Source organism: Leptodactylus fuscus, chromosome 6, assembly GCF_031893055.1.
Source record: "Leptodactylus fuscus isolate aLepFus1 chromosome 6, aLepFus1.hap2, whole genome shotgun sequence".
NCBI lineage: Eukaryota > Metazoa > Chordata > Amphibia > Anura > Leptodactylidae > Leptodactylus > Leptodactylus fuscus.
Genome location: NC_134270.1, coordinates 46,222,600 through 46,345,228, shown reverse-complemented (window position 1 = coordinate 46,345,228; position 122,629 = coordinate 46,222,600). Strand labels below are relative to the sequence as shown.

At 41.2% G+C, this 122,629-nt stretch overlaps 2 protein-coding genes across 6 annotated transcripts; both read right to left on the bottom strand.

Annotated features, from left to right (window-relative positions):
- Positions 1-3,737: 3,737 nt before the first annotated feature.
- PRDM2 (PR/SET domain 2) lies at positions 3,738-91,486 on the bottom strand. Of its 4 annotated transcripts, none has more exons than XM_075279847.1 (9): positions 91,280-91,486; positions 74,067-74,143; positions 64,510-64,627; positions 59,061-59,164; positions 49,787-49,939; positions 36,542-36,671; positions 14,163-14,267; positions 8,196-12,378; positions 3,738-4,872 (listed from the first exon to the last, which is right to left on the bottom strand). In XM_075279847.1, the coding sequence occupies exons 2-8, from the start codon at positions 74,073-74,075 to the stop codon at positions 8,198-8,200; spliced, it is 4,800 nt and encodes a 1,599-aa protein (XP_075135948.1). In that variant the 5' UTR covers positions 74,076-74,143; positions 91,280-91,486; the 3' UTR covers positions 3,738-4,872; positions 8,196-8,197. The 4 variants fall into 4 exon arrangements, with proteins under 4 accessions (XP_075135948.1, XP_075135947.1, XP_075135950.1 ...); XM_075279846.1 differs by having other exon boundaries at positions 8,202-12,378; XM_075279849.1 differs by lacking the exons at positions 59,061-59,164; positions 64,510-64,627; positions 74,067-74,143; positions 91,280-91,486 and adding an exon at positions 54,307-54,392 and having other exon boundaries at positions 8,202-12,378.
- A 6,787-nt stretch (positions 91,487-98,273) lies between these two features.
- Positions 98,274-111,810, bottom strand: PDPN (podoplanin). 2 transcript variants are annotated; one of them, XM_075278503.1, is made up of 5 exons: positions 111,591-111,810; positions 103,613-103,692; positions 101,995-102,121; positions 101,724-101,832; positions 98,274-100,020 (listed from the first exon to the last, which is right to left on the bottom strand). In XM_075278503.1, exons 1-5 carry the CDS (start codon positions 111,655-111,657, stop codon positions 100,011-100,013), a joined length of 393 nt encoding a protein of 130 aa, XP_075134604.1. In that variant the 5' UTR covers positions 111,658-111,810; the 3' UTR covers positions 98,274-100,010. The 2 variants fall into 2 exon arrangements, with proteins under 2 accessions (XP_075134604.1, XP_075134605.1); XM_075278504.1 differs by having other exon boundaries at positions 98,274-100,017.
- Positions 111,811-122,629: the final 10,819 nt, after the last annotated feature.

Sequence of the window (122,629 nt, the reverse complement as noted above, 5' to 3'; positions counted from 1 at the left end):
CTGTGTGCAAAAAAACTGAGGATTCTGCAAAACTTACCACTTACCTCGTAAGAAAAGTCGTTAAGTACTTTTATCTTCTTCTGGCTGCTTGTGTGGTTACAGATGGAATATTATTCAAAGAAAACAAGCTACTTTCCTAGCTGTGCCCATAGTTGTTTTTTTTTCTTTGTGTCATGTATTTACAGTCCAGTGTTCCAAAATCTCCTATATTATGGTCACTTGGACTTTTCTCAGGTGTTTGTTTTCAATTGTATAGTTATTTCTGGAAAAATAGATTATAGGAAATGCATGGGGGAGGGGGCAGATTGCTGCTTAGCGTACACAAGCCCTGATAGAGAAATGCAAACTGTGTTTGATAGCAGCAGAAAAACTGATAGGACATCATATATGAAGCCTTTTACAGTCATGGAACATACTGCCCACAATGACCCTGCAAATATTTAAACTTTTTATTAAAATTTAGGTACGTGACTGAGCTGCTAAGAGTTGCCATACCAGACCCAGCCACTACAAAATATACTTACCGTATATACTCGTGTATAAGCCGAGTTTTTCAGCACAGTTTTTGTGCTGAAAAAGTGCTCCTCGGCTTATATTCGGGTCATTATGGTAATTTTCTGCTAGCAGGCCAGGATAGCAGACCCCGCCCCCCCCCCACCGCTCCATCACACGCCGGGTGACGTGGCCACGTAAACTCAGGCCCGCACCCGGCATGTCTGCTTCCTGCCCTGCTAGCAGAAGTACCGTAAGTACTTCTGCAGATTTTAATGTACAGCATCGCCGCGCTCCTGCTAGGAGCGTGGCGATGCTGTGGGCCCCGGCACCCGCCGCGGTGTCTGGATGCCAGGTCCGGATGCCGGGTATGTAAGTGTAATGGCGCCGCTCTGCAGAGCGGTCGCCATAGAAACCGGCACCTCCGCTGTAACGCTTACAACAGAGATGCTGAAGCTTATGCCTGCGATCTCTGATTGTAGGCATAAGCTATGGCATCTCTGCTGTAAGCGTTACAGCGGAGGTGCCCTCCGGAGATGTCCTCCCCCCCTCCGGAGATGTCCTCCCCCCTCCGGCCTGCCCCGTACCTTTAAAGTTGCAGGCCGGCTCCTGCGTGGCGATATCGCAGGAGCTGACCAGTTCCGATGACAGCCGGGAGCCTAATGAAGGCTCCCAGGCCTGTCATCACTATATTATTATTACGGCTGGTCTATGATCAGCCGTAATAGTAATGTAGAGAATCTCCCATAGACGGCAATACACTTGTATTGCTGTCTATGGGACTTGCAATCAAATGACTGCAGGTTCAAGTCCCCCAGGGGGGGGCTAAAAAAAAGTTTTAAAAAAATATAATAAAAAATAAAATAAATAAAAGTTCACAGCGGGTTCACACCAGCACCTGATCTCAGTTATGCAGGTTTCCGTTTTCTGTCAGCAGAAGACAGAAACCGACATTCAGTGTCTGTGGGTGAGCCGTCTTCTGCTGCCCATGGCGAAACCGTTTTGTTTTTTTGTTTTTTACTGGACACAAAGTCCTGCATGTCCCACTAAAAAAAAAACAAAAAAAACGGTTTCAATGCGGAGAGTAGAAGACGCTCACCGGCGGACACTTTTCAAACCCATGAATGTTTCTCGGGCAGGAAACAGAAACCTGCATAACTGAGATTGGGCACTGGTGTGAACCTGCCCTCAAAGTAGAAAATGACTGTGAAACACATACACATTAGGTATCCCTGTGTCTGACAGTGCCCGGTCTACTGAATATAGGGGATCTGCAGTGCTTCTATTCCGTCGGGAAGGGGTTAATAGGAGCACTGCAGATCCCCTATATTCAGCCAGGCTGAATTCCAAGTGGGGGTAAAAAACCCAGTCCTCAAGCTCAGGGAAGGGGCAGACAGACAACCAAAACACCCCCTCCCCTTTCCCAGCACTTACTGCACCCAAGAACTCGGCCATTTTAATTTTTGAAATTTTCCAGTAGCTGCTGCATTTCCCCCTAGGCTTATACTCGAGTCAATAAGTTTTCCCAGTTTTTTGTGGTAAAATTAGGGGGGGTCGGCTTATATTCGGGTCGGCTTATACTCGAGTATATACGGTAGTTGTGGGAAACAAGGAAGAGATCGCAGCACTCAGTTGGGTCAACCCTTCGACCTTCATGAGGGTTCCAGAAGTCAGACTCCTACCAATAATATCAAAGGGATTTTCTCATGAACATATTTAATTGTGGTAGACAAATAAAATATTTGCAAAATTTTTAGTTTATATTTGCTAAAGTTTTAAAAGATTTTCTCTAACCATCTTAGGCCTGATTCACATCTGCATCTGTTTGGGGAGTCATTCCGGATGGGGACCCCCCAGAACGGTATACCGAATGCATGGGCAAGCTGAGAGCTTAAGAAAGCGCACAGACCCCATAGACTATAAGGGGTTCAATGTACTTTCCGCGCGCTGCCCACATGGAACATAAAAAAAGTACTTCAGGATCTACTTTCATGATTGCATGATTCGTGCGGACAGTGCGTGGAAAGCACACAGACCCCATTATAGTCTATGGGGTCCGTGTGCTTTCACTGCTCACCGCTTGTCAATGCGTTCAGTATTGCGTTTGGGAGGTCCCCATGCGGACTCCCCGAATGCAGATGTGAACCAGGCCTTAGCGGTGACCGTCTGTTGTCTTTATAGGTTGCCCATGAAGGCAGAAACTTTCTATGGTCTTGGACTTCTCAGAAATCCAACCATGGTTTCCTTATTGCAGATACTACATTCCCTTATTGCAGCGACACTACATGTATAAGAAGATAACCAAGTCATAATAAGGAAATAATCATTGGGTTTGACAAGTGTCAGACCATAGAAAGTTCCTGCATTTATGGTCATATCCACTGGCAACCTAGCAAGACAAATGGCTGTTACCACTAAGGCTAGGTTCACATCTGAGCTTGGAAATCGGACGGAAACCCGGTAGACCCTATAATAGAATAGGGGGTTTGAGGGTTTCCACAAGTAACCACTTTTTAAGCAAATTGGGTTTCTGTTTTTCAGGTCCCCAAGGTTCTAACCAAGTATCATCTTTTTTCTAGAAATTTAAATATGATTATGTCCAAGGGAAAATCCCGTTAATGGCCTATTCCAAGAATGTCTAAGTTTTCAAGGACTTTACTATTAAAGTCATCAGCCCAAATTATCTTCAGAAATTTCTCACATCAATAAAATCCTGAAAAGTTAAGATTTCCAAACTTGGTTTAATAAAGGTTTTTTTTTTTTCGTTTTTTTTTTATTGATTACAAGTATATAAAAGGTATCACGATAGCCCCATCTATAAGGTTAAGTGCTTGAAACAGCATAAAAGTTTTTTAAACACATCTGACAATCACAGGATTTCATGCCAGAATAAAAATAGCATAAACCACATCTCATGTTGTGTATACCTCTAAGTAAAATATATTTGTCAATGTCGTAAGGTTCAAAAGCCGTGACAACCTAAACTGTTCTCAATTCAGCAAACAGTAATAATTTCAATAAAATATATTTAAAATCACTTATCAAAGTAAACAAAAAAATAATAATGGAGAAAACAGCAAACTTCAGTACATGAACAATTTTGTTTTTTCGGAAGATTCACATCCCAAAAATATAAGCAAAAAAAAAATAAATCACATAATACAACTGACATGTTCAAAACAATTTAAATAAATTTTAAATATTTTTATTTATTTATTTTTATTTTTTTTTGCTTTTTTTTATACTTAAACTTCCTACAAATGCTTTATACAATTTCTGAACTTAAAAGTTCCCCGTTAGAGAATTGTAACAAAAAACAAAAAAACAAAACTGGGAATGATAGTAAAAGCGATAAAGTGGCACAAATTTACCAAAAACAAGTGTTGAACTACAGTCTAGGAGGTAGATACTTTTTTAAAACTTATGATAAGAATGGTATATATAGAGATACTCGCCTGGCTGAATAAACTGAACGATTACTGCTCCGAATAGTAGTGATAAAAAACAAAAAACAAAATAAAAAAAAAAAAAAAAAAAGGGAAACGTTTCCTAACAGGCCAAAACAATGACTTTCAGCTATCCTACAGTACTAAGAAAACCGAGGTGTGCAATATATGTAATCTCTTACTTACAAGACCATACATATTTGTCAAAAGACCATTCAGATTTATAATAAAATGAAGCTCAGAATAGGGATTTTTTTTTTTTTTTTTTAAGTTACATACCTTTAGACTACAGCTGTGTGTGAATATAAAAATGTGAAATTGAAATTTGGTAAAAACAATGCGGTAGTAATGAAATATTATTTCCGGTGTCTATTGGCTAGTGCTGAGAATCTTAACGTTCCAAAATGTAATTTAATTCAGATTTTAGGTTTCAATTGCAGGATTTATAGAAAAAAAAATTAATCAGTTTGGTACTTTCCAAAGTACTTGTGTCAAATGCAGCAATATTTTCAAAACCCTGAATTGCCAACTTTTTGATTTTTTTTTATTTTTTTTTTACTTTTTTTTTTTTCTTATTTATTTATTTTTTTTAAATAAAGATTACAGGGAGAAAAGATAAAAGTCAACAGTTCCCTGTATAACATCTCCTTTGTTCCAAGAATAATCACACTGAACTTAGAAGGTAATGAGCAGCTCCTTGCTGAATGTACGGAGTCCTCTTGGAATGAACAGTATTTCAGCATGCCAGACAAACACAGAGGAAATGCAGGAGATCTCGGGGGTGACAAAGCTGCAGTAGGTTGGCTGTTTATCAATATGTAGTCTGCATTGCATTCTCTTGCTTTAGTTTTGTAGTGCTTATTTTATCTTGAGCATGCAACAGCTATTCCATGTATGATAATCATCGAAAAATGATGCGATTTAAACCAGACCCCTGGAAAATAAGCCAAAAAGTCATGTTATTTAAATGAATATCTCGTGGTCAAAATGAAATAGCAAATGTCCACTTAAAGGGATTCTATCATTAAAATCACATTTTTTCTCATTCACACATCAGAATAGCCTTAAGAAAGGCTATTCTTCTCCTAACTTTAGATGTCTTTTCTGCGCCGCCGTTTGGTAGAAATCTCAGTTTTCGTCTGTATGCAAATGAGCTCTCTTGCAGCACTGGGGGCGGTCCCCTGGCGCTAAAACAGCACTGGGGGCGTCCCCAATGCTGCGAGAGAATTCTCCAGTGACGCCTCTATCTTCTTCAGGAAAGCCTTCTCCCTGTGTCTTCTTCCATCCTGGGTTTCAATCTTCCAGGCCTCGGGCAGAGAAGACTGCACATGCCTACAGCCACAAGAAAAATGGCAGGCTTACACAGTAAGCTGTGTAAGCGGCCATTTTCTTGTGGCCTGTGGACATACGCAGTTGGCTCTGCCCGAAGCCCGATGGCAGAGCCGACTGCTCATGCGTAGAAGTTTGAACCCAGCTCCGGAAGAAGACTTGGAGAGAGGTCGTTCCTGAAGAAGATAGAGGTGTCGCTGGAGAATTCTCTTGCAGCACTGAGAACGCCCCCAATGCTGTTTGAGCGCTGGGGAAGGCCACAGTGCTGCGAGAGAACTCATTTGCATATAGATGAAAAACAGGATTTTTACCGAACGGTGGCACGGAGAAGACACCTAAAGGTAAGAAGAATAGCTTTTCTTAAGGCTATTCCTACGTGTGATCGAGAAAAAAAAATGTGATTTTAATGATAAAATCCCTTTAAAGCACACTATGCCAAAAAAGGATATTTTACTGAGTTACATTAACACAGGTCTACTGAAGACGAGGGGCAAATATTGTTGTGACTACTGGAAAAGCAGGGGAGATAATGTGACTATTTGGAATTTGAGTGCTGTTGTGACTACTTGGAATGTGAGTGCTGTTGTGACTGCTTTCAAAGTTGGGGAGTTGCTGTCTTGACTACTGGAAAAATGGAGGGAGGTAATGTGACTACTTCTAAAGGAGGAGGTGATGTTTTGACTACTGGAAAAATTGGGGAGGTACAGTTGTGCCTACTGGGAAAGTGGAAGGAGGTACTTTTACGACTACTTTGAAAGTGGGAGGAGGTTTAGTTTTGATTACAAGAAAAGGGGGGCAAGTACAATTGTGACTAGGGGATGTGCTATTTTGACTCCTAAAAAAAAAAATAGGGGATGGGGCAATATGCTGCTGTGACAGTGAAGGAAACTATAATGACCACTGTAAAGATGTAAACAAAAAGAGGGGAACACAGAGCGTGCTTATAGTGTAGATACGTTTCCAATGGATGTTGGACATAAAAATGTACAGAGAAATGGACCAGTTGGTCCCTCACCTTCAGGTTTGGTAAATGAGTCACAACACCAATGGAAGCATAGAAGTTGAGGTGGCTGCAGAATCCACAGACCGGTCGCGGAGGACCAGACGGTAATGGAAGGAAGGAGGTTAGAGATGGACATCTGCGCTCTCTGGTCCACAGATTGGAGTATCGACAAGGTGAATAAAATATATGACCTTTATTGGACAAAAACATACTTTACAACGCATTTCGAGCTCCACACGCTCTTCTTCAGATGCATAATTATTTGCCAGGTGAGGTCAGATGTGTCAGCAGTTACGTTTTTGTCCAATAAAGGTCAAATATATTATTCACCTTGTCGACACTCCAATCTGTGGACCAGAGAGCGCAGACATCCATCTCTAGCCGTTGGCCTCCTTCCTTACTGTAAAGATGTAAGAGGCCTACACGGACTACTGAGAAAGTGCAGGAAAGTAGTGATTACTGGGTAAATGGGAGTGTCGTACAATACCTCTGACTACCGGGAAAGTAAGTGGGGTGCCTGCTCTGGGGATATGGGGGCCTGCTGTGCTTGGGATGCAAAATTGGGAATGTAGAAAGAGGCTGACATGTATGATCAAGTTAACTAGGAAAGCAAGAAAACGTCGAACACCATTTTTACTATTAGACAGGTGGATAGGTGTGGATGGGCACTTATATAGCTAGTGGAAGCTCTACTGTAGCTACTGGGGGGCAGAATCTATAATATATACAAACATACAAGTTCTTGGTTTGTCTCTTGTCCTTTCCATCTCAGCACATAATTTACATATTTTTTTTTTTTTACATTTTGCACTAAAATAGCACTTAATATAAAAAAACAAAGCTATACCTAATAAATCCGGCATCTTTTATCATCTCTCTATAGGATTTCCGAATTTACCGGTAATTTTCTAAATTTAAAAATTACGGTTCTCTATACAAAAAGTTTTTCCACATTCTTTTTTTTTTTTTTTTTGAAGAACCTAAATAAGTATTTCACTTAATAAAAGACTGACAGACTCCTATTCTATTTATAGCTATACAATGTTAAAGGGCTGGAAATGCAGTGATGCATCATAGGGCAGATGCGCCATTTTGGATGCCATAATTGTTATTGATGTGATTACATATAATCCCTGTTACGTTGCAGTTGCCACGGGGCTTAAAGGCAACGGAATAAAATGCAGTATTTCACAGTCACTGAGTGGTGGATGGGACTAGCGAATCCCATTCCCACAATGCGGGAAAATACTGTTGCAGTTTTGGAAATCGCAGCATGTCAATTATACCTACAGAAACACTGAGTTTCCTTATGGGTATAATTGAAGCAAAAAGTCTACAGAGGAAACCTCTGTGGACTTTTTGTGTAAAACGTGGTGGGAAAAACCATGATGCATTGCTGTCGCAGTTTTTCCCGCAGGGCTTTTTTGCTGTGGGACACTAGATGGGGCTTTAGCCTTAGGAATCCTGACCAAAGAACTCTGTGTGAACTCAGCCTTAAGGTAAGTTCATATGGGGTTTTTTGGTCTGGAACCTGAAGCGGAGGCCGTCTCAGGTTCCGGACCAAAATACGGGTAGCTACGACTGCAGTCACGCACTCCGCTCCGGATTAGGCCCAAATGAATGGACCTAGTCAGGAGGAGGGAGTGTCTTCAGGCCGATGTCGCGAGGCGAATCCACCTGTAGAATGATCATCTCGCTTCTTTTTCATTTGTACCGGCTCCCGGAAAAAAGAACTGACCAGTTCCCATTGATTTCAATGGGAGCCGTCTTTTTGGTCAGGATTTTGAGACTGACACGGCCTTAAAATCCTGACCAAAAAACCCCATGTGAACATACCCTTACTAAAAGAATGGGTTGAGCTATTAAAAGAAAAGCAGTTTATAATTCTTAACAATTTGACAACAAAAGACCTCGAAAGCACTCACATTTACCTAGATTCTTGCCGTCCATCTTCCCTCTTGTCTGAGTAATCTGCAGAACTTCTAGTTCGGGGTCCACTAACCCTCTCTCTGGACTTCACAGTAAACTTGTCCTTTTTTTTCTTCTTTGCTAGATGCTTGTTTGGCAACTTGTTCTTTTGCATTCGCAAGTGGAGTTTTCTCTGTGTTTTCCCAAAAGCCTGGTGAAGGACTTGGAGTGTGGTTTTCTTAGATTTTTTCGCCTCGGGGACCATTTGGCCCTTGGGTAGTCTTACAGGGCTTGAGTTCCTTACGACAGGCATGGGCTGCTTTTTGGACTTGACTGGAGGAGTAGCTTTCACATTCTGCTTAGACTTGATGGGTGCTGCAGGTGGTGGGGCAAGGACAGGTGCCAAGCTCCTTGCTCTAGTTTTACCTAAATTTAACTCTGTGTTTTGCATTTGTATCTCGGCATCTGCTGTTCGCCGAATGACGCCAGACTTTTTTTTCTTGACAGACAATGGCTTCTTCAATGGTTTGGGGCTTGGTTTTTTGGTGGGTGGAGACGCTGGCTTTTTGGGACAACTAAAGGAAGCATGCTTGTTCAAGCTTTTAATATACGTAAACTCTCGATTACAATAGGGGCAAAAGTGAGGCGCCGAGTCCGTAGATCTTTGCCTTGCTTTTTTGTTCTTTTGTAAAATTGCCTTCTGAACTAGCTGGTTTTTCCTTTTTATTGCACTCAATTTAAGCTTGCCTGCAGACATTTTGCCAATTTCAATTGTAAAATTGAGTTTTTTAGGTTGACCCATTCGCCTAAATGAATTCTTCTCCGCAGCTTCCAAAACCACTACTCCTACCCCATTCTTAGGCTGCACAGTCTGTTTCAAGGGTATTGGATTTTTTTTCGGAGTGTATCTTTTTTTGTCACTGGCAGAAGCACACACTAATATATGCTTGTGTAATTCAGGCATATTATCAACACCCTTTCCACATTTAGTGCAACGTATAGCAGTAGTGAAGGTTTGAGGAATATTATGGGTGGTAAAATTTGTTGCAGTTGCCCCAAGGCCCATAGGATGCTTGTTGTGGTATTGGAAGGGTGGTGGCTTAAAGCTTGGGTAGTGCTGATTTAGACCCATACGGACATCCGGATCTTTAGATTTTTCTCCAGAAGCCATAATTTTAATCGTTGTATATAGTTCTTCAGAAGAATCATTTAAATCCGCCTCATCCTCTGGTGATGGAGTCATAGGGTCCTCATCCAATCTTTGATTTAGGATTAAACTTGCCTTATTTGGGTCTGTAAAGTTCTGAGGCCTAAGCGTCCCGCTTTCCAATTCCTTGTGACTGTACTCTTTATCTGAATGCAAGTCCTGCTGATGTTGTTGTAAGTTACAAAGAAAAGCAAACTCCTTTTTGCATACCGAGCATACAAAAATCTTCCCCACCCCATGAAGCATAGAACGATGTTCTGAAAGATGTGCTACATCCTTAAAAAGTTGCACGCAGAATTCACATTTGAAAGGCCATTCCTCGGCATGCACAACAAGATGCTTGGCAAGGTCTTTAATAGATATAAATGGAGAGTCACAAACATTGCATATGAAGGACTTACTAAAACTTTCACAAACAGAGTCATTTGGATTCATTTGCAAAGAGTCTTCATTTGGCATTTCATCATGCTTTTCTTGCTTAAATATAGGTGCAGAAGATTCCGAATTTAAAGATGGAGATAAAACTGAAGAGACTACGGACAAAGGTGGAGGAGAAGAACACAGTGAAGACGATGATGAGGAAGTGGTAGAAGATGATGACGATGAAGAGGAGAGGGTAGGTGGACCAGGGGAAGCGCACCCAGAAGGATCATCAGTAGTAAGAGAAGGAGATGGTGATGCGGTGCGGGAAAGAACTGGAAGTGGGGATTGTGTGCTGGCAGAAAGGGGTGAAGCACAGGATGGAGTGGGAGGTACACTGCATGAAGAATCTGGTAAGGAAGGAACATTCGTTGTAAGAATAGGTGGTGGCAATGTAGTGTCTGTTAAAAATGGAGGACATGGGGAAGGTGAAGGAGCTTCTGAAGGTGTTAGTACAGGTGGTGACTGGCATCCTGCTGTACATGTGCTCTCATCTAATGTAGAAACAGCTTCCATGGGAATAGGAACATCTTCACTTGAGCAAGCAAGTTCATCTTCAGGTGTGAGCTCGTCTGTTCTGCAGGGAAGAACAGGAGCATCTGCTTGAGAAACACTTTCCTCTGGAGCCTCTAATCCATCATACTCATTTAGCAGGACCTTTTTTAACATACACGTTGTGGGCTTCTTCTTCTTTGCCCCAATGTTATTCCCTTTAAATTCCTTTGATTCAGTGTCACTGAAGGGCTTCCTACTTACGCTAAGATCAAGTACCGACTCCCAAGGAACCTGAGATCGACTCTTGCTTTCGCTTTTCTGTTTCACGCCACTGGATAAGTCCAACGGTTGCTGGTTACAAGCGTTGCCAAAGGAAACATTTGAAGTCCAGTCTTTACTGACCTTTAGATCTTCACATGGGCTCAAGTTGTCTCTTTCTTCTCTACCAGATAAACTCCAGACAGGCGAACTACTTTGACTTTCCAACTTTGGTATTTTTGGGCCAAGTCCTTCATTCCATGTGGTTTTTGCTTCTTGCTTAACATATTCTTTAGGTGCTGGACTGAGTTGCGGAGAACTAGGAGGAGAGCTGGTACGCCTTTTAAATCTGTTTGGATTGGATGTTAAAGACGATACAGCCGGGCTTAACTTTGGGATTTCAGATAGTAATGATGGACTTATCTGAGACTTATTGCTTTCTTGCATCTGAAGTAGCTGCTTCAGTTTAGAAGATAAATAAACACTTTTCTCCTTTGGAAAGGACAAGTTATCACCGACAGAAACACTTAAAGGAATTGTTAGCGAGCAAGATGGTGTCACTGGCTCAAGCTCCACTTCGGTTTTAATTTTTGCTAGTAAAGGAGGGCTAATTGTTCGCCTCTTCTTGGGGTCCAAGATTCCACTGCCAGAAGAGTCACTGAGTGGATTTGGATTATCCGGAGCAACTTGGAGGGGCCTCACATTCTGAGAAACTTCAACTTTGATAGGCGTAAGCAAGCAGTTAATTCCTAGTACATCAGCAGTGCTGGTCTCCACTTCTATGACATCACATGTGCTCGTTGCGTTGCATGTTGGCAGTTTACCATCAATAAAGTAGGTTAGATTTTCTGATATATTGTTGGAAATATCCATAATATATACATCATCTGCTTCCCCGTCTTCCTCTATTTCTGTGTTTGCTACATAAATGTTCTCAACGGGTGACGACTGCTCGGGTTTTAGCTGAGGATCTTCGAGCAGGTGTCCTTTTCGTCTCACTCCTTTTGGTATAAGGTGACGCTCGTGAACTCTGCGCTGGTGCCTACGCATGTTTGTATGGGTTCCGAAGACTTTCTTACAGTACTTACAGGGGTGCAGTTCTCTGCTTGACTCCCCATTTTCTTCTGAAAGTACAGAATGTGAGGTTTCTCGATCAGAATCAGTCATTTTACTTTGTACTCGAGAACTGCTGTATTCATCAGTTGCTTTGAGAGAATCTATTATGTGTTTGTGGGCATGACCAAATTCACCAGAAGTGGACAACACTAATGATTTCCTTTTAGGGCCAGATTCATGACGTCTCTCGTGTCTTCTCCGGTTAATTTGTGTTCCGAAAGCTTTCCCACAGTATCGACACTTGAATGCATGATTCACTGTAGATACATGAATATGCATGTGTCGTTCTAGCCCTTGTTTTGTTGTGAATTTCCTCTCACAATGCTGGCATGGGAACATAAAAGCCTCTGGTAAATCCCCATTAACATCACTTTTAGGTTTAGCGGTTTTAATGGGTTTCTTTTTTGGAGACCCTTCAGGAGTCTCATCGGACGTACTCCTCAGGTCATCAAGCATCTCCACACTTTCTTCCTCCTGGTTTATAGACTCCCTCTCTGAACTTTCTTTCTGCAAGTCATCAATCGGATCCTGCTCGGTAATGACGTCCTCCACATTCTGGCTGTCTGTTAACTTAGGTAGTTCGGCGGTAGGGATGGAAATCCGATCTGGAAGGACATTGTGATTCACCATTTCCTGGATCACGGCTGTCTGCTCGAGAGACAATACAGGAGAGCCTAGTGGCTTTGCATCCTCTTCATTTGGAGCTGCAAAGAGAAGAGAGATTGTTTAAGTCATATTCTTCTATATACTATAGATAAAATATATTACTAATACATAAGAAATAGTACAAAAATAAGAAACACAATGTTCACTATATTAAGAACAACTCTAACCCTTTCATGCCTCAGCCAATTTTAGGAATTTTGAGTTTTTGAGATTCGCTCTCCCCATTCCAAGAGCCATCATTTTTTTCATTTTTCAGTTCACAGTCACATGATAACAATATATATTGACACCTGTAACATTTTTTATACTTATTTGTATGATGCTGGGTATAGCGACTTTTAATGTGGGACAAGATGGCGTTTTATTGATACCATGTGGGCAAGTTCTCGTGATCTATTTTTATTCCATTTTTTATAGGAGGAAAGTGTTGAAAAAACTGCCATTTGCTCATTTTGATTTTTTTTTCCCCCAGTTACGTCGTTCACCCTATGGGATAAATATTTTAAAATTTTAACAGTTTGGACATTTTTGAGCGCCGAAATCCCTAAAGTATTTATGTTTACTTTTGTTTAGTTATTTTTAGATGTGATCTAGGGAAAGGGGGGGGGGGTTTAGACCTTTTGTGTGTTTGTTTTCATACTTTTATTTTCACAACATCTTAGGGACCTTGAACCATACTATACACTGCAATATTAATATATTGCAATGTATAGGAACATCCGTTAACTTCTATGACATGCTGCCTACTGCAGCGTGTAATAGAACTGATTTAATGACAATAGGCTCCCGGCTGATATGGCAAGTGATTGCCACCCTCCGATGACTATCAGTCAAAGATGGTGGCGCTGATGGTTAACCAGGGCATATAAAGTGTTAAAATCCGCGACTGATCACAGCTGTTAGTGGAGAGTGCTGGCTGTGATATACAGCCGCCATCGTCGTGTATGGAAAGGGCTTAGGGACATACAGCATATAGAGACTCTTCCCCCAATATTCTGGCAGGATGAGCTGAGCAGATTAGTAAATAGGTTTGTGTAAAAGGTGTAACTTTTTGGTTGCCATCCCTGCTTTATCACTAATTGGGACCGCCCACTGGACTCCTAAGCATAGATTTTAATAAGCTGCAAGTTATGCTGATTCTACTTCCGAAAACTTACATATCAATCTGCTCTGCACCTTAAGCTCTATATTCGGCTGAATTATGAATACAGCCCTGGCTTATAATGCATAATGTATCTAACTTTAAAAACACATTTTAGTACCCTCTGTTTTAGAATATTATATAAAAAGTAAAAAGATGAAGAAAGGTAAAATTTACGCTAAAGGAGTTTTCTGGGATTTAAATAATGTGGACCTATTCTTGGGATAGAATACCAATGTCTGATCAGCAATGGTCCAACACCAGGGACCTCCACAGATCAGCTGACTGAAGAGACAGCATTCCAATGAGTGCTGCGTCTGTTTCACAAACCGTCAAGTTATGTTCATTCTTCTCGTGGCCAGTTTGCAACTACATCCCATTCAAGTGAATAAGGCCGAGTTGCAATGCCAAACATAACTGTATGGTGCAATATTTGGTGATCTGTGAAGAGAGATGTACTCGTTCAAATGCTGTAGTCTTCAGAAAGCTGACTGGTGGGGTGCCAGGCGTCAAACTCCCAGTTATCTCATATTGATGATCTATCTGAATACCCTATTGATTCTGTCCGGGTGTACCTACATTTTGGTGGTTGTTTTTGTACATCCAATGGAAGCTGACATAAAGCGCCTCAGAAACAACTAACTAAAAGAGGTAAAGCAATTGGTATTTAGTATGACTTACCGTCTGGTGAATCTTTCATAGTGGCAAAAGTTACGTCTGAGCCACTCTTCTTTTCTTGCTTGTTGAGGATTAGCTTCTTTTTAGCATGGAGTGATCTCCTCCTTCCTAAAACACAATAATAAAATACATGTAATATAAGTCATACCATCATATGTAAACTGAATAAAGGAATGGTCGAACAATGAGTAACATATGAAAAGGCAAAAAGTTTCAGAAACTTTGAAATTTGAAAAACATATGAATCAGTCAAACAGAATATAAAGCTTCCCATCCCCGCCACTAGAGGAGTATTTAAAGCAGAGCTGCTTTGGTTTACACCGTTTCTTTAAGGCCTGGTTCACATCTGCATTTGGTATTCTGTTCGGGGAGTCTGCATGGGGACCCCCTAATGGAATGCCGAACGCATTGAAAAGCGGTGAGCACTGAAAGCACACAGACCCCATAGACTATAATGGGGTCCGTGTATTTTCCGCACAAGTCATGTGGAGAGGACAGTAGTTCATGAAGTACTTTCCTCTCTGCATGACTCATGAGGGCAGCACACAGAAAACACATGGACCCCATTATAGTCTATGGGGTCCACGTGCTTTAATAAGCTCACTGCTTGTCAATGCGTTGGATATTCCATTTGGAGGTTCCCCATGCGGACTCCCTGAATGGAATACCGAATGCAGATGTGAACCAGGCCTGACTCTGATAGAGGTGAATGGGAGCTATGAGAACAGGAACCTGTTCTGGTGGCATTTCCACCACAAACTCCACCCTTTTTAATCTTTCTGTTGCAGCAAAGTGAAGTTATAAATGTCTGAACTCATAAAAAGTCTTATGTAAATTATCCGAAGTCGTCACTGGAAACGGGGAGCAACGTAAGGCTAGTTACACTATCCCCATACTAATCTCACCTCCTGGCCATGACTGACATCTCCCTCACAGTCCCTCCTGTCAACCATGTCTGCTCTCGCCCACTGTGACTACTTAGGATAACTTACATAGAACTTTTTATGCTTTCAGACATTTCTATCTTCACTTTTGCTGCAAAAGAAAGATCACAGAGGAGACCAGATGGTAAGGCAAGTACTTCTTTTTTCACATTACGCGGTCAGTTTGTGGTGGAAAAACAACCTGGCATTCCGAATTCACCGTTTCTATTGCTTTTAAATTTCAAAGTCCTTCCCCAGTAGGCCGGGCCAATATCAGGGCGAGCAATGAGGACAGACTTAATATAAGCTTAGCACCTGAACACTTGGTGATGAAAGATTAGAAGAATTTTATTAATAAGATTCAATCATAGAGAAGTGTGACACTTTTCAGGTCTAGGGGCTGTGGCGGTGTCAGGAGATCAGTTATGTGTTTGAAGTTTGTGCGTTCATCTTGCACTATACAGTGTACCTGGTGCCAAAATCTGTCACTGGATAAATGCCTGCGGTTTTGTCTTATCCTGTTTCAAGTGCCTAACTCTTACCCCTCAACTCATTTTGAGGACCATCAACGCCAACAACACGCTCATTATATGGTGTCCCAACAAGATGCCGGAACAATCACAGACACGGCGTGAGGAACAAGTTCAGAAGCAGGACAACTTAAGTGCTGCCGAAACGCCAGAGCAGGCAAACCATCGACGGCAGCAATTTGCTGAATTTAAGCAGACCATCGATGCCAACAACATGCAGACGAAGTCACGGGCAGAGGCTAGTCATGTATAAGACAGCCAAAATATAATACAGCCCCACAACAATCATGTATAACACAGCCACAATATAATACAGCCCCACAACAATCATGTATAACACAGCCACAATATAATATAGGCCCACAACAATCATGTATAACACGGACACAATATCACACAGCCCCACAATAATCATATACAAACACATCCATGATATCACACAACCCCACAACAATCATATACAAACAACCATGAAATCACAAAGCCCCATAACAATCATGTATAACACAACCACAAACACATTCACAGTATCAGATATACATGTTTGTTGCCAGGCTAACACAAACTATATATTGCCTCGTGTGTCATATTCCACCCACACACCATAGTCAATGATCGCATGATTATATGGATACACAGAAGTAATTACCTGCCTAATTGTGCAATTATTTTCCACCGCATGTAGACTGTGTGGGATATTTATCAAATGGTTTGCATTAAAGGGGCTCTATCAGCAAAATCATGCTGATAGAGCCCCACATATGCGGGAATAGCCTTTAAAAAGGCTATTCAGGCACCGTAAATGTTATATTAAACTATCCCCCAGTTTTTAAATAATACCCTAAAAAAGAATGTGATCTACTTACCGAACGTGCACGCTGGGTGCGCCGTCTTCTTCATCCACGCCTCTTCTTCCTCCGATGTCCTCTGGTCCCGTCTTCCTCCGGCGCTCACGAACGGACTTTAATAAAAAAAAAAAATGACCTGGGTGCATGCGCAGAAGCCGTAGTAGAAGCCGCGTGCTACTGCGCATGCGCCCAGGTCATTTTTTTTTTTTATCAATGTCCGTTCGCGAGCGCCGGAGGACGGAACCGGAGGACATCGGAGGAAGAAGAGGCATGGATGAAGATGAAGACACACCCTGAATGCCCGCCCAGTGTGCACGTTCGGTAAGTAGATCACATTCTTTTTTAGGGTATTATTTTAAAACGGGGGGGGTAGTTTAATATAACATTTACGGTGCCTGAATAGCCTTTTTAAAGGCTATTCACGCATATGTGGGGCTCTAGCAGCATGATTTTGCTGATAGAGCCCCTTTAAAAATAAAAAAAATTGCCCCTAATTTCATCCATAACAACCATTAGCCATATTCATCATCCTTTTACATCATGTTCTGAGAAATTTGCGGCAGTCTAGTATATAATTTCTTTTACAGCATGAGGGTGGTCTGCACGACACGGAGAACGTTAAATTTAACAACTGCGCTTAATACAAAAAAGGGACAAAAAATTCCACTCTGATTCTGCCGTAAACCTCTAAAGTCACACTCTATAATCATTGAACCTAAATAAAGAGTCACAATACCACAGGAGATGTGCCAAACAAATGATAAAAATAAGTATAAAATACACCTATGAGGATTTGATCAGCTCATTGCTTTAGAAGTACCCGGCAACTAGGAGTTTCGACCACCTGATTCACACCCTGTTCAATACTTTTTTTGGTATTTTTCTTCCAATTCATAGTTGCCTCTTCACGTCTAAAACGCAACAATCTTATACGTGGACTACCCCATGAATACTGTGTTATGGTAGTCTGAGACACTCCCCATGTTTTTGGTTTGTCCATCTAAGAGCAATGGTGAAAGTATCAGGCTAACAAAGAACATTGCATATAATGTGGTCCGAGAAGCCGATGGCGGTTTTATGGAAATAAAGAGAGGACTCAAAATCGGAGGAACCTCACAGTAACATTAATAAGGTGGACAGCGAGTATTTACTAAAACAGACATTAGGAGGGGTGAGCGGTTCTCTTCAAACTGCGCATTTACAACAAAAAATGAAAGCCCCGATTGTTGTTTAGATCTGGCGCACGACTTGGTTCCTTGTCAACTTTCCCATAAACCCTTCAAGTCATTTGAGTGTGTGATATTGAGACTGATGACTTTGAAAGGCTTCATTTAGACAGATATGTTCTTTACTTACAATACACGGAGATTGCAGAATTATGCAAACAGCCGCTCGTGACGCAGCAATGTATAGTTTTCTATAAAAAAAAAAAAAAAAAAAAGGAACGCGTCGAGCATTATATAGGTGTCTCGCTGCTTGACATTTAGACACAATTAACCTTGATTGCTCTCTTTGTGGCCCTACAGTACGTCTCGGGAAGCCGGCAATGACATTATCTAGCACCTGTGAAAAATTTATCTCCACATAAAGAACTTTCTAGAACACGGCTAATTATACAAGCTGCGCTCATTGCGCGCTATTTCAATACTATACATAGCTACAGGCAGGAACCAAACGCCACCTTGTGCTTAGCATAAAACTGCTTTCATATCTTTTAAATCTGGCACACTTACTGGATACTTAGGAGGGAGAGTCAATGTTACTAAGATGGAGAGACATGTTTTTCACCTGATCCAATGATTCACCCAAGAATACCGGCAAGCTTTGAGGTTTAAAACCTAAAATAGGGTCTGGATACTGATATAGGTAGAAGGCTAGACTACTGCTATACTCCATCCATGTAGAATAGCCCCCCTCTTGGGATACCTAAAGTGGGGCAGTTGGGACCACTACATAAATGAGATGTGGTTCACCCAGCAGTACCAGTCTGGGGATGGGCAGGATGTGCCACGCTTGGAGAAGCCACCACCATAATGTGGTATGAACCTGGAGACTTCTCTTGTGATGAGCATTACGCATAGAATCAGGTTTAGTTACACGGCCTAATATTTGATACGTTTTGCTGTCTACTGAGACAAGATTGCTGTGGCCAATTTTAAAGACAAATCCAATGTTTTGGAGTGAAAGTTCTTAGGTGCCAACCATCTAATCCGGAAAATGGCGATCCCGATCCAGTTTGCCCAAGTCGTCAAAATACTTACTGACAGAAAGGTCTGCAATGCATCATTCGCTTTTCTCAAGCATAGAAGAATTGTTAGACCATATTACAGTCCTATGAAAAAGTTTGGGCACCCCTATTAATCTTAATCATTTTTAGTTCTAAATATTTTGGTATTTGCAACAGCCATTTCAGTTTGATATATCTAATAACTGATGGACAAAGTAATATTTCAGGATTGAAATGAGGTTTATTGTACTAACAGAAAATGCGCAATATGCATTAAACCAAAATTTGACCGGTGCAAAAGTATGGGCACCTCAACAGAAAAGTGACATTAATATTTAGTACATCCTCCTTTTGCAAAGATAACAGCCTCTAGTCGATTCCTGTAGCTTTTAATCAGTTCCTGGATCCTGGATGAAGGTATTTTGGACCATTTCTTTCTACAAAACAATTCAAGTTCAGTTAAGTTTGATGGTCGCCGAACATGGACAGCCCGCTCTCAAATGATCTGAAAACAAAGATTGTTCAACATAGTTGTTCAGGGGAAGGATACAAAACGTTGTCTCAGAGATTTAACCTGTCAGTTTCCACTGTGAGGAACATAGTAAGGACATGGAAGAGCACAGGGACAGTTCTTGTTAAGCCCAGAAGTGGCAGGCCAAGAAAAATATCAGAAAGGCAGAGAAGAAGAATGGTAAGAACAGTCAAGGACAATCCACAGACCACCTCCAAAGAGCTGCAGCATCATCTTGCTGCAGATGGTGTCACTGTGCATCGGTCAACTATACAACGCACTTTGCACAAATAGAAGCTGTATGGGAGAGTGATGAGAAAGAAGTCGTTTCTGCACGTACGCCACAAATAGAGTTGCCTGAGGTATGAAAAAGCACATTTGGACAAGGCAGCTTCATTTTGGAAACAAAAATTGAGTTGTTTGGTTATAAAAAAGGCGTTATGCATGGCGTCCAAAAAGAAACAGCATTCCACGAAAAACACTTGCTACCCACTGTAAAATCTGGTGGAGGTTCCATCATGCATTGGGGCTGTGTGGCCAATGCCAGCATCGGGAATCTTGTTAAAGTTGAGGGTCGCATGGATTCCACTCAGTATCAGCAGATTCTTGAGAATAATGTTCAAGAATCAGTGACGAAGTTGAAGTTACGCCGGGGATGGATATTTCAGCAAGACAATGATCCACAACACCGCTCCAAATCCTCAGGCATTCATGCAGAGGAACAATTACAATGTTCTGGAATGGCCATCCCAGTCCCCAGACCTGAATATCATTGAACATCTGTGGGATGATTTGAAGCGGGCTGTCCATGCTCGGCGACCATCTAACTTAACTGAACTTGAACTGTTTGTCCAAAATACCTTTATCCAGGATCCAGGAACTGATTAAAAGCTACAGGAAGCGACTACAGGCTGTTATCTTTGCAAAAGGAGGATGTACTAAATATTAATGTCACTTTTCTGTTGAGGTGCCCATACTTTTGCACCGGTCAAATTTTGGTTTAATGCATATTGCGCATTTTCTGTTAGTACAATAAACCTCATTTCAATCCTGAAATATTACTGTGTCCATCAGTTATTAGATATATCAAACTGAAATGGCTGTTGCAAATACCAAAATATTTAGAACTAAAAATGATTAAGATTAATAGGGGTGCCCAAACTTTTTCATAGGACTGTATAATACCAGGATTCAAAGAAAGAGAAGGCCCAATGTCATTCATGCCCAATGAACTACTAGGAAAATGAGGAACCCTCACCAGTAACCCCATATCATGCGGGCTTGTGAGAGGGAAACTCTTAGTTTAGTGAATACGTTCCTGTTGAAAAATGGAAAGAGTGCTTCATAGGACAACCTAATAATACATAGTTTTAATGGGGGCAACACACAGTAAGGAACCCCCAGACAGCGGACCCGCAGGGGTAGCGAAAAGGGGCGAATGACTATAAAGAGTATTACAGCTAGTCAGGTCAGAGGGCAGTGGGTGGGGGTACGATGTTGTTTAGATAAACAAAGGTATAAAGTGGGTTAGGATCATAACTAAAGTGGGGTTTGAGAAGACAAGTTGTCCCGCCCATCCTCCCTTAATTTCAATGTCATGGCGGCGTAGATAGGAGAGGTCACTGGAGGCCTTATTGGAAGTTAAAGGGGTTGGCCATTTGCAAACCAATATTGAGAAACAAATGTTATTGTTTGTACAATAAAAAGATATACAATTTTCCAATATACTTTCTGTATCAGTTCCTCACAGTTTTCTAGATTTCGGATTGCTGTCATTCATTCTGTTACTTCTAGTGGATAAAATCACCATGGTCATGTGATGTACGGTCCATGGTCATGTGATGAGAACACAGGTGCACAGCTAATTACCAGGTAGATGTCTAATTACTGTGCTATGTCTATAACGAGCAGCACCTGTGTACTCATCACATGACCATGGACCGTAAATCACATGACCATGGTCAGACTTTTATCCACTAGAAGTAACAGAATGAATGACAGCAAGCCGAAATCTAGAAAACCGTGAGGAATTGATACAGAAAGTATATTGGAAAATTGTATATCTTTTTATTATACAAACAATGACATTTGTATCTCAATATTGTTCTGAAAGTGGACAACCCCTTTAAATCAGTAGTGGCGGTGGAGGACCGGGGAAGGGGGGGGGGCAGAGAGAGAGGGAGAAAGAGAGAGACTGGAAACTGGAAGCTTGTTGGTCACTGAGGCTGGGTGAAGATGACACTGGGCTCTTTCTCAGGGCAATATCCTATAAGGTCTTTCATGGTCTCCAGCCACTCACATTCTTTAACATTACCTGGAATCTGGAAACTAAAAGCTGAAAGTTATGTTAAGTGGATGGGCGGGTTTACACCTTAGTTCAGCCCTTTGTGTGTCATTTCCACTGTATGCAGGACTTTTTTCTTCCTTTACAAAAGTAGGCAAACATGACGGAAGAAAGCATCTCATGTTTATATTAATGTCAATGGGAACAGACACAGACAGAGGGGGCTCTGTCCATCTCCATTACTCTGCTACCAATAATGGACATTAATAATGGTAGTGAGAACATAGCCAGTCACGTTCCATTCACGCGCCATGTGGCCGCTAAGGTCAATGACTGGCTGAGTGGTTACATGAACAATGGATGTGCTTCTGAACTGGACCGTGGGCAGTACTGGAAGTGAGGTACCTTTAGGCTACGTTCACATGGTGTAAAATTAAGAGAAATTAGTCCTCATTTTCTGTTGCTGCAACGGCATTCTGTCGTGGCTTTCCTCTGCCGATTCGCCCCAGATGAATGGGTCTTATCGGCAAGGACTCCCAAGTCGCAGAATCTGCAGCGAATACGCGGAAAGATCGAGCAGGATCCGGGTTCTGCTCCATTGAAAACAATGGGAGGCAGATTCGATAATCTGCTACGGATTCAGGGGTGGAATCTGCTCACAAATCCATGGCAGATTCCTAGGTGTGAACCTATTCTTAGACAAGATTCTCCGTAGTCTTTTTTGCCATTGTGGTTTGTAGAAGACCATACACACCACGGCTATGTACCCAGAAGCTGCAATACCATAACCTGATCTATTTAAGTAGGTATTCACATATATGTATGTGCAATGAATGACCAGGGATAATGCTTCTAAAAAGAAAAAGAAAAAAAGAAAAACTCCCCACTTGTCATTTTTTGACAGAAAATCATTTTCATGCCATAAATAAGATATTCTGCCCAGCTTACTTCTGGGAGTTGAAAAATCAAATCTACTTGAGCATGAAAGCCGTGGAGTTCTTTTGATCCGGGCTAGATGAAACGCAAAATGTTCCGCCACCAGTGTCTGAATGGTTTGATGTGAAAATGAACGTATAAACCAGCATAATGTATCACTGGCCTGTACAGAGGCAGCCACTGAATATTCATCTTAGAGGCCTTTATTTATTTCGCCTGCTTTTTATAGCGCTAACCTATTCCACAGCGCTTTACAGATATTGGCATCACTAACTGTCCTAAGTAGGGCAAACCATCTAAGGGCTCATTCACACGGAGCAAGAGGGGGTGGATTTTGACGCTGAATCCACCTCAGAATCCGCCCCCTCACAATAGAGGTCTATGTAGACCGCTAGCTTCCTTTCTTCCATGAGCGGTATGTTCCCGCTCACGGAAAAAAGAAGCGAGCTGCCCTTTCTTTAGGCGGATTCCACAGCTGATACAGCCCCGATGTCCGCCTCGCGACAGAACCCTCCGGACTAGGCCCATTCATTTGGGCCTGTCGGAAGCCATGACAGTCGCGTTTTGGTCCTATTCTGACGCAGCTTCCCACGTCAAAATCAGGACCAAAATATGTGGTCACAACCCCTGTGTGAACTAACCCTTAGTCTTTGGAGTGTAGGAGGAAACCCACACAAACGCGGGGAGAACATACACAGTCTCAGCAGATGTTGTCCTTGGCCGAATTCAAAACCAAGACTCCAGATCTGCAAGGCAACCATGCTAACCACTGAGCCACCATACTGTGAAATCTATTTAGATTTAGAGGTTAGATAAGGACATCTCATGGAAACAGAGAGACAGCCAGTTGGATCCATTGTTAAATCTCAACAGGAGGGGTCACCCAGCTTTCTAGATTGAAGAATGGTGAATCTGACATGTTCCACAAAGAGTAGGAGACGTTATTGTAATACTAGGCAGATTTCCCATTCAGAAATATTGGGTGTGGTAATGGCAGCTGTATAGGATAAAAAGGGAATGTGTCATCAGAAAATGACCTATGTTTCAAACAAAGTTTTTTATATTTAAAATAAAAAATTCAGAAAATGTTTTTTGTTAATTTTTCATCTACATTAAAAAAAAAGTATTAAATTCAGCAATTTTAACTTTGGCCACAAATCCTAATAATAGGCTGACACTTTCCAATTCTTGGGGGGGGGGATTATTTTCCATATTTAGTCTTCATTTTAATCTATATTTTACATCACAGACAGGATTACAATAGAAGTTAACACATCTAGGGAACGAGTTATGATCATTGTTCACTAATCATGATCCTCCATAGGCCTCCATACACACACACACAAAACAGTAAGCCAGACCTGCCAACATTGGAAGATTTGGCCAGCTCTTCTCTTACAGTGCACGACGGTGACTGCTTGCATTGTGTGTATGGAGACGTAGGTTGTAACAGTCTCAGTCTAAGTCTCTTTATAGGTTGGCAGAGAATTTGACTTTCTTGCATATCTATTCTCCAAACGGGTATACCAAAGCTAAGCTACATTGTTTGCCACCCAACTTTTTCATCATAACTAGGATTTGTATTAACAAATTTTTTCCTCTACTTTCCGATAAGGAGAAATTTCTTTTAGTTAAACCAAATGTGTATATAAGATGTATGTGGAAGTCACTGAGCCAATAAGCAGGCTAACAAAATTAACATGACAAACTGAAGTCTGTATTGTTCTGCTCCCCAAGCGAGAATCTCAGAACAAAGCATTGCTCAGCCATGGAACAAGGCTCGGGGTAATAGCACGAGGAGCTGTGGAGAATGTGCATTGTTCTTACAGCATTGTCTTAGTATCCGCACCCTGATTGCTGCTATTTTATGTCTGCAGATAATGCATCACTTTAAGTAGATTAAAGAGAAGTAAACCAAGTCCTTGGACTGTATTCTGTAAATTCTTACAAATTCCTACTTTTTCAGTGCATTAAGAGGGTCATTATTCTGCTTTTCTGGACTCCTGAATGGCTGCACCGCCTACTTCTGCAGAGAAGGGACCTTGGAAGGGGTCCTTATAAAATCAAGAAGATTTGCCATTCAGGACCTAGGAAAGGTGGGTAACAAACATCGAGGAGCTAAATTGCAAGTGCATTCGGGACAGGTATCCAACTCCTCCAAGGCTGACTCTCCAAGATCTATACTACATTTACACTACTTCAGTTGTTTTTTTCCTGGCTTCAATACTAAGGCTGCCTCAGGTTCCGATCCAAAACACAGGGTAGCAGCGACTGAAAGCATCCAGCCGTGCACTCAGCTCTGGATTAGACCCAATGAATGGGCCTAGACCGGAGGAGGGAGTGTCTTCAGGCCGAATCTCAAGGCGACTCGGCCGGAAGAATGAGCATCTCGCTTCCGAAAAAAAGACCCGAGCAACTCCCATTGATTTCAGTGGGAGCCATCTTGTTGGTCAGGGTTTTGAGGCAGATACGGCTTCAAAACCCTGACCAAAAAACTCCGTGTGAACTTGCCCTAAGGGTCAAGTCTAGAATCTGCTGAACTATTTGTCCCATGTTCCGTACAAATGGGCGGGACATAAATACGCCGCCAAGTACAGTGTACTTAGTCTCAGAGCTTCTAAAGGATATATATAGCCAAGAACTGTCTGAACAGGATTTCTATCAGCTCAAAATAAGACTCAAAATCTTATAATTTGCAGGTACATTTTTGGAGAAAAAGCTCTTTTGTACAGTGTAAATAATCATCATGTCAGGAACATAGCCAGTCAGGGGCAGATATCCAAAAAATAGGTCTTGGAAAGAACTGCAAACTCAAACACCGTTTGCCGGAAGAACAAGATCAACCAGTGAATGCTTTACAGAAACGTCTTGAGGCATTGCTTCCTCATATTACACTACACAGCTGACAGCAAGAAGGAGTCTCCAATTGTAAGGCCTAAAAGAGCAGAAGACAGAGCTGACGTGACCTTAAAAGGAACGTGTCGCCAATGGTTTTAGTCATTCATTTATTAAAACCAGACAGCGAAATATATCACTTTTTTCCAATCTGTTTTTATTTACCGATTGTAGATTTTTGTATTATACTTTCTGTATACTATTATAGAGGCGGCCATCTTGCCTGAGTTTCTCCTTAACAGCACTTAGTGATACGCTTTACAGCACAGTCATGACTATAGACTGGAACCAACTCCATGAGATGTATGAGAGCGCATTCTCCACATGTTATCTTCAGGGACTGGATAAGCTATCATCTATTGTCAGGAGTGGATACAATGATGTGTCACTATAGGCCTTATCTGTAGGGGTGTTATCTTCTATTGTGATTCAATCTGTCTAGTTTGTTATGCAAATAAGGTGACCTCTGCAATAAAAAATCCTTATAGAATTGCCAAGTGGCAGTATATTATTAGGATCTACTACTTATATAGGACATTAAAAATAAATCATCATAAATTCTTAAAAATGTTCCACATAAGAAAATAAGCAATTCTGTCGGTCGAAGCAAAGGTAGAGAAAGCAGCAATGTTTTCTGCCCAATTCATTCACATAATAATAAGGTACAAGTTTTTTTTTTTTTCTTCATCTGGCCGCAGCAGCCATATGCTATCCATTATAATACTCTACACAGGTTACCTACAGACAGTGAAGTTAAGCCCCATAGTGGCCCCTGCACACAGTATTATTGCCCCATAGTGGCTCTTGCACACAGTATTATGTCCCACTGTGGACACCCATGTATAATTAGAATACTCTGGGTTCTTTTCAGAGTATAATAATCGAAGACCCAAGGGGGATACAACATAAAAAACACGGTCACTTACCTATCCACGGCTCCGCTGCAGTCCTCAGTGGAGTCAGCCATCTTCAATGATGTCCGGACGTCACATGACCCAGGGCGCAGGCCCTGGTCAGGTGACGTCACACAAGTAGGCCCGAAGCCTGTCTGGAGCATGGAAATATAAGTATCATATATACTCGAGTATAAGCCAACCCGAATATAAGCAGAGACCCCCAATTTTACCACAAAAAAAACTGGGAATACTTATTGACTCGGGGGGGGGGGGGGGGGAATGCAGCAGCTACTGGAAAATTTCAAAAATTAAAATGGCCGGAATTTTTGGGTGCAGTAGACGCTGGGAAAGGGGAGGGGGTGTTTTGGTTGTCTGCTTGCCCCTTCCCTGAGCTTGAGGACTGGGGTTTTTTCCCACTACTTGGAACTCAGCCTGGCTGAATACAGGGTGTCTGCAGTGCTCCTATTAACCCTTCCCGACGGATCGTTCGTGCGGGCAGTGCGCGGCAAGCCAACGGAAGCCATTATAGTTTATGGGGCCCGTATGCTTGAACTGCAAAGCGCTTGCAATTGCGCTTGTATTCAATCCAGGAGGGTCCTCATGCGGAGTCCTTACGGACGGAACACATTAGCATGTGTGAACCGGCCCTTACAGACCCGGCATAGAGACACCGGGCGGGTGCCGGGGCCACAGCATCGCCACGCTACTGCCAGGAGCATGGCGATGCTGTACATTTCAAACTGCAGAAGTACTTACGGTACTTCTGCTAGCACGCCAGGAAGCAGACACACACCGGGTGCGGGCCTGAGCTTACGTGGCCACGTCACCCAGTGTGTGATGGAGCAGTGGGAGGGGGGGGGGGGGTCTGCTTTCCTGTCCTGCTAGCAGAAAATTACTGTAATGACTCTAGTATAACCCGAGGAGCACTTTTTCAGCACAAAAACTGTGCTGAAAAGCTCGGCTTATACTCGAGTATATACAGTAACAGAGATGAGCAAGTATATTCGATCAAATACCTCCACTGCATAGTTCTTGGTGTAAAAAAGTGCCAGGGAAGGTGGGAGGGGCATCAAATTTTTACTGCCCCTCCCACCTTCTTTGGCGCTTTTTTACACCAAGAACTATGCGGCGGAGGTATTCGACTGAATATACTCACTGATCTCTAGTAAGTAACACTGTTTTATATGTTCCCTTACCTCTCCTGGGCCTCCGATCATTATAATCGAGTATAATAATAGTGTTTGTGGGGCCCGTGGTGTCACTTACCGATCCCGGCCCCTGCCATGATCGGTAAGTAAATAGAGCCCGTTACCATAACGGCCTATTAAGAAAAAAAGAAACACAGCGGTAGCGGCTGTCGCCGGGCCCCTAATGTCCGCAGCTACCACAGTTGTTACACCACTGCCTACAGATTACTGTTGACCTGATCCGCACGAGAATGAATATTGAGTCATGCTGAGAACCTTTAAGACATTTGTTAAGTGGGTTAGGATGGTATGGTACCAAAACTATGTTGATCATGTGGCCTCCAAAACTCCAAACCCCAGGTTAGGGGAAACAAAATGGAACAATATGTACACAGTATGCCCACACATACACCATTAGCTTACAGCAGCTGAATGGTGCCATTATTTCAGCATTGCATAGCAACTTGGCAGATGCACATCAACTATTCAAAGTCACTTTTTATAGGAAAACAACCCACACACATCACTGTGAACAGAAACACAATGTAATGAAGCAACTATTTTAAGTCAGCATGCAAAGCACTGAGACATAATTCTGCAATTCACATCATGGAATTCAGAAGACATGTCACGGGCTGAACAGAATTTAACCTCCATCTTCAACTTGTGAATTGACCCAGTTACTAAAAACAGCTCAAGATATACGCAGGACATCAAGTACGGTAAGAAAGGGGAAGAATGTGCAGAGAAGGGAAGGCCACTGGATCACATATGATGTCTTAGAGGTAACACAGACACACTTTCTTTCGCTTTCATGTCTTACTAGAAAAGAAAAATTAAGAAAATATTGAGACGTTGATGCCAGCTAAGACTCAAGCCTTAGGAAAAGTAAAATGATGGCTTTGGAGGTTTAAGGGATTGCTCAGTTATACTAAACCTATTTTAGAATAAAGGTATATTAGTACGTATATTGTGGAGTGTTGGGTATTGTGATGGTGCAAGACAAAATCAATGAGATATTTGCAAAGGAGAAGCCATGACCTCTTCTGTTTAACCTTGGTTTACATGACAGAACATTATCGGGGTATATGCTAGAATCATTGGACATCCATGTCCTCTTGGGCTTGCACAGTTCCAAGTTGTCTTGCAGCTAGACGTACTCTAAGGCCCAGTTCACATCTGCACTCAGGGTTTCCATTTAGGTAGTCTGTTAGGGGACTCCCCAAACGGAAACCTATACGCATAAAAAAGAGGTTACTTTAGGAAACCGGAAAACCCCATAGACTATAATGGGGTCCGTGCGGTTTCAGCACGAAAAATGAAGAGCGACCTAACAGGCGTATTCAAGTGGAGAGGATCTCATGTATAAGCTTCACAGGCCCTGTCTGGATAGGCTGCCTCTTCAATTATCATTTAATACATGGGCCAATGGAGGCAGGGGACTCTATGAAAGGGATACCAAGAAATAATTTACGAAAACGTTACGAAGTTTGTTAATAGCATGTAGACCTTTGGTACTATTTTTAAGGCAAAATTTTAAAAAAAAGTGAAACTCGAAAAAAGGAAGGAATCAAATATTCTAAGAATAGTCTCACTAAGATTCCCTCTGACGTCATCACAGCCATTTACACAACAGTGTTTACTAGCAGAATCTCAATCCAGTGGAGATATGTTGTAGTGTATATACCAAGAAGGACATTGGTTGAATGTACATGTATAAGCAGAAAAGAAGGAATGGACGGTAAACCTCCTCAAGTGTCATTCGCCAGACTATACGTGGAATGATCCAGAGGTTGGAAGTCTTACAAGAAAATTTCTGGGAAGTGATTAAGCAACACACTTTATAAATAGACACGTGATGAAAGACATTAGCCACGGACATTCTTCTAGAAATGGTTCAATTACAAGTAAAAAAAAATACTAACGGAACTAAGGAATTGTATCAACAATGTGAAATACAGTATGACTTGTCTCCAAATATCGCAACTATCCTGGTAGGAAACTATTGGGTCTGATAAATGGGAAAAATATTAATATGAGATATGTAATGATACTGGCAGCACATGTATACACTGAAGTTGTGAACTATTTCTGAGAATTACCCAATCAGAATCTGCACTGCCGGTTATGTTATATTTTTTGAGAGTGTATGAATCCAACCAAGGACCAACCAAGTTTGTATGTTCTCCACGTGGGTTTCCTCCGGGTACTCTGGTTTCCTCTCAACTTTCCAAAAACATACTGATAGGGAATGTAGATTGTGAGTCCTATGTGGGGCAGTGACTGACAATGTCAGTAAAGTGCTATGGAATATGTTGGCACAATACAAGAGACACAAATAATGCCACCAAATAGGTCCTTTATAGGCCTCAAGTCTGCACCATAAAGCATAATATAGTAAAAACACACGCTCACAAAGAAAATGTTGAAAAATCTCAGTCAATCGTACCAAAAACAACTCATTATTCAGTATTCCACAGCTAAGACAGACTACTAGCCATAAATGATCAAAAGAACAAAAAGAAAGCAGTCATTCTAATTCAGACGCATATAAGGTTATACAACTGATAAACTGGGACCGCTCCAGTCCACAGTCATAAGATGTTATTCAGAGCTTATGTATTAACAGAGAATTACATGATGAGATGAAACCCGGGCACCTAGTGTACCTTAGTAACTCACCAAGTGGCCGAAACTCTGGTTGGGTAGATGATCGAACGACTTCATGAAATTTTATCTGCATTCTTAGGACTTTTGGTAGATCCATGAGACACCAACTTCTACCCAAAAGGCAAGTCTTTGAGGAGAGTATACTTTAGAAATATGGTACATGGTATGAGAAGGCACACATGGTGGCGTGTTATATCAATAGCACATAAACTAGATACTTATGGGCCCATATTAACTAGCGTTCGTCTCTTCATTGTTCAGGTCCACAGACAGACCCGAAAGACAGAGAGCACGTTCGCTAAAAAATCTCATAGGCTATAACGGGCCCAGTGGGTGTCTTGTCGGGGTCCTCCGTGCAGGACTTTTCTCTCTGCCGATTTTAGATGAAGATGTGGACCTAGATTTACACCGTACCATAGATCTGTACAACATAGAACCCACTGAAATAGCCATATTACCATATTATCTTATACAATCATACACTTGCATGTATTAGGTTTAGCTGAATACAAAATGACCAGGCACTCACTCAGAAAAGCTGAATATATCATAGGTCCAAGGACAAAGAGGAATGCCAACACGTCAGAGTAGTGTAGCTTGTAACCCGAAGGAGACTGTGGCAAACACAGCGTAAGAGAACTCTCCTTCCCTTACCAGCTCTCACTTCCAGTAAGGAAAACGTATACAGTATGTATATGCTTTACAAGAAGTGAGCATTACTTATGCATACAAGACCTCACTCTACATAAACACCATGACCTACATACAGTGGATGTTGTGCATTACCAATTCCTTAGTCAGAAGCAAAACCAAGGGAGAGAGAAAACTGCTCGTGAGACAACTAGTCCTACAGCAAATGGTGAAAGACCTTAATCCTACTGTAAAATAAATCTCCGAAAATGTGAAGCTTATGTTTTCCACAATATGATTCAGGCCCAATTCGTCATAGTTAAGAATTTGTACAAATATCAGGCTGTAATTTTATTATGTAATTTTGCAGAACCCTAAGGCCGGGTTCACACGGGGGGGGGGGGGTTTTGGAACGGAATTTGACGCGGAGGCCGCCTCAGATTCCAGTTCAAAAAGGGCTAGCCACGACTGGATGCCGGCATTCTGCTCCGGATTAGGCCCAAATGATTGGGCTTAGTCGGGAGGGAGGTGTCGCGAGACGGACGTCTGCGGCTGAATGAGCTGCAGAATCCACCGCAGGACAGGGCATGTCGCTTCTTTTTTCCACGAGCGGGAACAAACCACCCGCGGAAAAAGGAAATGAATGGCTCCCATTGATTTTAATGGGAAGTGGTTTTTTGAGCCGGTTTCTAAAGCGTATTCTGTGTCAAAATTGGCCCAAAAAACCCCATGTGAATCCGGCCTAACTCACTGGAAGAAATTTTCAAGATCCACATCCATTGAAAACATTTTTGGAACCCTAAGGGCTAGTTCAACAGGGATAAGCGCTGCACATTTTGGTCCTGATTTTGACACGGGAAGCCGCGTCAGAATAGGACCAAAATGCGCCTGCCGCGACTGTTGTGGCTTCCGACAGACGCGACTTCCCACTCTGGAGTAGGTCCAAATGAATGGGCCCAGTACAGAGAGTGCTGCCGCAAGGCAGACGCTGCGGTTGAATCAGCCGTGGAATCCACCTGAAGAAACGGCAGCTCACTTCTTTTTTCCATGAGTGGGAACATACCTCTCAGAGAAAAAAGGAAGCTAGTGGACTACATAGACCTCTATTGTGAGGAGGCGGATTCTGACGTGGATTAAGCGCCAAAATCCTCCCCCTTTTGCCCCGTGTGAACGAGCCCTAACCCTATGATTTTTAAGGAGCAACCCAAAGTGAGTCATGTATCCTGATCTCCACAAGGAAATCTGATTTTAATGTTTCATCTAGTTGTAGATCAAAGATGTTGATTCTTGAACTTTAGCCTGGTCCAGTTGCCATAGCACAGACTTGGCGAAAAAAAAAAAAAAATTATAATCAATGTCGACTTCTGGTTAAAAAAAAAAGAAAAAAAAATGTGAATTTCACATTGAAATAACCACTAATCCACTAGAACATTATTTGTGACCCTAGGACATCAGAATAATTCTCAGGATCCTAACCCGCAGGAACAATTTTTTCAATAGCTTGTTCTCCTGTAGAGAAGCCAAGTGACAGCCGCTACTGGCAGCCATTACGAGGGCAATAAGGTACTGTAGGTCACTCAACTTTTCAATGATGATGAATGATTTATTAAAGTATAACCGCTATAACAGCTGTATTTTTGGTATCGCTCAGTGCAGAAAAGTGAATGGGATCATTCTGTGGTCTTGCCAATACTAAAGAAGAAATTTCGATCCAAGCCACAAAGTTGAACCAAACAAAAAAACGAAAATCACTCTCCATCAACGCAAAAGCAGAAAAGGGGAATTTCATAATGACTCATATCAGCTACAATTTTCGCTTATTGTTTTTTTCATGACCATTTAGGTGACAGAGCTGTACACTTCTGAATATTTAAGGTGTTTTCCAGGATGTTAAACTGCACTTTTGTGGCACGACTTTGGTCAGAATATACCTACAGTCACATAAGGTGTGTCCATAGAAAGTGATAAATGACGTGTGAGCGGATCCAATCTATGGTAAGAATACGGATTCCATGATCCAAATTCAACAAACCAAAATGGCGGGTACTGCATTGGGAACTTTGGTATACATACACACTCTTCTATGACTGCCGGGTACTCCTTTAATGTCCATTAAAGAAATTTTACTGGTATCCAACACAATGTTTCTGGAGACCAGAACACTTGGGGACGTTACAGGGGTTTTTCTTGTTACATATTAAAGATTTCTCCTAATCTCTTACCAGTTGGGATCCAATACCCGGCACCTGTACAGATCAGCTGCTCAAAGTGGCAGCATCACTCAAGAGAGCGCACTTCTGCTTTACAGGCCAGGGACATCAAGTCTGTCACATGGCTTGTCTACAGCTTAATCGTATACAAGTGCATCAGACTGTGCTGCCATACCGAATTAGATAAGGATGCACATCACTCCAATAGGTCTTGGTGAACAAGTAGGGTTCCACCGCGTTCAACATAGGTATGTAAGGTTTCAGTGTCACATTGAGACCTTCATCAGAAACAGATGAAACAGAAATAAAAAATCACCAGGCTGGTTAAAAAGTCAGATCTTAGAAAACTATGATCTCTTTAAAGAGCTGACTGGTGGGTGTCCAACCTGTACCAATACAATACAATGTCATAATCTTGGAAAAGCCCTTTAATTAAAAGGGGTTGTCCAAGTCTTTATAGAGCTGGCAGACGGGTCACCAAATAGGGCTGTGCATTTAGTCAAATTCGTTTGTTTAATTCGCCATTTCAAATTTTTTTACCAGAATTGTGAAATTGCTGCTAATCCTACCCCAGGGCCAGATATCTGCCATGCAGGATTTGTCCTCCTCCATTTTATCCATTGTACTGGATAGTTTGGTATGCAATGTTTGAGGTGAAATGTAAAATTCCAGGTAAATTCTAAAATGTTTGTAGTTCAGATCTGATAGAAGAGCTGACGTAAGCAATTGGTGCTAATAGTCTGTGAGAGATCCTGCTGTCAGCAATGAACTGCAGGTAAACTGGTCACAGTAAAAGGAGATCAATAGCATCCATACTAGGTCTCCGAACATGGATGAGATATAGAGCGGAGATGGGAACCATGGTGGATGCTGGACTTTAAAAAAAAGATTCAACGTGCCACAAGTGAGCTAGATGTCCGCCATTATGATACGTACACAAATACTCTATATGTAACGGGTCCCCCATATATCATGTGGAGTCCCTTTTGACCTGGTCATAACAGCAAAGGAAACAGTAACAACAAGTGTCAGGGGAACATCATATCCGATTCTCAGAAAGCTGGGTCACATCCAATGTGCTGAAATGACAGTTCCCACTCTGTTTGTCATCCAGCTTTCCCATAACGACCTTACGTTATGTTTTACATTTGTATTGTTTCATATGATGTTTTTTTGTCCCATAAAAATCTTTGAGATACAAAGGATATTTCCATTTAGGAGTCTGAGAAACATCAGTGACAACCACTTTAATGGCAGCCATATGGGTTGTCACTCTACTTTTCCAGAAGCCGATACAATAAAGGAACATCTGACTATAGGGGGCAACAAAAGAACTTCTCTTTAGGTCTCCTGCACACAGAAGGTTATGGAGTTCTTATAGATCTGTACTGAGCATCATACCGTGCCTTCTTGTAGTGTGTACAGTCCCCTAGAAGCTACTGTAATACAGTAAGAGATGGAACGTGCAATTGTTTTTTTCTCATGGATGATATATGTTCCATTAGAAAAAGAACAAAGAATGTTCTGTATGACGTAGGAGGTGTGTAACAGCACTGTACGGGGCCACAGATTTCCATAGGTGCTGTATATAGCCTTGTGGTGTAATTCAGTGTTTTTTTTGTAACTTTCTGTACCTAAACACTATTTATACATAGGAGCAGAAGGTGAGCAGTCAGTAGCTGCAGGAACACACAAAGTAAATAGCTGTAACCCCCGATTAGTGGGAAGTAATTTGCATTACTGATAGAGCGACGCATTTCCATGCCAAACCAGTTTTAACAGAATGGTGCATTACAATACCAAGCTCCAACTGTCTGACCAAGCCGACCCCCGAGAACAAGACTAACCAAAAAGTGCAACTTTAATGTCTCTCCTTCATCAGAGACTACTGTACACCCAGGGGCAAATAATACTGATAAAATACTATTCGGCCTTTGGAGGTTACGTCTGTTTCCTCTCCAGAAGTGACAGCGGTTAATGGAGGCCATTACATCTGGAAGCCACACAAACATCATTCAAGTGATTAGTTAGTAGTCATGGAAAACTGGTTAATAACCCATATGAGAGCTCTGATGATACCCAGCTTTTCCAGTATCAGATAAATCTAGGAGTTAGTATTATAAAATTGCATTGTAATAAGGAACTGAGAGTTAGTATGCGGATCGCTGGGAAGCCATGTAGTCCATTTCCAGTTCAGAGACAACCAACTGCAGTCCATTTACATTACAGTACGACTTAAGTTGCGACTAATCATGACTGGAGGATCCGGCCTTACATGAACACTCTCTTTTGTAATGCAATGGCATCGATTTACATGTGACCTGTTAAATAGGAATTTCACATGTATTCTCAGGAGGTTGAGCAACAGATCTCTTGATAACTACATTAAAGGACTTCACACATCACCATTTCCTTGTTCCCCCACTAGGCCCTACCCCAGCTACACAAGGGAACCTATACAAATATATACTGTACCATACACTAGTACTATATCCTATATATTATATACGTCATAGCTATAGATATGCTGTATACAGTACAGAGACACAATATACTATACATTTATATACACAGACATGCTCACATGCAGCAGAGCACATGGAAAACTCATGTGCTGTATATATATGTAATAGTAAGTATTCACATACAATATGTATATATACCCGTGAAACAACATACTCAATTATATAAGCTAATACTGTCCGGTCTTACGTGTACATTTGTTATATATACTTCAGTTAAGAGTGTGTGTGTGTATATATATATATATATATATATATATATATATATATATATATATATATATATATATACACACAACATATACATTATACAGTATACGAATACACACAACACACTGTATATAGCAGAAGTGATTTATATATATATATATATATATATATAAAATTTTCAGGTACAGGATTCCTACTGTATACATGCTGCAGTATATGTAACATGAGTTAGCTGTACACACGCACGACGTATACAGTACATAATAGACATATAGTATACGGTGTACAAGCTAGTGTCACAACAGCTGATGAAAAGAGGAAATAAAAAAAAAAACTCAGGTCTGCAGAGAAGGCCTTAAGACGGGCGCTGAAGACAGATGCAGCCCGCAGTAATCCCAACGTGTGACACCTCTCTCCTCTGCTACTATCCTGGGCTGTCTGATCTGCAGTTTAACCTCAATAGCCAGATGACGCCAGCCCCCTACATCTCCAGCCTGGCAATGACGCCACCGCCTGAAGTTCACTTGCCATCCTAACTCCTGTGCCAGTATGACACATAGACAGGGGGCTGCCAGCTCACCGCTTCACACAGCAGAGTTGGAGGAATACAAAAACAAGCCACAAAAGGACAAAACTAACAATTCGCCTCCTCTCCATGGCTGTGGGGCTGAAGGAGGAAGGGGCTGAGTGAGCAGAGGGAGGGTGCAGCGAGTCTATGCGGAGCTGGCACATACACATCATATGATTCAGCTGTAGGGATATGGTGTAAGCTACAAGAGATCATGCAGACAGTGCAGTCTGGGAAAGGTCACAGCGACATCCAGGCACACACAGCATGGAGACATCTCACCCCCCCTCCTGCCCCCGCCTTCCCCAGTAGTCAATGATTCCAGTGTTGCTTACCCCTCCTGGATTTGGGCGAGCTCTTCTTGCTCCTGTGGCTGGCAGCTCTCTCTTCCTCTATGGCAGCTGCTATCTCTGGGTTGTCTACTCCATTGTACCAGACTAAGAGCTCCTCTCCTGGCTCAATTGGCTGCAAGAATTACAGAGACAAATATAACACCAATCAGAGGGGAGGTTGTTAGTACATTGCAAAAAAAGGGAGAGGGAGAGAGAAGCAGGCTCAGGGCCAGAGGGCGTGGAAGCAGCTATGGGGATTATAAACAGCTGTACTCTGCACTGACTACATACTAACCAAACAGGAAGAGCAGTTTAACTATTCAGCCTGCAAGACAGGAGGAGGGGAGGACAGAGGAGGAGGAGGGGGCGAGGCGAAGGCTACCAGGAGCTGACTGAGCAAATGGCTTTCCAATCATCCCCTCTGCTGGAAGGAGGACTGCATGATCCACACTCACTGGCACACCAAAGGGCACAGACATTGCCCTTTAACCCCTTGCCCTGAGAAAGAAGAGTCACGACTGCTCATACCAGGGACAGAAACTAGAATATTAACTCAGCATGACGTACATGATGCAATGTCATCTGGTGAAACAAAAGCAAGGAAAGGGACAGCCAAGGGCATTTTCCCATCATTTGTTTAATACATAAAATATATTTTGACAAATATTTTAAAAAGTTATAATTTTCGCTTCTGGGAACAATGGGGGACAAGGATTATAGGTAACACCCAACTTTTCTAAGAACGACCAAACGATTATTGTGCGCTGGGCAATTTATCATTTAAAATAAAATCTAAAAAAAAATTTTTCTTAAAATTTATGACCAAGTCTCGATTTTAATCTCAATTTCCATGTCTTTGCTTAAAGTAATTAAAAATCTTATTTGCACAGTTAGAGCTTATATGGAATAGATCAGATTTCAGGGAAGGGCTAAAAATTAATTCACAATTGTGATGAAAATCAGAATCCAATTTTTTTTAATGGCGAATTATTCAAAAGAATTCAATAAATTGCAGAGCCGTACAATTATTTTTCAGTGTTACAATTTTTTTTTTTTTTTTTAAGATGTGGCAAATAACTAAGGCTGGATTCACACCTGCGTTGGAGACTCCGCTGCAGATTCTGCTTAAAAACAGCAGATAGCAAAGTCGTGCAATGAGGACTTTTCTCTCTGACAATTTCAATATATAACCAGGTGGACCCCATTATAATCTATGGGGTCTGCAGGTTTCCGCGTGAGTCTGCTTTAGGGTCTCCATTTTTCGGATCCCTATGTGGACCCAAACAAGGAAGACTCAAAGACTAGGGTGAACCTAAAGTAATACTGGTCCGGAACCAATGATCTCACATTCATTATTTACGTGACTGCTGCAGCAAATAACTGGCTTAAAAATTACACGCCATACATGAAAGCACACACAGATACGCTGCGCAACCAGTAAAAAGCAATAGCACAGCAGTCTGCAGCCGATTCAATTTGGTATTATTTTATTCTATACAATTGCCTACTCTGGTCACGATTTTGAAAATATAGGACAACTAGAAAAAAAAAGCCCATGAATTCCAAAATGCGTCTGCTGCGGCTAGCTGCAACTGTCACGGCTTCCGACAGTTGCAGCTTCCTGCTCCAGAGTAGGCCCAAATGAATGGGCCTAGTCCGGAGGGATTGTCTTGGCGCGGACGAGCCACGGCAATTTCCGCCGCGCGTCCACCTGAAGAAAGGGTAGCTTGCTTCTTTTTTCCATGAGTGGGAACAAACCGCTAGCAGAAAAAGGATCGCTAGTGGTCTACATGGATCTCTCTTGTGAGGGGCTGGATTTTGAGGTGGATTCCGTGCCAAAATCTGCCCCATCTTGCCCCGTCTGAATGAGCCCTAATACTTTCAATGAAGATTATTTATTTATTTATATATTTTTGAACTAGCTTTTGGCGTTGTTTTTTTAGAGTATTTTTGTACAAAAAAAACCCCACCAGTGACTGCAAAAAAAAAAAAAAAAAATCAAAACACAGTGGAAGAGATTTACTAATCAAAATGTGCCAGAATTGTGAGATAAATCTAGTGCGTATTTAGACTGTCTAGCCTAAGTTTACACTGTCTAAATATTAGACAAGATTGCTAAAACTGCAGCCGTATATAACTTATGTACTTTGCAATGTTTTGCTGCAGACAGTTTAAGGGGTTGTCCGGCCCCAAATCAAATTTTCATGCTGATGACCTATCTAAAGGATAGGACTGGAGTATGAGTTCTGTGCAGGTCCTACACTCGCATAGATCATCTCATATAGCCGCCTCCGTGCGCCATGATGTAGTAGTGGATGGGTCCTACCCATTCACTAGCAGCTTCCAACACCTAGAACAGATCTGTGCAGGGTCTGGGTGTCGGACCCAGACCGAACTTACGGTATGTGGAGGACGCAGCCAATTTTGGTCTTTAAGATGCTGCGATTTTGTTTTACTCCTCAAATTCCAAGAGTCATAACTTCTCGATTCTTCTATTAACATGGATACTCTATATATTGACTGGTTTTTTTTGTGGGACTAGTCATATTTTTTCATCAATAAAATTCTGGCTACCTAAAACTAATACTTTTTTTTTAATGCAATTCAGTTTTATTTTGTGTACTATTGTAAGGTATATACCAAATTTACATTTAGTATTATGGGTTACATGTACAGTATGCAAGTGCCAGATGTATTTTGTATGCATTTTCCATTAAAAAAAATTCTTTCTACATTATGACAGCTATAATGTTTTTACAGTTCCATCACGAGGCTTTTGTTTTTGTGTGAGGAGTTATATTTTTCAATGGCACCATTTTGATTCTACATACGTTAATAATTATTAGCTTTTCTATATTTTTTGAGGCCGGGTAATCTGGAGAAAAACACAGCACTTCCACCATTATTTTTGAGACCTTTTTTCATCGCACAGTATTAATAACATTTCTTTGTTAATTTATTATGTGTTGTTATTAATGAGGCAAAAATAAAATATGTGCGTGTCTCTAGTTTTGCCTTTTGTGTGGATTTTACTTAGGGTCCTTCCTACTGCATTGGTTTAGAAGAAAGCTGGGTAACACCAATATAAGCAATGTGGTTGTTATCTATTTTTTTTCCAGAAATTGATAGGGGAAGAAAAAACTATGGACCATGGATGCCCTTCTTAATATATATATAATTTATCAGCGTCACAGAAGTGAGCGACTATGGCCAGTTGCAGACGACCGTGTTGTGGGTCAGTGTATTTTAATGAAAACCCTTTTAAGTCAACTACTTATAAACCATAAATACTTCTTTTATTTTATATACATATATATGATGGACTATATGGCTATGTGCATATAAGTTAACTTACAGTGCCCTGGCACGAAGGCACCTACTGTATATAATACCAGCTTGTGTAGTACAAGATTGTCCATAGGACAAGTACAAGGCTCTGTCTTCTATCTCATCTTGAAATCACGTCCTTCAAAGACTCCAGATGTGTTCTACAGTAGTAGAAGAGAAAAATGACCTTGTAGAACGACCGCTTATTCATCAGCATCGAAGTGCGAGGCTGTGATTGGCATCCTAAGTGCGGAGACTGCAGCTGAGCTGGCAGACAGATCAGAACCCCGCTCAGGTGTTGGGAAACCGATCAAAGGATATAGAACTAAGATATTCTCTTTGGTCGGACGCGGCATCTGCTACAAATGTTTTACTACAAGGCAGTTAAAATATAGAATTTTAATTAGTGAGTGCGGACTTTCACCCCAGAATAAGAGATTTATTGTAAAATATTAACTGGACTTTTCTTGAGTTAATTGTACGTTCCGAGGAAGGGAACAGACAACAACACATGGTTTACCAACACACCTCTTGTACTGCCCCCTACAGAGGTCCAATTCTTCCCCCTTCAAAACATAGCAGTCCTTTTTTGACCACAATGCTTTGTATAGGGAGCCTGGGGTTGCCAAATTAGAGAGGTGTCTATTTTACTCAGAATCGCAAATGAGGTTCACTTCTTTTTAGGAAGGGAGATTTGAGCTATAATTCAAGCTAATTTCTGAAATAAATGATGGCAAATTGAGGGACCATGGATGCCCTGCTTACTATTGCCAAGTCTTGACCGTTTTTGATAAAAGTAACACAATTTTGACACAATATTGGCCGTTTCACCAAAAAATTGGGACTTTTTAATGCCACTTTCTGATGTAAATGTTTAAAGCCTACCTACAATTATGAAACAACTTTTTATACATGAATGGTACAGGTGAATATAAGAAACTTTGTAATATATCGTTATTAAGGAAACATATTTCGTTCTCCACTTATTAAGCTGCTCTGCTTCCCCTTATTGGTCTGTTTGTTTACGGTTAGAGCTACATAGCGATTTTGGCCGCAACTCCCGTCACAAGACCAAAGATCATCAAGTCACCTTGCAACTCCTAAACACATTGGTGAATGGAGTCACATTTTCTCCCTTGTGTGCCACGACTGTAACAAAGTTGAACAATGTTTGACTCGATGTCGCAGCACACTAGGGCTCACATTGCGACTCCATTCACTAAAATGAGTAAAGGAGTCACAGGTGACATTTGATCACATTACCAAAGTAGCTAGCAAAATGAATGTGTAGCCCTGGCCTTACATAGAATCCGTATCTGTTTCACACACAGAACCCTACTGGGGCAGCTGGTAATTAAGTCATTGCCTCATTCTGTGCACAAGTAGACTGTAATCTTCAAACATAGTAGTAGCATTCTGCATGCCCCCCCCCTCCCCTTCACCATTGACTATGTCAAATCATATTTCTCAAATAGGATATATAATAAGGTTTTTCTATATTCACCTGAATATTTTACCTGCTGTAACTGCATTGGTTTTCTTTTTGCCAAGAAAAAAAAAATCTGTTCAAGGCACTTTGCTTGGCTCATATTCACACTGTTATGTGTTGCAATATACATCACATGAACATTGGCTGAATATACCAACCACCTAGTGTATATGGGGATGTCCTGACTCTCCTCTGACCAGATGTCTTGGGAGAAGAAGAACTGGACGTGTTAGCTTCAAAACTGTTCAATCTTTTGGTCTCATGGATGGGCAAAGCGTGTACGTGCCAATCTGGTATTCGTAAGTGGGTGGTTGAGAGAAATAGTTGACTAGTAAGCAATTGACTAACAGCTAAGGTGTATGGCTACCCTAAAAAAAGATTTAGAATATATGTTTGTTCTTTCTCTATTTTTTCCCCCTCTTCTAACAACTCCAAATCGCAGCATTTCACTTATACCTACAAGCAGCACTTTTCTCTCTGCATGATTTGTGCGGACACCGCACAGAAAATACACGGACAACATTATAGTCTAGGGGGTCCGTGTGGTTTCTTAGCTAACTGCTTTTTAATGCGTATAGGTTTCCGTTCGGGGGTCTCTGAGTGGACTTCCCAAACAGAATACTGAACTGCAGATGTGAACTGGCCTAAGAGTGTTTTTTAAACATGCTCTCTGTAGAGTAGATAAGCTGTGTCATCATCTAATGTCAATAGTAGATACAACCATGTGTCACAATGGGTGTTATCTGTAGAGGTGAGAAGTTTTATTGTGTCTTGTCAGTCTTGTTTGTGCTAAAATGAGGTCACTGCTGAAATGAAAACCCTTACATGGGTTTGGTGTTGCTAAGGTTGTATGGAGAGGGCTAAGCAGGCAGGTAGCTATTAACCCTTTAGCTGCCTCAGTCAATTACGATCAAGGCTCCTAAACAGTAGCACTGGCGCTGTCCTATTGGGCCCGATCTCTCCCCATCAGAACATCATCAAAGGGTGGTAATTGGTATTCATGACAGTAAGGAGCCTATTGAAGGCTCCCAGGCTTATCATTGCAGAGATTTGATTACACACTACCTATGAATGGATTCCACAATATACTGCAATACTGTAGTATATTGTATGGGCCATCAGACCCCTTAGGGTTCAAGTACACATCTAAAAATAACAGATAAAAAAGTTGTAAAAAAGAATATAACATGGAAAAGTTGAAATCCCCCCTTTTCCATAGAATACACATAAAAATAAGCAAATAAAAATTGCCAAAAAACAAATTAGACATCCGTGTATCTGAAAATGCCTGCACTATAAAAACATAATATTTGTCCCATAAGTTGAACAGCGTAGCAGGAAAAAAAAAAGAAAAAAAAAAAAAAAAATCACACAATTTGCCATTTTTTAACGTTTACACTCCCACAAAAATGTGAATAAAGAAAAATCAAAACGCCATAAACTCCCCAAAATGTTGTTAATAAAAACTACAACCTGCCCTGCTAAAAAAAAAAGATAGTTATACAGCATTATACATGGAAATAAGAAAGTTACAGTCATAGTATGGTAGCGATGGAAAGCAATTAAAATTTTTCAAAGTTTTAAATTTTTGTAAAGGTTTTGAAACATAACAAAAATTACACAAATTTTTTTTTATCACCTTGATCATATGAACTTACAGAATATAGGTAATGTGTTATTTTCACCATATGGTCAACGGTGTCAAAATTAAGTTTCTAAGGAAATTGTGCAATTGAGTGCGGGGGGTTTCCAACTACCATTACATTCTGAATTTTTTTCCAGCTTCCCAGTATATTGTATGGAAAATTAATTGTAACTATTATGAAGTACAACTTACAAATATATCGCAGGTACTGCACACTCAAAAGGTAGTTGTGGAACTAGCAGAAGGATTCTCCAATCTAGAGTACAGTATAGAGATCACTCCGCACACCGTAGATGCTTTTGTGTATTAAACAAGTTGTATTTTATTTGATATTTGTTCAGAACATTTTTTCCATATCACAATGCCATATAACATAGTACAAGTATAGTATTGTAGATCAAATATGGGCCTCAATGAACGGCTTTTTTTGTTGTTTTTTTGTGAAGTTCATTGACACTGGGGTAACTATTTGACTTCAATAAGTGTCTGTGAATTTAGGACAGTGTCCCCTAAACCAGCTAGGAATTTCACTGCAAGAAGACAGCTAAGCATCAAAGTCAGACATGCTAGGAGGACACCAGAGAACGAGGGACAGAAAAGTATGGTTTTTTTATTTCTTCTTCCCCGGTCTAATTAAAGATCAAATTTATGCCAGTACAACCTCGTTAAACTAAATGTTGTCTCACTGATCAATAGGTTTTATAGCGTGACCTGGGTTTTTTTTGTGTGTTAGGAAAGCATACGGAGTAACCACTCCACTTTTTTTTTTACAGGCTGAATGACAGTACTCGCTCATCTCTACATGCCAAGGACTTCCCCTGGTGATGTGACGGGAGGAGTGGTTAGAGTCCTATATAGCAACCCCAACTCGAGTGGCAGCTCATTTAGCACTCACCACTGTGAGACTTCCCTAGCTCCCCCACTAATGGGGGTTGAGCTATACAATCCTGCACAGTCAGTTGATCTGTATTATGTTCTTCCAAAGAAAGTGAAGGATTCCTGACATTTTAGATTATGATTCATCCTTGGGGTTTTGGGTGCTATTGGAGGTACTATTTTGGAAATTAGTCAAAGGGTGTTTAGTGTCTTTAGCACTCACTGAGTTAAATATTTAAAATTTTTTTTTTTTTTTTTTGGTCAAGAGAGGGCATTTAGTCCCTCCACTTTTGTCCTTTGTAGATCCCCTGAAGAATACCTGATACTTTGAGTCAAAATATGTTAGGATGATAATTTTTTAGTGACAGGTATGGTACTGCCTTTTTCAGGGTGTGAGTAATGGATTCTGGGGCGTGAGAGATTATTGCAGAGTAATTCCCATTTACCCATGTGTTGACTCTTGGGCTTGTACGTGTCATCTACTCCTTGCCTGGTTCTTTTTGAACTACATATTGGTAAGATGATCCTAACTTATTGTTTTATACGTATTCATTGGGCTCTAGATCTATTGTTTTAGAACATATTTAAACTAGCTTCACCCTAGTGTTCGGGAATGCCGTCCCTCATTCCACTTAAAATATGTGGAGAGAAGTCTGGTAGAGTCTATAGTCTATGGGGTCTGGGGGTTTTCGCAGGTAACTACTTTTTAAGTGGATAGGCTGTCCATTTTTCAGGTCTCCAAGCGGTCCTGAGGAACAGAAACGGAACGCTACTGTGAAGTTAGTGTTAAAAGTTAAGTTTTAACTACTTTGTTTGGGGCCTGGTGAGTGTCTGCCCCTACTTCATTTGGGGCGCAGCAGGTATCCGTCCCTACTTATTTTGAGAAGATTTGCAGAGACGGCACCTCTACAAGGGGCTTGATATCGGATACTTATTGTATCCTCTCTTCTCCGGAGGGGCGGGCCCAGCTTGTCCATTTATACATGGTCAAGTGGATAGAGGCTCTAGATGAGCAGATCTCCCCGGCACAATGGCAGATCATATGGTCCCAGGCTGCCAAATCGTCCACGTGCATTACATTCCGTGAAATGAAGTACAAGTTACTTATATTTTGGTACCACACCCTGGTCCTCCTCCACACTCTAAATCCCAACATTTCCATGGACTGCTGGAGATGTCTCTATGGGGAGAGTAAGTTGCAGCACATATTCTGGACCTGCCCCTTGATTCATCCTTTTTGGCCAGAGGTCAGGGTATTAACTGATGTGCTCTTACTCCAGGGTGTTCCATTGGACCCTTTGGTTTATTTACTTAATTTACCTCCCTAACACCTTTGTGGAAAGGCCTCTAAACTTTTTCTGTATCTCTGTACTGCTGCTAAACAGCTTGTGGCTCTCCACTAGAAAGGTGTACACCCTCAGATGCCCCTGCAGCTTGAGTCAAAGATGTGCATAGCCTGGAATACCTACCTCATTGCTATGTTTAACAACACTATAGCTGCCAACACTGCAGCAGTCGGTCTGGTCCCCATGGAATACGTACTGCACTTGCCATGATCTCTGATCGTTCTCCTTTCCCCTTGTTGTCCCCCAGCCATGTACATGTTTTGTCTTACGTCTTGTGTTCCATTTTCTTTTGTTGGGTTTGGTCTTCTTTGATTATCCAGTTTATGCTATTTTAAACTGCATTATGTATTCTTAAACCTTTGTAAAATTTTAAATTTAATAAAAAATAGTTAAAAAAAAAGTTGTGTTGGATATTTTTTGAACCAGGATCTATGCTTGAGTCTTAGCAACCCTCATATAGTATAACGACTCCTTAGTTGTTCCATACAATATAATGCCCTAGGTGGGCCATCGGTCTATCAAATGCCACTACAGAGGCATTAGACATTAACTGGGTCCCCCCACCCCAGTGACCCTGATACATTAACCTGTCACTCTTGCCCCCCCCCTCCACTTTTCCCCCACAGTATATCCCCTTTCTAGGTTCCCCCTTGTATCATGTCCCCTTTCCAAGCTCCCCCGACAATATCTTGTCCCCCTTAAGGGGAGCCCCAGTAACACCTAAAACTAACACCTAAAACTCACATTTTCCTGTTCCCCTGTTGTCTTCTGTCTCTGCTGTCAACAGGAATGATGTCATATACATTGTGTTTCTTGCTCTAGAGCAGAACATGGAGCAGAGACAGCTCAGCAGTCAAATGGTGATGCAGGGAGTGGATGGCTCCCTACATCACCATTGTATTCCACTCATCTCATGCCGGATTATCAGACAGTTATAGAAAAGTATTGGGTTATTAGGATTTCTAGATGATTGGATGGTGGATTACAGGATTTTCACTATAAATGCTACTAATAAAAGAGTAGTCGGGTTTCACCACTGGAACCTTCTCTAACTAGAAACTTATGTACTGTAGATGGAACCACAATGCTTGTCCGACTTCTCAAGCAGACGGCAAAACCCAACATGTAGGGTTTTGCTGTCCCCTTGAAAAAGTCGGACGTCTTTGGGAACGAACACTTGGCCTGTAAAAGAACACACCCGATGTCCATTTAAATGAATGCAAAATGTCACAGACACGGCTAGTGTCTGCTGCTAATGTCCGCACAAGATGTCGAACGGACATTAGCAGCGGACACTAGCTGTCGGATACCAACGGTAGTGTGAACGCTCCCTTATAGAGCAGCTCTGAAGCACTGAGATTCACTGAATGCTGTGACTTTCTAGCGTGATAGTTACACCTCACTTTAATACTACAGGTGTTCCTTCATGGACAAGATGGCATCTTAGGGTATATTCACACAGTTTTATTGCAGGCTGAAAAAATCTGCTTCAGGAATTAGGAAACGTTTTTGACTTTTTTTTGTTTTTGACACAATTTTTGATACTTTTTTTGAAGCAGTGTATTCACTCCAACACACTGCATAGACCTGGAATCTTCTCTTTAAAAACAGATTTTGACACAGTCATAGCAAAAAGTGTCAAAAAACACATAAAAAACAACAGCACAGTTTTTTCCACCTCCCATAGATTTCAATAGGATTCAGGCTGAAGATAGGTCATGTCACATGTTGCTGCTACCGACTCTCATTGAAATGAATGGGAGGTGTTTTTTGTTTTTTTGTTCTTTTGATGTGGATTCCGTCTAAAAGTCCCACGTGTGAACTCACCCTTAAGAGTATGTTCACATAGAGGAAATTGGAGCTGATTTTGAGGTAGCTTTTGGAATCTTTTTCCCATTGTTTTCAATAGGCGGCATTCACATATGCTTTATATTTTCAGCATGCTAAAAAATAGTTTTCCTGTAGGATCTGCAACAGATTCTGCAGCTGACTCAGCTATAACGCCTGAGGCTAATAAGTTTGCAAAACTTCAGCAGAAAGCCAAAGCTCTGTGTTACCTTTGCACCGTGGGTTCCACAGGGCCGGTATCTGAAGTCTGCCTCAAACTCTTCTGCAGATTTCTTGGCGTAAACAGCCCCTTACAATGGTACCTGACACAACGTTGCATAAGCAACATGGAGGTACGTCTGGTTCTGCAGCTTGGCCCATTGAAGTGAATGTGGCTGTGAGGTGATACTATGCAGTGTCTTAGATGTCTAGTTGCATTGGTACTCCAGAAAGGCTGGTGCTCTATTGTACTATAAATCTGTGCTGGCCCCAGGGAACAGAAATGACAAAAATCAATAAATACTTGTATTCCCCATAACAATATGCCTTTACAACTCTGTGCTACCCCGAGGCATATCCCAAAACACTGTGCAGCTAACCAATCAGTGAACAGTTTGTAGAGACAAATCATGTTGAAAATGTAATGCCTAGTTGTCTTGTATTAACAGGAGGACAAACAGAGGAATGGCACATAGCAAAGTTCTAAGAAAAGATGATTAAAAATTATTAGTTGCAGAATACTTATTAGCAGAGCGGACCGGTCTACAATAAACATATTATATGACAAGTATCCGGAGTGCTGGGGACAAGTGAGTATGTTATTTATTTTTAAGGTTCCATCTTCTGCCTCAGCACTAAAATATCCTGGACAACCCCTTTCCCCTCAATCCATGGGGCTAATCAGTGTGACCTCCGCTCCATGTATTCTGTGGCTGAATCAGCCGTGGAGACTGCACACTTCTGAATCAGCCGTGGAGACAGCACACTTCTCACCATTCTGAAAAACGTGTCTGATGCTGCCTCCCTTCAAAAACAATGGGAGGCAGATTCCGGATTGAATTCCAATGGGTATCCTCCTCAAAATCAACTCTCAATTACACTGTGTGAACCTAGCATTAAGGAGCCGTCATCAGTATTAGATTGGTGGGGGTCCAACTCTTGGCACCTAAACGATCAACAGATTGAAAATGCTGGCACTTGTGTGCAGCCTTTTAGTGACTGATATCATGTCCTTCAATCACATGAGCCTTTTGTAGTTCAGTCACTATTAAAGAGGACTTTTGAGGTCCTCGGGCACACACAGTGTTATATGCCGCCAGAAAGCCAACAATGCACTGAATTCGGCTTTACCGTTACGTGCCTTGGCGCAAGAGATATCGGTGCATTTACCGGTATCTATTAACTGTCAGAAGGGCGTTCCTGACAGTCTAGCCGGGCTGTGAGGAAAGCCCCTCCTGACAGTACAGTCCATAGCTCTGCACTGTCAGAGGGAGTGTTCCCTACTGCCCAGCGATGACACTAAGCTGTGAGGAATGGCAATGTGTTGCAATACCAAGTACAGTTGCTACGTATGTAGGGTACTATGCCTGGAATACAGTGAAGATAATGAATCACTTGCTGAAGCTCCACAGCTCTTCATTGAGTGAACTTTGAGGGTGCTGGGCTTCTTATTGGATAGATCACCATTGTAAAAAATCCCCACTTCTTCCATCTATTTTAGTGAAAACTTGTATTCCACACAACAAACTGGAACATATTGTCTTGGAATACTGTGGTGCAATTTCTCCTAGAAATTTATGAATACACTGACAAATGGATGATACCAGTTTTAGATTGGTTAGTCCAATCAGCACTGGCAGTGTAGAAGCGCACACCACCATTGATGAGAGAAATTGTAACACCCAGTTGTCAATTTCTTCAGCATTTTCTAGGAGGAACAACAGAGAAAGAGCACAATAGTCATAAGAAAGGATGATCCCGAATTTAGTTCATGAGAAATACAAGTAATTTATTTACTAAAATAGAAAGGAAATATAACAGGTCTTGTTTAAAGTGGTTTTGCAAGACTTGCGTATTGATGATGCATCCTTAGGATGTGATCGCTGGTTGGGTGAGCAGTATGGCCTCTTCGCCGAGTACCAAACACAGCGCTGTACGTTGTGTATGGGCTGTACTTGGTATTGCAGCTCAGCCCTTTTAACTTCAATGGGACAGAGCTGCTGCAGAAGGTCATTGGCACAGGAAAGAGGCCTTGGAGCTTTTGAGCCCTGTTCCCTTTTCAAATAGTTGAGCCTCATAGATCCTAATAGGTCATCAATATGTATGTCCTGGGAGATGTGTAATACATTTTGAACGCAGTGGTCAGCACAGTGGAAATCTGTGGTCAGACGAAACTTACCTAGAACTATATCAGCAGATTGCAGGGGAAGACTGTGGTAGAACCCATGAGGTTGTTTTTTGTTTTTTTTAATTTTAATAGACAACCCTTTTAACTACTATGTCAGAAGTTATCAGTCATGGGGTCAATGTTCTGTCACCACCACTGATCTGTAGATGAAAGGGTATGTTGTTTTTCATACTCCTCTCTCGGCTCCTCTTCTAATGGTCCATCTCTCCCAAGAGGCTGACCGAGTAGATGGGAGCCAAATAGAACTAAAATTACACTTCACGGTAAAAGTATAAAAAATTGAGGCCTACCCGTATTAACACAGCACAAAACTGACCACGTTTTACCGTACCTTCAGGGTTTTATAGTATATAGCTCTGTTGATCTCCAGAGGGCACAGGTTTTGCTCCTTGGCTGAGCGAGCCCAGTTCACATACCGCAGCCAGTTGCCTTTTTGTGGATCTGTAGCATCAACGCACATCCAGCCCAGGTTTGGGTAATAGACCTAAAATACAAGAACACAAACTTTTCATGTAATATATACTAAAACAAAGCAGATTTGAGACCCTCCCGCAAAAATATTGAGCAGCTGGTGGTAACACTTAGCATGGGTATAATAACTGTGCAGATGGCAGCTTCAAAAGTGGCACAAGCAAACGTATGTATCATATATCAAAAAGGCAGTCCAAACCAATGCAGGAAAATCACAAGCGAGTTAATAATCTATACAATGGAAGCTTAACAGGATAAGGGCCTTCTTGTCTTAGATTAGTAAGAAAGATTTGCTTTTCTTCAAAATAGCTCCCCTTGTGTTCGTGGGCTATGTCTGGTACTACAGTTCAGCCCTATCTTTTCTAATCACATAAACCCTTCAAGCTATCCTCAAGTAAAATTACTTTAAGGGCCCATTCACAATGCAGAATCTGGCTCTGATTTTGAGGCTGGATCCACTTCAAATTCTGCTCCAAATTCCATCCTGAATCTGCTTCCCCTCATTTTCAATGGGAGATGTAAATCAAAGGACGCTGAAAAAAATAAGTATCCCTCTCAATCTTGCCGCTGATTCCACAATTGATTTAGCTGCAGAACCTGCAACACAGTGTGTCAATTATTACTGAAGAAATGCCTGCGTTTCCCCTTTAGGTTTAAGGCTGCATTCACACAAATTTTTTTGGTCAGGAAACTGACTCCAATTCCTCCTCCAAAAAACACCTCACCATACAGTCCTATGATGAGGCGTTTTTAGGAGGAGGAATTTGAGTCAGTTTCCTGACAAAATTCCTGACCAAAAACTCTTTGTGAATGTAGCCTAATAAGGGAACAAAATCCACAGAGAAAATCTCAGAAAAACCACAATGAAAAATGCTATAGAAAAAAATACGTCGAGGGGCCACACGGTGGCTCAGTGGTTAGCACTGCAGCCTTGCAGCGCTGGAGTCCTGGTGTTCAAATCCTGCCAAGGGCATAAAAACATCTGCAGGGAGTTTGTATGTTCTCCCCGTGTTTGCATGGATTTCCATCCCATATTCCAAAAAGACATACTGATAGGGAAAAAAATGTACATTGTGAGCTCTATGTGGGGCTCACAATCTACATTAAAAAAAAGAAAAAAAATACGTCGCATTCCGGTGTTTTTTTCAAAGCGTTTTTAGCTGTGTTCTGATAAATGAGGGGGCTTAGCCTTACGTTGGGTTCTCACAAGAGCTTGGATTCCAATCAGGGATTTGGTTCCATTCTGGACAGGAAGAATGAAAACCCAAGTGCAGCTGTGAGCCTAGAGTAAGGCTAAGGGCCCCACGTTACAGAAACGTAACTTTTTTTGTTGCGGTTTTTTGAACCAAAGCCAGGACTAGAGTGAGTAGAAGTTAGAAGTATAGGAGTTTTCTATATTTTTCCGATTCCATTTGTGGCCACTCCTGGCTTTGGCTCAAAAAAACGCAACAAAATAAGCTTAGTTTCCGCAACATGGGGCCTTAGCCTTAAAGGGGTTTTGACACAAAGTAACTTATTCTCTTTCCATACGATAAGTGATAACTTGTGTTCATGGGAAAACACCTTTAGGCTAAGGCCCCACAGTCTGGAAGCACTGCACTAAAGCACTGCAGGAACAACCATGGAGTGAACTCATTGCGGTTATTCCCGCAGCGCTTTGAACAGAAAGTTCATGGAGTTTTCCTCCGAGGACTGTTACACTTATAAGTATGGGAAAGCTGTCGGCGTTTCCGTAGATATAATTGACAAGCTGCAATTTTCAAAACCACAATGGTTTTGGAATTCGCAGCGTTTCCGCGCTGTGATTTTTCCGCAAAGTGGGCATGGGATTCACATGAATCCCATCCACTTTGCAAGTACTGTAAAACGCTGCGATTTTTCCCGCAGCGTTTCCACCACAGCCAAATCGCGGCGTTTCTGGCCCATGGGGTTCCGGCCTTAGGCTGAGGCCCACGTTGAGGAAATGCAGCTTTTTTTGTAGCAGATTTTGTTGCTGTATTTTGAGCCAAATCCAAGAATGGCTACAATTGGATTGGGAAATATATAGGAAGCTCTTATACTTCTAGCTTCTGCTCAATACACTCTTGGCATTGGCTCAAATAATCACAGCAAAATCTGCAACAAAAAAAGCTGCGTTTTTGCAACGTGAGGCCTTAGCCTTAAAGAACTCATGAAAAAGGTATGTGTGAAAATGCACTGTGTATGGTGGCCTTTAGGTGTAGGTGGGTCGCAAACATTATCATTCATTTCTCAGTAATAGTTATAAAAGCTGAAGAAAACTGAAAATGAAAATATTTGGTGATTTTTTATTTTTTTTTATTTTATTGAGAAATTTGACATTTTCATTAGGATAAGATACTACTGCTGCTCTAAGAAAAACTTTGGTGCACTTAACAGTCTGAAGAATGGCTATGGAGTCAGTCAGGTGGAGTCAGAGTTGCAAAAAAGTTACCAACTCCATCTTCAAAATAAAATGTTATATTATACATTTATTGATATTCTAGAATTAGATTCATAGTTTGCTGAATACTTAGTAATTCAATCATTATTTTTTTTTGTAGATTAGGAGTTTTACTACTTCTGTCTGACCGTGGCATTTTGCCATTTATGATGGAGTCAGTAGGAGTAGAAGTTAGTCAGGCTGTGTAATGGTCACATCTGTGGTTTGGCCTACAACTCCACATCCCTGAGCTGAAGAATGGCGAATATGGCTTATACAAGTCACGCACGTGTATATTTATCTAACGTTTATGTGAGATGAAATACTGATCATGGGTGAGGGATAGACATTTTCCCGACTACCTGTCAATAATCCCGTTGTAGAACCCTACAGTCAGCCAAGAAAATAATGGCTGATAATAGGAAGAGGTGAATTGTATACTATAGAAAATGGTTATATAAGATTAACTTTAGGTTTTGTACCCTTTTTAAACCTAAAGAGCCACCATTGGTCGCACTGGCTGTCTTTCCACCTGTGATCTTCACTAAATTGTAATAAAGGGGCTTATTGATCGTTTTATGGAAAATCTCTACAGATGATATTTTATTGTGCTAAGGGGGAACCTTCATATAAGTAGGTATAGCTAACATCTATTCTGTTCTCAAGCTAAATGGACACCGTTATATACAAGTCAGATGGGACTTTATAAGCAATACTATTCAGGCTGCACATTCTCAGGGCTTATTTAGACGCCCATAATACGGCCAGAGACCGCATCTTGACTGCAAGTCTACTGACCAAATCTAGCTCCGTTAAAGGGAGTCTGTCATCAATAAAAAAAAAACTACAAACGTACAGTACATTGTGGAGGTGATTCTACTAATTCCAAATATTCCTGTTATGTAGTCCTATGCTACGTCACAAGAAGCAAATTCTATAGACCATACTGCATGAGATACCATCCTAAGACTGACCCTGCCTAAAGTTACTTCTACCTAAAAACAGCCTCAGGAAAACTACCTCTTATCATACCTCCTATTATGTCATAAAGGGGGATGTCCTGTATTAGCAGGAGTGGAAAGTCTTGAAGAAAGAGCCTCTCTTGGTCTGGTACACCCAGCTCCATATATTGCATGGTGAGACATTCAGCTCACTGTAAAGCTACATTTCCTGTATATCTGATTTCTGGTTCAGCTTCAACCTAGTTTATTTGTATTGTGAAATCCCCTTGAAATGCCAATGACCCAGCCCCAAAAATTCTTAAAAAATAATTTGGCCATGACCTTTTAGAAGAACTCATCTGACTTGTGCAAGATGTAATCCTACATCTCAACTGGTCAAACTTTTATAGGATATGAGATATATAGTAGTTGAGTCGGAGAATTATGGCATATGGGGCCTTAAATATGGTGGTTTTCCTCCAAATTTAATGACATTGGTCATAAAATGGGAGTCCAAACTCCTGAACCATCAGGAATCCTGGTAAAGAGGCCATTCCCCCCCCCCCCCAAGCACTGGTAGAAAGCAGACCACTCATGTCCACTTTCCATTGAGATGATTAAGAGTTATGGAAACTCCTCTTACCCGGTGGTTTTCATAATTCCCATTTGTTCCATTGTATGCTCCCGTGTTAGGTCAGTTTACCATCCTAGACTGTCCTATGCATTCATTTTACTTATATTAAATTTAGGCAAAACTGTTCAGCAAACAATATGCCTTACACTTCATTGTAGCCCAACGACTTCAAGCAGAGCTCTTCAGTTTTATTCTATGCACATAGAAGTGTTTTTAGGAATATTCATAAAGTCACAACCATTAAAGGGCAATTGAAAAGACTTGAACATAAGCAAGCAATGCAGCCAGGCAATGAGTGAAGGCAGCAGTACTGTGTTGCACAGGTATGGATATTACCAGTGGGTAGAGAAAGATAAGGAATCCACCTTAAAGAGCTTTATAGTAGTTAGGCCACATCTGGAGTAGTGCATTCATTTCTGTAGACCACATCTCCAGAGTGGTATTAACAAACTAGAAAAAGAAAGAAAAGCAACTAGATGGTGCATGGTCTTCAAGCAAAACTCATGAAAATTTCAACCAAGATCTCAAATGAAACCCTTCAACAACCACCAAAGTGGCCATGTGTGACTAAACCAAGCTGAGGACAGGAACATGAGTAATCTTAGGTACTCTTAAAAGGGTTGTCCAGGGTTTTATCTTATCATGACAACTCTTTAAGTGTACTGGATGTAAACCATAGAGCAGGGGTCAGCAACCTTTCAACACTCCAGCTACCAGGAGGCCACAACTCTTGGAATTATCTTCTATGAGATTTCCAAAAACAGACCAGAGAGTGTGTATGCTGGGAACTGTAGGGTTTTTTTTTGTTTTGTTTTTTAACAGGTGGTTGCTGATCCCTACCATAGAGCAACCAATACTGTTAAATATTTGCAAACCATCAAGTCTGATTTGTAACATCAATCCCATTGAGATGTCCTGAAACATAAATAAGGAGACTCTTTAAGAGGACCGTAAGAGGACATTTGTTCTATAAATGACCAGTGGAACCTCGGGGTCACAGTCAGGGAGCAGCTCACGCCTCGGCTTAGTGTAACGGACATCACTTTAAGCTCATCAATTGCCGAAAATACCCATTTTGTTGCAAAGATGTAATCTGCTATACAAAGTGTTATTGCCATGTGAAAACTGGTTGCATCAATATCACAGACAGAAGAGTGATCATACATAATCAATGTATATACAGTAGTGGGTGCAATAGATCTCTACATAGGGGTCAACAGGTAGCATGTTGTACATAAAATTTAAATCCCCCTTGCCTGTCGATTGGTAGAAGGGGATCACCTGATCAACTCATATCAGGCCAAATCCTTTGGAGGCCTGTTTGACTGTTGGTTTCAACTCAAGAAACATTCACTTGAACCAGCTCAAGATGAAAATACCGCTCACGTGTTTGTGTTTCAGGGTATCGTTTGGGACCCTTTTTCAAAAAAATAAAAATTGATCAATAAAAGTATTGACCTGATGCAAGTGAAAGTTTATTGGATTGTAGCCAAACCCTGCTGTCCTAAAGGGACCATGGCACACTGCCTTTGACTCACTGGAGGCCATAGACAGTCATGACGAACATTGCAGTTAGATGAGCTGTGTAGACCTTTCAAATACTATTTACAGACTATTGGTTTCTACTTGTGTTAAACATTATACATTACATGGCCTGTACAATAACTAATCCAACTTCATAATTGAGTTTGCATTAAGACAAGGCATTGAGAGAATTCATCATCCCCTACATATAAAAAAAACTCAATTTTTTGCAAAATCATTTTTGCACATAAATTTCGGACCTTTTTGCCATTCTGCCTCACCCAGGCCCCTTTTCTGAACAGTGGAAAGAGTATGAGCAGGCGGCTTAAATTCAAACTCTTCTCTCCTTCAGTGACATTTAAGCCGGGTTCACACAGGGTTTCCTCAGGGCAGCCTCAGGCTCCGGACCAAAAAATGGGTAGTCACGACTGGATGCCGGTGCAGTGCACCGCACACTCCACTCCGGATTAGGCCCAATGAATGGGCCTAGTCAGGAGGAGGGAGTTTCTTCAGGCCGATTCGCGAATGAGCATGTCCGTTCTTTTTTCCAGGAGCCGGAACAAACGGCTCCCGGAAAAAAGACCTGAGCGGCTCCCATTGATTTCAATGGGAGCCGTCTTTTTGTTCAGGATTTTGAGGCCGTATTCACCAAAATGTCCCGTGTGAACTCAGCCTTAGTTTTGCTGAACCATCACGGGTTACGAGAGGGTTAAGACTTCACTTAAAAAAACTCAGTATCCAAGATCAGTGATAAGATTTACAATTTTGGTTGCAACTCAAACTTGATGTAAAATGTGCCAAAATCTAGTTTTAAACCAATGTTTTTATACTTGTTCTCAGAAGGTTTAATGAAAATGGATGTGGTTTTATGAGAACGGGATGTGTCTTAAAAGTGCCAAAATGTTGAAGAATTCTGTTCCAAAGTAAAGCAATAGATAGTGGTGTAAACTCAACAGTCTAAAGACACAGCAGATTTATCATCCAGCGTCAGACACTGTGATAAATCTGGCACGTTTCCAGTCTACTAGTCTAAGTTTGCACTGTCTTTTAGTAAATGTGGGCCAATGTGCACGGTTTGATGTTGAAGGTAACTGCAGCCAATTAAGTGCCCGGTACTAGGAGAATTTTGCATCTGCGGGAGACTATTTGGGTCTCGTACACTTTATTATATATCAAACGTTCCTCTGCATGCTGCTCCGTCTGTGATATGAAAGAAGGAATTGCCTGTGAGACATTAATATGACCTTGTCTCATGAATATAAATTCACACTGAGAATTCCTGGAGGGGTTCAAGCATCAAATGTTGTTACCTGTTGGGATTTGATATGGGAAATGAAAGCTAATATAAATGACTTTTTTGTCCTCTGTTCTATACATGCTGTGCACCCCATAGAAGTGAGAAGAGAACAATGAACCCAGTAAGACCAAAAATGTGTTTTCTATGTTGAGAGATGATGGGCCTCCAGCTAATAGAAGGTTCAGAACAGCAAACTGGACAAGTGGTGCCTGTGCCATAAAGGGGAGAGGGGGTCAATGACATAGTATAACACACATCTTTAAGGTCCCATTGTGTTCAAAGTAAAATAAAATCCTATGCAGTGCACTCCTCCTAGTGGTAAAATCAATGCAGGCATATTTTAGAGCTGATTTTGAGACGGAATTTGCCTCAAATTCAGTGCCAAAATCCACCATGGGAACATACCCTTGGAACAATATATCAGTCTTACTAGTGTCATGTCAATTCTTGAGGTAGATATTGTACGGAAACCAAGGCGGGCAGCCACATGGCGATTTACAACAAACATCCAAAGGTCAATCTTGGATTTCTGCTGTGGATTTTCTATTAATTTAATGTCAGATTATTCTACCTTAATAGTCCATCTTCTGAACATGTCCTTAGGCCTTTTGCAGACAACCGTGGCCATGATCAGTGGCCATTCATTTCTATAGACCCGTACACATGACTGTGAATTACAGTCACGTGTGTGGGCTGACAGTCCGAGCCGCAAAATATAGAACAGGTTCTAATCCTGTCCTATTTTGTGGCTCTTGCTTCTATGGCTCCTATTTATTTAATGAAAGGGGCCGTAGAAGCACAGCCCGTGCACGGATAGCACACAGGTGACACCTGTTTATCCCCCATGTGCTGCCCGTGCCTTTAATACATGGCCAGCTGGAAACACCCAGTCAGGAGTATTGCCTACCCACAGCTTTTATGTCCCATGCCTATAGCATAGGACCATGCATCACTATGATATGAGGAGTCCCAGTCCCCTGACTCCTAACTGGGCTCCACCAAATCTCTAAATTGACCATCATTGGGCCTCATGTGGAAACATCCCTGTAACATCATGGATACACCAAAAGCAGCAGTTATCAAAATTACTCATACAATTCACCTACAGTACTTAAAGGCAAACTACACATGTAAACAAACTGAGCAATAAGAAGGATTTTTTTTCACAGATTGCCTTATACAGAATAAATGCAGAAAACACCTTTCCAGTGAAAGTGTCTCACTTACCTTTTCTGAGACTATAACACTCCTTCCCAGACAAAAACACATAGAAACCATTAAAGAAAAAAAGGTGAGGAATAAGATGTGGTCTCTGAAATCTTACTGATCTTATTGACATGTGTATGTACAGTAAAATGCCTTTAATATAACATGAATGGGGTATGGTACTATATAAAAGATTCTTATAACACAATAGCCTGCTATACCTTCTTATAAAATCTTATTGATCATATGTCTCTAGGCAAACTTCCTATTGCCAATTCACAGTTCTTCTATTTTCTATGCCTTACGGTGTTTATTTATAGGGGTTTTCTGGGCCACAGGTAATTTTTATATTGACGACCTATCCTCAGGATACCTGCACTGATCCTCAGTATGGGGGTATTCACACTGCCGTTGGATGTCTGTTCTGATAGGAGTCCTTTTTATCGGACTCTATCATAACGAACAATAACAGACACTAAAGCTGGATTCACATTTGATTAAGATCAGATCCGCCAGGGACCCGAACAACTGAATGCTCGCCCACAGCGGTTACATGACAACACGTGTAGACTCCATAGACTATAATGGGCTCTACTGGGTGTCTTTATACTGAATATACTGAAACTGGCAGAGGGAAAAGTACTCCATGTTGGACTTTTCTCGACGCCAAATTCTGGTGGAGTCTGCAAAGGAGGCTCCGATGCAGATGTGAACGGAGTCTTACTGATAATGTGCCCTTTTCTTTTTTTCTTTTTTTTTTTTTTTTAACTGATCCATTTAAAACAAACAAACAAAAAAAAAAAAAACGACACATTCGCATCAGTCAGTTATTGTCTGTTTTATATAGTCACTTTTTTTCCTTTTTTTTTGTCCTGCTTTCTGAGCATGTGCATTGAAATCAAAGGGATGTTTAACAGATTTGACAGATCTGTTAGTGTCCATTGTTAATATTTTGTAACACTAACATTAGTGTGAACACCCCACACGAAAACTGCCCAGAAAACCCCCTAAATAATAAATACGCCAATAAGTGAACATTCCCTTAATCTGTAAAGGTTTAGTCTCATGGAATATAAGTAAAGACATCCCTACCTCCCACATATAGACATTGTTCTTCACTTGAGAACGCTTCTTCTTCTCTCCAACAAAAGGTCCAAATTTCTTCCCTCTTGGAAGTTGCTTTCTGGCCCAGATACCTAGAATAGTAAAGGTTGTCATACAACTCATTCCACTTATCAAAACTTCTGCTTGCCGGCAGTGAATGGAAATATGTGGATGTACATACCAAGGCTGAAAATCCTAATATTTCTCACATATGAGGGTTTGCTGCAATTTTATCCAAGCTACACAATCTAAAGCTAAGTTCACATTGTCAAAGATCATAAAAACTGATTAGAACGATCAGTTAATACTTTCCTGCCGGTGACATTTTTCTTCCAAACCCCATAACTTTTTTATTTTTCCATTCACAGAGCCATATGAGGGCTTAATGTTTGCGGGACAAATTATTGTTAATAATGGTACCATTTATTATTCTGTACAATGTACTTACTGGGAAGGTGGAAAAAATTCAGAAAGGGGGGGGGATTTGAAGAAAAAAGAGCATTTGTGCTTGTTACATGCTTTGTTTTTAACGGCATTCTCTCTGCAGCCAAAATGACATATCACCTGTATTCTATGTTACGGTACGATTCCGAGGATACCACATTTCTGTTTTGTTTTAGTTTTTTTTTACATATTAACCCCTTAACAAAAATCTAAACTTTTTTTTTTTTTTTAAAGTTGCCATATTCTGACACCCCTAACGCTTAAAATTTCTGTGTATGGGGATGGAGCATCTTTTTGCAGGGCCAGGTGTACTTTTTGTTATGCCATTTTGTGGAATGTCTAATGCTTTGATAAATTTTTATTACATTTTTTTTTTAACAGTGAATAAACTGTAGTCCGGCAATTATGATTTTGTTTTCCACTACAGTGTTTACTATATGGAAAAAATATTTTTACAAGTTTGTAGACCGGGCGTTTTCAGACACAGGGATACCTAATCTGTATGTGTTTCACTGTAATTCGTAACTTTTACGTATTCTAGGGAATGGGGGTGAGTTTACCTTTTAGTTATTTATTTTGCCCCGTAGGGGGCTTGAACCTGTAATCAAAGTCTATGGGAGTTTTGCTACATCACTATTGAGGCTGGTCATCATCCAGCTGCAATAGTTGAATTGCTATGACGAGCCTGGAAGCCATCAGTAGGAAAAAGCCACATTAAGGGTGCATTCAGACTACGTAACGCCGGGCGTGTATGAGAGCCGTACACGCCGGCATTACGGCAGACTGCCGAACACTTCCCATTCACTTCAATGGGAGCGCTCGTAAACGCCGCTGTTACGAGCGCTCCCATTGAAGTGAATGGGAAGTGTTCGGCAGTCTGCCGTAATGCCGGCGTGTACGGCTCTCATACACGCCCGGCGTTACGTAGTCTGAATGCACCCTAAGGGTGCATTCACACTGAGTAAACGCTAGCTTATTTTGTAGAGTAAAATTACACTTGTAAATTTTGCTATCCCATTGACTTCAATGATATTTTTTTACAAGTGTAAAAATACGCCTGTAAAAAATACGCCTGTAAAAATACGCCTGTAAAATGTCATTGAAGGCAATGGAATAGCAAAATTTACAAGTGTAATTTTACTCTACAAAATAAGCTAGCGTTTACTCAGTGTGAATGCACCCTAAAGGTATAAGGCCGAGACCATTTCTACAATGGAGATCCGGTAGCTATGGTGGCCACTATCTTTAAAGACCAGGCATCAGCCGTACTGTTACAGCGGATGTTGGGAAAGGGTTGACTTCAATGGATTTTTATAACCATCTGCCGACGTGCATTTGGAGCATTTCCCAAGTGTATCTGCTGTTTGGACGGAGACAAGTAGTACTCGCAGCACTGTCGGTCCATCAAAAAAAAAAATACACAATGATGGCGACATGGAGAGAGCACCAATGGATAGCAGTCTGTGTCCGTTTTGCAATAACTTTTCCCTCTTTTTTTCTGCGCATGCTCAAAATGAAGAATGAAAGGTTAAAAAAATGGATCTGCCAAAAACACACAAACGAACAGGTTTTTTTGACAGATACTTACTGATTGATCCATCAAAACGACTATGGCGTGCGTGCACTGTGTAACCGTTTGCTTCCGTTTTATTAATAAGTCTGTTTTTCATATGGATTTTCAACAGGCAGGTACCAGACACAGATATGAAGCATAAACAACCAATGCTCTCAGGTTTATATGTTTCCACTGCAATAATACACTGTAGCAATTTGTTCCAATTGGAATTTTTAACTTACAAAAGAGTCCAATTGTAGCAATCTCATAGCTGTGAGTGTTATACGTGTTGGGCATTTGTGACCTGCTTTGTTAACTTCTAGAATAGTAAGAATCTTAATAAAATGCTCAATAGGTCATTTAGGACATTGGCAAATTATTATTTTTATAACTATGCTACAGTTTTATGGTGCAAATGCTTTACAATTACAAGAACAATTACAAATTCTGACCACTAGAGGTCCCCCCTGATTGTTAGTCCAACCAAGGCATTTCTCACTAGAGGATTACACAATAGATGCCAGAATTAGAGACTATGAGCATCGGGGGCAAAAACAGCAGAGGGACCTCAGACTAATACTACGGACATGGTTCTGTACAAACTGAAGTTTACAGAGTACAAAGCCTCACACACTATTTCTCTAAGGCCCCACGTTGCGGAAATGCAGCTTTTTTTGTTGCAGATTTTGCTTTTTTGAGCCAAACCCAGGAGTGAATTGAGCAGAAGGTAAAAGTATAAGAACTTCCTATATATTTCCCATTCCTTTTGTAGCCATTTTGGGCTTTGGCTCAGAAAACTGCGACACAAAAAGCCGCGTTTCCGCAATATGCGGCCTGAGCCTAATAGACAGTATTCAGTATACTAGTGCATGTGCCATGCCCGTTTTTTTTCGTTGAAATCATAGTGATATTCAGTAAGATTTCAGTGGCCCCCCTTGTACTCTAGGCCCCTATACATCTGATGCAAGTCAAGTGTGATAAAGGAAATTGTGACATTCGAGTAATAACAATAAGTAAAGTGGTTCACTAATCATTGTCTAAATGTATTTATTAGGTATAGAAATGTGTTAGTAAAGCGTCACAATGTAGTGCACATGCAGAATTTTACAGAAACCTTTTTATTCAGCATCCTAGGCTACCAATATAAAGTTTTATTTACTATTTTTGGCACCAAGTCAGTTTACACAATAAATTGTAGATAAAACAGAAAAAATCCTGGAGCCCCTAAAGTATAAAATACAGAAAATTTGATAAATTGTAGCTGTTAGCTTGAAAGGAGAAAGGTATTGAGTTTGACTGAATATGCAGATAGCAGATATCCAAGGGAGCGGGAAAATGCCAAAACATGGGTATCAGTTCCACTTCTGTGATACATTGGTATACAGTGTGTGCTATATCCATGGATTTCAATACTGTAGTTCAAGCCATCGACCCTTTAGATTGATCCGCAGAATCCTATTAGGACATATTATGGCCACCCTGCGTTAAAGGGATCGCTGGGAAAAATCTTTAATTGAAAACATTTGGGAGTAGTTACATTTTGTACGTGGGGCATTCAGCCTACATCTACTTTGCTTGTGTGGAGATCTTCATCCATAAGATCATGTAGCTCAATGTAGATCTTGCATTACATAGGACACACTCAATAGAAAGGTATAGGAATGGCCGAGTATCAAATCCCTCCGCTAATAATGGAGGATTACCACGTGCTTCACTAAACCAATAACGCTGAGTGTTCTCTTCTGCAATCCTAACCTGTTGTGTCCACTGAGTGGATTATTTTACCCCTGTTTTCATCATAGTAGATGTAGAGATAATCTTTCTGTTATTTAGTAAGGTAGAAGCACTAGTCACAGGGTTACATGCGGCATGGCTCCCTTGTATCCCCACTCCCCTGGGTATTTGTAGCTGAGAGCAGCCATCATTACACCTGGCTCAGGGAACTCTCCGTTATGGTCTACTACTTAAAGGGATTAAGGTAAAAAATTTAATATCTTGATAGCTCCCATTCCAATGCTAGCCTGGTTCCCTGACGGTCTTTATTTCCTGGTCTCTCTCAACACATAAAGGCGCTCAGCTGATCACTGGCTATTGGCTATGTTTGAGAGGCAGAGCTGCTTTACCTATAGAGCAAACATTGCATCAAAACTGGACCCTATGATAGTCGGGACCCCTTCAACTAACCTGGGCTGAGCAGGATACTTCGGGTGCTGTTTTGGGTGGTGGGTAGCAATTTTAACTCCATCTGTGTCCTTAACAATCAGCTCGGTGCTCCATTATATAACCCTTAGCTGATGGGAGGTGCGCTGAGCTGCAGTCATCATTAGTAATCATCCAACTTTACATTACATTACATTACATCCGGCATGCCATTACACCTGATGTTCTTGGAAACTGGGTTACAATAGTTTTGTTGGGGTTTTTTTTTGTTTTTTTTTGGTGGGCTGTATATAATACTGGTGACTCAGGGGGCAGTGTGGGCTACTTAAAGGAGTTAATAATCTGTTTTTGACCAGGAGGCCGGGCAAGGTGAAAAACAAAAAACAAACAAAAAAAAACACTCACCTCTCCCTGGGTTCTTTGGAGTCTCCCATCGCAGTCAGGTCCTGCTGTTTCCAGGTCTTGTATGGAAGAAGTCCTCACCTTATAGCAATGTTAAGACCAATCAGCGGCTTAAGGGCCCCTTCACACGGAGTATACGCTGGCTGTTTCTGAACATGTAAACGTTCCGCATCAGCGGTGTTTAAAACAGATCCCATTGCTTTCTATGGGAGCCAGCATACGTGCGCTCCCCATAGAAATGAATGGAAAAAAACAGCCCATTCATTTCTATGGGGAGCGCACGTATGTCGGCTCCCATAGAAAGCAATGGGATATGTTTTAACGCCGCTGATTCAGAACGTTTACACTTTCAGAATCAGACAGCGTTTACTTCGTGTGAAGGGGCCCTAAGAAAAGGACATGAGATGGACACGACAGGTGACACATCTGAGTGACATCCCGGTTCCCTTACTTAGGCCGCTGATTGGCCTCAGATGTCACATGCGGCGAGGACTTCCTACAAGACTTGGATGCAGCAGGACTGGACAGCGGTGGGAGACGGGTGACTGATTTTTTTTATTTTCACCAACCCTAGCTTCCTGGCAAAAAAAAAAAAAAAAAAGATTATCCTGGGCAACTCCTTAAAGGTGGACATTAAAGTGTTTGAGGGGGGCTCCTCCATTCGGAGCCTTTTATCTATTTTTCCTACTAAACAATCCTTTAAATGACATTCCAAATTGATATCCTCTCTGTAGGTTATTGCTGTACATAAGGTTTGGCCATGAAGCTAGAAACAGCCCTTTTATAGAGTTAAAATAAATCATATGGAATTCACAGCATAGACCAACATGGAAGTGTAATGGTCGCAGCACTTGGACACAATCTGAACTGACTTACCCAATCGCAACTTATCAACAGCAGAGGGAGCGAGCACTACTTCCTCAGGAAGCCCCCTAAGAACTTGTTCAGGCACCTCAGCCAAAGTCTCAGCTACCTCGGGAGGTTTTACTGCATCCTGCAAGTTAAAGCATGAACAAACAAGAAAATTACCATCTCTAATTGTAAAACATTTCTCTACAAGCCCCCAACCAAATGTACCAAATCTATATCTTTCTGAGATAACACCCCCCAATAGCCATCACACAAAAAATGCATAACCCCCTTTATCCAGTGATCATTCAGGAGATCATTTCTGTATTACCGAGGACTTTTCAGCTTTCCATACTTGTTTTCCTAAACACACTTCCCCAGGTAGAAACCATAATGCCTAATATTTCAGTGGAAGTCTTCCTTGTGCTGTTCCTCTGTTATTTGTGCTGTAAATATACAAAAGTATTGACTACTGGATGTTACCATTCCCCATAGGCCCGGTTCACATCTGCGTTCGGTATTCTGTTTGGGGAGTGTACTTGGGAACCCCCCAAATAGAATACCAAATGCATTAAAAAGCGGTTAGCTAAGAAACCACACGGACCCCATAGACTATAATGGGGTCCATGTGGTTTCCGCTCGGTGTCCGCAAAAATCATGCGGAGACAAAAGTACAGCAAGCAGTACCCAACGCAGATGTGAACCGGGTCTTAGCAATGGAGAATAGAGGAATGACCAAAACCAGGAAATTACCGCGCTTGCTCTGAACTTTTCTAGGTAAACACGCAATTTTTATTTCACATCAACAAAGCATTTTGGGGTTTTACCCCTTTTTCAAGTGCACTCAAACCACACAAGAGTACCCTAATGATACAGAGAAAACCAAAAAACAAGAAAGAAACTAACAATCAACATCTAAAAAATTTTTTCCCCATAAAAAAAAATGAATAAAAAAATCATCAATAGCATATTAGATAAAAATCAATCTCCTCAATAAAAATCCTCAATAGCATATCCGGTATCGCCCTATTGTGCTTTATCTCTATACAATATCATCATTTGTATCCCATATTAGAATTTCATTGGACTAGTATGTGTATTCTGATTTTCCAGAACCAAAACCCAAAACCAAATGATTCTTACATAAACGATTGGGATTGAAATAAAAATTGCGCGTTTACCCACAAAGTTCGGCGCAAGCGCGGTAATTTCCCGGTTTTGGACATTCCTTTATTTTAATTGCCATCCCATGTGGATGTTGGGAACTCCTGCTGCTGTACCATCTCCATTTCCTATACCATCTACGTTGTCATACGCTCTGGACAACAGACGGTCACTCGGTCCCACATTCCTGTTTTGCACTTAGCAATGGAGAATGTCCCAGTGCACTGACTGTCCAATCAGTGTTAAAATGTGTAGGGGACACCCTATGGACAAGGGAAATTATGGCAAACTGTTATCAAGCAGTCATACAGTTCCAAGGGGAATGACAATGCAGAGGTAGAAAATTAATTTTTATCTCATGGGGAATACAAGTATTTATTAAGACATGTCAGAAGAGCTCTTTATTTACACTTAAAGGGGTGACACACTTAAAGGGGGTCAGGAATATCATTTAGAAGATAAATAAGATAGAGGATAAATAGCTGATCGATGGGGGTCTGACTGCTGAGATCCCCATCAGTCCTGAGAAAGGGGATTGTTTTACTTCCATTGACAATGTAGGATGTAGACATTCCCCCACTACACCCTGCACTTCAGCTTTTTCCTGATGCTCCCACTGACATGAATGGAGCCAGGGCACATCTGTGTCCACCAACACATTATGGAAGTTTATAATTTGCCACAGTAAATCTACATAAAAAAAATTGAATATCTTTGGAAATTCTATATATTTTTTTCTCTTGTATTGCTTTATATTAGAATGTTTCCTTCTACATTTAGGCAGAGCACTTCATTCATAACATGACTGGAGAGCAGTGCATTGTGGGAGCTCAGGTGACAGGTGAGATTAAAAGTGTTAAAGTCACGTGACCTACTTTGCACATAAACCACACACAGCAGAATTACTACTTTCACTATTGTTATGATGGGAAAGGAAACAACACACCACTTGGTCAATAGATAAGTGAAAGGAAATATTTACTTAGTTACTCAACTTCTTATGTAGATTTCAACCCGGGACTTGTCATTCACAAGTGGACTTGGCTATTAAACTCTGGCGTTCCAGACTGCAATGGATGAGAAACTGAACTATCAAATCTGTGTTCCCTATTTAATGCAATATACTGTAGTACAGTATATCCACCTGCCAGTGCTTCCATAAGACTAATGGTATTCTCCGACCCATTAGTAATGTACATAATGATGGATTTTGGAGTTATCTACTCACTTTTGGTCCTGTTATATGACCAGCAATAAGACTATCCACAGCATCTTGAGTAGTCAAGAAGTTTCTTTATTCATTTTTAGGAGAGTCCTGATGTGAGTTTATTGAAGGGGTTTTCTGGACTACAAACATATACCACCCAACTTTCAAAGGACAAAAAGGGACAATATGTGTGGTGTGCGCCATCACAAATGTATCCCCACCCACATCTACCTTTACCCAGTTCCCATCCATTTCTCTTTGTGCCCCCACACAGTATAACATGATTTGCCCAAACATTGAAGTGTCCCCATCCAGGTGCCCCCAGTTTAACATGCCCCAGTGCCCTCACAATATTATGCCCCTCTTCTGGTACCAAACAAACATAAAAAAAAAAACCTAATACTCTCCTTGGCCTGGTCCCATCCATTTCTCTTTGTTCCCCCACACAGCATAACATGATTTGCCCAAATATCAAAGTGTCCCCATCCAGGTGCCCCCAGTTTAACGTTCTCCAGTGTCCTCACAGTGTTATGCCCCTCTTCTGGTACCAAACAAACATAAAAAAACCTAATACTCTCCTTGTCCTGTTCCCCTGCTGTTCTGTCTGATGGTCCCAGAGGGTCCAGGGAGCTGCAGGCACGATGTAAGTGATATCAATACATTACACCTACTGCTCCCAGAGCAGAGACAGGGGCCAAACGGTGAAGCAGGGAACAGGACATACCTCCTTCCGACAGGGACTTTCAGGACTTTCCCACTGAATCAGCATAGGTCACCCATATTGACACCTGGCAACCCCACCGAACAGCTGTTCTTAGGAGCTGATACACAGAGAATGAAGCACACAGAACGGTTTTGTCTAGTGGCTGTACAGAATCACTGCAGCTTAGCCCATTCACGTGATCTACAATATCTTGGTCTGGTCACTATATAGAGAACAGTGCTGTCTGTTTCCTGCACCATTCTCTGTGTATCAGCTGCTGAGAACATGCATGCTTGGCTCAGCTGAGCTTGACTATGTTTCTAGGTCATCACCCAAGTAAAGCTTACAATCTGCATATCCTATCAGTATGTCTTTAGAGAGTAGGAGGGGAAACCCAAGTACCTTGAGGAAACCCACATAAACCTGAAGAGAACATACAAACGCCATGCACATATTGTCTTTGTCTGGATTCAAGCCCAGCACTCCATCACTCCACACCAACAGTGTGAATTTTTGGCGGTTTTGTGGTCATTCCTGGTTGGCCTAAGTCAGATCTTAAAGGGAGTGTCTGTGCTTAGGGGCACAATTGCAGAATTGACTGTACTGTGAATGTCTGATGGTCTCAGGTCAAACCTAGAAAAGCAGAAGGCTGGCTTCAAATAAGGGCTCGTTCACACCGGGCAAGAGGGGACGGATTTTGGCGCTGAATCCTCCTCAAAATCTGCCCCCTCATAATAGAGGTCTATGCAGACCACTAGCGTTCTCTTTTCTGCTCGCGGTTTGTTCTCCCTTTCTTCAGGCAGATTCGATGGCTGATTCAGCCACGGCATCCGACTCACGGCAGCACCCTCCGGACTAAGCCCATTCATTTGGGAATAATCCGTAGCGGGAAGCAGCGACTGTTAGAAGCCACGACAGTCACGGCAGGCGCATTTTGGTCCTATTCTGACATGGCTTCTAGCGTCAAAATCAGGACCAAAATACGCAGTCCCTAGCCCCGTGTGAATGGGGCCTTAAGGTCACTGCAAAGTATGAAAAGCTAGGAGATGTCACTCAAACAATAGGGGGAAGAGATGGGCTATGGTTAGGGGTGGTTATCTAGGGCAGATAACCCGGGAAGAGGAGGAGAAACTCCTTTGGAAAAGTGTAGAGGCACAACTTCAACGTACTGCTATATATCGTAATGTGAATGGGCATTTAACTGTTAATGGGTATGGTAGATCTGCCGAGTTTTGCCTGAAGTATTCCATTCCAGTTTCTACCATAATTGGGGACAGTCTCATTATATGGGCCACAAAAGGATAGGGGTCCAACACCCAATGCCCCCACCGATTGACTGTTTTAACAGATGGTAGCCTTTGGATGTGTAATAAAGCCTCTTCGTAGATAGTAAAGTAGAGTAAAATACATTTATATAGTGGCTGTGCTTGATATTGTTTCATAGTCCATTCACATGAATGAGGTCATGTGAGTATAAGCGTGGTATTATTTGGACCAACATAGAATCTGCAGCTTGCATGCTATATGGTCCATATACCTGATGTTCTTAGAACACTGGTCAGTGGTACTTTATGTTGCAATCATAGCTAAATTTCACCATCAGAAAAAGGTCACATCCAATCCATTATGGGGATTTTAGAGTGCCTTTTTTTTCCTTGTAATTGTGCTCTATTCAGCTCTATGAGGATATCTCAAAGATACTCTACTTAGGACCCTGTACAGGAGACCTTACCCTGAATATACACTTAAAAAGTGGAGCCCTATTGCATGTCTGTAGTTCTACACCTGCAGGTAATAAAATGAAAATAGAACCCATTTCCCCTTTAAGATGGAAATTTATGTACCGTATATATATCGACTTGTAAGACCTGGAGGTGGCAGGAAATCAATGTACATTCATTACTGCACATCCTCCACAGTTTATTCAGGGTCAATGTAATCTTTAATTTAACTACCCTTATATCAGTACTAAGTGGAGAGAGAATACACATAGCAGGACGCGCTCTGGCTGAGGATACATTTCCCCGTGTTCATGTTTACTGTCAGATACGTTTGTACCATACAAGTCACAAATGTCAGAGAATGAATAGTGTAGAAATTACAGCTCTTAGGAATCTCGGAATGAAAAAGAAAATACGCAGAAAAAGCCACATCAGCAGATCTCCAGTATTAGTACAGACAAAAATCCATTGTGAAGGAAGGAGAGGCTGAAATGTTACAGGAATTGGCATCAATGGTACACAGTGATGTTACAGTACAAGGATAATGCACAGCACAAAAAGTGATGTCACAGTGATGTCACAGTACAGGAATAATGCACACAGTGATGTCTCAGTACAGGAATAATACACACAGTGATGTCACAGTACAGGGATAATACACACGGTGATGTCACAGTACAGAGATAATACACACAGTGATGTCACAGTACAGAGATAATACACACAGTGATGTCACAGTACAGGAATAACGTACACAGTGATGTCACAGTACAGGAATAATGCACACAGTGATGTCACAGTTCAGGAATAATGCACACAGTGATGTCACAGTACAGGAATAATACACACAGTGATGTCACAGTACAGGAATAATGCACATAGTGATGTCACAGTTCAGGAATAACGTACACAGTGATGTCACAGTACAGGAATAATGCACATAGTGATGTCACAGTTCAGGAATAACGTACACAGTGATGTCACAGTACAGGAATAATGCACACAGTGATGTCACAGTTCAGGAATAACGTATACAGTGATGTCACAGTACAGGAATAACGTACACAGTGATATCACAATTCAGGAATAACGTACACAGTGATGTCACAGTACAGGAATAATGCACACAGTGATGTCACAGTTCAGGAATAATGCACACAGTGATGTCACAGTTCAGGAATAATGCACACAGTGATGTCACAGTACAGGAATAATGCACACAGTGATGTCACAGTACAGGAATAATGCACACAGTGATGTCACAGTTCAGGAATAATACACACAGTGATGTCACAGTACAGGAATAATGCACACAGTGATGTCACAGTACAGGAATAATGCACACAGTGATGTCACAGTACAGGAATAATGCACACAGTGATGTCACAGTACAGGAATAATGCACACAGTGATGTCACAGTACAGGAATAATGCACACAGTGATGTCACAGTTCAGGAATAATGCACACAGTGATTGTACAGTGATAATGGACATAGCACGAGAATAAAGCTCGCAGTGATGTCACAGTACAGGGATAATATACACATCTCTTACACAGGAATAACCCAAAACATAACTTAGACCTGAAATAACAGAAAATTGTCAGCATGCAGGAGTGGAATTGTGACTTTATAGACAAATGGTGGCTAAAGTTATAGAAGTATATAAAAAGTAGATCACTGTAGACAGATGCACAAGGTAGTTTAGGAAAGTTTATTTCGTCTATAGCAACCAATCACCGTTCAGCTCTTATTTTCCTAAAGCAGAAGACAATGTAAAAGCCATGCTATGACTGGTTGCTATAGGCAATAAAGACAGGCCCAACTGCTACATTCTTTTTGGCACAAAACAGATGCTTTGCCGCAAAAAGATCAGTGGCTCATACTAGACATTTGTCTAAGGAAGGGGTTATGGTTTTGTCAAGTTTTAAAAATATATCTGAAGTAAACCAGCTAGAAGAAAGTACCTTGCTCAATGCCAGTTGTGCCACATCTATCACATGACCCAAGCAACTGTGGTATATTTGGTACATCTTTCATACTTGGGCTACGTTCACATTTGTGCTATTGTCTCCATAAGAGACTCCATTGCAATGTCTGCCTGAAATAGTCGGGTGAAACAGTCCTTGCAATGGACAATGGAGACCCAACAAACCCCATAGTCAATGTGGTCCTTTGGGTTCCTTCTGTAACTATTTTAGCAGTTATATTGCTCTGATGGACCAGAACAAAGGAAAGCTGACTCTAGTGTGAACCTAGTATTAACAACTTTAAAGGGATCCTATCACTCTCACACAATTTTTTGTAGGTACCACGTCGAAATAGCCTTAAGAAAGGCTATTCTTCTCCTGCTTTTCGTCGTCTTCTCTGCGCTGCCGTTCACCTATAATCCCGGTTTTTCTCGATATGCAAATTAGCTCTCTGGGGATGGTCCAAATGCTGCGAGAGAACTCGCTCCAGTGCCGCCTCCATCTACGTCACCAACGTCGTCTTCACCGTCTTCTTCTGGCTGAGTCAAAATTAAACACATGCGCAAGTTGACTCTGCCAGCGGAGCCAACTTGCGCATGCGTTTAACTTTGACCCAGCCGGAAGAAGACTGTGAAGACGACGTTGGTGACGTAGATGGAGGCGGCACTGGAGCGAGTTCTCTCGTAGCATTTGGGCCACCCTTAGTGCTGTTTGAGCGCTCGGGCCTGCCCCCAGTGCTGCGGGAGAGCCAATTTGCATACTGAGAAAAAACGGGATTGTAGGCGGCGCGGAGAAGACGACGAAAGGTAGGAGAAGAATAGCCTTTCTTAAGGCTATTCCAACATGGTACCTAGAAAAAATTGTGTGGAGTGATAGGATCCCTTTAACTTTAATAAAACAGGGATGAGTAAGTCTCACTACCATCTGCACACTCTTTTCAGATCTGGACATACCAAATTTGCCAGGACCGATTCTGAAAATTAGGGACAGTCTCATTAAATACTGGCTAGTTGGCAAGTATGATCTTGTGACTGCCTGGTCTACACATAATGTCTATGTATGTAACTAAATGTAGGCCAGTTCTTCGTTTGGACAGTTCCATAAATCATTACAAAGGGGTAGAGATCAGTTTATGGCATTGTGTGTTTCAGGAATAGTTATATTTTTATGGATGGAATAATACAGACATATGTGACTATATGGGTCTATCACTGGGGCAGATTTACTAATCCTAAGACTTAGACAATGGAAACCAAGACTAGACAGTCTAAAATGTGGCAGACTTATCACCGGGGCTAAGGCTAGATAATACATTTCATGAATCTTTACACTGTCTAGTTTAAGTTTATACCATTTGTTATTGAATTCCCATTCTCAAAATAGATGTTGCCCTCAGAGGTGGGACCCACATCTACTGGAGAGTTATGTAATTCTGAGGATATGCCATAAATATCCTTGATGGGAATAAGTCTTTAAACTTTATCTCTGGCTAATTTAGTGGAATGTGGGTGTCTACATTTGTGCAAGGACACCAACATAGTATGTCAGTGTTATAGACTACTAAAGTCACTGCATAGTCCTGCTGCTGTATCACACAGATACTGACCTATAAGGTAGAAACCTCTCCCTAATAGCAGATTCATATGGAGGAATTTCAGTCAATCTCAAATTCTTCTCCAAACTCTGGCCCTGTGGCAACCAAATCAGAGCTTCAGTTTTGCACCTTGAGTTTACATTTGCACACGGAGTAGCTTCAGATAGAATCAAAGTAGATTCCAGATGCTTTTTGGAGATTATTTTGATCCTGAATCCACTTCAAAATCAGCTTCCAATTCCACCATGTAAACCTAGTCTAAGGGTCCATTCACACGAAAATGGTGAGCAATTTGGTGTGGAATTTCGGCGCTGAAAAAAAAAACCTCCCATTGACTTCAATGGGTTCCTTTTTCTGCTAACAGAAAAACACATTTGCATATTCTTCCCATGATCCCCCACAGTGGAGCGAAAATGGCTTTGTAAGACTCCACACACTTACATGGTGGTCTCTCCCTAAGGAGTGACAATATCCCCATAATCTAGTCTAGAAGTCTCTCACCTCTGCCAAGCCAGTTCTCCCTATGCTTTGCTGATGAGATCTAATCAGGTCGAAACAGTGCTGTCCACAGCTGGGATACTGACTTGGAAAAACCATGCATCATTGCAGCAAAGGCTTGTTGGAAAGTCAGGCATGATGTTCAAGGGAGCTTCCCATAGAGGGCAGCATACAGAGGCACGGTTTCCCTATTTACATCTTGGGAAACACATTAGCATATTCTTCCCATGATCCTTGATTTAGTCATGCATCTTTAAACATGACTAGTTCATCCCACACTATAAAAATCTGGTGGATTAAAACCATTGACACTACATTTCATGAGGTCGGGAATGTACTGTACAGCAAATTCATATTAGCCCTCTATTCCACATGAAGAAATTGGATAAAATTATGTACTAGACTAATGCCTTGAAATACAAACAATGTTTAGGGGATATTGTCACTCCTTGGGAAGAGACAACCATATAGGTGTGTGGAGACTTATTAAGCCTTTAGCACTCCGCTTTACAAAGGACCATGGGAAGAATATGCAAATCTGTCTTCCATGATGTAATTAGGAAGTCAGCTGCTGCCTCAGTGTTGCAAACCAATAGAGGGCGCTCACTGGAATGTGCAAGCCTGTCTTCCCTGATGTAGTGAAATAGCCCAATAAAGGCTGCTCCCTTTCGCAACGTATCCTATTAAACCACATGATACAGTACAGATCACTTTATCTTCCACTTACCTGATTCATGGTGAATTGCTGGTGGGATCTAGAAAGCTGCACATCACAAAGATGTCACCTCTCCGATTACATGTGCCCTAAAAAGAATAAAAACATGTAACTAAATGGACGACGACATGCACAGTTTCAACAGTTCAACCTAAGCAGCTCTACAAAGGACACTATCTCAGCTTCTTGATAACTGCTAGTGTGAATTTTGGCGAGTCAGAATGTGCATTTTTATTGGCAATTAGGCTTTCATGTGTGACAAGAAAATCCTCACCCAAATGTTTCACTGCCTCGCTGATACAACCATATTTTATGTACAGCAATAAAAATACTACATAGGTATCTTGCTTATGTCTATAAGCTTGTCAGGATTTGTATTCAAAAATTTTGGTACATTTGTGAAGCATCTTCAGATCAAGAATATCCCTGAACTAAAGACCCATCTTTTCTTTTTGTTTTTGTTTTCATTGTGAAATGGTATTTATGTTTTAAACCTTCATCCCATTTGTGGATTTTGCTGAAAGAGGGTTTGTAGGTCAAAACACATGATCATAATTAATGACATGTTAATTACTGATTAGCGGACCTACAAATGGGAGAAGGTTTTCTCACTTATGATCAGACTTTGAAAAAGGAAAGTTTCCGAAACGCATCAGTCTGACGCAGTGTTCCTGTGACATGAGTGTTGATATCACTTTTAGGAAGTTTTACTATTCCTACTACGGCCGTGCTGGATTTTCCTTTTGCCTGTGAATCTATCGTTTCACTCCAAGCCATGGGAGTTATACGTCCGAGCAGAGCCAAAGTAAAGATACAGAAGTGGAAAATGAGATCAAGAGTTACATCTGCAAGTGGGCTGAGTATATCTCCCTTTTTTCCTGGATACGTATTTAATACCTCTCAACTTTCCAGTTTTGTACCAGAAACAGGTCAAAAACTGAGTCAACCACCTCCCCCTAGCATATTCATCTGGTACCATTGTATTACATGGATTTATATATATATCTCCTTGTAGATTTGGAGAAAAGTAACTTTGAAGTGTTATGCAAATGAATTGGTGCACTGGAGGCGGGCTTCAGATCTGGGAGTGCTGCTCAAATAGGATGGACAATTTGGAGGATCAGCTCTAACTGCATGGAGTAGTGCAGGTAGAAGGTAGAAGTCTGAGTGTCAACAGTGGTGCTCCAGGGAGCTGAAGGCCCGCCCCCAGTGCACCAACTGCCTTATTTGCATAAGACTTTAAAGTTGTTTTTCTCCAGATCTACAAAAGTGACTACATTGACAAACAATATACCTTTTGTTATGATGCCCTGTAGTGCAGTGGTAACAGGTGAATATGTTTCGGGGAAGTGGAAGACTCCTTTTAAGTATTAGGCTCCATTCACACGGGGCAAGAGGGGGCGGACTTTGGCACAGAATCCACGTCATAATCCGCCCCCTCACAATGGTGGTCTACGTAGACTGCTAGCGTTCTTTTTTCCGCTAGTGGCATGTTGCCTAATCCAGAGCGGAAAGCTGCGACAGGATGCCGTGCACTGCAGCCACGACGGAACATGCACACGCGGAACTAACCCTTAAAGTGCGTGTTTCTGGCCTAGAACAAAGCTTAAAGGGTTTTCCCATTTATCGATAAATGTCTGAACTATAGGGGGTCCAACCACTGGCACCCCCTGAATGCTGTGTGAATAGAGTGGTACTATGTACAATGTCTCTACTCCATTCAATGGGAGCATAGGGGTTGAACTTGCAATCTGTGTTCTGTCAACCCTTGAGGACATAGGATAAGCGTTTTTGAGGGGAAGACCTATTCATGTCCCATTGTAGACACAAATTCTAGGTACGCAATTCAAACTTTATACAAAACAAAGCGATAATGTGGCCACAGGCAAGAGACTTTATGGTCTTCACCTCCTACATAGTGCAGAGCCACAACCTGCAGACAATGTCCAATAGAAATGCTAATGACGGAGACAAAATGGCTTCCTCATCTCATTCACACAAGCCAATAGGATGGTACCATGTACACAATCCAAAGGGGGGGGGGTGCACTACCTAGAACAGAAAAACTGACATGTAAAGGAACAAAGTAAAGAAAATATTACAAGTGCAACAATAAGATATTTGTTGAGACTTGATCTCCACACACAAAAATATTTGTAATGTGACCAATATTCAGAATATTTTACCTCAAAAAACAACTTTCCAGTGACGCTAGGCTCCATTTAGGTAACTAAGTGATGTGTTGCCCATAGCAAGCACTGTAGTAGGATAAAAATGAAAGTATTGATCTGATTGGTTGCCATGGGTCACGGCTTCTCTATTCTCTCTGCACTTCTTATACAAAACTGGCCATAGACTTACAAGAACCATCAGCAGAACTGGCCAGAATGGGCAATAACATAAGTGAGATTTATGAAGAGACGGATGTGTTCAATATCAGGCTTTATGTCCCCTGCACCGGCAGACGCGCCTCACTTATGCCTCTCCACAAAGCGGGCACATCCTCCGCTCGGCCATGTATCTACACACTGAAACTGCCATAAATCATGATAAATCTAGTGTAAAACAGAAAGAAAAAAAAAATTCACATTTTTGCCCAAACTCGATTTTCACAAGAAATTAGCAACTTTTTTACACCTTGTAGGCCCGATAACAGCATACAAGGCATAATAAATCGGTCCCAATGTCTACAGGATTGACAGTCCCTATAGTCTTAGTAAGGGGGAGGGGTGAAAACAATCTTTCAGCACTTCCCATGGCAGACAAATAAGTTGCAACCACCAGGTACCTCCCAATATTGCTAGGGTCCCCCCACAACCTCTGGAGGGATATGGCATCATCTGCTTTAGCTCACAGGCTCAGTTTTGCCATATACCGAAGAGAGAAGTATAGAAAAAATACTATATATAAAATACAACGTGGTTTCTTTAGGGGCTCAGGGTTCCTAAGGAGGCCACAGTAGATGGCGATACAAGCTGGGGTCTCTCCCCTTGCCCCCTCCATTGCACTTCTGCATTAAAGAGGACCTTTCATCAGATTGGGCACAGGCAGTTCTATATACTGAATTCGGCTTTCCCGATCTGTGCCCCGGGTAAAGCGCTATCGGTCCCGGTACCGTAGCGCTTTACAGTCAGAAGGGCGTTTCTGACTGTTAGCCAGAGACGCCCTTCTGCCCAGCAGCGCCTATTGCGCTGTACTGTGGAGCGGGGAGGAACGCTGCTCACAGTGCTCATCCATAGACGAGTATTATCAGGAGGGGAGGAGGCGTTCCTCCCCGCTCACACAGTACAGCGCGATAGGCGCTGCTGGGCAGAAGGGCGTCCCTGGCGTCCCGATAGCACTTTACCCGTGGCACAGATCGGGTCAGCTTTCCAGCAGTATATAGAACTGCCTGTGCCCAATCTGATGAAAGGTCCTCTTTAACTACTAATGCCATGAATTCTGCTTGTTCATCCCATTGCACTTCTCATTTGGTATTCATCTCATACATATTATCATTCCTTTCTGCCTAGCTCATTTTTATTTTTCTCTAGTATCCTTCATCTCTCGCCGCGAAGTTTCACATTCCTTTATATTTGGTGGTTAGTCGATAGTATGGGCAGACTAGTAGTGTTGATATGTATTTTGAATCAGGGACAGATGGGTATGTTACCTAGAGTCTATCTATATTCCCCTGAATTTTTGTATGTAATAATAATAATAATAATAATAATAATAAATTTTATTTATATAGCACCAACATATTCCGCAGCGCTGTACAATTTGTAGGGTTCAAATACAGACAGAAAGATACATTACAAAGAAAGTCGTTTCACACAATGGGACAGAGGGCACTACAAATGTACTTTTTATTGTTTTTAACCGAGTGTCAGTTTTATTGTGTTTAAATATTTATTCATATTTTGCTGGAGCTCTTGACTTTTTTTGCAACTGTTCCTTATGCCAATCTTGACAAATAGTTCCCCATTATTAGTGTAGAATAAACCATACAGACAGTCAGGCATGGACCATGCAGGGAATCCCTTGGTAGGCTCCTGGACCAGGTTGGGCTCCCATCACTCCACTCCCCACACTCACTGTACTACATACATATAGGCAATATCGTGTGCATCCATATCATAAACCAGGTAGATTATATAACAATCCAGGTTTATTATATAGATGCATTGGATGGCTGAGATAACATTCTAGGCACAGAGGCAGGCCAACCAGTATCCTCCCTTCTCTTCTTTCAATGGTTTGCTGCTGCCTAGGACCTACTGCTCCCATCCTTGGCTTACAGAAGAGCCCCAAGAGCTGGTCAGCAGGCTAGTGAAAGTGTCACACAGATAGACAGACAAAGGTAAGGGCTAGGTAGAAGACTAGCAGTGAATATGAAATGCGTTTGCACAGTTTTTTTTTTTTTTTCAGACGGACACAATATCCTGCATGTCCGACTTTGTGTCCGTGCAAAAAAACGGTTTTACCGCGGAGAGGCTGCATACGGACACCGGCGGTTTGCTTTTAAAACCCATTCAAATTAATAGGTTTTAAAACTGACCGCTGGCCAGCAGCCTCCTACGCAGTTTCTCCGGGAATTAGGACAGAAACCTCTGGACAGACAGCAGACGCTAGTGTGAACGCCCCCTTGGTATGTACAACCCTTTAAGAATAATTCAGGATCATATGTCTGACTAGATTTAGAGCATTCTGTATGTATCATTTAATATGGTCATGTTACAACATGTTCACTTTAATCTTGATCAAAATTGTCTTTAATATATTAAGACATTGAATTTACTATATAACATATTTCACAGAAACAGCTGCAGCTCACAGTTAAAGGAACAAAAACCTCTAGAAATTAATCAAGAATTTACCTATTTGCAAGTGTTTCTAAGTACCTGAAACTATTTTTTTTGCATAAATCTAAATCTTGCCCTAAACATAGATATTCATCAGCCAAAATCCAATATAAATGTGGCTGTTTATGTGAAAAGGGCCCACACTGTCGATATGGAGTTCTTGGTATCATTGTAACGGTTATGGTGTAACATTGTCCGAAACAGCAAAAAAATTTTTATTGAAAGCACAATTACGAGAAAAAAAGTGAAAAACACAACATACCACAAGAAAGTCAATTTCGAGAAATTTCACTTCAAAAAGTAACGACGACTTTAAATCATTACAAATCAAACAATTATTACAAGTTATGGCATGTTATATATCAAATGAAAGCTTGAGATCTTAGCTACAATAATAATGCATACTTAATATTGTATTACAATGTAACCAAGCTGATTTGGTCCAAAAACAGCCGTGAACCAACACAAAATTCTTTCAAATTTTATCAGTCTACTTATACAACGACCAACTAATTGCAATGTAAGAACTTAATTAATAATAACCTTGTACATCATATTAAAGTTGAAAGTTTAAGCAGTAGAGCTACTCTTATGTATGATACATAGCAATGAGACTAAGTTGATTTGATTACTATGAAGAAATTGTAAACCAATGGAAGAAAATTACATTGTACCCCTGTAAAATTCACAAGTACATGAATTATCCTAGCTAACATCTTGTATAAACATAATTATAAAAGAAAACAATGATAAACAAATATTATCATTTAAAAACTATCATTAAGTACCAGAACAAGTTATTCTAAAGTGTAGAGCTGTTTGAGTAAAAAAATTCTACTCGTTGCTTCTTCGTTTTGGACAAGTTGGTATGTTGTTGCGAACCTGATTTCTGTGGCCCTGCTCTTTGCAGTAACTACAAACTGGCGACTTTCTTTTAGCAGGAGGTATATTATCTGGTTTATCAGTTGCAATTTTTCTTCTAGAATCAGGTCGTGCAAGGACATCCTGAACAACCGGTTCAGCTGCACCAAGTAATAATGGGTAATTTCTTGGATTTAACATGCCTGTTACCTCCTCATCACCTGGAATTGGGCAAAGAACATCTTTTGCCTCTTTAGTCATCACAAATGGTCTAATCTTTTCTGCCAAATATTTGCGACGTTCAAGAGATAGTGGTTGCGGTTCCACAATCCTAGGCAAATCGCTATTAATTTTGTCAGTATCTTTTACAATACTTAAAGAAATGCCTGTGTTATCCAAAGCAGTTGACGTTTCCTTGCAAAGCACAGTTCCTTTTGCCTTGCTAGAAAATATAAACTGGTGATATTTTTTCAAATCAGGAATTGCTTTCATGTTGCAGGCAAATTTATCTTGCCAGTCATAAGTGGGTATTACCATGTTACCTGCTTCATCACCAACTGGGACAGGAATTATTGCATTTGTCTGAGGACAAGCACTTTCAGCAATTGCGCACATATCTTTAACAGTTTCAGCTTTGCTTGTCCTCAGTTTTTTTTTGAATAGTCCAAAGTACAAGTCAGGCCAGAATTTTGTATGTCCCACTGGCAGGAAGCTCATGGTAAACTGCTCATTTTTTTGAGTACAGGTTCGCCAGTTTGCATACTGCATCATGAAATTGTTCTTATTTTGTCCACAGCAGTTATCGGCATGACATTGGCAGTCTGTTTCTCCCAAAGAAAAGTTATCAAAAAAATGATGTAGCAAGGACAAAACAACATTTGACCCTTTTCCTGTAGAACAAGCCTCTGGAATTACATACAAAATAAATTTTCCAATTGGTCCAATTTTAAAATCTTGTTATAATGACAAAATATCACATACCATTTCCCTCGTCTTCCTTTCGAGGGCAGAAATAGTCCTCAAACATTGACTGTATATCGTCTTTAAAATCACCAGCTCCAAAACGGTTCAACAATCTAGCAACACCTTCAGCTGACAAGTGGTCGGAGGAAGCCATCACTAGTTAACTGTCGATAATTAAAATGGCCGAGTTAAATGCCGCGTGGAGCTGTCGTTACGTGTTGCGACTTCGTACAAGTTCGTATTAAATAAAAATGTTCTACTTAATCAAAATGTATTTAAATTTGCAGACCAAAAGCAAAGCTAAACTGTAAAATTTAACAAATAAGATGCAACACGATAATAATTCTTGGATAATAATCAACTATTCGCATTACACATGATTGCTTCACGAAGTAAACAAACCAACAACCTAATCACTCCCTAAAATCCTTGAAATTGAACTCCTGGTCCGATCTTTTTGATTTATATGTATTCATACGCCTTTTTGAATATTAAGCACTCTAAATTAGTCATGTAAGCCAATAAAAGGCGACAAAACCGGATTGGAAAGTAGCGCCGACGATCTGGGCCCTTTTATATGTCACTTTAATTCTAACGAAATCTGCACCAAAAGTGTACAAATTCTTAAAAGTCTCAACAAATTTGTAAACTTGACATATTTTTAAATAAAATTTTAGCATAAAACAAAATTGTGATTTTTTTACCCAAATATGTTTTGGACTATTTTCTCTATAATTAGTATCGACGATCTGGGCCCTTTTCACGTAAACAGCCACAAATATGGTTTTGCCATAATCTTAATGGCCTGCCAGACAAAGCTGCCATGTGATTTCTAATACAAAGTGGATGCCATGAAAAAAAAAGATGATGATAAATTTGTGGGTTTCTTCTAATGACCCACAAAAAAATGTTTAGTTAATCTAAACCTTATATGGTGCAAAATGAATGTACACCTTAAATAACATAACTTTGTTTTTCTGTTAACATAGCTATGAATTTTGGAAGGCGAGTAAGGAAAATATGAAAAAAGTTGTTGAGCATTTAAAGGGGCTCTATCATCAAAATCATGCTGATAGAGCCCCACATATGCGTGAATAGCCTTTAAAAAGGCTATTCAGGCACCGCTAAAGTTATATTAAACTACCCCCCAGTTTTAAAATAATACCCTAAAAAAGAATGTGATCAACTTACCCATCGTACATGCTGGGCGGGCATTCAGGGTGTGCCATCTTCTTCATCCACGCCTCCTCTTCCTGCGATGTCCTCAGGTCCCGTCTTCCTCCGGCGCTCGAGGGACCCGAGGACATCGCAGGAAGAGGAGGCGTGGATGAAGAAGACGGCGCACCCTGAATGCCCGCCCCCCGTGCACAATGGGTAAGTTGATCACATTCTTTTTTAGGGTATTATTTTAAAACTGGGGGGTAGTTTAATATAACTTTAGCGCTGCCTGAATAGCCTTTTTAAAGGCTATTTACGCATATGTGGGGCTCTATCAGCATGATTTTGCTGATAGAGCCCCTTTAATGTACAAACTGCCTTACGACCCAAAGATTCAGGAATGGAAGACCTGATATTTAGAAAATCTACAGAACTTCTCTATTTTGCTACCCCATTTATTTGACAGTCCCACAAAAAGGGGAAGTTTGAGATATTGTGGTAGGTCCTCCAATCCTTTGCTCATCTACTTAAGAGATAAAAAGGTAAAAATAAGGGAAATAGGAAGAATGCAGTATTTTCCCTACTGATAACTTTAGAGCCTTTTATTAAAAGTAATGCAGATTTTTGTAACTTATTTAAATAACCTTACCTCTTCACAATAATATAATATAATTATAAAAACTATTATTATTACTATTATTATAAAAACTACAAGTATGAATTGGATTTTCTAATGCTCTATTCGCTGACAAGCAGGTTTAATTTTTATTTTTTATTTTTTTGTTAAATAGCAAAAAAATTTGGACAAAATAATTGACCAGTTGTAATATTTTTAATCATATGATTGCCGTGTTATGTTATCTTTAGAAAATTATGCTGTTTATTGTCTTCACATTTCCTCTTATCATTCTAGTGTTCCTTTAAGAGGAATATCCAGAAACTAATTACTGTAGAGATGACTAAAATCTGGATAAGTACCAAGGATCACACCTTACTCAGTACTATGTTTACCCATTGAAAGGCAGCTCCCTGAAGCAGATGTCAAGTAACACAAGAGAGACCGTCTGCTCCATCACACTCTCCCTCCCACAAGTCACAGGAGGATATTATTGACTATAGAGACGGCTCAGAGAACAGTAGCTACAAAGAAAATCAAAGCAAAATCTCTTTCTAAAACCAGTAAAAGGTGAAGTGCATTTAAAAGTGGAGTTAAATATTACCTCTGCTATATAACCATTAGACAGTCACGTAAAACATAGTAAGTTGTATCCTTATCTGAATTTATTCAGTTGCTATAAATTACATTTGTGAAAATAATAGAGATGAGCAAGTAGTATTCCATCGAGTAGGTATTCAATTGAATAGTCGAATATCGAGGTCTACTCAAATCGAATTTCAAATATTTCACTACTCGCTCATCTCTACTGTATACATTGTCCTAGTTCCTGTCCCACCTCCCCTGCATAGTTATTGGTGTAAAAAAGCGCCAGGGAAGATGGGAGGGGAATCAAATTTTTACTACGTTTACCGCGTGGTATTCGACCGAGTACCTACTCAATCGAATACTACTCGCTCATCTCTAGAAAATAACAATTGAACAAAAAAGGCAGATTTGGAATTCCATGATTATGTGCATCAGATTTTTGGGGGGATTTTTGAATTATTATATTCTTCCCTTTTCTAATAGACAGTTCATTTAGCGACAATCCCAGTCACCTCCATCCAACAAGACTTCATCAGGACGGGAGCATCCTGTATATTAAAGATTGACGTGATCGAAAACGATCCTTGCTATGGAAATCATTTGCATCCTGGGAAATACCATCAATTTGCATTGCCTCACATTTCCGAGGATGAAGCGAAGGCTCAATTACAACTAAGAACAGCAGATTAGAGAAGTGTCAAAAACTACCATACAGTGCATACATAATACAGCTATACACTATAGTGCCTAAAAATATAGTACCCACTAATCAGTGGTAGATACTGGATATTAGATATATAATAAGCCCCACAACAGGGCTCAGGGTCTTAAAAGGTTCTGAATACTGTTATATGTTGCAAAAAGGAAAGCTGTACATAACACAATATAGTGGCAAGAAGGATCCTAATACCTTTGCAGAATAGTATTAGATCCTCATATAACTGGCTATGGATACATCTTACCTATGGTTATGTTTGTAAGCAAACTAAGCTGTGGTTATTGATCACAAGCACCGTGCTGCAGATATGCATGAATATACACCTCACAGATATAAGCTAGTTTACAGCCATTTCTCCAAAAGCAGAACACCAGTTGCCACTTTGCACCCTTATGACAGGATTGCAGGGAATTTTTTCTCTAAATCTCAAACAATCACCGCTATTCATTTTAAGTACACTTATGAGTTAGATGGGCGGTCCCTTCTCCAGCTCAGGACCCCCAACCAGACAGTGGAGACAGGTGTGTAACCAGCATGGTAGCAGCGGTAGTGGGTGCCACAAGGCCCAGGACATTAAAGGGCTCAGCAATGACCACTGCAGATTTAGGTAATGGGCCCTATTTACTTGTCGATCGTGGCTCTTGCTCACAGCCACCTGTACTTCCCCTTCTGAAGAGACGGCTGTGAGCAGGAGCCGGGTCTGGTAAGTAAGGCCGCGGTCCCAGCGAACCCCATAAACACTGTTATCATTATACTCAGGGGGTCTTTTCAGTCGGTGGGGAGGGGAGTCGGCTTGGGGGCATGTCAAATGTTCGCCTTGGGGCCCCGCTGTTCCTAGTTACGCCACTGAGTGAGGAGCATAATTATGCCTAAACTAACAATGATTACTCGAGAACCGTGGGGACTAGAGAAAAAACTGTGCCAAAATCAGTGATATAGCAATTACTGAAGAGAGTTGGAGCTGGAAGAGGTCGTGAAAGGTTCTGTTTAAAGGGAATCTATCATTGGGGGCAACACGGTGGCTCAGTGGTTAGCACTGCAGCTCTGCAGTGCTGGAGTCCTGGGTTTGAATCCCACCAGGAACAACATCTGCAAGGAGTTTGTATGTTCTCACCGTGTGTGTGTGGATTTCCTCCCATTCTACAAAGACATACTGATAGGAAAAAAAGGGAGTCTATCATTGGAACTTTTTAATTTTAACTAAACCTATGTTCATGTAGCCTTTAGAAAGTCTATTGTAGGGATACCTTTTGTTTCAATTATGTTGCCGGCATTTTCATGAAAAAAAACAGTTTCTTCTTATGCAATTTAGTTCCCACTGTGCTCTGAGCACCCCCACATCATTGGCCTGGACCTGCATCCCCACCACCTTCTTGATTGTAGTTCTAACCTCCTCCTCCTTTTCATTACTTCCTTCCTACATGAACAGGCGTACTGCACCTGCTTGTATAAGAAGAAGCCCAAGATGGCGCATGTACTGTATGCTCGGCCTGCCGAGGTGGCTGAGCGTACAGCGCCTGCTCCCTGAACCATCTTGGATTTCTTCTTACACGAGGAGGCGGAGGAGGATTCAGCTACAATCAAGAATTGGGCTAGTAACTGATTTAAAGGGGTATTCCCATGTACTTAATTATTTTTACATTTGTAGATAATTAAAAGTTAAACATTTTGCAAATATAAGTAATTAAACATTTTGCAGAGTTTTAAAGATTTCTCTAAATATCTTGTGGTCACAGTCTGTTGTCTTGATCGGTTGCCAGTGGACACGACTACGAATGCAGGAACTTTCTAAGGTAAGAAAATCAGCCATGATGTCCTTATTGTGGTCGGGATATCTTAAGATAACAGACTGTCATCACTAAAAGTTAGAGAAAATATTTAAAACTTTGCAGAATTTTTAATTACTTATATTTGTAAACTATAAGACTATAAGACGCACTTTTTCCCAAAAAATTTTTTGGGGAAAATAAGGGTGCGTCTTATAGTCCGAATGTGGACTAGGGGGGGCGGAGGAGTGGAATAGCAGCATCGCTCCTGCCACTGCTGGCTTCCTGCAGGGCAGGAGTGTAGCAATGCCGCAGGCCCCAGCATCTGTGCCGGCGTCTAACCCTCCCCGGTATCCGCCTTTCTATTACAGCGGATGCCGGGTCTGTATTGGCGGCTGCTCTGGTGCAGAGCGGCTGCCATAGTAACCGGGCTTCCGCTATACGCGGAGGCCTGAAGCTGATGCCCGCAATCAGAGTGCATTCTAATTGCGGGCATTGAAATGGAACCCCCCCCCCCCCCTTCACCCCAAAGTGTAAAACACCACCACCACCCCCACCCCCCTACTGAAGGCTCCCAGGCCTGTCATTGCTATATTACTATTGCGGCTAGTCTATGACCTTCCGCAATAGTAATATACAGAATGTCCCATAGACGGCAATACAGTTGTATTGCCGTCTATGGGCCTTGCAATAAAATGACTGCAGGTTCAAGCCCCCTGGGGGGGGGGGGACTAATAAAATAGTTTTTTTTAAAAAAAAAAGCTAAAATAAATAAAAGTTCTAAATCACCTCCTTTCCCTAGAATACATATAGAAGTAGAAAATTACTGTGAAACACAAACACATTAGGTATCCCTGTGTCCGAAAATGCCTGGTCTACTGATAGTTTTCCCGTACGCTGAACGTCAAAATCAAATGTGCCAAACCGCTGGGTTTTTTCTCACCGTTTTGCCTCTTATTTAAATGAAAGGTGATCTAAGTAATAGACATTCCCCTAAATGGTATAACTAAAAAGTACATTTGGCCCTGCAAAAAAATGCTCTATGCGTCCCCGTACAGCTGCAGGGTCACCTGTCAATGTGGTCTTGCAGCTGTTACAAAACTACAACTCCCATATATTAAATATTTTACCATTTTTTGCTTCAAATTTTTTTTCCCTATTTTCCTCCTCAAAAACCTAGGTGCGTCTTATAGTCCAGTGCGTCTTATAGTCCAAAAAATACTACAAATATAGATATGATTATGTACATGGGAATACCCCTGTAATGCCTCTTTGTTGTGATAGTATTTTTGGTTGGGCACCCCTTACTTCAGTTGGTAACTGTAGGTGATGGTTGCTTAGGACAATGCAGATTTAATTTCTTTTTTAGAAGGTAAACCTAAAATAAAAGTCAGTGATTTTGTGTATAGTACACAATTATAATAAAGTTTAATGGTTCTTGGACATAGCATGCACAGTGGCACAGTCCCATAGGGGTCTATACTAAGTACAACGCCCTAGAAAAAAATTTTAGCACTCAGATGCACAGACACAATTGTAGGAGACCATAGTCCATAACCATAGGATAAAGCTATTGTATTTTTTTTCTTAAAATGTTTTTTTGATTCGTGCTGATCTGGCTACAAGGTCTTAAAGAGGACCTTTCACCATATCCGGGCACAGGCAGTTCTATATACTGCCAGAAAGCTGACAGTGCGCTGAATTCAGCGCACTGTCGGCTTTCCCGATCTGTGCCCGGTGTGAAGAGCTTACGGCCCGGTACCGTAGCTCTTCTATGGTCAGAAGGGCGTTTCTGACCATTAGCCAGGAACGTCCTTCTGCCTCGTGGCGCCAATCGCGCTGTGCTGTGGAGCCGGGAGGAACGCCCCCTCCCTCTGCTCACACAGCTTGTCCGTAGACTAGCATTATCAGAAGAGGGAGGGGGCGTTCCTCCCGGCTCCACAGCACAGCGCGATTGGCGCCGCGAGGCAGAAGGACGTCTCTGGCTAATGGTCAGAAACGCCCTTCTGACTGTAAAGCGCTACGGTACCGGGACCGATAGCGCTTTACACCGGGCACGGATCGGGAAAGCCGACAGTGCGCTGAATTCAGCGCACTGTCAGCTTTCTGGCAGTATATAACACTGCCTGTGCCCAGATATGGTGAAAGGTCCTCTTTAAGTACTTAGTATCTAACTGAGGCCACCAAAGGCAAAAAGGTAGGTCTAATAATGGAGACCTGATGGGAAGAGAACACAGCCATACTGTAAACATCTTGTAGTACATTTGGTTTGTGTATCTTTAATTCACTTGCCAACTCTTTGATGTTGGTCATGAAATACGTAAAATAAGAATTTTATTCAGACCAAAATGCTATGAAAATATAAACTTCACTTTCCTCCTCCCATTAGAGTCCCTTAGCACCACTCTTTGGGTCTGTTGTTGCACTTTTGGGATGTCACTACAATAGCAGTGATTGACAGACACTCTCCTAGCCATTGCTTTGGTTGACATTTCATCATACATGTATGAAAATAGAGAAGCAGTAAGATATAGGAACATCCTAAGCAATGGAATGCTAAGGGATTTTAAAGGGATTCTATCATTAGAGTCCCTTGTTTAACTAAATACACGTCGGAATAGTCTTAAGAAAGGCTATTCTCCTCTTACTTTTATTATTCTGACCCGCGCCGCCGTTCCTGAGGAATTTCTTCTTTCTTCCATATGTAAATGAGCTTTCCGACAGCAAAGGGGGTGTTCCCCTGTGCTGAAACAGCACTGGAGGTGTTCACTGTGGTGTCCGAAAACACTTAAAACGACGCCTCTATTTTCTTCTCCGGTCCATCGGCTGCATCTTCAGCCAAAAGCGCCGACTGTGCATGTTCATCGGCCATTTTCCTGTGGCCTCTTACACGAATGCTCGTTCAGCCACAGGAAAATGGCCGACGGACGTGCACAGTCGGTGCTTCTGGCTGAAGATGTGGTCGATGACCCAGCGAAGAGGCGGCTGGAGAAGAAGACAGAGGTGTCGCTGAAGAGTTTTCGGACAGGGGACTTCCCCATTGCTGTCTGAAAGCTCATTTACATATAGAAGAAAGAAGGAATTCCTCAGGAACGGCGGTGCGGAGCAAAAAAAATAAATAAATAAAGGAAAGAGAAGAATAAATAAATATTTAGTTAAAAAAGGGAAATCTAATTATAGAATCCCTTTAAGGATGGGTTCACACTGGAACAGACTTTAAATGATAGATGCCTGACTGAAGCTTTCCTCCATCATGCTTTTTGATTTTTCTGTCTTTTTCTACTGTTACAAAGTAATCAAACATGTTGGAAGACACAATTGGTCAGGTTTTTTACATTATAGTTAATGGGAAAGGATAGACACGGACACTCCATCTGTGTCCATAACTCTACTACTATTAATGTCCATTGCTCTAATCCTATGATGGATGACAGCGACGGATCCCAATAACGGACCCCAAAACAGCATATTGGGTGCTGAAACCCCGGAATATCTGAGGCTAAAGAAAAATTTTAACTGTGTTGGAATCAGTGGAGCGGATCCTATTAGAGGATGCAAAGAGCTGGAGTTGGTGGAGGGGTGTATGATCCTCTTTACAGATGCACAAAATTTAGCAAACATCATGCAACATGTGATAAACTGCATAAATAATAACTACAGCAACAAAGACTCAAAACTGAACCTTAAAGTTCCCCTTATGATAAATCTCCCTCCCTATTTTCCTTGGAAATCATTCTCTTTTTTTTTTAACCCTTTGATCCTATAAAAGGGTATGTCCCACAAATAAATATTACATTTCTCAGTGATGTCACACAGGTTGCACCGAGTGACTCCAGCCTCAGTGACGGGAATTTATGAACCTATGTCTAAGGCCACATATAGCACAATGCAGCTACAAAAAACACAAACGTTTTTTTTCCACAGTATTTTAATATTAAACCTCTTAATTCAATTGTAGTTTGTGCCCGCAGAGGAATAAATTTAGACTGGTATCCAGAACGCCAGTCTTAATAAATCCCCCCCGCCCATATGGCTGGCAAGAATAATATTAACCCATTCCTTATATCTGTTTTATGAAACAACCTGTATTAACTATTGTCCTGGTAACAACCTGCTTGAAAACAGACTCTGGTATAACTGTCTGTACAGTTCACCACATTTCTTCCTTCCTTCCTGCAAGATACCTGCAGCATCTGTTTAAAGCTGTCTGAAGACAAGACTCCATGACTTGCGCTGCAAATTAAACAGCTGGGAGAGAGTTACAAAATTGACACATTTTATTCTTTTTTTTATTCCTACATTATATTGTATATACCCTTAAGGTGTATGTATTATAATCTGACACTCTGTAATATTTAGGTATACAATTTGGTAGAACAGCCAAAAGCCGGTCTCAAGACCCTACTGCAATATGTATCTGTGAATTTGTATTCTGAGACAGAATCCAGGAATATGACATGGGGCCTTTGTCAAGTAGAATTATTAAAATTCTGCTGTGCCACATTGTCTAGTCCAGACATTCAAGGACCTCCTGCCGATGCAAAGCTTCAGGAGGAGAAAAGTACTTAAAGATGTCTTCACAATTTACACCCACACTAAATTCTAAATGAGACATTTCACGCATTTTCCATTCAGCAGAGATACCTGGAACACACATGTTTTTCTACCGAATGCAAACACCATAATTACAGTTTATATCGATATAATATCACAGCTTACACAATTTTCTCTACGTGACAAAAATGACATGGAATGACACAAAATTAATATTAATTTCTGTACACTGTATAATTAATTCATTTTTTTCCCCTTGCCCTGTGACCTCTATAACACGACGTAAATTACAGCGTACAATTTAGCGTTCTGTATCAGACTAGTGTGCATGTATTTCCTTAAACATAATGATATAGTAACATATTTGACTTTATTTTTTTAAAAAATATTTTTGGAATTGAATATAACATCCACCAACAAAAGAAAAATGCACATCCTTCCTTAACCTGCATTAAAAAATACAAGAACCAAAACCAGATTTTTATTATACAAATTCTGATTTTCTTAAGTCTTAAAACACGAGCTAAATCTTAAAAGAAAAGGTGTGCCTTCCGCCCGTCTGCCAATGTATCATAAATGCCCAGAATTTTTTTTTTACATATTTTCATGAAGATCTAAAACGCTTTACAAAAAAATACAACAAAAAATATTTTCTGAGTTTCCCAAACAGACAAATATTTTTTTTTATTTAATAAATACTGTAGAAATATTTTTCAGATGACACTGTTTGAAGGGTTAATTTTGACGCTCTTTTTTTTTTCTTTTTGGACAAGTAAAAAAAAAAATGTAGTAAAGACCTGTCTGCAAAGTGTTGAACAAAAAAAAAAGAGCCTTAAGCCTGAACAAATGAACAAAGCCACAGCTCACACACAATATCACCCCTAGGTTTCCTGCACAAGCCATGCTGCAGGATACAATGTAGCAAGTACAATAAAAGTCCTGTATACAGCATCTGGGGAGTGAAGTCTACCTGCATGAATATTAATTGCTCAGCCCTATAATCTTTGCTTTCTGCAGATGATCAGGAGGATTGTTTGACAACTTCCTGGGGTTTCTGTGCCCCTGTGTTGTACCCAGCAAGCCCCCCTGCCCTCCCCCTTTCTGTCCATAGAGTCCCACTACCTGGGAGGGACTGAAGCAGGGATCATGGCACCTACCTGTCCTGGGTTCGATGCCCAGCAGCTTGCAGGAGCCTGCCATTGACAGCAGCACCACGATCAGTGCTGATTCTATTCTCCTCTGCACACAGGCCTGCAGACTGAATAGTACTCCCAGCATGCTCAGCTTCAGCACCAGCTGGGGCTCATCTTAAAGGGGCTATGTCTATTTACTGTGTTAAAAGGGAAACCAAGACTGTGCTTAGAAAATGCAGCTATTCCAACAGGGAGATGAAGTTTGCATGGGAAATGGGTTATTAGGGCACATCTGCTGGCAGGAGGCATGCCAACATCATGTGTATTATGTAAGTGACAGTGGGCATTGTGAGGATGTGTCAGGACACATGGTAGATCTCCCAGATGAAAGATGGATTGGATAATAATAATAATAATTAATAATAATAATAGAAATATTATAATATTTGACAGCATCCACCCAGCTTTCCCAGGCTCCTGGGGATCATAGATACAGTATACATCAATAGTTTGCCTGAAAATGAATTAACACTATACATGAAAGAAAAATCACCGTAACGTAGGCGAAAACACACCGATAAAGTAATTTGCCCAATAAAAGTCTCAAAAATCAGAATTTTATTAATACATGAAATAGATGACACAGTTGTCAAAAATGTAAAAGCATTAAAAAAGGAGGAGGTCACAGGTAATCTCCATTCCAACAATACAAGGTGCAAGGGCTGGGAAATAAAATACAGTCAAAATCCTCTGGCAATGGCTGACAACAGAAAGCAACAGCAAGCAAGTGCTGCACATATGTACAGATACAATTCTGTGATGATGGCTGATAACAGAAAACAACAGTGAGCCAGTGCTATATAAATGTATATGATCATACTAAAAGCCACACATCATCAGTAAATACAGTGTCTACAGACACAATGACAAAAGTAACCAACCCAAAAATGTAGCAGATTGGAGCTAGCATGTCCTTTGCTCCCCACGGCGGCTTCTGGGGGGGGGGGTGCCTAAAAAGAGAGTTGGGCGACACTTGTTTTAGCAGCTTGCACATGAATTTCGGCAAATTCTGATAAATAGGACAATCACACAAATTTCTGTAACACATCTGCCATGTGTGAATTCATCCAGATAGGGGACATGTCATTCTTCACCCAGCTTTCCCTGGTGCAGATATAACCAAGAAACACCTAGATAGAATTTCTGAAAACTCTGATAAATAAGACAATAACAGAAATTTCTTTAACACATCTGCCATATATGAATTCAACCAGATAGGTGACATAACAGTCTTCACCCAGCTTTCCCAGATGCAGATATAACAAAGAAACACCAAGATAGAATTTCTGCAAATTCAGATAAATAGGGACAGTCACAAAAATTTCTGTAACAAATCTGCCACATGTGAATTCAGCCAGATAGGAGACATATTATTTTTCATCCAGCTTTCCCTGGTACAGATATAACCAAGAAACAACTGGATAGAATTTGTTCTGCACTGATGTGGATCAGTTTATTGGAGCTTTTGATGCTATTATGGTGAACAATGTTGTAATGTTACATAGAATAAAGGGCCGGTGATGAGTATTCACACGTTGCAATAACACTTCTGTTCTGCCTGTATAAGAGCCGCCTCGCACAGCGCAGTTTGGTCCTTGTGTTAGGGTATGGTCTTATTCACATGATAGTTATTTATGGCTGCCACACGGCTGTATTAAAGACTATGTGAGTGAATGAATATATTCACGTCTGATGGAGAGAAAAATGGTAAGAAAAAAAAAAAAAGGATGCTCTTTGTCTATTTTGACTGACATATGGGCCCCATAGAAATCAATGGGTCCTATTATAATGGAGGTAAAGTTGATTGATGTCCAAATTACATCTGTTAACGGACTGGGTCAAAAACGTAAGACCAATGAAATCTATAAGTTTTTAAGTTGTTTTTTTTTTTTAATGGGTAGCTAAAAACAGGTGCAAAATGGATAATACTTGGCCATCAAAAATGGAGAAACAGAACGGATGCAAAATGGCCATCAAAAATAGACGCTCACAACCATTTTTAATGGACATTAGATCTGTCAAAATGGCACGGAAAACAGAACCGATGCAAAATAGCCATGAAAAATTCTCTGTCCATTCAGCACCTTCCTGTAACAAAGGCCTTAGTCACAGGACAGTCATGATCCCTTTAATAATGATAATGTCAGTGATTGGTGATTGTCTATTCATGTTTTTCACAGTCATCAAAAAATCTGCCATCCTCTATCATTGTCTATCATAACAAACATAGATAGAGCTGTGTGAACAGACCCATAGGCATTCATGGGGTTTATAACAGCACATCGGCTCAGTGGGTTCAAAAATTTAAGGGGTTGTCCGGCCTCAAATCATATTTTCATACTGATAACCTATCTACAGAAAAGGACATCAATATGAGTTGTCTTGTTGTCTTGCAGCATTGGAGTCCTGGTTCGAATCTGATCAAGGACAACATCTGCATGGACTTTGTATGTTCTTCATGTGTTTGTGTGGGCTTCCTCCTACACTCTAAAGACACACTGATAGCAGATTTAGATTGTGAGTCCTATATGGGACAGTGATAACAATATCTGTAAAGTGCTGTGGAATCTGATTGTGCTATATTTGTAAGTAAAATTGATAGAATATTATACGCATATTAAAGGGATTCTACCACTAAAGCAACATTTTTTCCATTAAGAAAGGCTATTCGTCTCTTAACTTTAGACGTGGTCTCTGCAGCGCCGTTCCTTAGAAATACTGGTTTTAACTGGTTTTGCAAATGAGTTCTCCGCAGCAATGAGGGCAGGCCCCAGTGCTCAAACGGCGATGGGGGCGTCCCCACTGCTGCCAAAGAGCTCACTCCAGCGCTGCCTCCATCTTCAGCTGCAACCCCGCCTCTTCTGTCTTCCGTCTTGGTCCAACTTCCGACGGCCATTTTTGAGAGGCCGCTCTTGCTCTTGTAGTTCAATACAGGAGTGTACTGCAGCCGGCTGGTGGCCATTTTTGAGAGGCCGCAGTACGCAACGTTTACGTCCCATGGGGCCCCGGCCTTAAGAGTAGAGATTTATTCCTGGTTCACAGAATAGGGGATAAGTATGTGATCGCTGGTTGTCCAATCACTGGTACCCCAAAGATCGCCAACAGCCCCATAGAAGTAAAGGGAGCAGTGACCATACCTGAACTCTATCACTCCATTCACATGGAGCACTTGGGCAGACTTTCTGGCCCCCATTTGATGGGTGTCCCAGCAGTCAAACACAAATCCAAGAATTGTGATCAGATACCAAAACCAGTTACACTCTCAAGTTATACGTTGGTTGCAGTGTATGTTATACCTCACATGAATACAGCAACCAGTCACTGGCTTCTGAGGCTTCACTCCCTCCATATAATCCTGGGATTTTCTGGGATTCATAAAATTTAGGCAAGACCAGTGAAATTACAAAAAAATAAAAATCGTCTGGCCTATGCAGTCACATGCTGGCTGCACGTAAATTGACGGCATGGTACAATGCTTATGTTATTGAAGAACAATTGATGATATTTCTCTTGTGCTTATTATCAACTTCGAGTCAATTTATCTGCTGACAAGAGGAAGGAAAAGTGAAAACATCTTCTGTAATTGTCACTTATTCAACCTGTACCAAGCTATATAGCACACTTCATCGACTTTAACTATTTATAACTGTGTTATAGATCCCATTCATGGCTACTTGTCGAATACCTTGGTTTGGAAACCTGTTGTAACTTATTACCATAGATATTGCAAGGTAAGGAATCACTGTAATAGTTAATAGAGACATGTACTATATGTATTGTCAGCGGTATTCCATTATGTTTAATTATGGTTTATAGGCTCCTAAGGGGGTTTCTGTCCAAACTTGTTTCTATTATAGACTGCAGGCCAGCCATCATTATGATATGGGGGTTTATGACACAGTCTCATACATCTACTACAATTACATGTGGTATTGTTGGGTTATCCAATATTAAATGATAGATCTGTAGCTTCACTCACATTTTACTTATGGTCCAATACATTTTTATGTGAGTATGTGCTAGAAAATGTAATCCCAGTTATACAGGAACATGACTGAATATTTGGGGTGCTGTATTTGGTGACCTTTGAGCATTTCTAAATATAGACAGAATCTATGGCCAGAGGGGCCCTCGACATCAGTGCAGCCTGTAAGAAGATAGAAAGTGTTATTGACTCTTCCAAATTTGTGCAGGTCTGGTTTGATGTCCTCCAACATCAGGTGGCACTTATCCACCACCTCCACTTTCTCCTTGTGACAGTATACCAACACCAGATCAATTTCTGTCATTTCGTATTGATTTGGTATTGATTTGAGGTGAAATCTGCCCCTTTGTACTATTATGTGTATTGGCTCACTCATGTCCACCACAGCCAGACTGAGAACACAAGGAAGGAGAGTAAGGGTTGGTTCACACTAGCACTTGTATTCTGTCCGCAAGGAGTCCGCATGGAGACCCCCTGGACGGAATGCAATCGCAATTGCAAGCGATGAATTGTGCGGGCAGTGCGCGGCAAGCACACGGAGCCCATTATAGTCTATGGGCTCCGTGTGCTTAACTGCACAGCGTTTGCATTAGCGTTGGCATTCCGGGGAGGGGGGGGGGGGTGTCTCCATGAGGACTCCTTGCGGACAGAATACAAGCGCTAGTCTGAACCAACCCTAATAATTATATCTACTCAATGGTCCAGTCTACAAACCAGCTGAAAGAAGACTCCATGTGGTGACTGGGGTATAGAGGCATTTAATGCTGTGTTCATATCAGCGCTTGTGCTACGTTCGGGGATTCCGCATCTTTTGCCCTTTTCAGCAGGTTTCCTAAGGTAAGCACTTTTTTTATGCGGATTAGGTTTCTGTTCGGGGGTCTGCTTAACCGAACACATAAGTGAACCTAGCCTAACACTCTGGACTGCAGGTCTGTGACTCCTGTCAATGTCCATGAGATAGAGAAGATCTTCAACTTGGGGATATGAGGACTTTTAACCAGGGGTGTATGGCAGTTGGTATTTGTCTGTGAGACTGCAGAAGAAAGCATAGGACCTGATGCTGAGGCCAGATCTTAGTCACGTGGAAGAAGAGTGAGAGTCGCTTATTGCCCCAATAAGGACTTGGGATTGTTACTGTGTCTGGTGTCAGAATATATGGTGGCTCTCCCGGATTCTGTTTTAACAGCTGATGTGTTGGAAAGTTGGGCTTGGACTGTGGAATTTATTAAAAGTTTGCTTTATAGGTTCACACCTGTGAACTTTCAGCTATTTAACCCCTCAACACTTCTCAATGGATATTTACCGATCCCCAATAGTAACATGGTAGAGTATTGTATCCACCGCCCCCCTTCTCCTATCAAACTGCAGCATCAGTGATGTCATCCCCCTGATATTAATATTGCAGAGAAATGTTTTTATTCATACAACAAAGGACTGAGGAAGAGCTACAGCCCTTCTTCGTTCCCATAAAGCCACCGATATAAGCTGCAGCAGTGACAGCCAGTAGTGTCTACAACTGATGTGCGATGTTCCACTGGAATACCCCTTGTCTGTATGAGCAGAGCAAAGCAGTCAATGATGACATAATGTGTTATTAATTTGAGGCCAGGCACTCGAAGCTCATCACAGAATTGTGTCTCCTCCTTGGGCCCTTCAAGATGGCCACCAGTTTTTTTGATAGGGAAAATTGCAGCATCAAAAGGACATTAATGGCATAAATGTCTCATAAATACAGGTCCTACCTCTGAGCCAAAAAAACCTGCAGCATTTCACAAAATGTGATGATTGTGTCTTTTTTCCTTTTCTATCCTCTGCTCTCCTGGATGACGAGTATTTGGCAATTTTGTGCATGTCATGTGACATTTTTCAGTCGATTTCGTAGTAGGAGGTATACATATCTGCAGGGACTCAATTTATTCGCATGCATGTGACAAAATTCACTAGTGGTGCATTTTTTTGCCCACCACTGTATCTCTAAAATGAACCCTGCCAGCCTCCGTTTATTTAGCACGTTTTTTTTTCACTGATGCTGATACATTATAGATGCATCATACAATGAAAGTGAATTGATCTGTATAAAAAAACACTATGGGATTTGTGTGTTTTATATGTTGTTCATGGACCCAGAGACATTCAAAATATGGTAAATGAAAATTTTAAAAAAAAAGATATGCTTTTCAAAGACAGTAAAAGCGGATCAACTACGGACAGCACACCATCCACAAATGAGCAGGGTAGATACCTTACATTAGGTTCACACTAGCATTTGGCTTTCTGTTCTTCAAATCTGCTTGGGGACCCGAAAAAGAGAAACCTAATCCAATTACAAAGTTGTTAACCACGGAGATCCGTGGCCCTGTAGACTATTTGGGTACGGAATCCCCAAATGGAGTTTGAACACTGGTGTGATACATAGACGCCCACAGCAAGATTCTGAATTGGACCCCTTATTCCAATACAAAATATAGCAAGTACAGAATGGCAGCTGTTATAGAAATAATGTATTTTCTTATTATACATTTATTTAAAAGTGTTCAAAGAACAAAAAAGAAAAGTTAACAACAATTGCAACAATTATGCACTTACCACTGCCGATAGAGTCCAGAATACTGTGACCTGTCCTTAGCTTTTCTTGTTGAACTACATACTGATCTTATGCCAATTTTTGCATTAAATTACTGATCTCAAGACAGAGTAAGGAGCAGGTCTGATAGATTGTGTATTATAAATCTCAACAAACCAGGCTTCTGCACCGATCATCTGTTTTGAGCAGTGTACAGAACCAGTAGCAGGCAGCTCTGTACACTGTACAGTAACCCAGCACATACTATTACAGCTCCACTATCATTTATATGAACAGTAGCTGAGCTGTAATAGTGTAAGTCACCAACTGTAGAACCGAGCGATGGAGAGACAAACACTAGTGTGAACCTAACATCAGTTTGACACAATGAAACAACATTTGGGTTACACATATCACTTTATTGTCAGTCACTGTTCATGCAGACTGGGACCTACATGGGAAACACGTGTCATAAATAATCCCACTCCATGTACAACACGCTCCATTGCCAGCAATCAGAGGCCAATGACAAAAAGGCATTTCATGTATCAAATACCCATAATGCACAGCAGTGCATATACATGGACATTAGCACCCACTAATATAACAATAAGTTATATGCAGCTTGTTTTACTTTACAGAGATTAATACCCTTACAAATACATTGGTACACATCTTATTGCTTTTATATACCTTAGCAGAAACATTGTATATTTCACTTCTTACCGCTCCCCCTCAAAGTGAACCTGTCACATAAAAAATATGTGCTGGCTGTTGTCAACATGCTATAGAGCAGAAGGAGCTGAACAGACTGATATATATTTTATGAAATCTTTTATTATGCTGAGATGTCAAAGAGGCGGAGTTATTCACTCAACAAACAGAGGTTATACTAAACTGTTCAGCTAGTACTGGTCTATAGCATGCTGTTTCCATGTGACAAGGTCCCTTTAAGTTGACCTTACACAGATGATAGCCTTTCGGTCAATCCTTTAGTCATTGGCTACCCTCAGTTTAGCCAGGTATGAAGCTGTCAGACACTTGTGTCCTCACATAGCATCAGGGGTAAACAAAGGGCTAGTAAAAATCCCACTTCTGTCCAATACCTGTTGCCCAGGGCCATACAATAGGGATTAATCTTTTGCTAGTTTGGCTACTCAGGGGCAGGGCTTAAAGGGGATGTACAGGAATTGAACAAACCCCTGTGGAGGCCAGTGATGTGTAAAATTAAAAAAAAAAAAAACACTCGCCTTTCTCCAGCGTTCTGTTGTCTGCTGCCAGTGACCATTTGGTCCTCGGAGCTTGAAGCCCTCCACCCCAATGTGACTTAGACTAATCAGTGGCCTCAGTGGTCACTGGTAAGGAACTGGTGACGTATGTGAGTGACAACACCAGTTCCTCTCCAGAGACTGTTAAGGCCACTGATTGGTCTAAGCAGTCACATGGTGCACAGGACTCCCAGCGACAAGGACACTCTATGAGGACTGAACAGACACTGGAGCGCTGGGGAAAGGTGAGTATAATTTTTTATTTTTATTTTTTTTTTGTTACACCTCCCCAATTCCTGGACAACCCCTTTGACAATCCTTTTGTCCTACCGCTTCTCCCGATGCAACCACTTACATTACAGCCAGTCACATGACTACGAGGAAGAGGAGCTATAACATGACTGAGCTCCTGGGACACACAGAGATCATTTCATTATATAAACTGTAATATCAGAAGAAATAGAATTTTTTTTTCTGTATATAGGGTTTCATATTTTGGGGATTATCCATCTGTCTTTCTACCCTATCTATGTAGCCATATTATGATAACTATACACAAGTCCCATTTCAACCCACCTTGAACACAATAGTGAAATTAATAAAACAACCAATGCTACCTATATAAATAATAACAAAGCAATTTCTAACCAAGTATATGGGTTAAAGTCCCGCTTTGCATTTGGCTTTTCACGTGGAATAAATATATTTTTGTAAGAAAGCTTTTCATTGAACCTGAATGAGTCAGTTCTTCACCATCTCAAATGGCGTCTTCTTCTGTTATCGCACTCAGGATATGTGTTTTCTGCCTATAATTCACAGTCAAAAGAGTTTATGTTCCTTTACAGAATAAAACATCCCTTTCAGGTTCCCGTGTTCACCTCAGGGCCTGCTGAAACAAAAGCGACATATATCAGAAGGAAGTTACAATTTATATAGGTGATGAAAAACATGACTTAACTCCGCCAGTGGTATTGGCTCCAGGCCAGAGAATAAGGTCTCCAGACATTTTGGCAAAGTATATGGAAAGGAGAAATCACCCAATGTGACTCATGCAACATACTGTATCTGTAAGGCTGGGTTCACACTACCACTTCTGTCCGCTCCTGGGTTTCCATCGTAACCCCAGGGAAACTGGACAGGGGACAACTTGCTGGAGGTCAGCTTTAAAGCCCATTCATTTGAATGGGTTTTTAAAGGTGACTGCAGGTGTCCATATGCGGCCTCTCCGCCTTGAAACCATTTTTTTTACATGGACACAAAGTCGAACATGTCCAAACCGTCCCCTGTCCAGTTTCCCTGGGGTTTACAATGGAAACCCCGGGGCTGCCTGAATGGTGGAGCAGAAAACCAAAAGCTTCACCATCACATTCAACTTATCTGTGTCTTTAGGATGCAGGTAAGCTACATGAATACACCCAGGATGAGAATGACTGCTGTAAGGAGACAGGGGTATAGTTATAGGAGATGCAGCAGCCATATCTGGGCCCTGCAAAGACCCATCTGCCACATGAGAAGACACCAGTATTATAAATCACACATGGAAACTGGATATTCTTGATACACATTTTAACTTTGCTACACATTGCTTCCCTATTGCAAGGCCCCAACACATTTAGATAAGGCAAGATACAACAGACTCATCCACTTGTGATACTGAAAACCACCACAAGGTGGGAGCCTAAATTTTGCTATAACAGTAATTAAATCATATAAATAGCACAATATACATAATCATATAAATAGCATACTATACTGTATTTAGCACGTGAATTGGATAAAGCTGCAGTTCCTTGCACAGTAGCAACTATTATGTGTATATTGTGTGCAATGGAAATGATGCAGAAGACACAGTGTTCACATTATCCCCAGGGTTCCTTTAAATAGCAGATCAGGTGTTGCTGAGTGTCAGACCTCCAACCAATATTGGTGGCTTATTGCAAGGATAGGCCATCAATATCCTGAGAAAAAATATCCTGAGGAAAAAAAACACTTTGATATGCCACCATAGAGAGTTCCGTTTCTATAAATGACTTAATTCTGGCCACCAGCAGCTATCACTAGGGGGAGCTAAGTGCCAAATAGCTTCATACAACTGGTATCAAACTTGCAGGTGTAACATAAAAAAAAAACATACCTGTACCTTGCACTCTGGTGTCCATTGCTGCAGCCCATTTGACCACGTGCCATGACTTGGTCCCTGGAAGCCTTGTGTCCCATGTGACCACTGAGCTTAATCAGAAGTTGCTGGAGAGGGACTGTGACATCATTCATATACGTAACCGGTTCCTTTTTCGAATCCGCTGAAGCCATGTGGGTCACAGGACTTCCAGGGGCGAAGTCACAGCGTGCACCCGAACAGACATCTGCAGCTGACACTGGAGCACTTGCTCCTACCTCCTATGTGATTTATCCAATACCTGGACACCCTATATACAGTGAAACCTCTCCGAAATATCATCTTTTTGAGAACACCACTTCCCACCTACAGTAGACTGACAATTTTAGGTGGTTGCAGAGATGTTTCACTGTATTCTAAAGGTTATTGTCTAGCTTTAAACTATATTGCAATATGTTGAGTTATCTTTCACTTACGAGTATCTTCCCATTTTGCGAATAATTAAGATGATGATCATGGCGCTTATTCCAAAGATGGATACGATGCCAGCTACTATTCCAACCAATGTGCCCATATCCAGGCCACCTGCCAAACAGAACGTAAAATCATCAGGCTCCATAGATGTAGAGACGACAAAACGCTTTTCTGTTCACCTTTAAAGCAACGCCTCTATGCATATAAATGTATTCAGTTCTGACATTTATTCTTCTCTAAGATCACAATGACTCATGGCGACAGATATCATACCTTCAGGTTCTTCTATATCTACTGTATATGTTGCATTGTCCAGGCTCTGTGTTTTTGTTTCCACTCTAAAGGGTCTTGCTGTGCTGGTGTCATACAGGCTTGTCACATTAAGATCCGCTTCAAGAGTCTAAATAAGAATAGGATCATATGAAAGACATAATGAGATTCCACCTACAATAGGAAAAAAAGTATGTATTGTTCTTAAAGGGGATGTCTTTAGGATAGGCCATCAATGACTGACCCCCAGTCTCCATGTCAGATCAGCATAAGGAAGGGTATAGCGGTGCCTTGTACTGATGCTCAGCCTGCTTACTATTGGATGTATTGGGCTGATCAATGACAGTCAATAAGTGATCGGTGAACCAGCACTACCACTGATCAACTAAGTAAAAGGTGTGATGATCACTCATATGGTTGGCAGGGATTACGGGAGTCAGGCCTCAGTGACCAAGTATTGATGTCCTATCCCAAGTCTCATAAACCCCTTTAATTTATAATGGTGCACTTGGCGTGCATTGAACTCAGCTGGGCTGCTTTATAATTCTAAAGTGTATATGGCTTAGATCTCTACTAGCCAAACTGATCCCAGTATCTCATGCTGGGAGATAAATTTGACGTATTTTCAGATACTGTTGTCGAACTTATATCACATCATATTTCACATACTTTAGCCCACTAACTTTTTGGTGCCAAAATATTGTTGCAGTGTGAAGCATCATGAACCCCGCCCCTTCTCAACAAACCACACCTACTTATAGCTAAGACACACCCCTTATCTCGAGCGGCAAAATAATGTCTAGAACACTTTGGCACGAGCCTAGGCATCACAATTCTGGTTTAATTAACCCCGAATTGTGTTACATAATATTAAATATTATATAGACTATATGACCATGTTGTATGGACCTGTAAGTGTAAGCAATGAGTCCTCACAGCTTCGGGCCACAAGATCTTCGGACCAACTTTAGTGCAAGCATGTTATAAACCAACAGCAATGTTTGCAATTTGTTCGAAAAACTTATGCTAGGTTCACACTAGCGTTTGGGTTCACATCTACTTAAAAAACTGTGTCGCTTAAAAAGTTGGTACACACAGAAACCCACAGACCCCATAGACAATAATGTGGTCAGCTGGGTTTTCGCCCAGTTTCGCCCAGGAACCTGGGACGAAGTCGGAGATTCAAACGCTAGTAAGAACCGAGTGTACATGTAGATAGAAAAACCAAAAGATCTCATCAACTTTATGGGAATCTCCTACTCCATATTTGTGGCTTAAAAAAGTCTTAAAGTCTTAAAAATGTTTCAACCACAACTTGCAACCAAAATTGTCCCAGCTGGTTTTCTTACGCTGCCCTCGCTACCTTCGGAAATGGCGGCATGAAGATTGAATGTTGTTGGTGGGGCTGCCAGATTTAGAGACAATTACACCAGTTTTTTGGCATAAGTGAAATCTAGGCCAGCTCGTTGTACTCACAATGGCCCACATCTGATTTATGACTCTACTTGCGCCTCATAGGAGAATCCTATTTTATAGCACAGGGGCTATCAAGACTACAATATACTGCTCTTGATAGATCCAGCCCCAAAGTTATCTTTAGAATTTTTCATTCCACACTAACCTGGGTTTGGACGTCTGTTGAGTCTGTGAAGGTTTTTTCTGTAACATCCACTGTTTCTGCTTCATTATCCAGTAAGGTAACTAGAAAACCAAAAATAGGTTAAAGTTACAGTAACCAGCTGCAGGTCTTACCTTAATTTTATAACTGAAGCTACTTCTGCGCCACTTGGTGGTCAACCACACCAATGCACTTCCCCAATTCCAACTTCAGAATTACACAAGAAGCATAAAGGAACTTCAGGCCTATACTGTATGCGAAACCTTAGGGCCCCTTCACACGGCGTAAGTACCGCTCATTTAGACACGTATAGGCGCGCATATATGCCAATAGATAAGGAATCCAAGACTTTTGCCTAAGGCATCTTAAAATATAGGGTCTGTTAATAAGGGCAGCAAGAATCCAGAAAACTAGACCCGGTGGTCGCACCTTTATGTTCAGTCCATGACAGGATGACTTTACAATGGAATACTTGACAAGAAACCAGCAGCAGAACGTCAAGGCTGACCTTGTGAATGTTAATGCTGATGGCATACAGACTCCAAGGGTGGGAGAGTCCAAAATGATTGTCTGGCCTAGGGACTCATTTAAGAATTATTTGGCTATAGAACCACCTTAATGGTAGTCAATTTGAGGTTCTTCTCTAAACTTTTTGTCTATCTTCTTCCTTTCCTTTCATACTAGTGAATACATGTTGTGCAGCAGCTAACTGGGCCTGGTAATATTTGTCAATGCCCTTTTTATTGTTCTCCAAAGTGCTAGTTAGCTTTACTAGACCTAGCAGTCATGTCTTACTGTATGGGGATGTACAAAGACCCATCAAACACAAATACATCGTAGATAGTGGGCAGAGGACCCTGTTACAGTTTTTGCCTTGCAGCCCAAGAGCTTCAAGTTGCACCTTTATCCTCCTGTATGCCTTTCATATATTTAATATATTCCATATTTACCCTCCTCTATGACTTCCATAAATTCCATATAGAGTATATGGACAGGTATTTTCCTATTGGGACAACCCAATGACATTTTCCAGTGGCATTATCATTTCAATTGATCCAGTGAAAGAGAAGTAGAAAAGTTTCACCATTGTATCTCTCCCAGTGCTGATTCACTATAACACACCCTCCCATTCTGAAGTTGTGCCCCACCCATGAGGAGTCAACTGAGTCTTCCAGTCCATAGGCCACAGGGTTTGCTTCTTTGGTTACTATGAAATCACTACTTTCAGATCAGAAAATAAAATTCATGTCCTTATGTTATTTTTACACCCAGTGAGTAATGCTCCGAAATAAGTAGTTTGGTTAATACTTATGTATCCATCGTTAAATAATAATCAGCAAATTCCTCCATTGCCACCTTCTATATAAAGCCCAGGGAACAGTGGGGCATCAGAATACCTAACCTGTCTGTGTACTCTCCGGTGAAGTCAGACACTATTATATCAATGAGAACATATCATTTTTGTATGTGGCTGAACCCGTGTGCCAGGGAAGGATGGAAACAAACATTCTTAGTTACAAGAAACCTCAGTCTCAGCAAACAAGTTTTCCTTTGACTGTGGATGGTCAGTAACTGGGGTGGAACACAAATGCCTATACTGTTTATATGGAAGCAGCAAATGAAAAGTGATTTATATAGTGGCAGACGGGTCAGTTATTCTCTTTTTGCCTATAAAAGGAAAAACCCCTCCCCTACCTTTACTTTATCATTCAGTCACTGTAACTAAAATGAATTGTAGTAGAATTAAAGAGGACCTTTCACTGATTTGGCAGTTCTATATACTGTTGGAAAGCTGAGAGTGCGCTGAATTCAGCGCACTGTCGGCTTTCCCGATCTTTGCCCCGGGTAAAGAGCTATCAGTGCCGGCATCGAAGCTCTTTACATTCAGAAGGGTGTTCCTGACAGTCAGTGAGGTACATCCTTCTGCACAGCAGCGCCCATCACGCTGTACAGACTGACCGGGGAGGAACGCCCCCTCCCCTCCTCATAATACGGACGAGCACTGTGAGCAGAGGGGAGGGAGGCGTTCACACTGTACAGCGCGATTGGCGCTGCTTTGAAGAAGGACGTTCTTGACTGACTGTCAGGAATGCCCTTCTGACTGTAAAGAGTTACGGTACCGGGACCGATAGCTCTACCCGGGCACAGATCGGGAAAGCCGACAGTGCGCTGAATTCAGCAGTATATAGAACTGCCTGTGCCCAAATCAGTGACAGGTCCACTTTAAATCACTTTTTTGACAGATCAATAGATTAAACATGTAGGCTGATGAAATAACTTACAAAAATGGAAAGTGTCCAAAACCAATGTACTATTCCACCGTATACAATTATATTTTATCGCCGCCTTCCCAGAGCCATGGCTCATTTTATTCCAGCCATGTGAAGACTTGTTTATTGCAGGAAGAGTTGTATTATATCAAGGCACCATGAAATGTATTGAAAATCTACAATTTTTTGGAGGGGAGCAAATAGAAAAACAAGCAGTTCCAGAATTTTGGGGGGTTTATTTTTTTGGTTCCATTTCTATGACTTTCTACCGTTTGATATAAATTGCATTTTTAGTTGTTTCTTTGGGACCGTTTGGCAATACCAAATTTTAATATTTTTGTAATTTTTTTCAAGTTTAAAAAAAATTGTTTTTGTATTGCCATACAGTCATACATTTTTTTTTATTTTTCAGTCATCTCATTTGTGAAGGCTGAAGCAAAAACAGCATTTCTGACATTGTTTGACTTTTTGGGGGTAATCTGTACTGCTTTATAGTTTTTGACATAAAAAGGTATTTTTAAATGTGATTTTTTTTTTTTCCCTTTAGATAATTTCAAACTTTTTTTGCCCCACTAGTGGGCTTAACCATGTATGAGATTGATTATTTATATAACTGTATTGTGAGAAGGTGACAGGCAGAGTGCTTGAGTCCAGATATATCAGCCCCAGGTTTCTGACCTATGTGTGGTCCAGGGCAGACCTGGAGTAGGCCTCAGCCCAGGTGTAGATCCTTGGCTCATTACTGGGCCAGAAAAGGCTGCAGCTCTTGCACTGTGTGCAGTTCCATGAAGAGAAAGGAGGTGTATGGTTCTGTCCTGTAACCCTGAGTCTGGTGAGACAATATTGTGCTTGCTTTGTTCATGAGGCTAGAAGTAAGCCACACGTATAGTTAGGTTATCAGTTCTGTTTAGTTAGTGGCTCAGACGAGCAGGTATTTATTTTGTTTTTGCCTGAAGTTAAGACTCTATTTTGTTTTGCTCATTTTATGCCTGAAGTCAAGGTTTATTTATTTTCCTGTTTTTATTTTTTCTTCTAAATAAACCTGTTTGTTGCATTTTGTGTCCCTGTCTTGACTGTTTGGGTCCGCACCACTGCTTCTACCGAGCTAACTTCCCAACAGTATACATTGTAAAACTTCTGTAATTCAGTACATGGGGCTGAATCGACATTGTTAAAAAAAAAAAAAAAAAAAAAAAAAAAAGGCTGATTTTGACATGGCCAGCCAGGCAGTTCTCCTACAGCATCACTGCATGGTAAATGTAGTACGTTCTTGCCTACTGTCCCAGAATGTCAGGGACACTCAAGACAGGGGTGTCCTCCTAGAAGAGTGAGCAAACCAGCTGGGCCTGGCAGAGTGCCCTCACATCCCCTGGGCACACTTGTCAATTGATATGTAATGTGGGCTCTTTACATGGCGGTCAGATCATGGAAAAGGGGTGTGACCTGCTCAAAAAAGGAGTCATTTTGCAAAAGGGTACACGGCTTTACCAGTAGGTGTTGAGGCCTTGTCCGCAGTGTTCTTCCAGACAGCCACCCTGACATGTTGGCAAGTGTGATGCGGTATTACATGACAGGCATGAGAGGTTGTCCCTGTAATACAAGGACGGCTGAAGCTTACCAGATTAGGAGGTGTCTGTCCAGAATGGGTCACATTTCTCGTTCTGAAGCAGAGGACTTCCTTCTATGATATTCATATGCCTTAAGGCAGATGTATAGGGCCATAGTTTTTCCCCTTGAGACATCCTATTTAAATAGCTTTATTTAAGAAAGAAAAAAAGTGTATACCTCTTTTTCACATGAACATACTGATATGTTCCTTTAACATGATTGAAACATTAGTTGCATTAAGTGACCCCAGGAAATGATTCAGCTACAGTGTATTTAGCTGTGAATAGTGGCGGCATTGTCCTGCTCCATGGCTACTGTGCAAATATTTTCGTACAAGGCTGCTGGCCTAGTTTATGTCTCCGGATCGGACTAACACTACAGCTTACTTTTACCAAATTTACCTTTTCTGTTGCTTTGGAGTTCATTAGGTTGTACACACAATATACGCAGTGAGGGGCAAACATAAAAAATATTAGGAGTAACAAATATCATCATAAAGGGGGTTTCTCACTACCCCAGTTTGATTTTAGGGTCTCTCCATGTTTATTCTGTTGCTTTGTGGTTTAGTTTTTTTTATAGGATTTTTCATTGATTATATATGTGATATAAGCTACAGTAAAAAAAAAAAAAAACTTCTGATCAGCTCAAATATCCAGAAACCTGTATATTTGTAGCTATTCTATATCAGGAATACAAGGACAAGGACTAGACTCTATCTCGAAACGTTTCAGAGTGGAAAACACGCAACAAGAGGCGGAAGGGTTCTCTGAGACGATACAGTACATATCAGTGTTCTCAGCTTGACACTTCTAGCCTTGTCTTATGAGTTCAGCTGGAAACACTTATGACAACTGGTGCACAGAGAAATAGGTGGTACTCCCCCCCCCCTTCAATTTTGTAAACTACTCACCCCGAAGTGGAAAATTTCCAACGGATATGGAGTTTCCCTTTAGAACATAGACAGGGAATTGTTAGTTGGCTTCTAAGTATTTGGTCAGTCTTAAAGGGATAACAGGCTAAGTAGTTCTCTCTATCTCTATAATTTACATTGAATGCTGTGAATAACCTTCAGGACTTAAAGGGGCTGTCTAGTTTATAAAACTCATGTTTAGTTAATTTATTATGGAACTTTCAGTGAAATACTGTTCTCTATTAGCTAGGGGTGGTAAATACCTACGAGACACTCCTGCCTCTCGCCCTGGAGGACTCAGTGTCCAGGCACTACATAAACAGCCTACTGATAGCAATTACCACAATGTGATACTTAATTTCCCCAGTGGTGGCGCTGAAGGCAAATGGAATTCTTCCTGTCCACTTACAGTGTAGATGGCAACTGATTACTGGGGCTTAGTCTGTCATTGGGTTATATTCTGAGGACGCTTCTGATACATTGAAACTATAATATTATAATATTACACTTCCACTCCAGCAGCCACAAGCCTAAAGCTGGCTGGCATGAATGTATAACAGGGTTGTATCAGACACCACAACTAAAGGGTTTCCCATGAAGATAATCATACTTCAAATGGTAGATCATTTTTGCAATTAACAGCTTAAGGAAAGGACATAGGACATCACTGTGTGGCGGAGGTATTCGATCGAGTATATTCGCTCATCTCTAATTATAATATAAAATTTTATTTTTTTTTTAACTTTCAGTAATAATTTTCAATTGAGCAGGTTAAACAAGTAGAGGCTGTTATTAAATATATATGTTTTTTGCTATTTTTTTGGCCAGTATGTGCCAGTATTGTGTTTTGGATTTTTTTGCTTTATCATCAAATCTAGTCAAGCATATTGACAGTGACCCACTAAGATAATAAAGTTAATTAGTTCACGGTCATCAGGTCAGCACATAATAATGCCACAATCCATGGAATGCAAAATATAACATGTGTATTGTCATAGAGGTCTAAGGCTTAGTTCACACGGGGAGGTGTACTTTCCAAATGAACGGGCCTAGTCTGGAGCGTGCTGCCGCGAGACGGACACCGGGGCTGAATCAGCCGCGGATTCTGCCTGAAGAAAGGGCAGCTCGCTTCTTTTTTCGGCTAGCGGTCTCCTTAGACCACCATTGTGAGGGGGCAGATTATGATGTGGATTCTGCGCCATAATCCACCCCCTCTGTGCCCGTGTGAACAGGCCCTTAAAGTTGAGGCCCCTCGTTTTGCTGCTTGTTTTTGAGCCAAAGACAAACTGCAGCAAATTCTGCAACAAAAAAATCCGTGAAGAGGGGCCTCAGCGTAAGGCCCCATGTTGTGAGCCGCAGTTAAAAAGCCCTACGGCAACTATCACGGCGGTGATTTTTCCTCTGCAAACTTTCTGCTTCGATTACATGTATGAAGAAAACACCAGAGTTTCCTTAGGTATAATTGTCATGCTGCGATTTACAAAAACGCAACGGTTTGGTTTTTGAAATCACAGCATGTCCGCTGAGGTTATTTTTATGGTTAATCCCATCCCCTTTGCAGATACTGTAAAACACTGTAGTTTTTGCCGTGCATTTATTCATAATGTGATAAAAACTAATACAACGTTTCTGTATATTTTGTTTCCTACTGTGGCAATGACTACTGAGATGATGTAGTACCACATGCCATCCATTCAAATAATTGGCGCTGCGGAGTCTTTTGAGTTTCTCACCACTTGGGGATCCCAAGCGAGGAACTCTCTTTATGATGCTCAAATGTCTTATTAGGTCATGAGGCAACCCCTATAAATTCTGCAGTAATGTTCGATCTAAATTAAAAGTAAGCATTCTAGTTACAAGCAGATGTGTGTTGTGTTTTTTTAACGTTTCACTTTTAAAAAAAGCGCTTATAAAAATCAACGGTGCACATTATATATACAAAGACATGAATGGGAATTATTCAGCAGGTAGAACATATAGATGTTTATCCAACCATTCCCGGCATTCCTCAGTCAACTGTTCTCCACTGCAACATAATAAGGCTTTCAGCTGCTTTTTCCCTCTCTTCATCCCAAAGTCTAAGTCCAAGGAGCACACAGATACGTATTTACTATTGATGTCTCCAAGGTATTGCCCATTGCAGTTTGGATTTCTATGCCAGGGCTACTTTCTGAATTTAAGAATGTAGACCCCTCTGTGATTGGGGTATAATGTGTCTGTTCACAACTGTGATGAAACGCGTGGCCGTAGATATAGGCAATATGTGTTCATGTCTATATTTATGCTTTTATAACTGTATGTATGATGTCCTTTAATGTAATATATTGATGATAGAATGAGTTAGTTACATATCATAGAAGTGAGTGTGTTCATACTATAAGGTCAACCTATTCTGCTGCTATGAGGCCTTTGACAAAAGAGGGCCCAGCCCTAACTGTTCCTGTATCGGATCTCTTTTACAAACAAAAGGGGGTAGGGACTGGCCAAATGTTAAGGTATAGAGAGGAAAAACAACACCTGAGTGGCGGAACCTGGCGCCATAATAGTGGACACTTTTTGATCTTTACTACGGTGCCCCCTCTCTTCTATGCACACCACCATATGGCGCTCTTACCTATTCATCTGTAACATGTATATAGTGGCGTAGGACTCCTACCATTGGTAAAAGCCTAATCTTGCATGGTCAAAATCCTCCAAACCATCCAAATCTTATCAAATAAAGACTGTGCCGGGATTGGTAGTGAAGCAGGGACCTGGAAATTCTACATAGACTAAAATGGAGCCCCCTTTAGGTGCTGTTTACCACCTACCACACCCCTATTCATCTGGATTAGGAACACACACTATAGGCCGCCAGTCTGCAACCTGTAGCATCCCGACTGTTGTGAGACTACATCACTCAGCATGGTCTGACAGCCGCAGAGTATCACAACATACTGGGGGTTGTAGTTTTGCAAGATGATAACTAGACCACTGCTACGGATTGTCACAAAGTAGCCTGTATTCTGAACTAGTTAGGCAAGTAACTCTACAGTAATAAATAGCAATTTGTGCAATTCTCCATAATAATTACTAATGTTGCTGATACAGAGTATTGTAAAAATGTACGTATACATATATCCCTCTTCTGGCAGAGCTGTAGTTGATACATTATGTCCTATACACAAGAGCAGGGACATTACAACTTTCTTACCTTCTGCACATGCTGCGCGCAGTGTAAGAGCGATCAGCACACAAAGCAGGCCCTGTGTCTTCTGCATTTTCCTGTAATATAAGGCACTGTGTTCTGGAGGAAGGCAGGGGCTGTAATCCTGAAGAAATGCGATTTAGGCACTTACTGGTTCTACCACATTATAAGCTGGAAGTGCCGGGGAAAAGGATGGTGCTGGGGAGTTTTGGGGGTGGGGGTTGTCTGAGGTGGTCTTAGAAGCATATGATCCTCCCAGTAATCCCTGTATGGTCAGCAATGAACATGATCTCACTCCGGGATAGTGGATACAGGGATACAGCTGCCAGGGACTCTTAATAACACGCTTATTGAAATGTACCTAGGGGCCGGTTATAGCATTCTATTAAAGAAGCTCGAAAAATCCTTATTTTAAGAAATTTTAGATGTTGTTTTATGAAAATGTGCTTAATATGCGAGTACACGATTGACAGTCTGCTTGGAGATCTGCAGTTTAGTTTACTTCAAGACTTACCCTATATTTACACGACTGTGAATATCTGCTACATGACCGCTGCTTGTTTTTCACTGTAAGTGAATGGGGCTATTCACATGATCGATATTTTGACATAATGGAAAATCAAAATATAGGTCACATTCTATTTTTACGGATCCCCCCATAAACTACAATGTATGAGGGAAAAAGGTGTCCCTGGGGTGCAAAATGGCAGTGAAAAATGTACATTTCTTATGGCCATATGGTATATTGTCCGTACTAAGATGAAAATCCTATTCTAGCCATGGGTTATCATAGACCCTTAGGACGATGCTATATTGGGTCATTAGACCTGTGGTCAGGACATGAATTTCAGCCATCATATCGATATATTATGAATGTGTGAATGCAGCCTATGGCTGGTTTGAAAAAATCGTTAAATCTTTTTTCTTATGTGTGCGCAGCCAAAAGAATTATATAAATTACACATTAAAGGGGCTCTATCAGCAAAATTATGCTGTATGAGCCCCACATGTGCCTCATTAGCCTTTAAAAAGGCTATTCAGGCACTGCTAATGTTATTTTAACCCCCCCCCCTGCCCGTTTTAAAATAATATCCTAAAAACGATTATTCAAATGATACTTACCCGTGCACGCTGGGCGGTCCTGCACTGTCCGACGTCATCTTGCTGTCACGCCTTCCTCTTCTTTCTTCTTCCAGTGATGTCCTCCTGTCCTGGCTCTTCCCTGCCTTGATCTTCTGTTCCTCCAGCAGGTTGTGTTCAAATCCCACGCGTGCGCAGTAGCGCTCCCTCCGGAGCTCACGAACCTCTTCATTCTGGAAGAAAAGAAGATGAGCCAGGGAAGAGCCAGGACTGGTGGGCGTCGCCAAAAGAAGAAAGAAGAGGAAGGCGTGCCAGAAGTTGACGTTGGACCATGCATCACCGCCCACCATGCACAATAAATATAATTTACATATATGTTTATGGTTTTATTTTAAAACGGGGGGGGGGAGGTTTAAAATACCATTAGCAGTGCCTGAATAGCCTTTTTAAAGGCTATTCACGCATATGTGGGGCTCATACAGCAAAATTTTGCTGATAGAGCCCCTTTAATTTATATGCAACCCAAACAGCACCGGAAGAGAAATACCAGTTCTCCCACATAATATGGGGCATCTTACAGAAAGGACAATAAATGAAAAATAAAAAGGTATGGCTGTGCAAATGCAAAAACAAAGAAACAAAGATGTGCTGTATTATATACCGCAAGAATGCTCAATTCAGCGCATCGGTTTTCCTATAATGCGCCCTAGTACAGGAGATCTCAATGCCGTTAATTTCGGCACCCATATCTCCCCACTATCAGAAAGGCAGACCTTACTGTTCAGCGTCTGACAGTTCTCTTCCATAGATTTGTAATGTCAGGGGGGTGTTCCTCAAAGCCCAGCGATGATGCTGAGCTGTAAGGCCGAACTTTTTGACAGTGGGGAGATACACTGTGTACCAATAAGTATTTGGACACCTGTGGTCCGAGTGGCACGAGCAGCAATTACAGCCTCAACTCTCCAGGGCTTTCTACAAGTCCTTGTATGATGGCTAGTGGGATTTTATTCCATTCGGCTTGGAGAAGACAGGTAAGTTCTTTCACTGATTTTGGTCGGCTGCTGCACCCCTTAATTTGGTGATCAAACTTGGTTTTTGGACACCATATCACGTTTGCAGAGACTCTAAAATTGCCCCTACAAAATGTTGTCACTTGAAAAATTCCAATTTACTGGCACCTCCAGAGCTCTGCAAAAACAACATGGCGTCCAGAAAGTCCCTTTAAATCCGTACGCCAAAAACTAAAAAGCGCAACGCTCCTTCCCTTCTGAGCCCTGCTCTGTGCCCAAGCAGCAGTTTAAGCCCACATACACAACTTTTTTGTACCCAGGATAGTCCACTTAACTGTTTTAGGATTGCATGTCTCTGATGACAAAAACCGGGTGAAAAATATTGGGCACCAAAATGACATATTTCTATAAAAAATTTAATTTTCACATTAATTTTTCAGAAGCAGTCTTGGGCTCACAATGATAATGCCCCTTGAGAAATTCCTTCAGGGTGGTAGTTTCTAAAATTGGGTCACTTTATGGGGTTCCTTTGTACTGGTACTTTAGGGGCTCTGCAAAAGTGACATGGCACCTGAAAACTATTCCAGAAAAATCCGCCCTCCAAAAGCCAAATAGCGTTCTTTCCATTCTGAGCCCCGCCATGTACCCATACAGCAGATTATGACCACATATGGGGTATTGCCGTATTCATGAGCAATCGTGTAACATACTGTGGGGTCAATTTTCACCTTTAACCCCTTGTGAAAAAAATGAAATTATTAAATTTCACTTCCATGTTGTGTTAATTCCTGTGAAATACTTAAAGGGTTAATGAATTTCCAAAATGCTATTTTGAATTATTTAAGGGGTGCAGTTTTGAAAATGGGGTGATTTATGGGGGTTATATATATAGGTCTTTATAATCCCCTTCAGAGCTGACATGGTCCCTAAAAAAAATAGTTTAGAAAATTTTCTTGTAAATCTGGAAAATTGCTGTTACACTTGTAAGTCTAACGTCCAAAATAAATTAAAGGACCATTAAAAGATTATACAATACAAAGCAGAGACATGGTAGATAATATTTATTAATGTATTTGGGCGGTATGACTATCTGTTTGAAAAGCAGAGCATTTCGCATTTAGAAATTTTTTTTTCAAATTTGCAACAAATTTCCTATTTTTTTAAATAAATAAATACAAAAATATTGACCACTAACATGAAGTCTCTAAAAAACAATCTCAAAATCACTTGTGTAATTAAAAGCATCTCAAATTTATTGCCATTATAAAGTGACACATGTCCTTAAGGTACTCAGGCTGTATCCACAAGGGGTTAAAATCTCCACTTTGACCTTGTTTGTTCCAGAAGTCTTGTGGTTTGTTCAGATTCAACTTTGCAAACTTAAGCCGTGCTGCCATGCTCTTTTTTTTTTTTTTTTTTTTTTTTGAAAGCTGTTTTCTACTGGCCCCCAAGCTCCTGAAGGGGCCATCTTGGCTGCCTGGTGCTGGTTGCAGGTGCTTCTTTTTTTCACTTTTTTAAAAATGAACCAGCAGGTAACAGGCTCTATTTACTTACTGATCCCGCTCCTGCCCAAGGCCACCTCCACTTCCCCTCCAGCCATCCAGGGGGCTAAAGTAGAAGCAGAGGAAGCTGTGGGCAGGATCAGTAAGTAGGGATGTGGTACTTCGTATATGTTGGGTGAACCTCGTAACATTCAATCTCGCGAGGAACATCTAATACGAAAACAAAAACTGCTGTTATTATTCTATGGGGTCTCTTCAGACCTCAGAGTATAATGATTGGAGGCCCAGGGGACACAATAAAACATAAAAAACAGTGATAGTTACCTCTCTGGACACTATGCAACATTATACTGTGTGCAGGGGCCACTATGAGACATTATACTGTGTGCAGGGGCCACTATGAGACATTATACTGTGTGCAGGGGCCGCTATGAAACATTATACTGTGTGCAGGGGCCGCTATGGGACATTATACTATGTGAAACGGCTGCCATGAGACATTATACTGTGTGCAGGGGTCACTGTGAGACATTATACTGTGTGCAGGGCCACTATGAGACATCATACTGTGTGCGGGGGTCACTGTGAGACATGATACTGTGTGAAGGGACCACTGTGGGACACTATAGTGTGAGGCTTTATACTGTGTTGAAACTAGGAAAGGTTGCGCTATGCAGTGTTGTGGTTGAATGTTTTCTATGGGACCTAGTATATGCTAGTTACCCCCCTGTGTATGTATATATGTATCTGTTTCTACATTGAGCACTTCCATTAATACAGATAAAAATGTTCATTGCACTATTAATAGTATCAAGCCCTGTTCACACAATGGAATCTGGCACTAAATTTGAGTCAGATTTTGCCCAGTTTGCTGTCAGAGGGGACGTTTGTTACAGCTCAGAGTCATCCCTGGGCGGTAAGGAATGACCCCTCTGATAGTACAAGGCTAAGTTAGAGTACAGATAGGGGGGTGTTCCTCACACCCCAGCATCGGGGCATCGACCGGGAAAGGCGACAGTGCTGTGAATTTAGCTATCTAGCAGTATATAAAACCGCACATTGATGAGAACATGAAAGGTCCTCTTTAAGGTGCTGAAGGGTGTATGCAAACAGGATATTTCTAATATGATCAAAGAATGACTATAATCACACTAGAATATAATAAAATAAAAAGTGATAATAAATAAAAAGAGATAATACTTAACTATGTTACATGTGCTGCATAGTGGTTTGCATAATGAAATGGGGGCCTAGTTGCATATTATGTACTAATATACACCCATCTCCTTCAATTACATCCAGAAGTTGCTGGGCATCCTTACAATTAGAGATGAGCGAGTAGTATTCAATCGAGTAGGTATTTGATCGAATACTACGGTATTCGAAATACTCGTACTTGATCAAATAGCTATTCGCAGTAAATATTCGATTCAGAGCCAGCGTCGATTGGCCGAATGCTATACAGTGTATAGCATTTGGCAAATCAGCGCTGGTTCTGCAGCAGGCCCATCCTTGCTAGTTAGCAGAGAGATGACAGCTTGCTGTTACGAGGGAGCTTACTTTTTCTCATAGGAATGAATTGACCAGCGTTGATTGGCCAGTGTACAGCATTCGGCCAATCAACGCTGGTTCTGCCGGAGTCTCATCTGTGAGGAGGCGGAGTCTAAGATCGGACCACAGCAGTCTCCATTGTGGTCCGATTTTAGACTCCGCTTCCTCACAGATGAGCCTCCGCCAGGACCAGCGTTGATTGGCCGAATGCTGTACATTGGCCAATCAACGCTGGTCAATTAATTCCTATGTGAGAAAAAGTCAGCTCCCTCGTAACAGCAAGCTGCCATTCTCCCGACTAGCAAGGACGAGCCTGCGGCAAATCAACGCTGGTTCTGCAGCAGGCTCGTCCTTGCTAGTCAGGAGAGCTGGCAGCTTGCTGTTACGAGGGAGCTGACTTTTTATCAGAGCAACTGCAAGCGCTGTGCAGTTAAAGCGCACAGACCCCATAGACTATAATAGATGGTCATTTGCTGATGATCAATTAACCAAATCATTTTTTACACAATGCTTCTGTATTTTTGGCCTAGTTTTTAGATAAATAATGACACAATACAGTATATAGTATATATAATGGTGTACACATACTGTACTATACATTCATTATATAGTAATAGTTGGACTTTTTCCAGCTGTTTCTTACTAGGGAGAAGATGACTGTAAAGTCTTATTGCACTGCTGAGATCGCAGTAGGTTTATTTGTGTATGTAAATAATATAAGCAGTTTTGTGCTATTTTATAACCTGCTGATACAGATTTTTTTTCGTCACATATGCACATTCTGTTCCCCTGCTCTTAGTAGCTGTGAATATTATAACCTCGGTCAACTTTCCATCTGTTCTGCGCTCTTATTAGGAAGCAATAATGAAAAACAATTCAACTGACTACCACTAGAGGGTGCTGTCAACATAGACATGTCCCTAAGAAAGAGACTCATAGGCACAATTTACTAGAACGCCAGTGTACTGCACTACTGTATCTATTCCAAATTATACCTACAGATACTAACTGCACATCTAATATTACCATATAGAATCCATGTACCAATGCTGCATAGTATACAATTACTATATTATACTGCCATGTAATACACTATACACTGCATATTACCGTACAGAAATCCTATCTATATCATGATATAGAAACATATACCACTGCCATATAAACAGTACACAATACTACTCCACTCTTGGGTAACTTTTTGGCTCAGCCTTTCCTGAATCCTGAACATTACTTATTATTATGTCAATAGGGAATTAGTGATACATCACTAACAAGGCGACAATATTCGGACCCCTCAAGTTTCTACCAAACTGAAAGCAGGTCTAAAATCCGTCTTAGGTTGAGCCCCCACATTGTGGAAACACAGTTTGTTTTTGTTGTTGTTGCAGGTTTTTCTGTTATTTTTAAGCTATAGTCAGAAATGGATTTAAAGAGGACCTTTCACCATATCCGGGCACAGGCAGTGTTATATACTGCCAGAAAGCTGACAGTGCGCTGAATTCAGCGCACTGTCGGCTTTCCCGATCTGTGCCCGGTGTGAAGAGCTTACGGCCCGGTACCGTAGCTCTTCTATGGTCAGAAGGGCGTTTCTGACCATTAGCCAGAGACGTCCTTCTGCCTCGCGGCTCCTATCGCGCTGTGCTGTGGAGCGGGGAGGAGCACCCCCTCCCTCTGCTCACACAGCTCGTCCATAGACGAGTATTATCAGGAGCGGGAGGGGGAGTTCCTCCCCGCTCCACAGCACAGCGCGATAGGCGCCGCGAGGCAGAAGGACGTTCCTGGCTAATGGTCAGAAACGCCCTTCTGACTGTAAAGCGCTACGGTACCAGGACCGATAGCGCTTTACACCGGGCACAGATCGGGAAAGCCAACAGTGCGCTGAATTCAGCGCACTGTCAGCTTTCTGGCAGTATATAACACTGCATGTGCCCAGATATGGTGAAAGGTCCTCTTTAACAGAAAGAATAAGGTCAGGTTCCCACGGGGCAAGAGGAGGCGGATTTTGGCGCTGAATCCACGTCATAATCTGTCCCCTCACAATAGCGGTCTATGTAGACTGCTATCTTATTTTTTACAACATGCCGCTCACGGAAAAAAGAAGCGAGCTGCCCTTTCTTCAGGCGGATTCCACGGCTGATTCAGCCTTGGTGTCCGCCTCGTGGCAGCACACTCCAGGCTAGGCCTATTCATTTGGGCCTACTCCGGAGCAAGAAGCCACAACAGTATTTTGGTCCTATTCTGACGCAGCTTCCTGCATCAAGATCAGGACCAAAATACGTCCCCCCTTTCCCTGTGTGAACTAGGCCTAAGTCTAAGAGGTTCCTTTATATTTTCCTATTACTTTTCAAGCCACGCCAGATTTTGGATAAGAAAAAAAACACAGCAAAATCTGCAACAAAAAGCGCTTTGTCGTGGGACCTCAGCCTTAAAACAGTGTTGGGCTTGCTTGCCCTTGAGACTCTGGGAAAACTTGTTGGCAACCCTCACTGGAATGGTCTTGACATTGGTTGTCAGCCACCTTATCCAGAAATAGCCATATTTCATAAATGATTGACTAAAATTGTGGCAAAAGCGGAAAACTCACTGAGTTATTTTGAATTACTTGGAAAAGGCTCCTTAAATATTTATTGACCTTTTTACGGGGCTTCAAATTTTTCTTCTTGCGCAATTCTTTCTATCCTTCCTAAAAACTCAATATGCAGAGCTGAATGTCACATATATCATGATATAGTTATATACTCTGAGTCATGAACGGCCTTGGGTCAAATATATATGGGTGAATGAAAAAAATCTATTATCAGTAATGGGGATGGTAAAGTCGTCTCTGATTTATATCTACCAAGTAATGAAGAAAAGCTGAAGTGTGAGCAGAAGCCCCAGCTGGGACTACAATGGCTGGACTGAACTCTTTCCAATTCACGAATAGAATGCTAGAATGACAGTATAGACTGGGATTTACATAAGCAAAGCAGTACTATAAAAGGAAGAAGAAGGTTAATACTTACTACAGGCTGACTAGTAGCTCATATTATCTGGTAGTAAAAAATAGAAATGGTTCTATATGGTAGGAGAGACGATAATCCGTAAGGACAAGCTTTTTAAGTTCACGTGGCTATACTGTTTCTGTACTTTCCGTAGAGTTTTATGGAGCAGCAGTATTCTTGGCTATCCCTCCATATAACTCCATCCCTGTGGTTACCCTGATGGGCAGGGAAAAAGTATGGGACCCCCTATTCCAGTGTTTAGTGGGGGGTCATAAGGGTGCATTAAAATATAAATCAATGGAATGCCAAGAGGCAAAAAAAGAAACATTTTTGGGTCCTTTGTAAATATGGACAGGAGAGGAGCCCTGACTTGATACTAAAGCTGGCAGAGAAGAAAGTCATAGGGCCTATTCACACGGGCACAGAGGGGGCGGATTATGGTGCGGAATACACGTCATAATCCGCCCCCTCACAATGGTGGTCTATGGAGACCGCTAGCGTTTGTTTTTCTTCTGCTGGCGGTTTTTTGCCACTAGCGGAAAAAAGAAGCGACATTAGCTTTCTTGAGGCGGATTCTGCCTCAGGAAGTAAATAGAAGTGAATGGGAGGCGGAAGCCGCGACACGGTTTTTTACAGTCCATTCACTGTCCTGGCATTTTCTGAAGCAGTTTTTACCAAAAACTGCTCCAGAAAAAGCTCCAAAAAACACCTCAAGGTCCAAAAACTGCTTCCTAATTAGGAAGCGGTTTTCCTCCGGACCAAATTACACCGCACGGTATTCACCTGTAAACTAAGCCATAGACTTCCTGCCCTATCACTTTCCAACTTGCAGTCTGCCGGCCACACTAGGCCCTTGTCCTACAAGCTGCAGGCATGTGAGTGCAGTACCTATAGGCATAGAAAAGCGGTTACCTGGGAAAATATGAAGACCCCATAGACTATAATGGGGTCCGTATGGTTTCCTCTCAGTTTCCGCATGAAACATACGGTGAGAAAAGTGCTGCTTGCAGTACTTTTCTCTCCACATGTTTCGTGCGGAAACCACATGGACCCAATATAGTCTACGAGGTCCGCGTGTTTTCCCAGGTAATCGCTTTTCTATGTGTATAGGTTTCCATTCCGGGGGTCCCCAAGTGGACTCCCCAAACAGAAACCCCAACGCAGATGTGAAATGAGCCTTACACAATAAAGGAACTTGAGGTGGTTTTTAGGATCTCAAACTGTTAAAAAGGTGATTCCCCCCCCCCCCCCCAGAATTTGCTACGCTATCATTTACCATTAGTTGTGACTGGTATTGCAGTTTCGTTCAATAAGCTGAGATTCAATATCGTATATACCCCATGACCAAAGCTGGCTGTGGAAAAATAGCAAACCTTTGTATGGACTACAGCCCTTTTTTTCTCTAACAATTTACTATAATAACCTGATTATTCTAAATATGAGATGAGGCAGAGAACCTCCTTATTCTAGGTGCAAGCTGTTACTGGGGGGGAGACGGGTTGTGTACGCTCATGTACTTAATGAAACAAATGAATAATGTCAGCGCTTCCCCCAGAGAACAAGTGAACACTAAGAATGAGCAATTAGACTAAGATTCATAAAAACGTCCGCAGCGTTATGTGTATTGATTTATCGGTTTGATAAAAATCTGTAAGAGGCGCGTGTATAATATATATCAATGTACACTGGATTCCATCAGTTTACAAATAATAGGACTCAGGAGAAGGGAATGAGTTCTCTGCATCACTCCGGATTCGCTGGGTTTGTACATACTAAACACAGGTAGAAGGTAGATGGATGGAACGGTGTATTGTACTGGACAGCATCATTATTAAGGTAGATGTGGGTGTCATATAATGGGATACCTACTATATAGACTAGGGTGATAAAAGCTGTGAGAGCTGTCTGTATAATACATGTCAATGTATTCTAGTAGATAGATAGATAGATAGATAGATAGATAGATAGATAGATAGATAGATAGATAGATAGATAGATAGATAGATATTAGATAGATAGATAGATAGATAGATAGATCAGATAGAACAAATAGCAGCAATGCATATTTATATAGGTCCTGGTGCTATTTACAGAGTGCAGCTAAAATGTATGTATTTTTATTACTACCATAACAACTTGTATCTGTTCACATTGGGATGTGCTGTCTACATTTTGAGTTTTGTACATATACATTTGAGGTTCTTTGCATACATGATTTATCAAGCTTGTATTGCCCATCTGTGCTTTGTATAGTATATGCGGGATGTCAATCCCTCATTATTGGACTTGTACTCCTTGCAGAGGAATATTTCATTGGAATAGAGCTCTTAGATTCTGCTTCAGACTCCTACCTGTCCAAGGCTATTTTAATTGAAATGGAGCCTGTCTCTGGATCCTAATTCCCCTTATTCTGACTGTAGACCTATTCTGGGTCCAAGAAAGGTATATTTAGTGTAGGGTCCCATCTGAAAGAGCCGCCTTGTCATGGCAGATGGGCTTTTACAACCTTGATCAATTAAGAATCTTAAATGTATATGTATAGATAGTAACTAATAGTAGTAAATTTATATATGTTGTCAGGGTCTGGGGTTGCTAGGTGGGGTGGCATAGACACATAAGTGCAGTTTCTTTAGTCCAAAACAAAAGTAGAGTTTATTTTCACTCAAAAAGGTAGTACAGCAACAGAAGGAAACAATAGAAAAATAAATCCCTGCCCGGCTAGGCTCTAACTAAACATAGAATAGGTTACCTCACCTAGAATAACAGAAATCAAAAGTCAGTTGAATCACTCAGGACACAGCTCCAAAAATATGACCTCTCTGTCAGCTCTCCAGCCAAGCTCTGCCAAAGTATTGCTGCTGGAGCAACTTCTTAAGCCTCCTTGTGTAGACTGGAGGGGGGTGGAATGACAGGTC

Excerpts from the sequence above, each read along its gene's own strand:
- PRDM2 (XM_075279846.1), bottom strand. Across the intron at positions 59,165-64,509 it reads TGTTGATAAGTTGCGATTGG|GTATCTGGGCCAGAAAGCAA; the intron begins GTAAGTCAGTTC and ends TTACTATTCTAG. Across the intron at positions 14,268-36,541 it reads CTCGCCCAAATCCAGGAGGG|GAAGGAGGAGATCACTCCAT; the intron begins GTAAGCAACACT and ends ATTGTGTTTTAG.
- PDPN (XM_075278503.1), bottom strand. The coding sequence starts at position 111,657 with ATGCAGAAGACACAGGGCCTGCTTTGTGTGCTGATCGCTCTTACACTG. Across the intron at positions 102,122-103,612 it reads CAACAGACGTCCAAACCCAG|ACTCTTGAAGCGGATCTTAA; the intron begins GTTAGTGTGGAA and ends ATTCTTATTTAG. Across the intron at positions 101,833-101,994 it reads AGATATAGAAGAACCTGAAG|GTGGCCTGGATATGGGCACA; the intron begins GTATGATATCTG and ends TCTGTTTGGCAG.